Source organism: Leucoraja erinacea, chromosome 12 (assembly GCF_028641065.1).
Source record: "Leucoraja erinacea ecotype New England chromosome 12, Leri_hhj_1, whole genome shotgun sequence".
Lineage (NCBI taxonomy): Eukaryota > Metazoa > Chordata > Chondrichthyes > Rajiformes > Rajidae > Leucoraja > Leucoraja erinaceus.
Window position 1 is genome coordinate 46,707,508 of NC_073388.1, and position 122,703 is coordinate 46,830,210.

At 44.1% G+C, this 122,703-nt stretch overlaps 3 protein-coding genes across 6 annotated transcripts; 2 read left to right on the forward strand and 1 right to left on the reverse strand.

The window, feature by feature from the left end:
* The first annotated feature begins 14,501 nt into the window (after positions 1–14,501).
* On the forward strand, positions 14,502–23,660 carry akap14 (A-kinase anchoring protein 14). 2 transcript variants are annotated; one of them, XM_055644073.1, is made up of 6 exons: positions 14,502–14,720; positions 15,147–15,264; positions 16,593–16,687; positions 18,741–18,923; positions 21,625–21,677; positions 23,325–23,660. In XM_055644073.1, the coding sequence occupies exons 2-6, from the start codon at positions 15,153–15,155 to the stop codon at positions 23,407–23,409; spliced, it is 528 nt and encodes a 175-aa protein (XP_055500048.1). In that variant the 5' UTR covers positions 14,502–14,720; positions 15,147–15,152; the 3' UTR covers positions 23,410–23,660. The 2 variants fall into 2 exon arrangements, with proteins under 2 accessions (XP_055500048.1, XP_055500047.1); XM_055644072.1 differs by having other exon boundaries at positions 14,503–14,720; positions 15,144–15,264.
* A 723-nt stretch (positions 23,661–24,383) lies between these two features.
* nkap (NFKB activating protein) lies at positions 24,384–48,629 on the reverse strand. Of its 2 annotated transcripts, none has more exons than XM_055644070.1 (10): positions 48,472–48,629; positions 45,581–45,988; positions 39,236–39,316; positions 37,181–37,251; positions 35,807–35,926; positions 33,249–33,291; positions 32,306–32,412; positions 30,080–30,158; positions 28,243–28,392; positions 24,384–24,888 (listed from the first exon to the last, which is right to left on the reverse strand). In XM_055644070.1, exons 2-10 carry the CDS (start codon positions 45,937–45,939, stop codon positions 24,714–24,716), a joined length of 1,185 nt encoding a protein of 394 aa, XP_055500045.1. In that variant the 5' UTR covers positions 45,940–45,988; positions 48,472–48,629; the 3' UTR covers positions 24,384–24,713. The 2 variants fall into 2 exon arrangements, with proteins under 2 accessions (XP_055500045.1, XP_055500046.1); XM_055644071.1 differs by having other exon boundaries at positions 48,468–48,581.
* A 753-nt stretch (positions 48,630–49,382) lies between these two features.
* Positions 49,383–111,394, forward strand: LOC129702328 (transcriptional regulator Kaiso-like). 2 transcript variants are annotated; one of them, XM_055644068.1, is made up of 5 exons: positions 49,383–49,514; positions 93,940–93,981; positions 98,082–98,241; positions 98,403–98,579; positions 105,882–111,394. In XM_055644068.1, the coding sequence occupies exons 3-5, from the start codon at positions 98,181–98,183 to the stop codon at positions 107,735–107,737; spliced, it is 2,094 nt and encodes a 697-aa protein (XP_055500043.1). In that variant the 5' UTR covers positions 49,383–49,514; positions 93,940–93,981; positions 98,082–98,180; the 3' UTR covers positions 107,738–111,394. The 2 variants fall into 2 exon arrangements, with proteins under 2 accessions (XP_055500043.1, XP_055500044.1); XM_055644069.1 differs by lacking the exon at positions 49,383–49,514 and adding an exon at positions 93,741–93,791.
* Positions 111,395–122,703: the final 11,309 nt, after the last annotated feature.

The following is a 122,703-nucleotide window of genomic DNA, read 5'->3' on the forward strand; positions in this document are numbered from 1 at the left end:
CATGTCGCTCTTTTTTTTTGTTCCAGATTCCAGTGCCTCCAGCCTCTAGTGGTTGGAACCCCATTTGCCTGCATTAGGTCCTTACCCAGTCAAATGCCAGTCCAAGAGTATTTTGAACATAGTGATTGTATCTGACCCTACCACCTCCTCTGCCAACCAGTTCTGGAATCAACCACGTCAGAATATACAAGGAGGAAAGACACAAAATGTTGGAGTAACTCAGTGGGTCAGGCAGCATCTCTGGAGAAAAGGAATAGGTGACTTTCCAGTCGAGACTCTTCTTCAGACTGAGAATCAGGGAGGAGGGAAACTAGAGGTATGTAAAGGTACAGAACAAATCAGAGCCGGCACAAATGGTCAAGGAGCTAATGACTTGTTCCTCCTTTGTATCCAGTACAGAATTTCCCCTTAAATCCCCAACAAAATCTTTCCTGCTCACCTTAAGCCGTTCAATGGTTCTTTATTGTCACAGCAATGTCTGCACAGCATAGTGAGATTCTTTTGCACAACCCACAAACGCGCAGTCACCATATTTTGGCACCATTTACAAAGAAAAAGAAAAAAGTCCAATGTCCCTCATGTATTTGATACACCCTTTAGCCCTTGCTCTCAAATAAAGGTAACAGCCCTTAAGGTGGGGAGATCAGACAACTGCTCAGTTAGCAAAGTTGCCAAACATGTCAACTCCCATTCCCACACTGACCTTTCTGTCCTGGGCCTCCTCCATTGACAGAGTGAGGCCCAGCACAAATTGGAAGAACAGCACCTCATATTTAGCTTGGGCATCTTATACCCCAGCAGTATGAACATTGACTTCCCTAACTTCAAGTAACCCTTGCTTTCCTTCTCTCTCCATCCCCCCCCCCCCCCCTCCTCCCCCATCCTAGTTCTCCAACCAGTCTGACTGTCCCTCTGATTAAATTTTATCTTTGTATGCTTCGTTGTTAACTTCCCCAAGCTAACAATGAACTATTTTACATTATCCTTGAAACATATCCCCTTTGATGTCTCGTTTTCACACCTTACCCTTCCTTATCTCTGTGTCTCCCTCTCCCCTGACTCTCAGTCTGAAGAAAGGTCTTGACCCGAAACATCACCCATTCCTTAAACGCGTGGAGTTCCGCTCCACAGCTTCACTCCACAATGAAGCCGGTTCCGATCTCTCAGTAGGTCCAAGACTTCGGCATTCCTTGCAATGTCGGCGTTTAGCGGCTAAATCTAGACATTTTCCCGCAAGTTCCAGACCATTTTGTGGGGCAATAGCGGTCTGTGGGATATAATGGTGCATAGATTGTGGTTTGTAGATGGGAGCTGCTAAATGCGTTAATCTCAAAAGACATACTTTGGTCTGATGTAGCTGGCAGAGTTATGGAGCCGTACAGTACGGTAAGGGGCCCTTCGGCCCACCACATCGTGTCAAGCCGAGTTCATTGTGCGATACAGATACAGGGCGGCACGATGGCGCAGTGGTAGAGTTGCTGCCTTACAGATCCGGGTTTGATACTGACTACGGGTGCTGTCTGTACAGAGTTTGTATGTTCTCCCCGTGACCTGTGTGGGTTTTCTCTGGGATCTTCAATTTTGAACATCTGCCTTACAGCCATTCATAACATGGTGCCTTCCACATAATACTTGGATCTGCATGAATGAAGGAATATAGAGAGAACAAGAGAAAGAAAAGAAAAGGAAAGTAAATTAGTTTTCTGTGGTCTCCAATAATAATTAAACACTGAAGAAAAATAATTCATAATTGTAAAAGTTAATTCAGAGAGAGAGATGGAATTTGACTGTAACAGGACAAAAATACTGCAATTCTAACCTTTGTCGATGAAGTTAATTCATATCTATGATATTGATATAGAAATGTATTTTAAAGCTGAAATAATCCAAATAATACAGCTTCTGGAGGAGCAGAGCATATTGAATAAGAACGTCCTGGTTTTTATACACAACCGATTGATGAGAGGTTTCTTCATCACATAGAAAACAAGAAAACACTGAATGGACTGAAAGGCCGAGAATAGTTCCAAGATTCATTCATTCATTCATTCATCATCGTTGAAAACATAGGCGACGCAGTGATGCTGGTTTCAATGGGAACAGTGACGGACGCACCACACATCTCTATCCTCCAGTTCCTGCGGACTTCTGCCGATGGAAGTATAGGATTTTGGTGTGTGTGTGTGCTTTATCATCATTCCTTACAATGCTATGTACGACAGTGATCGCAACTTCTACTGAAGTGTGGATGGCTGTTGGCTTGCTAGGAGTTCATCCGCCCTTTGGCAGGTCTTGCTTTTGGTCCTGCTGCGGGTCCACAGCCCCCTCCTCACCTGGCAAACCAGGTGGGGGAGGCTGTTTAGTCGCCGACTATCCGACCATGGAGCAGGTAGCACGGGATTCCATGGTACCCTTGGTGGGGGGAACTCCCCCCGACCTGACCAAGATCAACCAAGTTTACCCAACAAGAGATTTTAAAGGATCTTTCTGGGTGGATAAATTCAGACAGGATAAATAACTTTCTCACCCCCTGATTACTTTAGACTAATTTGAGCCTCTCTACAGGGTCAACAAACTGAGCTGATGGGCCAAGTTTCATAGCATCGAGTGCAATTCCCCGCATGTTCAACCCAGACATTATAAACATCAGGGATGTTACCACAGTTATCAAATCATTCTTCCATCTCTCCCTTTGGAAATTGAAAGGGGAAAACATTGAAGCAAAACCTTTTTATTTCTACAGCACCCTTCACAGCCTGAGGGGAACTTTGCAGTGAGTGAAGTACATTTGAAGTGTCGTCGCATTAGAAATGCCAAAAATGAAGCAATCAGTTTGCAGCCAGCACGCTGCCCCACAAGAGTATTGTGATAATTGCTAAGCCATCTGTGATGTTGTCGGAGAGACAAAAAATTGCCCGGGCAAAATTCCTCTGTGTTCCTTTGAATTATTGCCTGCGGATATATCTATCTCCACTTGAGAGGTCAGCTCAAGGTCTTGTTTGAAGGGCAGCATCTTCAACAGTGCTGTATTCCCTCAGGACCACGGTGAAGTGTCAGATCAGATCTTTGTGCTCGACGGAGGTCAGACATTCGACCCGAAGACAAGAAAGCTACCATCTGAGCTACGCTGCATACCGTTAATCAGATGGGTGGGCGATCCTACCAGAGTATAAAATATAACTCTGATTCCTGTCGACAGTTACACAACTGAGAGATATCCATCATGGTCGAACTTGGAACAACACAGCACAGAAACAGGCCCTTCAGCCAAAAACGCGACATTTCAGTGAGAATCATTGTTAAAGAACATCACACAAACCAAAAATAGATGCAAAAAGCTGGAGTTAAAGGGCCTGCCCCACGAGCATGCGACTCCATGCGGCAAGCGCGACCTAACGTGGTCGCTTGAGCCGTACGGCCTCGCGGGGGCCGGTCCCACTTCGATCGCCGGAGCCGTATGGAGTTGTGCGGAATTGGTCCCGACATCGCGCGGGGTTCCGAAAAACTGAGCGTTCAAAAATTCCGCGCGGCAACGGCCTGCCGGCCCTCAGCCACCTCAACGCTTTACGCACCGCCTCGACGCCGTACGTCACGCGCGAACTTCCCGTGGACTTCGCTCGAACTTCATGTCACTCACTCGACCTCCGCGCGGCCCCCGCTTCTGGTTTGGTCGCATTTGTCACATGCTCGTGGGACAGGCCCTTAATTCAGCCTGACAGGCAGCATCTCTAGTTAGAAGGAATGGGTGACGTTTTGGGTCGAGACCCTTCTTCAGAAAAAACACAAACCAACCTCCCTTCCATTGACTCCATCTACACTTTACACTGCCTCGATAAGGCCACCAGCATAATCAAGGACCCGTCCCACCCCAGTCACTCCCTCTTCTCCTCTCTCTCATCAGGCAAGGAATACAGAAGTGTGAAAACGCACACCCCCCAGATTCAGGGACAATTTCTTCCCAGCTCTATCGAGCAACTGAAGCATCCCATCAATAACTAGAAAGCAGTCCTGAGCTACTATCTACCTCATTGGAGACCCTCGGACTATAATTAAACAGTATATGAGTATCATTGTACAGGCACCTGCCCATGAGCAAGGAGGGGACTTGAGAAGAATTCACCCCATGCTATTTGTTTACAGAGACGGATTTTGGAAGACAATCACAAAATAAAATATCCCCAGCTCTTGAAGGGAATGGAGATTATGGATAGGGTTAGTGTGGTACAGATTCCATACCTAAACTCAGAGAGAATTACAGGGAGAAATACAGCACAGTAACAAGCCCTTCGGCCCATTGAGTCTACAACTAACATCCATCACCCACTTACATTCATCTTAGGTACACAAAATTGCTGGAGAAACTCAGCGGGTGCAGCAGCATCTATGGAGCGAAGGAAATAGGCGACGTTTCGGGCCGAAACGTCGCCTATTTCCTTCGCTCCATAGATGCTGCTGCACCCGCTGAGTTTCTCCAGCAATTTTGTGTACCTTCGATCTTCCAGCATCTGCAGTTCCTTCTTGAATACATTAATCTTACTTTAAGTCTCCCTACTCCCTAGTCATCAACTCCTCTCCAATTCTCCCACTCCCCTACACACTAGAGACAATTTACAGTGGCCAGGTGACCTAACATTCACACTTCATTTGGGAAGTGGGAGGAAACTGGAGCACCTCAAGGAACCCACAGAGAGCTGCTGCCGCACAATGCCAGAGACCTGGGTTTGATCCTGAAGAAGGGTTTCTATTTAAAATGTCACTCATTCCTTTCCTCCATAGATTCTGCATGTCCAGCTGAGTTACTCCAACATTTTGTGTCCATCATCAGCTGAAGTGTATGATTTTATAGAATACTAGACCAAGTGCAGACCCGTTGGGTCTGCACCCCAATAGTGTGATCCCCCAACCCAATATTCCACCATGCACCCGTCTCCTCCATTGGAACTGAGCCCGTTCCCAAATGTAAGATTGCAGCCCTCCCCTGCCTGCTGCAGCAGTGAAAAGTTCAGTGTTCCTCTCTTGCAACTTTGTTTCGAAGTGTGTTGGAAGCTGACATGTAAATGGAGAAGCCTATTTATTTTTGAAATACATGGGGGGGGGTGGGGGGGGGAGAGAAGGATTTGATTAAATACATGTACTTCAACACGACGAAATGAAATGAGGAGCGGATACTTAGAAAGAAAAGGGAAATCTCTAGCGAAATGGAAAATATCTCGGAGATTGAGCGTCTGGATTGGGCGTGGCAATGAATCAAAGGAAGAAATGCAGCTGGCAGCCGTACATGCAAATGAATCCATTCCGATTGCACATCTGCGAGCATCGGCCATTACGATTGGACATCTGCGAGTATCGGGCACGAATCGAAAGGCAGGAAGGGATCCGTACTGCAGGCGGACTGATTTGAGTTTTATATATATATAGATAGATAGATAGATAGATGACATTTTTTCGGTCAGTTGGTTTTGCTGACAATCAAACAATGCAAGACTGTTAGATCTTCAATCTCGCGGCAGTAACTACAGAAGCATCAGACAATGTTCTGCCCTGTAGACTATAGTGCCTTTCATTTAAAATGGAGATGTATTTATTCTTTACCTTGGACGTTCCTTCCACGTTTAGCTGGTAGATGCGTAGAGATTTCCCTATGCTGCGGGTGTTTTGGCCCTGGTAAAGGCCGTATGGGTTACGAGTCACGAGTTACAGAGGAATACATGGTCAAATGTGACACCAAAACAGTACATCTATTTGTTTGTGCACATCGGGTTGATTGCATCGGTCGAAGCAGGGTGGACCACGTGAAAGTTGCACTCTCCCACGCAATCATACTGAGGCTTTTCCCTGGGGGCATCAACCCCATCCACCCAGTAACTGATGCTGTCCTGGCCTGGCATGGGTGTCTACCCTTGATCTACAACTTTAGGCTGTGCACGCCATACACAAGAAGAAGAAGATTTAAAATGAATGAATGAATGAATGAATGAATGAAAACTTTATTGTCATTCAGATATACACCTAGACACAGTGCACCTTGAACGAAATTTCGTTGCATTTGACTCTCCAAAATCAGTTAAAAGTTAAAAGTTCCAGGTGCGTCCATAAAAATGCGTCATGCGCATGGTTCTGTAAAATAAATATATATTAAAAAGTTTTTAAAAGTGACGATATTTAAAAAGTTCTAGCCTCGGTTTTTTGATTGTTCAGTAATCTTATGGCCTGGGGGATGAAGCTGTTGCAGAACCTGGTTGTCCCGCTCTTCATGCTGCGGTACCTCCTCCCAGAGTTAAGCAGTATGAACAGTCCAAATTGTGGGTGTGTGGGAGCTCTGATAATGCCCTTAGCTCTACTCAGACAGCGCTTGTACCCCATGTCCATGATGGAAGGAAGAGAAGTCCCAGTGATTTTTTCCGCTGTCCTCACCACTCTCTGAAGGCACTTCCAGTCCGCAGCTGTACAGCTGCCGCACCACGTGGAGATGCAGCTGGTCAGGACCGACTCAATTGTGCTTCTGTAGAAAGTGGCGAGGATGGGAGGGTAGAGGTGTAAACTTCTCAACCTGCGGAGGAAGTACAACCGCTGCTGTGCCCGTTTTGCCAGAGATGTAATGTTTGTGGACCAGTTTAAGGTGTCCGTTATATGCACCCCCAGGAACTTGATGCTTTTCACCTGCTCCACTGCTGAGTTGTTGATGCAAAGTGGAGTGTGACTGGGCTGAATTTTCCTTCTGAAGTCGACGACAATCTCCTTGGTTTTGTTCACATTTAGGAGAAGGTTGTTCCTGCTGCACCAATTCACCAGCTGTTCCACCTCCTCTCTATATGCCTGGTCGTCGTTATTGCGGATGAGGCCCACTACTGTTGTGTCATCCGCGTATTTGATGATATGGTTAGTAGTGGACCTGGCGACACAGTCATGTGTCATCAATGTAAAGAGCAGCGGACTCAGGACACAGCCCTGAGGGGAGCCGGTGCTCAATGTGATGACCGAGGAGGTGTTCTTCCCCACCCGCACAGACTGTGGTGTTTCCCATGCAATGGACTCACAAAAATATTGCAGATTGAGCATTTACATTTAAAATAACTTCTCATTTTTGACAGGTGGACATTCTGAATTATTTATATTATGGTTCATGTTGACAGTTTGGATAAATCTACAGAAGATAGACTATTCAATTTTAAGTTATTTATCCAAAATGATGCCCATTAATTTCTCTTTACAGCATACAATTGTGAATAAAAGCGTCAAAGATTTGTTATTGTCATATGTTCCAGACAGAACAATGACAATCTGTTTGTTTTTATTTCTGCGGAGATCTGGTCTATCACTTAGACATTGTGTAAAAAAGTACATTAATCCAAAATTCTCTTTATTACTTTGAAAATGTGTTCTCTCACGTGACTCTTGCAATTTAGGTTAAAATCTTTCCTCTTTATTTAACCTTTGACTGTCATGTGCCCTCTGCCCATCTAAAACTCACCATCTCTGAGTCGATCTTAAAGCTAAAAAGATAAGTAATCCAGTGAAATTTATTTCATTCAGTCTTTGTGGCAGATTTCAATCTTTCTGAACAATCCCATTGCTTGACTACCAATATTTCAGTGAACTGTGAATAAGTAGTGATGAAGTCTATGTGATCAGAACAGTCTGCACTTTGAGTATGGTATCATCTGATTTGTATTCTGCCTTCTTGCTCACATCATTTAGCATTGTTAATGAGTTTATTTGGACATGCCGTAATTTATTTTGTAACTTCACGACTCTCGATGGAGTAGGTTTAGGTTTATTATTGCCACATGTACCGGATAGAGTGAAAAGCTTTTCTTTTAGAGACATATTAGATTTTATGCTCACCGAGTCTGCACCAACCACACTAACACTACCCTACACACACTAGGGACAATCTTTTACATTTACACCAGGGCAATTAATTTACCAACCTGTACGTCTTTGGAGTGTGGGAGAAACCAAAGATATCGGAGAAAACCCACGCGGGTCACAGGGAGAACATACAAACTCCGTACAGACATAGTCAGGATCAAACCCGGGTCACTGGCGCTGTAAGGCAGTGGCACACCTTGCCGCCCCTAATCTGTTTGAATAACATGCAAAACAAAGCTTTTCACTGTACCTCAGCACGTGACAATAACCTTCTTCTTGCATATGGCGTGCACAGCCTAAAGTTGTAGGTCAACTTGTTCTATTTGATCTATTTGTTTATGCACGTCGGGTTGATTGCATTAGTCGAAACAGGGTGGACCACGTGAAGGTTGCAATCCTCCACCCCCAATAATGTAACTAAATTTAAACCTACAACAGGTATCAAAGGTATCAAAGGTATTTTATTGGTCACTTTCACATACACCTAGGTGTAGTGAAGTGAAATGCTTCTTGCCATTTTGCAGCACATAAAAAAGGAATACAGACATAACATTTATAAGAGTTTTAAACATAAAGAACATCTCCCCACAATGGTTCCCATTATGAGGGATGGCACAAAGTCCAGTCCCCAACCCCAGTTCACCCACAGTCGGGCCTATTGAGGCCTCCACAGTTGCCTCTACGGAGGCCCGATGTTCCAGGCCATTCTCGCCGGGTGATGTTGCTCCGTCGTCGGGAGAGTCCTCCCAGCGGCCTGGGAACCCTGGAACGGCCGCTTCCGTACTGGAGGCCGCGGCTTCCGAAACCAACAAGGCCGCGCCGGTTGGAGCTCCACAACTGGCGATCTCATCTAGAGATCCCAGGCTCCCGGTGTAAAGTCAGCGCCGCCGCCCGCAGCTGGTCGCTCCACAGTCCCGCAGCTCCGCGATGTTTTCCTCAGCGATCTTTAGCTCACCGGAGCTCCAGCGCGGCGACCCAGGCAAGGCATCGCCCGCTCCGCGATAGCGCTCCAGCGCTGTGCCGCCGCCGAAGCCGAGGTTCTGGGCGGTCCCCGACAGGAAACGCAGCTCCAGGCCCGCTGGTAGGCCGCGAGGACGGGTCGAAGCTGCAGCCCGGAGAAAAGCTGCCTCTCCGACCAGGTAGGGACCCTGAAAGGTAGTTTCCCAATCCCCCCACACCCTCACCCCCCACATAAAAAAACTGTAGACCTCCAAACAAAACACTTTAACTAACTAAAATAAAAATAAAAAGATGAAAAGACAGACAGCTGCTGGCTGGGCAGCCATGCACAGGACAGCGTGTAGAGTGAAGAGAAGAATACAAGAGGGCAGAATATAGTTTCTCAGCATTGTAGTGTAAATGTCCGAGAAAAAAAAATCCATTGTCTGCAATGAGGTCATTTGGAAAATCGGTCTGCATCTACCTTGCGGAAGGACCATCTAACGGTCCGATAACAGAGGGGTAAGAATCTGTTCCTGAGTTTGTCATGCACTTTCAATCGTTTGTATCTTCTGCCTGACCAGTCTAGGCTGGAAAAAGTAATTGATTATGTTGTCTGGTTTCCTGAGGCAGCGTGAAGTGTAGATGAAGTCAACGGCGAGGAGTCTGTGTGTAGCTTCTTCTTCTTCCTATGTGCTGTGCAGTACATTTATTCTGCATTTTATTTATTCCATTAAATTACATTTCCTGAGTTGCCTACACAATATCAACTGGCCACACAGTCTTATTCCCCAATTGGTAAAGTATACAAATATATGTAATGTCCATTGAGAGTTGGAATCTGACCCATTGATGTAAAGGAGCATCTTTTTTTAGTTTAGAGGTACATCATGGAAACAGGCTCTTTGGTCCACCAAGTTCGCATGGACTAACAATACAACCAGTACACTGGTTCTATCCTACACACTAGTCTAGCATTTTGCGTCGATCTTCAGAAATGATCACATCCGAATCGAACTTTACAACCAAAATTCAAGCCGAGATAAACTATTTGCTTTAATATTTTAATAAATCGTGAACATGTCGTTGAAGCCAAAGGGGAAAATCAAAGGAAGCATGTTCCGCAGTTGCCACGGAGATTTAACCAAGCTACCTGAGCATCTAAGCTTTAGTTTCAATGTTCTCAGTGTAGAAAACAAAATCCATTTGCAGTTCTTTCAGGTACGATACAGCTACATCCAGAATAATCAAATGGATTCTTGTTCAATGGCGGTATTGTTCTTTCATCCTTTGAAGTTACTTAATTAATCGCGGGTTAATTACTAATAGAATTATTCTCCAGTTTCATTAAAACCAATTCAGCATTTGGTGTCACACTTATGCAACTTTCAGAAACATTTTCTATTAATCTGGAAATTTAAATAGTCTCTCCTTGGACTGGACCACGTACGCAATGGACAATCGTCCTCTTGTTATGTCAAGCATGAAGATATTTAATGGAGATATTAAATTGGTCTGAATTGTCTCGGCCCCATATTTCACACTCTCTTCTGAATCACCAAGACACAGATGCTCTCTTCTGATTTGCATGAACTTGGTTCCTCTGTGCCCTTTCATTCAATGGGACGCTGGGCCTCATGATCCATATCACTCACTGGGTCCCAAGCTCCTGCCCATTCCCCTGGGCTCTGGGTGAGATTTTCCTTTGCAGCTTGCTTGCACCTCAGTTCCACGCTCTGCATAAGCTGACTAGTGTCCTGTTTCCCTTAGTTTACTGGGAGAAATGTATTAAAATTCTGTTTAACTTTGAGAAAAAGTGGATTAAAGAGTAGATACAAGGAACTGCAGATGCTGGTTACACGAAAAGACACCAAATTCTGGAGTAACTCAGCAGGTCAGACAACATCTCTGGAGTACAGATGACATTTAGGGTTGGGACTGAAAAGTCACCTTTCCATGTTCGGGACCCCTCTTTAAGGGACAAATGTTTTGGGGTAACATGAGGGGGAACAAATGTTTTGGGGTAACAAATCTGAGGAAGGACATTATTGCCATAGAGGGAGTGCAGAGACGGTTCACCAGACTGATTCCTGGGATGTCAGGACTGTCTTATGAAGAAAGACTGGATAGACTTGGTTTATACTCTCTAGAATTTAGAAGATTGAGAGGGGATCTTATAGAAACTTACAAATTTTTAAGGGGTTGGACAGGCTAGATGCAGGAAGATTGTTCCTGATGTTAGGGAAGTCCAGGACAAGGGGTCACAGCTTAAGGATAAAGGGGAAATCCTTTAAAACCGAGATGAGAAGAACTTTTTTCACGTAGAGAGTGGTGAATCTCTGGAACTCTCTGCCACAGAGGGTAGTTGAGGCCAATTCATTGGCTATATTTAAGAGGGAGTTAGATGTGGCCCTTGTGGCTAAGGGGATCAGGGGGTATGGAGAGAAGGCAGGTACGGGATACTGAGTTGGATGATCAGCCATGATCATGTTGAATGGCGGTGCAGGCTCGAAGGGCCGAATGGCCTACTCCTGCACCTAATTTCTATGTTTCTATGTTTCTAACTTCTTTACTCAGAGAGTGGTAGCTCTCTGAGTGGAAGTGGTGGAGGCAGGTTCGATTTTATCATTTAAAAATAAATTGGATAGGTATATGGATGGGAAAGGAATGGAGGGTTATGGTCTGAGTGCAGGTAGATGGGACTAGGTGAGAGTAAGTGTTCGGCAGAGAAGGGCCGAGATGGCCTGTTTCCGTGCTGTAATTGATATGTGGTTATCTGGTTTATCACTCTGAAAAAAGGGCCCAACCCAAAATATCACCTATCCAAGTTCTCCAGGGATGCTGCCTGACCCGCTGAGTTACTCCAACATAGTGTTGGGGTATTAATATTAAATAACATTCAATACTCTAGAAAATCTGTGAGTCTATGATCACCAACAATCCAGAGCATTCCTTATTATGGGGTTGCAATAACAGTGGACGTTAACAAGTGTACGGTTCTTGTTAAGTTTGATTGTTCACGGTTGGTGTTGAGAAATATATAAGATAAGCTATGTTCATGATTATGTTCAGTTATAGAAACACTTCCGTACAGTATGTGATATCCAGTGGAGAAGAAATGAATTGGGTTTATCTGCTTCATGTCTCCATATTAAGCTTATATTTTGCATCATGGTTGAGAGATTTGAAAATAAATTGATTTATTAAATTTGTAGTTATTGATTATGTAAACATGCATCTTCCAATAGAACATAGAACAGTACAGACAGGAACTGGCCCTTCGGCCCACACTGTTGGTGCCAAACATGATGCTAGGTTAAACTGATATCATCTGCCTGTACATGATCGATATCCCTCTATTCCCAACACTTCCATGTGCCTATCTAAAAGCCTCTTCAACACCACTATCACAGCTGCTGCCACCACCACCCCTGGCAAAGCGTTCCAGGCCCCCACCCCTCTTGGTGTATTATAACTTGTCCTGTGTATCTCCATTAATTCTTTCCCCTCTCACCTTATAACTATGCCCTCTAGTGTTGGGCAATTTCACCCTGGGAACAATAATATTGTTACTGTTATTTTTTTGTTTAAATACATTAGCTTATTAAATGAGTCATTTAATACATGGAAATAATTATTCCAATGATTTTACAACTTTCTTTATAAAGGAAAACCTGCTGTTTGTCAGGTGCTTTGCACAATCTGTCTTGGCCGATGTGATCTCCCAGTTGCCACTTTAACTCCCCCTCCCATTCCCACACTGACCTTTCTGTCCTGGGCCTCCTCCATTGTCAGAGAGAGGCCCAATGCAAATTGGAGGAACAGCACCTCATATTCTGCTTTTCACCCAGAGAGTTGTGAATCTGTGGAATTCTCTGCCACAGAAAGGCAGTGGAGGCTAATTCACTGGATGTTTTCAAGAGAGAGTTAGATTTAGCGCTAAAGGAATCAAGGGATAAAGCAGGAACGGGGTACTAATTTTAGATGATCAGCCATGATCATATTGTCTGGCGGTGCTGCCTCGGAGGGCCAAATGGTGTACTCCTGTATCTATTTTTTCTATGCTTGGGCAGTTTACAACGCAGCGGTATGAATATTAATTTCTTCAAGTAATGCTTGCTTTCCCTCTCTCCCCATCCCTCCCCCACACTAGTTCCAGTTTTCCTGTCCTCCTGATTAATGTTCCTGTTTGTATGCTGCATTGTCATCTTCCGCTCAGCCAACAATGAACCATTCTACATTGAGCATTGACTGCTATGATCTGTGCTTTTCACACCTTACATGCTCTATGTACCCTTCCATATCCCTCGCTTCCCTCTCCCCTGACTCATCCTGAAGAAGGGTCTCGACCACTCCTCCTCTCCAGAGATGCTGCCTGTCCCACTGAGTTACTCCAGCATTTTGTGTCTATCTTTGTTTGTTAGGTTAAGTTGGGTTTATCTTTAAGAATTGTGTCTCCCATGGCATGACATCTAATACATGGATGTGTCGGCCACCACAACACAATTGGTTGTGTTGTTCCCCATCGATAAACAATGTGTGTCAAAGCTACACCCGCTGTATATATTAGACCTCCTACCCATGCAGCAGAAAGACAAAACATGATTACATTCGATCCATTTAGAATGTATAGATAGATACATGATAAGGGAATAACGTTTGGTGCAAGGTAAAGCCAGCCAAGTCCGAACAATGAGAGTCCGAGGGTCACCAAAGAGGTAGATAGTAGTTCAGCACTGCTCTCTGGTTGCGGTGGGATGGTTCAGCTGCCTGATAACAGCTGGATAGAAACTGTCCCTGAATCTGGAGGTGGGAGTTTTCCCGATGGGAAAGGGGTGCAGAGGGAGTAGCCGGGTGCGACTCATCCTTGATTATGTTACTGGCCTTGCCGAGAGCAGCTTGAGGTATAAATGGAGTCAATAGAAGGAAGGTTAGTTTGTGTGATGGTCTGGGCTGCGTCCACAATTCGCTGCAATTTCTTGTGGTCTTGGATGGAGCTGGTGCCAAACCAAGCAGTGATGCATCCCGATAAAATGTTTTCGATGATGCATCTGTAGAAATTGGTGACAGTTGTCGGGGACATGCTGAACTTCCTAAGCTGAGGCTCCCTCCCATTCCACTCCTCTTCTCTCCTTGTCTGACACCCTTTTGTCTCCTTTTCATGTCTAGCCTCTGTATATCCATCTGCCATTCCACCTATCACTTGCCAGGCTACAATGCCAGTTTGTGAATACAAGAAAATGCAGATGCAGGTTTACAAACAAAAGACAAAGTGGAAGAGTAACTCAGCTACAATTCCAGCTTTCTCCCCCAGTCAACATTCAGTCTGAAGAAGGGTCCCAACCCGAAACGTTGCCTGTCCATTCCCTCCACAGATGCTGCCTGACCCTCTGAGTTACTCCAGCACTTTGTGTTTTGCTCAAAATTCCAGCATCTGCAGTTCCTTGTGTCTCTAGATTCATCGACCTACAGTCCTACAGTTTACATTATATTAAGAAAGAACTGCAGATGCTGGAAAAGGCGAAGGAAAAGACCCTGTGTCTCGACCCGAAACGTCGCCCATTCCTTCGCTCCATGTATGCTGCCTCACCAGCTGAGTTCCTCCAGCTTTTTTAAAACATCTAGTCTACATTACACTTTAAAAAAAAAAAGATAGTTCGAATTGATTATTTAAACTTGCTAACTCCCCATTGCCTAATCTTATCCGAACACTCACTGGTTGGTCAATGCCATTGGTTCCGATTCAACATTGTTACATTGGAGACGTGTAGACTGGCGTCGCCCTGGTGACTCTTGTGACTCTGTGTAACCGGGAGACGCCGGGTCGCTGCAGTAGCCGGCCGGGGAATGGAGCGCTAACCGCGGCAGCGCCAACAAGCTAGCAATCGGCCGGGTAGCTCCGTGAAGCGGTAAACCAAAAAACATTCATCATATGCTTTCATATTAGCGTTTGCATTTAGTTTTTAATTTAACTTGAATATATGCAACGTGTTAAAGTTTCGGGTTCGAAAATCTGTCATTATAACTGCAGGATCTGATTAAGTATAGGTAATCGATCTTGACTAATAATAATAAATAATAACAAAATAATAATAAGAATCGACTATTAATCTCATCACAGCGTAAATGTTTTATCATTCTGATGCCAAGTATTAGCAGCATGTTGAGCATTGGTCCAACATTTTTTATATATACTATATAATTTTATTTTGGATTTAAAATGTAACTAAACAGGTGGGATCTCTCGAGCATGACGATTTTTAGCAACAAAAACAAAACAACCATGAACTCTCGTTTGGTTAAATGTAATCAAGTAAAGGGCTTTCTTTTAGCAGGGCACCATGGACGACGATGAATATTACAACCTATTGTTGAAAAAGCAGGCTAAAGCTATAATAAAACAGGTATTGGAGAATGCCAAGAGATACGTTGAACAACTGCTGATAAAAGAGGGTAAGGAGAAGGCTCTTGCAAGTTCGAATCATTCAGCGGCTGCATTTCTATAGGTCCTTGTCGTATCTTGATAAATTGGCCCTAAATTCTCAGACCCGCGCATTTACTGACCTCTAGAAATGCTCACTAACGTTTTGAGGAGTACCGGGGAGGTTTGACGACTCGGTGCGTTAATCTTTTGCAAAGGCCTTGGGAAGGTTGCGCTTCGCTGTGCACGGGTTTGCAAAGTGGAGCAGAGACAAGCATACACTCTCCTTCCCCATTTGACTTCTTCCTCACCCACTCTCCCTTTCCCACCCCACCCCCTTCTCCGTCTCCCCTTCTCTTCTCCCCCTTCCTCCCTCCCCGGCTCAAGTTCTACTTCACCCCCCACTCCTCCCCCTTTTTCCCCTCACCCCCTACCCAAACCCCCCCCCCTTCGCCCCCGTGTCCCCACCTAATAACCTGGTGCCAATACGTACAGGACTGCCTGGTAACATTCTGTGGAAGTGGGAGGACTGGTAGATCAGGGGATTAAAACAGCATATTTCTATCATTGTCTGTTATATGTCTGTCATATATATCTGTTATATCTGTCAAAGCTGCCACAGCCAGAAATAAAAACAGCTTTTTTTTTCCACGAGTAGTAGCTCTACTCAATAACCAAAGATCTGTCGCCTCCTTTTGCTCTGGTATTTTATATAATTCACATGTTTAATCAATAATGTTTCATTATTAATGTTTAATGTTTTATGTATCATTCTTAACTGTCACTGTATGTCATCTTGTCACTTGCAGGCAGAGCACCAAGGCAAATTCCTTGTATGTGAATACTTGGCCAATAAACTTATTCATTCATTCATTCATTCATTATATGTAATACCAGCGCACAGCTGGAATACTCTCACAATTCAGATCACCACAATACAGGAAGTCTGCAGTAGCATTAGAGAGGTTGTAAGAGAGATTTAAAGGGGTATTTCTGAGGCTGTAGCATTTCAGTGTTGTGGCGCCCCCTAGCCTGTTGTTGCTGAATAGTTCTCATGTTTGGCATATACTTATTCCAATTTTAACCAAAATGTATAAAAATAGCCTTTATTAAAATCTGACAATGTGCATTTTAACCACATGTGATATTTTCAATTACAAATCGCAAATTGTGGAGTACAGAGACAAATAAATAAATGATGGATCTTTGTCCCAAACATTATGGAGGGCACTGTATCTGGAAAATGGATCAATGTGATAAGCTTTGTATTTAAATGCAACCATTTAAATTTTAATAAATGAGCATTCTGTGTCACTCTTGTCGTCAGGCAATACTATATTATTTTTTATCTTTTTAACAGGGAAAGGTGAATATAGGATCCCTAACATCGAGTGGGTTCCAAGCAAGGACTTCACTGTTACCATTGGGGCAAAGCAAATAGAAGAATATGTCTCAGTAAGTTTATTCTATGTAGAGTATGGGTTTCTGGTTTCCTTTGTGCTGTGATTTTCTTTTGGCTTTCATCATCCAATCACTTTTTATCAGTGGTCCCTTGTCCCAAAAATACTTTGACGGCATTAAGATTTCAATGACTTGCATTGCTTTGTCATTCTGTGGTCAGTCTCTCAAAAGTACACCACCATCGTATCTGCCTCAACCACTGCCCTCAGCAGCACATTCTAGGCACTCGCCATCTTGGTGCAAAATACACATCTCCTTTCAATTTTGCCCCTCTCACCGTAAAGCTACATCCTCTAGTAATTGGTGTCTTTCTATCCTGGGAAAAAGGTTCTGAGTCTCTACCGTGTCTATGCCTCTCATAATTTTATATACTTTAAGCAGGCCTCCCTGCAACCTCTGACATGTCAGGGAAAACAATCTAAGTGTCCAGCTTCTCCCCATTGCTAATATCCATAATCCAGGCATCATTCTGGTAAAGTGTTCAAGAAGGAACTGCAGATGCTAGAAGATCAAAGGTACACCAGTCTGAAGAAGGGTTTCGGCCCCAAACGTCGCCTATTTCCTTCGCTCCATAGATGCTGCTGCACCCGCTGAGTTTCTCCAGCATTTTTGTGTACCATCATTCTGGTAAAGCTTGCTTTTAAATACTGAGGGGTAGCAGTAGGCAGGTATTAATCTCTGCTCTATTGTACATATGACTGAAGTCCAACATAAATAGAAACATAGCAAAATAAGGTGTAGGCGTAGGTCATTTGGCCCTTTGAGCCAGCACCGCCATTCAATATGATCATGGCTGATTATCTAAAAGCAGTACCCCGTTCCTGCTTTTTTCCTTTATCCCTTGATTCCTTTAGGCTTAAGAGCTAAATCTAACTAATTGTATGTAAACTGAGATAACTTGCTCCACTTATCCCCCCCATCTATTCGAGATAGTACTGTACAGGGAGAGGGCAGCCTGGAGGAATATGGACAAAATATGTCGGAAGGAACTGCGATGCTATTACACCGAAGATAGACACATAGAGCTGGAGTAACTCAGCGCGCCAGGCAGCATCTCTTTAGGGAACGGATGGGTGACATTTTAGGTCGAGACCCTTCTTCAGACTGAGAGTCAGGGGAGAGGGAGACATGGAGATATGGAAGGGTAAGGTGTGAAAATGAGAGCTCAAAAGGGATGCAGTCCAAGGAAAATGTAGAATGGATCATTGTTAGCTGAGGAGAAGGTGACAACGAGGCACACAATCAGTGAAATTTAACCAGGAGGACAGTCGGAGAACTAGGGTGGGGGAGGTGTGGATTTGTGTGTAAGTGCTGCCTAACCCTAACTGATGCGCAAGTTAATAGAATAGGAGGCACAAGGAATTTCAAATGCTGGAAACTTGTGCAGAACACAAAATGGGGTCAGGCATCATCTGTGGAAGGAATGGACTTCTTCCATTGCCAGAATGTGGCCATGTAAACTGCAGGAATAGCACCTCATATTCCACTTGGGTAGCTTACAACCTCACGGGATGAACATTGAATTCTCCAATTTTAAATAACACCCCACCTTCCCTTTCACTCTTTCCTATGCATATACTCTGATAAAAAATGTTATTATTTTTGCAATTTCAGTTTCTTTAGTGAATGATACTGAAGCTCCTGAAGCTTTGGGATTATTTCAGGAATAGGGACATCGGGTTTATTCTGTGCCAATGAAAGAATAAATGAAGAATTCTGAGTGCCCCACAGCTCGACTGGAAACTGCTCATTGATGGATAACATGAGGCACATCTAGGCTTGAATGTAATGCTTGATTGCTTTTGGAAACTCCTGCCGGTGGCATAGTGGGTCTGCGATGGGGTGCGTTTGGAGGGGCAACATGCTTGCTAATAAGATCAGAGGGAGCAGAATTAGGCCATTCGGCCCATCAAGTTTACTCTGCCATTCAATCATGGTTGCTCTGTCTCTCCATCCTTACCCCATTCTCCTGCCTTCTCCCCATAACCTCTGACACCTAATCCTGGCAATAATTATATCCTAATTTTAACAATTGCCCCGTATTCAGAAAACCTGGGAGTTTAAGGATTGCTGGCTTCACTGTCTGGATTACCTGAGTGAGGAAGAACTGGAATACCAAATCCATCACCATTATCGAGTTCGCTGGAGTATCCCAACACGAAGGAAGCCCATACCACGAGCAACAGCCTCGAGTTATTTTATTATTGAAATCTCTAAAGTGAAACCACCTGTGAGTACAAGCGCCTGTGAGAACATCCGCAACCTTGTTGAGATGAGTTCACAGTTAGTTGTTCAGGGTTTGCGTTTAGCAACCTGCAATTGTCGTGGAAGGTTGCCTGTGGGACTGTGGGGGTGAACGGGCTTCAATTTAGTTTGCTGTCCGTTAAAGCAATGGACTCAACAGAACTAGAGTTTGTCAGGAAGGGACAGGAGAGGACGTGTGCACCCCCCTTCTAGTGACTCCATTCATACATCACGCTGCCTCGGCAAATCCAGCAGCATAATCAAGGACGAGTCGCACCCTGGCCACTCAATCAATATCAATCAATCAATCAATCAATATTTATTACATGTCATTTGAACCTCGGTGAGGCTCAAACGAAACTCCGTTTCCACAGCTATACAAACAAAGACAATTTCCTACAGACATACACACAATTCAATTTACAGAAATCTTTTCCCTCCCCTGTTCTCCATTTTTCTCCCAATGTTGAAGCCCCAGGCGGGCGATGGTGAGTCCCACGACTATTTTAGGCCGCGCCGGGCGATGTACGGCCCCACTCCCGGTCTAAAATTCACGAAGTTGGAGCCACGGCGGGCTCTGGAATGTCCCGCGGCCATTAAGCTGCGCCGGGCGATGTACGGCCCCGCTCCGGGTCGTTCCAACCCCGCGACACGGGCGGGAGAAGTCGCGTTGCGGGAGCTCCTGAAAGCGGTCTCTCCACCCAGACCCGCGAGCTCCCGATGTCCCGACAGTCCACCGGACCTGCGGCTGCAGCTGGAGCCTCCGAGCTACGTGGTCGGGCCGCAGCAGCGAGTCACCACCGCTCCCCACGCTCCGAGGCCGGCCAGCCCCACGATGGTAAGTCCGCAGCTCCGCAGGCTCCGTGACTGGAGCCCCCAGGTCGTTCCAGCTGGAGGCCGCTCCACGGTGCTAGGCCCCAACGACAACGGAGACCCAACAGGAAAAAGGTTTGGGGAAGAGAGTTTAAAAATGTTTCCCCTTCCCTCCCCCCGCCCCCCGCATATACACAGTTAAAAAAACTATTTAAAAAACACAAACAACTACATTTAACTAGACAAAAAATAAAAAAAGACAGACAGGCTGTAGGGGCCGCTGCAACAGGTGAGTTGCACCGTCACTCCCTCTCCTCCCCTCTCCCATCAGGCAAAAGGTATAGAAGTGTGGAATCTCACACCTCCAGATTCAGGAACAGTTTCTTCCCAGCTATTATCAGGCAACTGAATCATCCTACCACAACCAGAGAACTATTATCTAACTTTGATGACACTCGGACTCTCCTTGATAAAGTCTTTGCTGGCTTTACCTTGCACTAAACGTTATTCCCTTATCATTTATCCATACACTGTAAATGGATTGATAGTAATCATGTATAGTCTTTCTGCTGACTGGTTAGCACACAACAAAAGCTTTCCACTGCACCTCGGTGCACGTGACAATAAACTAAGCGAATACTGAAACTGGAAACTGTTGATCTGTGATAGATACAACACCAAGTACAAAGCGGATTAACCAGAGACTTAGGAACAGTGCCTTGAGTCACAATACTATCGGATACACATTATAGACCTGGGATCAGTGCATAAACCATTGAGGATTCAATAGAGAGCTGGAATCAGTGGCAAAACCTTTGGGAATCCAGTACAAGTACGGGAGCAGAGTCTCAACTTTTGTGCAGAGATAGAGGCAAAATGCCTAGGAATCAGCATAGACCTGGGATCAGTGCTTTAACTGTTGAACTGTTTTAATAATAATATTAATAATAAACTTTGTTACGGACTCGAGGTCCAGGCAAGGGGCAACATTACATTTTAAAAAAATGCATTGCATAATAAAAAATATATCATAAAGCACATATAAAATCTTAGTATGTCACATAAAAGCATCATAAATTATATATTTTAAAAAAATGTTTTAATTCTTGCCAAGTACCTTTCCAACGAAGGTAATGTCAGACGCTGAAAGTCTATGTTTGCTGCCTGTGAGATGAAAATGATGTGTCCCTAGATGACTATTCCCATGATGTGTAAGATGTCTTCATGTTTTGTCAGTGGACCACTGGATGCTGTCTATTGAACATGATTAGGATTGGAAGGAGAGGGGGAAGTGTGGTTACAATTCAGCTGTTCACAAAGATATGACCTTTCAATGCTTAACACTGCAGCTGTTAGAGCCGCAGCCTCAGTGTCAGAGACCTGGGTTCGATCCTGATGGGTGGTTTGTGAGGAGTTAGCACATTTTCCCTGTAACCACGGGTTTCATCCGGGTGCTCTGGTTTCCTCCAACCTCAGAAAGGTTTGTAGGTTAATTGGCCTCTGTAATACTCCCCCAGTGTGTAGGGAGTGGGTGGAAAATTGGGATAACATAGAAATAATGTAAAAATAAGGGATTGAATGCTGGCATGGACTTGGTGGGCCGAAGGGCCTGTTTCCATGCTGTATCTTTCAATTAAAAAAAAATCGTAACACTCCCGTCAATGCGTGATTGACTGTGTAGTGCAAGTGGCAATACTCTGAATTACCTGAAAGTCTACATCTCGGCATTAATTTGTGAAGTATAAATATTACCACTGACCTGAGAGTAGTAACAAGCACACAAAAAATGTGAACCAGTTAAAAAGTGGTCCTTGTGTATATAAAATGGATACATCAGTCATTGCACTAACATGGATGTCTGAATATTTTTTTAGACGTTTCCAGTTGAAGTTTACTTCTTTTTTGAATCAAACAGACTTCTGCACAGGTAGATCATTTATTTACAATGTTTCATTAATTTCATTTCCAGAATGTGATTGTTGGTGGTAAGCAAAAGCCCAGTATTTATCCTTGGTGGTGGGCTGCCTTTTGCTTGAAGTGGTTTATCCAAGTTGCTGGTCCATTTGTGGGCTATTTGATGAACACATGGGGATTGGATGCAGTACCTGACCAGGCAACAATTGCAGGTCAAATTCCATAAAGAACATAGAGTCAGATAGCTCGAAAACAGGCCCCTTGGCCCAACGTGCAATGCCAACCGAGACACGCCATCCAGGTTGGTCCCACTTGTCCACATTTGGCCCATTTCCCTCCAAACCGTTACTATCCATGTATCTGTTACTATCCATACTATCCACCCGTCCAAGTGTCTATTAAAGGGTGTTATTGGACCTGCCACAACCACCCCCTCCGGCAGCTCGTTCCATACACCCAACAACATTCAGTTGCATTTTAATTACAATCAAACAATCTTCATACTGAAGAGTTATTTTAAAACTGATTTTGTGTTCTCAAATTGCTGAGACCAAATTGAATGCACAAGTGTCTGAATTCTTGGACTCATGGTGCAGCTCGCACAGAGGAACCTTTGTTTCAGGTGGTTCCTATGTTGCTGGGGACAGTGGTAAGTTAGTCATGGGTATGGGTCATGAAGCAATTTGTCTGCTTTGAGGGGATGAGGTGAAGCTTAGAGCAGCTGCAATCTTTGGGATCTGTCACTCTGATGTTCCTGCCATAATTCTATTTATTTCTTCTGTGAGTTTTTATTTATTTATTGCTGAATATCAAATCAGAGTACCAAACCTTTTTTTTTTAGCATCAGCAATAGTAAACCAATGATGGTGAATTAAACTGTAGATGGAAGATAGACACAAAGTGCTGGGAGATTGACTCAAAGTAACTCAGTGGGTCAGGCAGCATCCCCAGAGGAAAGGAATGGGTGATGTTTCGCATGCTATGCAAACAGATCAAATATATCACACACCAACACAATCAAGTCAAACTCGAGTACAATAGATAAAGCAAAGTGCAAGATACAGTGTGCAGTCAGTTGAGGGAAATTTGTATATATTTTAAAGACTGGCTAATGACGGCAGGTATCCCATTTGTCTTCTTCATGTTAATTACCTGCGCTGACACCTTTAGGGATCTTTGGCCTTGTACCCGGTTCCTCAATATAGACACAAAATGCTGGAGTAACTCAACGGGACAGGCAGCATCTCTGGAGAGAAGGAATGGGTGACGTTTTGGGTCGAGACCCTTCTTCAGATATCCCTGTTCCTCAATATTCTCTTGGGATGTAGCATTTGTGGTCTTTATGTGCTTCTAATGTGCTGTAAAATAACCAAGATGTCTTGGAATATTTGAAGTTAAATTCCAGTGATAATATTGTAACACTTGAAACCAATGGAGATGATTGCTTTGATTCTGGTTTAAAAAAAATCAATGTCTATTAGTACAAAATTTTCTTCACATCTGCCGATGCACGATATTAAAGGCGGATAAAATTGAATAATTTTGTTCCAGAGATATTTTGATTTGTTGGGTATGATAATACAGGGATGATGCTGAAACAGCTAGATTTTAAAAGCAAATAACTAATCAGTGCATTATTTTTTTTTATTTTTTTTAAAAGACCTGGTCAATCAAGATTCAAAGAGAAGTGGCTAAAGGACATCATTGAAAGCAAAATTCTATTGATGGAGGAAGTTAATTTTTAGGTTTAAGTGTATATATTTGGCAAAGCCAAACTATCCCTAATTGATTTATATTGTGTATCGATTTCAAACCCAGGGTTGGAAAATCTGGGCATCTCTGGTTTTGTACAGTTAAGTAATGACCTGATAGTTTCTCTGATTGAGCCATCACGAACAAGTTTTTATAACAAATATACTGCATGATTTGCAAAATTAATGTTGAATAAAATAATTTACATTTACATATCTTTGTGTTTAAATAAACCAGTTTCATATGAATACAGACTTCAGTACTGTTATTTTAATCCATGATAGTCATAGAACTCAAAAACAAGCCCTTCGGCCCAACTTGCCCATGTCAACCAAGATGGCCCATCTATGCTAGTCCCACCTGCCTGCGTTTGGCCTTTATACTTTTCCATCCACCTACCTGTCCAAATATCTTCTAAATTTTATAGTACCTGTGTCAACTGTCTCCTCTGACAGCTTGTTCCATATCCCACCACCCTTTGTGTGGAAAAAGGTGCCCTTCAGGTCCCTATTAAATATTTCCCCTCTCACCTTAACCCTATGTCCTCTGGTTCTTGATTCCTCTACTCTGGATAAAACACTCTGTACACTCATCCTATCCATGATGTGACTGATGAAACTAATATCCACAGGAACAAATTAATTTCTAAATGAGCCTTTACTCAGGAAGTACTTTTGCTTTGGTTCAATCAGGTAGCATTAAATAATTCACTTATATGTCCTAAACCTTGAATACCAGCCATTTCTATACAGTCCTATGAAGAGATGGCAAAACTAATCTTCCTCATTCAAAATTTACCTAGTTCTGAGCAGGCTTCCTTTTAATCAAAGGTGAACGTGAAGATTGTTTCGAAGTTGCCTAGGCATTTGATCCAGTAGAATCAAGCATTTGAAAATGACTTTTTTCTTTGCTTGACTAATGAATTTGATTGGAATACTAATGAAAAGTAACCCATCACACAGTAAACTATATTGGTAATTTTAATAACACAATTTTACATCAAATTATCACTGAATAGTTTTATATAAAACTAGAAAGGTGATAGGAAATTGAGTTTACGCATTCAATATTAACATCCTATTTGACCAACTATAGTGAAAACAATCTTAGAACATCTAGATTATATTACGATTTTAAACAAAGAACATTTTAAATGCTGAAAATTAAGATTTTATAAAGTCTGAGAATGGCCAGCATTATAATTGCCCAGCTGAAAAACAAACTTTTATTTTAGATGTTCGACCTCCTGTACATTTCCAGGTCTAGGAAAGAAACTATTTAAAATAAAATCAGATCTCTATTTTTCCTCTTTGCCCTTGGTCTTCCTTTGCACCATCTCCCTGAAGCCGGACAGAATCTTGTTCTCCCTCTTCAGCCGTTCCTCTCTGTTAAACGAAGCCAGCGCTCGCTTCTCATCTGCACTGTATATCTGGTTCTCCTTACGCAGACGCACGGCCTCCATGCGTCGGTGTCTGAACAAACACAAAACAGGACTCAAGTCAGAGGCTGGACGGGAACAGTCACAATTATTCACACATCAAAAAATTGAATAATTTATTTAAGAAAGAACTGCAGATGCTGGAAAAATCGAAGGTAGACAAAAAATGCTGGAGAAACTCAGCGGGTGAGGCAGCATCTATGGAGTAGGTGACATTTCGGGTTGAGACCCTTCTTCAGACTGAAACGTCACCTACTCCTTCGCTACATAGATGCTGCCTCAAAAAAAGAATAAAGTTATTACAGTCAATGGCAATCACAGCTGGATGTACATTAGAAACAAACTGATCATTTGAGGGAAAAAAAGTGCTGAGTAACTCAGTGAGCCAGACTGCATCTCTGCAGAACATGGTCCCAACCCAAAACGTTACCTCACCCATTTGATTTTGTAAACCAGCATCTGCAGTTTTTTTCATTACGTATCCGAGAAGTTATTTTTATTTAAATTTTCACATTTCTACTCTTGTCTAATATTTATTTTTATGCTCAGCTGGTATTTTATGACTAAGTTGTTAAACAGACTTATGACAAGTTAATTCAGTGAAATTTTTTACAACATTGCACTCCACATATTTGTTCTCCATTTTAGAAAATACAAATAATAGACAAAGTTTTGAAAAAGACTACACAGCAGTATTTCTTTGTCCAAATTTATTGTCTAGGCTTCAAGAATAGATGTGTATTTGCAAAGTCCGTCACTTTCATAATGTTTTCTCTTAAAACAGAGACATACCACGCGCGCGGAAGTGATCCTTCAGCCCACCAAATGCACGCAATCATCAACCACCCATTTATGCTAATCCTACACTAATATAATGCAGTTTAACCCTCCCCATATTCTCCTTACCCGCACCCCATTCCAGGTTTTCCTACCCGCTAAGGGGGCAAATAAAGGCCAATTAACGTACAAACCCACTTATGTTTGGGATGTGGGAAGAAACCAGAGCACCCAGAAGAAACCCACGCGGCCACAGGGAGAACGTGCAAACTCCACACAATTAGCACACAAGGTTACGATTGAATCCAGGTGTCTGATGCTGAGGTAGCAGATATACTAGCTGCATCACTGTTACGCCCACATGCAGTTTGCATGCATATCTGCAATGCAAGTAGTTGAGTAGTTCTGATTTTATTTAACGAAGGGCATTTAAACTTGCAGCTTAATTTAATCAAAGATTACAATGACTCGAATAAATACAAGGTTGTGGACTGCGTATTTGGCAGGTGGGTAGTGATGGAAATAAGTCTATAAGTTATAGGAGCAGAAGTAGGCCATTCAACCCATCAAGTCTACTCTGCCATTTAATCATGGCGGATTTATCTTTCCCACAACCCCATTCTCCTGCTTTCTCCCCGTAAACCTTGACACAATCTCTGCCTTAAAAATACCCAATGATTTGGCCTCCAAAGCCACCTGGGGTAATGAATTCCACAGATTCACCACCCACTCACTAAAGAAATTCCTCCTACCCTTTCCATAGGTACATCCTTTTATTCTGAGGCTTGGCCCTCTGCTCCTAGCCTCTCCCACCTGTGGAAATATCCTTTCCGCATCCACTCTATTCAGGCCTTTCAATATTCAGTAAATGTCAATGAGAAATCCATAAACAAATTTAAATACATTCAACAGAAAGCTCTTGGCAAATGAGTTAATCCCCGATGAGATTTACACAAAACCCACAGAAAAGATAAAGTTGCATTCTGCTATTCTCTCCTGCACTGCGGTACAGTTCCCTGGGTACACAGCTGTTCCTGTCTCCTCCAACTGAGCATCAGAGCAGCAGCTGCAGCAGCAAGTCCCAACTGAGGGATGCCACAACCAACCCAATCCTCATCGCACCCTACAGTTACCAATGCAACTCTCTCGGTCAATTACAATCAAGAACCCTGGAACAAATTTGCTTTCTGATTGAGGAGACCATTAGGCATAGGAGCAGAATACGGCCATTCAGCCCATCGAGTCTGCTCCACCATTCAATCATGGCTGATCTATCTTTCCCTCTCAACCCCATTCTCCTGCCTTCTCCCCATAGCCTTTTTCGCTCCTCCTAATCAAGAACCTATGAATCGCCGCCTTTAAAATACCCAATGCCTTGATCTCCACTGCTGGCTGTGGCAATAAATTCCACAGATTCACTACCCTCTGGCTAAAGAAATTGCTCCTCATCTCCATTTTGAAGGTACATCTTTTTATTCTGAGGCTGTGCCCTCTAGTTCTACTTTCTCCTATTACTGGAAGTATTCTTCAACTCTATCCAGGGCTTTCTACTCTATCCAGGGCTTTCATTATCTGGTAGGTTTGAACGAGTTCCCCTCTCAGCGAGTTGCAGCCCAGAGCCTTCAAACACTGCAAAGGCAACCAGAGTCCCTCTCCTATCACCATCATGGCCGAGATCTCCACTCGGGACTAGAGATCCAACACAGGACTTGGCCACGCCAGATGGGGAAGAAAGTCTTTTCCACAACTGGCTGTGTCATTGGCTTCCATTTACCAACTTAGTTACTCCACCGTTGTTACGAAGCACTCTAAACTGATGCCTTAGTTATAGAACAATTTACACACCAGAGTAGATCTTAAAATGTATATTTCTTTGCTGTGATTTCATCAAAATATTAAAGCTGAGCAATTGCCCCTCACCTGGAATACCATCAAGAAGAGCTTTATTCCTATTTTTTTTAAATGAAAATACAAAGGGCTTATTGACATCCTTGCATTAGACACCATAAGACATAGGAATAGAATTAGGCTACTTGGCCCATCGAGTCTGCTCTGCCATTTGATCATGACTGATCTATCTTTCCCTCTCAACCCCATTCTCCTATATTTGCCCCGCTCCTCCTCATGTTCATTCTAAAGGTACATATTTTTATTCTGAGGCTGTGTCCTCTGTCTTTTTAATTTAGAGATAACAGGCCCTTTGGCCCATAGAGTCCAGGCCGGCAAATGATCACCTGTTCACACTAGTTCTATCCTACACACTAGGAACAATTTGCAGAAGCCAATTAACTGACAAACCTGCACGTCTTTGGATTGTGTGTGGATACTAGAGCACCCGGAAATAACCCATGCAGTCACAGGGAGAACGTACAAACTCTGTACAGACAGCATCTGTAGTCAGGATTAAACCTGGGTTTGTGAGGCAGCAAGTCTACCGCTGGGCCTCTGCATCCCTAGACTCTCCCTCTGCTGTCAACGTCCTTTCTAAGTCCACTCTAGGCCTTTCATTATTCGACACATTTCCTTTTCCATCCTTTCACCACGTTTAGATACAAATGACATAGAATATATAGTTAAAACTCAAGCCACCGTGCGAGTGTAAGGTTCCTACCTGCTTCCACTCATTACGTAACCAGACTGTTCAAAGGAAGCGATCTGGTCGCTGGTCAGACCAATTTCACCTCTCCGTGGAATCCGCTTCCCGGCTTTCACATACTCAGCCATGGCAGCCCCTTCACCAGGAAGCAGAGCGTGACCGTAACTAGAAGACAAACATGGTCAAGTACATGGACAATGACCTTGTTTTTATTCACTTTCAGATCTGGGCAGCAGCATTGACAAGTCCAGCATTTATCACCCACCCATAACCACTCTTGAAAAAGACACAAAAAGCTGGAGTTAAACCAGCATCTGCAGTTCCTCCATACACACCACTCTTGCGAAGGTGGACAACAAGGGCGATACCGTGGCACAGCGGTGGAATTGCCACCTTACAGCGCCAGAGACGCAGGTTCTAGTGTGCGGGGATTGCTGATCGGTAGGCTGAAGGCCCTGTTTCTGCACTGTATCTCAAAACTAAATCTATACATATGGATTGGCTGGGAAATAGGCCCATGGGCCCACCGAATCCACACTGACCATCACAGTATTGAGTGTTTCAGTTATTGGGTGCCTGTTACCAGTGGTGTTCCTCAGGGATTGCTGCTGTGATACTTATGGTATATATTTGTGCGCTAGTTATTTTCCCAGTTTCAGAGATACAGCATGGAACTAGGCTCTTTGGCCCACCGAGTTCACGCTGACCATCGATCACCCATTCACACGAGTTCTATGCTACCCCACCTTTGCAATAATTCCTTGCACACTCAGGGCAATTTAAAGGCCAATTAACTGCAAACCCGCATGTCTTTGGATCGTGAGAGGAAACCAGAGCACCTGGAGAAAACCCACATGATCACAGGGAGAACATGCACTCTCTCCAAACAGCAACGGAGAACAGCGCCAGAACCTGGGTCTCTGGCACTGTGAGGCAGTAGCTTCACCAGTTGAGTCACAGTGTCGACTCAAATCTTCCACTGAAACCGCACAGATCTGGCAATTGGTAAACCAGCGACTAGGCTGTTCCACTCAGCAAACTCCAGGATATCTGGTGGATTCCCAATATGAACATGCAGATTTCCCAGCTCCTGTGTGGGGAAATCTGCCCAGATTCATTAATATAAATTGAAGAAGTTGGCTACAGGGAAAAGTAAAAGAGGCCTGGGATATAGAAACATAGACAATAGGTGCAAGAGTAGGCCATTTGGCCCTTCAAGCCATTCTACATGATCATCCAGAATTTGTACCCCATTCCTGCTTTCTCCCCATATCCTTTGATTCCGTTACCCCTAAGAGCTAAATCTAACTCTCACTTGAATACATCCAGTGAATTCGCCTCCACTGCCTTCTGTGGCAGATAATTCCAGAGATTCACAACTCTCTGGCTGAAAAAGTTTTTCCTCAACTCAGTCCTAAATGGCCTACCCCTTATTCTTAAACTGTGACTCCTGGTTCTGTTCTCCCCCAACATCAGGAACATTTTTCCTGCATCTAGCCCATCCAATCCCTTAAGAATATGATATATTTTTTAATATATATGTTTCTATGAGATCCAATAAATCACACTGCCTGTCAAAGGTGTTCTGGGCCACAGGAATAAGCGGGGAGGTAGAATCTCAGAGAAAGACTGCACCTGAATCATGCTGGAAGGTGCAAGATGACCAGCAATGCAGGAATTGGGAGATGATATGGTTTATACGAAGTGAGGATAACATGGACCCAGGGAAACTATCAGTATTATATATCACATTGGGAAAAGGATCTATTCCAATACTAGGTACAATTTGAAAAACAGATCACGTGCTGAGATTTTATTTCAACTTTTTTCCAAAGGCAATATGATCACTTACTTCAAAGGCTTGTCATCGTCTTGAGCAGACTGCTCCATTGGAGCTTCCGGTCCATATGTGGTGTCATCCTCGCGTGCACCTTTAAAAGGGAAACGTTTACCAGTTCCTCAGGGAAGGTATAATTAAACTGCACGTTTAACAACGGCATAAAGTTATTGAAACAAATGCATTAATTCTTCATTCAACTCCCATTGTCCTCAGCGTCCTGCACTACTCCAATGAACCCAAGCCCCTGGAATCACAGGTTACGCAAAAAAGCTGGAGAAACTCAGCGGGTGCAGCAGCATCTATGGAGCGAAGGAAATAGGTAACGTTTCGGGCCAAAACCCTTCTTCAGAAGGGTTTCGGCCCGAAACGTTACCTATTTCCTTCGCTCCATCGATGCTGCTGCACCCGCTGAGTTTCTCCAGCTTTTTTGTGTAACCTTCGATTCTCCAGCATCTGCAGTTCCCTCTTAAACACCCCCTGGGAATCACAGATGGGGACGAGTCAGAGTAGAGAAGTGAGATCGACCGACTGACCAAATGGTGCCAGCACAACAACCTGGCTCTCAACATCAGTAAGACCAAGGAACTGATTGTGGATTTTGGTAGGGGAAGGATGAGGACCCACAATCCTGTTCACATCAGTGGGACGTTGGTGGAGAGGGTCAATAACTTCAAATGCCTGGGCATGCATATTTCCGAAGATCTTCCCTGGACCCAGCACACCAATGCAATTATAAAGAAGGCACATCAGCGACTCTACTTCCTGACAAGATTACAGAGATTCGACACGTCAAAGAGGATTCTCCTAGATTTCTAGAGGTACTCGGTAGTGAGCATTCTGACTGGTTGCATCGTGGCCTGGTTCAGCAACTTGAACGTCCAGGAGCGAAAAAGACTACAAAAAGTTGTGACCACTGCCCAGTCCATCACCGTCGAATGGATCTATCGTACTCGCTGCCCCAAAATGGCAGCCAAAATCATCAAAGACCCACACCATCCTGGCCACACACTCATCTCACCACTGCCATCAGGAAGAAAGTACAGGAGCCTGAAAACTGCAACATCCAGGTTCAGGAACAGCTTCTTCCCTACAGCCATCAGGCTATTAAACACAACAACAAATAAGCTCTGAGCTGTGACCTGCAAAAGACTATTATTATTGCACCACATTTGTTATTTATTGAACTTTATCTTTTTTTTTCTCTTCTCCCGTTATGTAGTGTTTACATATTCACATATTTTGTTGTGCTACAGCAAATAAGAATTTAATTGTCCCATCCGGCTCGTATGACAATAAAACACTCTTGACTTGACTCTTATCTTTCTGAATTCAACAATCTTAGGTAAGCGTTCAAGAAGGAACTGCAGATGCTGGAAGATCGAAGGTACACAAAATTGCTGGAGAAACTCAGCGGGTGCTGCTGCACCCGCTGAGTTTCTCCAGCAATTTTGTGAATCTTAGGTAAGCGATTCTGTTATTCACATTTGTAGCTCCTCTAAGACTTTATCAAGGAAATGCAGATGCTGGAATCTTGAGCAAAACTCAAAAACACTTTACTGAACCGTATCTGAATAAAGAATTTCACGGTACATTTGCACTTGTGCCAATAAAGCACCATTGAAGCGCTGGAGGAACTCAGCAGACGGGCAGCATCTGTGGAGAGGCAGATAGGCAACATTTTGGGTCAGTATCCCACCCAAAATGTGGTCTATCCATTCCCTCCACAGATGCTGCACGACCTGCTGAGCTATTCCAACTATTCCAGCGCTTTGACTGGCTGATTGTCATTCCATTCTTCCTTCGACCATCGCTTTTGTAAGAGCGAATGTTAATTGTATCTCAGATTTTTTTGGAAATCATTTGTGAATTCTGGAACGGTGAAGTTCCTGAACTGCTGTAACGCGAGGATCGCCTGTACAGACTAAAGACTGTCAAGACTAAAGACTTATCTATACTCCCAAGCCTTTCCTGACGTCCTCTGAGTGAGGGCTACATGTATATATGTATGTAGGTTACACAAAAAAGCTGGAGAAACTCAGCGGGTGCAGCAGCATCTATGGAGCGAAGGAAATAGGCAACGTTTCGGGCCGAAACCCTTCTTCAGACGGAACAAAATATATATGTATGTAGTTTGTTTTGTTGTGCTATTCTTATAACAAATGTAACGCACTTTGGCCAACGAGAGTTGTTTTTTAAATGTGCTATATAAATAAATGTGACTCGACTTGACATGCTTACCTGTTTTTTCTACCCAGACAGCTTCATGTGCATTTTCCTCCTCAGACTCTTCACTACTAGATTCAGTCACTTTCTTCTTGTTCTTTTTCATTTTCTTTGCCTTCTTCCTGTTGAATAAGTCCAGAAAAAAGGTCATTCTATAGCATTTAATTACTAATTACAACTTCCATCTTACATCAACGCTAAAGCTGTCAAGAAAACAAGATAGCCTTATCAAGTTATCTGCAGCAATTTATTTAGTACTCTTTTGCCAATTATTTTATTACCTTGTAATTCATACATGTATAATCCCTAGGCCTCTTAAAAAATTCAAACAGTCGATCTGTCCAAAAATGTGCTGTTAGTTCAGTTTATTGACATGTGTACCGAGGTACAGTGAAAAGCTTTTTTATTGCGTACGATCTAGTCAGCAGAAAGACTATTCACGATTACAATCAAGTCGTCCACAGTGTACAGATAGTCCGAGGGTCTCCAATGTAGTAGATGATAGTGCAGGACTGTTCTCTAGTTGTTGATAAGATGATTCAGTTGCCTGACAACTGCTGGGAAGAAACTAAATCCATTCCAAACTGATAAGAAACTTATTCTACCCGTTATTTTCAACCGTTTTTAATGACAGCTTTAACGTTCCTCCACGATCATGCTTCTCCTTGACTGTTACTTCAATCTGTCCAATCACAGAAGTAAAGCACAGTGGGAAATATAAACAAACAGTAAAAAAAAAAGTGGAGATTCAAGAGATCACAGATACGGGATTCTTGAGCAAAACACAAATTGCTGGAGAAACTCAGAAGGCCAAGCAGCATCTGTGGAGGGAAACAAACAGACGCTGTTCGGGTTGGGATCTTTCGCCAGAGTTCTTCAGTAAAAATAAGTGCCCACAAAATTAATTCGCATTAGATGAAGCAGATTAAGATACTCAGATACAACATGAATGTCTTACTTTTTATGGGATTTCTTTTTCTTCTTTTTCTTTTTATCCTGATCTATGAACATGAAATAAATAAATTCAGTATACAATTAATGTACTGTAAAACTAAAAAATGGGCAAGCTTGTGGCTCTGGTTGTGCTAAAATAACAGGATTTCAGACTCCAATTAATACGCAAACACACACATTATGAAAAACATGTTGCTTAGTAGCTAACTCAAGGAATTTTCCACTGGACCCAGCTGAGTTTAAAGGGATTAGGATCTATACAAGCACTCTGAACGCCCCTCGTAAACTGACCAAGGCCGATACCGGATCCCTTGTGTTTTAGACCCCAACCTAGACTATGGATGTTCACTCAGTGTACACTCCTGAACTCCTGCTCCTACTGCACTTCCTACTTTTACCCGGAATGCTAGTCCTGCATTCTAGAATGATGAACGAATCAGGTGTCAAACCATCAGAATTGTATTTTAGACACAAGGAACTGCAGCTGCAGGTTTACAAAACCCCCCACAAATTACCAAAGTAACTCAGCATCTCTGGAGTCCATGAAGTCTTAAGGGTCATGACCCAAAATATCGCCCATCTATGTTCTCCTAAGTTACTACAGCTCTTTATGTCTATTAAAAAGATTTTATTTTACTGTGTTACAGGATTTTGTGTAATTTGTTGTGTATTCATCCGAGTCGTTGAGCCTGTGATGCTGCTACAAACAAGATATTCATTGTATCTGCATACGACAATAATCTCGACTTGATTAGATTTCTGAATCTAACATAAAATAACCAGTTTTAAGTAACTACTTGCAAAAATAATGTTTAAGCAGCAGTCTTGCAATGATAACACTTCCCTTACTACAAACAGAATAAGTATGATTAAGTATTAAGTCCTCACCTTTCACCCCACCAGCCGTCACATACAAGAAGTAATCCTCCGTCAGTTTCGCCACCTCCAACGTAACCCCACCACTCGCCACATCTTCCCATCTCCCCCCATATCTGCCTTCCGCAAAGACTGCTCCCTCCATAACTCCCTTGTCAATTATTCCCTTCCCTCCCGTAATACCCCCTCCCCGGGCACTTTCCCTTGCAACCACAAGAGATGCTACACTTGTCACTTTACCTCCCCTCTCGACTCCATTCAAGGACCCAAGCAGTCATTCCAGGTGCGACAGAGGTTCACCTGCATCTCCTCATCTATTGCATCCGCTGCTCTTGATGTCAGCTGATCTACATCGGTGAGACCAAGCGGAGGTTGGGCGATCGTTTCGCCGAACACCTCCGCTCGGTCCGCATTAACCAACCTGACCTCCCTGTGGCTCAGAACTTCAACTCCCCCTCCCATTCCGTATCCGACCTCTCTGTCCTGGGTCTCCTCCAGGGCCAGAGTGAGCAACACCGGAAATTGGAGGAACAGCACCTCATATTCCGCTTGGGGAGTCTGCATCCTGGGGGCATGAACATCAAATTCTCCCAATTTTGTTAGCCCTTGCTGTCTCCTCCCCTTCCTATCTCTCCCTCAGCCCTCGGGCTCCTCCTCCTCCTTTTTCCTTTCTTCTCCCCACCCCCCATTAGTCTGAAGAAGGGTTTTGGCCCGAAACGTTGCCTATTTCCTTCGCTCCATAGATGCTGCTGCACCCGCTGAGTTTCTCCGGCACTTTTGTGTACCTAAGTATTTATCCCACTTTGGAGTGCCAGAATTCAAATCCACCACCTATTTTGAAGATAGACACAAAACGTTGGATTAACTCAGCGCGTCAGGGGAAAATCTATGGAGAAAAGGAATAGGTGACACTTTGGGTCTGCAACTTCTGAAGAAGGGTTCGGTCCCAAAACATCCATATTCCTTTTCTCCAGAGCCTGACCCGCTGAGTTACACTGACCATATTTTGTGTCCATTTTCGGTATAAACCAGCATCTGCAGTTGCTTCCCAACCATTTCTAACAGTTATACCACCTGACCGTACATCAGCCTCAGCTCTTCCCTTGCTGAAATCAAAAGTACATTCAAATTCCCTTTAGCGTCGACTGCTCCATCTCATTTCAGGCCAACCTCCCTGCTTCTACTTTCTGAAAATTTGAGAGCTTTCAAAATGCTGTGGCCTGTATTATAACTCGTATCAAATCCCAGTCACCCAGAAGGGCCCCGACCCAAAATGCCGTCTGTCCATTCCCTCCACAGATGCTGCCCAACCCACTGAGTTCCTCCAGCACTTTGTATTTTACTCAAGATTGCAGTCCCGTGTGTCCGGAGTCTCCCATTAAACTGTATTGGTTGACAAACACTAGCTCCCAGCAAACTATGCAATTTAAAAAATATATACTTTTTGTTTCCAATTTTTTCCATGGTCTCCTCTCTAATTCTTGCCACGAGCAGCACTTCTGTGAATTTAATTGCTTGATCATCAGTGGCTGTGTGGCACTGCTCACAATGTACATTCCCTCCCTCTCTCCCAGACCAGTCACTCCCTCTCTGCAGCCGGTTTCATTCCTTTCCAATCTGTGTGGCCCAAACACAGAGCACGAGTGAGTGGGTGAATGCATGTACATAGGAGGGGCTGATTCTTACCGGTTAAGTCACTTTCACTGCCAGAGTCAGATTCACTTTCTTCTGAATGTTTATGCTTTTTCTTTTTTGATTTTTTCTTTTTATTCTTTTTCTTTTTTTTCTTTTTCTTCTTTTTCTCCTCTGTAGGAGAGATCAACAGTAACATTTTGTCAGATAATGAGGGATATAGGTTCAAGCGCAGGCTAATGGGACTGGTTTAAATGGACATCTTGGTTGGCTTGGATGAGTTGTGCCTCAGGGCCTTTTTCTGTGATGTACGAGCTTTCGAGATGTTGAAGACCATGCGATATTGCAGGGTGCATACTATATGTACACATGCTAAATAAATCTTTGCTTCATACAAAAAGGTTAAGTAAGTATATTGGCCAAGTATTCGCATACAAGGTGCAGCTCCACCCACAAGTAACAACATGACATACTGTGGCAGTTACGAATGACTCAGAAAAAACTACACATTAATAATAATAAAACATTAATGATAAAACACCATTGATCAAGCATGTGAACCAACAAATACCAGATCAAAGGGATGGTACAGATTTTTGGCTGTTGAGTAGAGCAACTACTCATGGTTGAAAACTGTTTTGAACTCCTTCTAAAGATGGTATGCACTGATTGATAATGGTTATGGTTTTACTCTGATCTCCTGAATTTTACTTCAGTGAGTAGATGTACCAAACTGGCCAAACTGGTCTATTGTCGATTTCAGAGATGCACGTGGTAGCAGCAACACTACTGGTAATTCAGGAGGTCAGATAACAATGTGCATCCACTCCAGATAGCTGTTCTACTGAATGTATATGTTATAGGAGGGCAAAATCAGGCTCATGCAAGCTATGATCACACAGATCACACTTTTACCATCAAAACTCGTAAGCAATGTTGAATGAAACTAAATATTAAAGAACTGTATCCTAGCAAGCAGTTAACACTTCTTGGCTGAGACAAATGCAAGAGGAGCAAGGCTGTGACAAAATCAATTTTAGATATAGTTGAAACACTGTAAAAACAAAAATTGCATATAAAAAAAATTTTGAATATCATATAATGTTAAAACATTCTATTTAATTAAGGAAAGTCTGAGTTTCCATGACATTTGGATGAATCCAATTTCTCTCCTTGCTACCGCAGAATTAGAACGGATGCACCCAAACATGTTGATGTATATCTACAGAAACTGAAACTAAACACTAAGAAAGGGCCTTAGTAAGCTTGCATTGTGATCTTGGATTTTTGGCACTATTAGTGGCACTAGTTTGCCAACAACCATGGGTGAATCTATACAAAAAAAGCTTCTGACTGACAATTTCCATTATCCACCACCAGGGCTCCGCTGTAAATTCTTTTTTGAAATATAATTTTATAGATAGTTACCTTCTCCACTGGAATCAGCACTGCTGCTCTTTCCCTCCTGCTCACCCTCCACTGGAGTATGCTCGTCCGAGCTAACAAACAGAAGAAGAGTTCCATGCTAAAATTTCCATTAACATAAGAATGTTAAAACAAGACTTTTAGAATTTAAAATATTAAATCCAGAAATGATGTCCTAATGGTAGGTACACAAAAAAGCTGGAGAAACTCAGTGGGTGCAGCAGCATCTATGGAGCGAAGGAAATAGGCAGCGTTTCGGGCCGAAACCCTTCTTCAGACTGATCGGGGGTGGGGACAAGAAAGGAAAAAGGAGGAGGGGATGGGAGGAGACAGCAGGGGGACTGAGGAAGGGGAGGAGACAGCAAGGACTAACAAAATTGGGAGAATTCGATGTTCATGCCCCCAGGATGCAGACTCCCCAAGCGGAATACGAGGTGCTGTTCCTCCAATTTCCGGTGTTGCTCGCTGTGGCCATGGAGGAGACCCAGGACAGAGAAGTCGGAGACGGAGTGGGAGGGGGAGTTGAAGTGCTGAGCCGCCGGGAGGTCAGCTTGATTATTGCGGACCGAGCGGAGGTGTTCGGCGAAACGATCGCCCAACCTCCGCTTGGTCTTGCTGATATAGATCAGCTGACATCTAGAGCAGCGGATGCAATAGATGGGGTTGGAGGAGATGCAGGTAAACCTCTGTCGCACCTGGAACGACTGCTTGGGTCCTTAAACGTAGTCGAGGGGGAAGGTAAAGGGACAAGTGTTGCATCTCTTGCGGTTGCAAGGGAAAGTGCCCGGGAAGGGGGTGGACCGAGAGGGAAGGGAAGAATTGACAAGGGAGTTATAGAGGGAGCGGTCTTTGCGGAAGGCAGATATGGGGGGAGATGGGAAGATGTGGCGAGTGGTGGGGTCACGTTGGAGGTGGCGAAACTGACGGAGTCCAACGATGTCCTAATGTTGTGCAGCAATCAGCATGAACACAATTGGGATCCAAGAGCAAAGAACTGCAACTGCTGGAAATCTCCAATAAAAATGCTTGATGGCACTGGGCCTGTATTTGGTGACGTTCAGAACGATGAGGGGGAACCTCATTGACACATACTGAATAGTGAAAGGCCTGGACAGAGTGGATGTGGAGGTCTGAAAAAGGGTCTCAATCCCGAAACTCCCTTGGTCCCTACAGCACTCATCTTCAATGCAAAGACTCCAACACTCTACTCTCGACCCGAAACGTCACCAATTCCTTCTCTCCAGAGATGCTGCCTGTCCCACTGAGTTACTCCAGCATTTTGTGTCTACTTTTGATTTAAACCAGCATCTGCAGTACTTTCTTACACACATGGATGTGGAGAGGATGTTTCCACCAATGGGAGAGTCTAGGACTAGAGGGCACGGTCTCAGAATAAAAGGATGTACCTTTAGAAAGAAAATGAGGAGGAATTTATTTAGCCAGAGGGTGGTGAATCTGTGGAATTCATTGCCACAGGTGGATGTGGAGGCCATCATTGGGCATTTTTAAATGGAGATTGACAGGTTCTTGATTAGCAAGAATGTCCAAGGTTACGAGGAGACGGCAGGAGAATGGGATTAAGAGGGAAAGACAGAGCGGCCATGATTGAATGGCGGAGTATACGTGATGGGCCGAATGGCCCAATTCTGCTCCTACGATTTATGACCTTATGAAAAACAAAATGGTAGAAATACTCAGTTCAGACAGCATCTCTGGAGATAGAAATGGATTAACATTTCAGATCAATTATTTTTTTTAATCAAATCTGGGTTCAGAGGACATTAATCTGAAATGTTAACGCTTGTTTCTTTCTCCATACACATTGCCTCACCTGCTTTGGAATTTGTTGATCTGCTCTTCAAAATAGGGTAGAGATATTGCTTAATAAACATCAGTGGGCAAAGTTCACTTATGAATTAAGTAATATTGGTTACTGTTGAGATTTCAATAAAAAGCTATACAAGAAAGATTATATAAAAAGGTGATATATAAATGAAAAGTTATTCTGCAAACTCTAAGCACAACTTTAAACTTGTTATATTGATAAAAATAACTTACTCTACTTCTGGAAATTTTGGAGACAGTCCCCAAATTTCTGGTGCTCCCAGTTCTCCAATTCTTTCTCGCTCCTTTAAACGCCTGGAAGAAACGTGCATTAATCAATCACTTGTTAAGTTTTGTGGAGTAGATTGCTTCAAGCGAATACTGAGAATTTGAATTCCTTTAGATCCTGTTATCCAGTAGCCATTGCTAACATCTTGAATGTGGCAAACTATGATTTCAGGCACAACACTTCATCAGAATGAATGAGTGTGAAATGTTAACTTACCACAGGTGCTGTTCACAAACAGCACAGCAAGATTTCCCTGCAGGTCTTGGATATTGTTTTAAAGTAGAACACATTTTTGCGCTGATAATTTAGGTAATTAGAGAAAGTCATGCAAAATTGTACAGGGGTAAAAAACGTTAATAGTCTAGCATACCTGGCACTATGGATGTGTCAAACTACCTAATCTCCAGGCTGTATTCCCAAAGTGCTGGAATACGTCTGCGGGTCTGGCAGCATCTATGGAGAAAAAGGATGGGTGTGCCCTTCTTCAGATCCAAAAAGTCACCCATCTTTTCATTCCAGAGATGCTCTCTGACCCACTGAGGTACACCTGCACTTTGTGTCTATCTTCAGTACATCATCTGCAGTTCCGTTCTATACTAATTTTCCCAAATATTAAATAATATCCAATTAAAACACCAATACACTTTTCAGACACGTTTTCGATGTTATACAGTGCCCCAATACTTTCCAGATGTTTCAGTGGATGTGGGAGTTGGCACTCTGGTGTGTTAAAGGGACTGGCGAGTCTCCGCGCACGTCCGGTGCACAAGAGGGAGCACGCGAGTCAGAAGTGGAATCATTGGTATTTCTGAACAATCAGATGGTAGATAATTGAACGGTTGATGACCATTGTTTCAAGTTGCACTGCAATGTCTCAAGTAAGCTGTTTTATTTTACCCATCTACGCCACTCTATCAAACCTGATAATGCGGGAGATATCGGAGTCAATCCAGAGGATGAGAGGACCCTCACTACATCGCTTTGTAAATTGTATCACTTTGTAAACTTGGAATGCTTGTCATCAAAATAGAATAGAAAAAGATAAAAACAGAGAAATAGAGTGTTTCAAAGTTAGAGTTAAAGAGAGCAACAATTCTCAGAACAATATAATTGAAGGGTCCTGCCCGACCTGTATGGATTCCCCCCACAGACGAGTTATTCCAGAACTTTGTCTTTTGAATTGAACAAGAAATGGACAAATAAGATGGGGACAATTGAGAACAATCATATGGAAGGCACAAGTTTTTCTTTCTTTTTCATAGAACAGTACAGCATAGGAAAAGGCTTTCGGCTTACGATGTCTGTGCAGACCAAGACATCAATTTAAACTAATCCCCTCTGCCTGCACAAGGTCCATGTCCTGTTCACATACCTGTTGAAATACCTCTTAAATGCTGCTATCATTTCCTTTCATTTTTCTCTTTGGAGTTCACTTGTCAGAGTTTGATTTTCATGATGTTGTAGGAAAGAGATATTAGCTCTCAAACTGAACAATTTATGCAGTGCTTTATTTTAGAGAAGATATTCTGGACAGATCCTCACTCCACCATAATTCTGGCTGATAAAATTGAAAGACAAACAAACCCAAGTCTGTGGGCACACAAAAATGCTGGAGAAACTCAGCGGGTGCAGCAGCATCTATGGAGCGAAGGAAATAGGTAACGTTTCGGACCGAAACCCTTCTTCAGACTCCTTCGGAAAAACCTGAGTTTCTCCAGCATTTTTGTGTACCTTCGATTTTCCAGCATCTGCAGTTTCTTCTTGAACACCAAGTCTGTGGGCTACTTCTTGAATTCATCTAGGATTCAGAGTGTTAGTAATCTGCTAAAACCGTGTTTGTTCTATAGACAAAACAATGCAGGTACACATATCGTTCTGTTGGGTATCTGCAGCATCTTCACCCTATGTTGCTTAAACCGTTTAACTGCTCAATTTAATTAATATATTTATTTTTTTCTAAACTTTAGTTATCCATTTGTAATATTTAAAAAAATTGAAAAACTAGTTTTTAACTTTTTAAGAGGTCTTTAACTTTAGAGATACAGCACGGAAACAGGCCTTTCGGTCCAAGTCCACACTGACCAGCGATCACACTGTACACTAGTGCTATCCTACACGCCAGGAACAATTTACAAATCTACCAAAGCCAATTAACCTACAAATCTCTTTAGAGTGTAGGGGGAAACCAGAGCATCCGGAGAAAACTCATGCGGTCACAGGGAGAACATACAAACTCCAAACAAACAGCATCTATAGTCAAGATCGAACCCGGGTCTTCGGCGATATAAGGCAGCGACTCTACCACTGCACCATCACACAAAAAAAACCCACTGGCTATGAACAATGATATAGATTGGGATATGTCAAACACAGCAACTCCTGGGAAGATTTTCAAAAGTATCAGAATCAGCAGAGAGATTGTATCAAAAATCTATCCAAACTGTAACTCTCAAGGCAAACTAACTAGATATGACAGGTCCTGAAAAAGTTAACTTTGTTTCTGATTTTGTTTACACAGAAATAACAATGTGACAACTCAAGCACATGGTTTAGCCTGGACGTTGTTTGATTCCAATTTGTGCAATCTTCTGGTTCATGACTGGAGCCATATTTATAATAAATCACTGTTTATCCTTGACAGAGAATAGGTTTAACTCAAAAGCTTCCACTTTGAATTTGTATCAAGGGCTGGGTGTAATGATAGTCTTTTATTGATTTGGATCACCACATTCACAGTCAGAGAAGGGTCGGTTAGCTAGTGGAGCCCAGCGACTCTTGCTGTTGGGGTGAAAGATAGAAACATAGAAACATAGAAATTAGGTGCAGGAGTAGGCCATTCGGCCCTTCGAGCCTGCACCGCCATTCAATATGATCATGGCTGATCATCCAACTCAGTATCCCGTACCTGCCTTCTCTCCATACCCCCTGATCCCCTTAGCCACAAGGGCCACATCTAACTCCCTCTTAAATATAGCCAATGAACTGGCCTCAACTACCCTCTGTGGCAGAGAGTTCCAGAGATTCACCACTCTCTGTGTGAAAAAAGTTCTTCTCTCATCTCGGTTTTTAAAGGATTTCCCCTTTATCCTTAACCTGTGACACATTGTCCTGGACTTCCCTAACATCGGGAACAATCTTCGTGCATCTAGCCTGTCCAACCTCTTAAGAATTTTGTAAGTTTCTATAAGATCCCCTCTCAATCTTCTAAATTCTAGAGAGTATAAACCAAGTCTATCCAAGATATACGCTTTCTTCCCTCAATTTACGAATGGAATACCATGCCTAATGCCACAGATTGGCAAATGAACCTCAAGAAAATGTCAAAACAAGGGACTGGAGATGCTGGTTTACATTAAAAAAAAAGACAAAACGTGCTGGAGTGGCTCAGTGGATCTGGCAGCATCTCTGGAGAACATTCTCCATAGATGCTTAAGAAGGAACTGCAGATGCTGAAGGTACACAAAAATGCTGGAGAAACTCAGCGGGTGCGAAGGAAATAGGCAACGTTTCGGGCCGAAACGTCTGAAGAAGGGTTTCGGCCCGAAACGTTGCCCATTTCCTTCGCTCCATAGATGCTGCTGCACCCGCTGAGTTTCTCCAGGATTTTTGTGTACATCCAGAGATGCTGTCTGCCAGGTGGTATACTCCAGCACTGTGTCTTTTTTTTCCTCAAGCAAATGACTTCAGGCCATTCAAGTGATTAATTCTACCCAACAAATATTTAGCACTAAACTTTATAATTTAGGTTAGTTTAGAGGTACAGCGCAGAAACATACCCTTCGGCCCAGAGTCCCCGACGTCCAGCGATCCCTGTACACTAGCACTATCCTACCCACGAGGGACAAGTTACAAATTTTACCAAAGCCAAATTAACCTACGTCTTTGGAATGTGGGCGAAAACCAGAGCACCCAGAGAAAACCCACGCGGTCACGGGAGGAATGTACAAAGGTCGTGAAGACAGCACCCCTAGTCAGGATTGAACCTGGGTGTCTGGTGCTGTAAGGCAGCAACTATACCCCTGTGCCACCCCTGCTGTTGTGCCTCCAAAGAGAATCTGATTAAGGAGTAACTTTGGAAACCACATTACAACTACACAAATGCAACTTTTCTCACATTTCAGCAGCACAGTGCAATACAGAAGCCAACATCATCTTTCTAAACGACAAAGCTAATAGATCCAGCATCATTATCCTGTTTTTACCCTAAATCCCTGTAATTTTCTTTTTTTTTTATCCCATTCTCTGATGAACGTATATGCACCAGCCATTACATTCCAAATCATATTCACTCAAAGGACGGAGGTTTTCCCGGTGGCAATTCAAGTCCTTTCATTGATACATAGACAATAGGTGCAGGAGTAGGCCATTCGGCCCTTCGAGCCAGCACCGCCATTTAATGTGATCATGGCTGATCATCCACAATCAGTACCCCGTTCCTTTTTCTCCCCATACCCCTTGATTCCGCTAGCTCTAAGAACTCTATCTAACTCTCCTTTGAATACATGTGAATCGGCATCCAGTGCCTTCTGAGGCAGATAATTCCACAAATTCACAACTTTCTGTGTGAAAAAGTTTTTCCTCTTCTCAGTTCTAAATGGCCTACCCCTTATTCTTAAACTGTGGCCCCTTGGTTCTGGACTTCCCCAACATCAGGAACATGTTTCCTGCATCTAGCGTGTCCAATCCCTTAATAATTATATATGTTTTTATAAGACCCCCTCTCATCGTTCTAAATTCCAGTAAATACAAGCCCAGTTGCTCCATTCTTTCATCATATGACAGTCCCGCCATCCTGGGAATGAACCTTGTGAACCTATTCTGCATTCTCTCAATATCAAGTACGCCCTTCCTCAAATTAGGAGACGAACACTGCACACAATACTCCAGGTGTGGTCTCACCAGGGTCCTGTACATCTGTAGAAGGACCTCTTTGCTCCCATGCTCAACTCCTCTCGTTATGAAGGCCAACATGCCATTAGCTTTCTTCACTGCCTGTTGTACCCGCATGCTTACTTTCGGTGACTGATGTACTAGGACACCCAGGTCTCATTGTACTTCCCCTTTTCCTAACCTGACACCATTCAGATAATTATCTGCCTTCCCATTCTTGCCTCCAAAGTGGATAACCTCACATTTATCCACATTTTACTGCATCTGCCATGTGTCTACCCACTCATCCAACCTGTCCAAGTCACCTTGCATCCTCTTCACAGTTCACACTGCCACCCAGCTTTGTGTCATCTGCAAATTTGCTCATGTTACTTTTAATTCCTTCATCTAAAACATTAATGTATATTGTAAATGGCTGCGACCCCAGCACTGAGCCTTGTGGCACCCCACTAGTCACTGCCTGCCATCTGAAAGGGACCAGTTATTCCCCACTCTTTGTTTCCTGTCTGCCAACCAATTTTCTATCCATGTCAATACCCTATACTCAATACCATGTGCTCTAATTTTGCCCACTAATCTCCTGTGTGAGACATTATCAAAGGTTTTCTGAAAGTCCAGGTACACTACATCTACTGGTTCTCCCTTTTCCATTTTACTTGTTACATCCTCAAAAAAGATTTGTCAAGCATGATTTCCCCTTCTTTAAATCCATGCTGATTTGGACCGATCCTGTTAGTGCTATCCAAATGCGCCGCTATTACATCTTTGATAATCTACTCCAGCATCTTCCCCACCACGGATGTCAGGCTAACTGGTCTATAATTCCCTGCTCGGATAGGCTTGGATAGAGTGGACGTGGCTAGGAAGTTTCCACTAGTGGGAGAGTCTAGGACTAGAAGTCATAGCCTCAGAATTAAAGGACATTCTTTTAGGAAGTAGATGGAGGTATTTATTTAGTCAGAGGGTGGTGAATCTGTGGAATTCTTTGCCACAGAACACTGTGGAGGCAAAGTCAGCGGATATATTTAAGGCAGAGATAGATAGATTCTTGATTAGTACATGTGTCAGAGGTTATGGGGAGAAGGCAGGAGAATGGGGTTAGGAGGGAGAGATAGATCAGCCATGATTTAATGGCAGAGTAGACTTGATGGACCGAAAGGCCTAATTCTACTCCTATCACATCTGATCTTATGATAATTCCCACCAATAATCCCCATATGCTGCCTGATCCACTGACTTCCTCCAGCAGTTTGTGTTTTGCATAAAGAAACATCTTGGGAGGGGCGATTTAGGAGGTTTTGTGATGTTTAGAGAAACATTATGCTTGGGAATAAAGAAGGATATACATTTTGTGGACAGATCTACACATTGTCATCTTAAATATTTAGAACTTGCCTGACCTGGCAATAAAGGCATCATGTCTCTGTTGGAGTAAATCTTCTTGTTCTTTTCCATAGTGGGCCATATAAAGTTTGTTGTAGTGCCCATGATAGGAACGGGATGTCTGTTCTCTTGATCTTGACCTTGAATGATGCACACCATTTTCATGCTTGTGTGTGCTGGATCGCTCTCTCGACCTAGATCGGGATTTTTGAAGCTTTTTGTCTGCCAGAGGTGATTTCATGAGCCCCAAGTGATGACTGGGACTTTTTATCGGAGGACTTCGTGACCTGCTGCCATCACTGTTGCTGTGCCGCTTCCTCTTAGGGCTGAAAGACGAGTCTGGACTGCCACTCCTTGACCGACGCACAGGAGGCATTGCTTATCATCAGGCTTAAACAATGCTGCTCATTTATGTTCTATATTATCTGTAAAGCAAAACAATGCAAGCATTGTGTAAAATAATAACTCATTTGATCCTTTTTTGTTCTGATAACAGATTGTCATTTTCTTGGTATTGTATTTACTTGGATTATTCAGGAAAAAACAATTCTCAATTATTTTGTGCAGCAGAAAATACAAGGAACCGCAGACGCTGGTTTACAAAAATGGCAAAGTGTTGGAGTAATTCAGAGGGTCAGGCATCATCTCTGGAGAATATGGAGAGATGACATTTCACGTCGGGACCCTTCTTAGTTTTCTTCATAATAATTCAAGCACATTAATCGATATTAATGGAAATATGGAGCAAAAAATAATTTATAGGACTTGTTAATGAATTCTTTGCATGACTGACATCTCTTGAGGAAACCAACTCAAACACATTTCAAAAGAGGGTTGAATTGCATGTGATTATTCCTGTGGAACTGATTGTTTGCCTCACTCCATGTCTGAAATAAGTGCCATTAACCAATGTATCTGCACCTTATTGCTTGATTTGTTTATTAAGTTCCGTGAATAATGTGGTTAATTATGAAAAACCACTGAAAATGTATCTAACTTGCTATCTTTTTACCAAATTTAGTGTTACTTACCTTAAAATTGTAGTTATTTAAATATATCTGCTTTGTTTATTTAAATATAAAATAATCAAAATTCATATTGGGAACAAGAATCATGGTTATTACTTTCTATGGCAACATCAGAGGTGTATTAGCTGAGGCTCACATTCTCACTATCCATGCAGATGATATAGGCAGATATTCACTGAAGTTACTAAATCATAAGGCCATCCTTCAAGAACTAGAAAGTAAGACAAGCCTAAATGCATCCATTTTGACCAGCACCTGAACAATGTGCCGAATTATGCTTTAAGAGTAATTTACCATGCATGGTTTGAGTCTTCCAAGCAAAGCCAAAAGGTTTGAGAAAATAAAGTTTCAGAGTACATACCCATCATTTTCTTTCTTTCCACACAAACACCCAAACTGAGAACAACCAAATCCAGACAATCAGTCTGAAGAAAGGTCCTGACCCAAAACATTACCTATCCATGATCTCCAGGGATGCTACCAGACCTGCTGAGATACTCCAAAACGTCGTGTCCTTCTTTGTAAACCAGCATCTGCAGTTCCTAGTTTTTACACTGAGAACAACCCTACTGATGCAGGATCTCGTCCCGAACTGTTCACAATTCCTCCACACCACTTCCCCAGAACGGATACTGATTGATCGGCTGAGTTTCTCCAGCATAATTTTTTCTTTCCTGGACCCAGCACACTGATGTAATCATAAAGAAGGCACATCAGCGCCTCTACTTCCCAAGAAGATCACAGAGAGTCGGTATGTCAAGGAGGATTCTCTTGAACTTCTACAGGTGCACAGTAGAGAGCATACTGACTGGTTGCATCGTGGTCTGGTTTGGCAACTTGAATGTCCAGGAGCAGAAAAGACTTCAAAAAGCTGTGACCACTGCCCAGTCCATCACTGGTTCTGACCTCCCCACCATCGAAGGGATCTGTCGCAGTCGCTGCCTCAAAAAGGCAGCCAACATCATCAAAGACCACACACTTATTTCACCCTTGCCATCGGGAAGAAGGTACAGGAGCCTAAAACCTGTAACGACCAGGTTCAAGAACAACTTCTTCCCTTCAGCCATCAGGCTATTAAACACAACTGCAAATAAGCTCTGAACTATAACTGATTATTATTATTATTGCACTAAATTTGTTTATTTATTGAGTATGTGTGAATGTGTATATATACACAGTGAACTTTTTTTTCTCCCGTTATGTACTATGTTTACATATTCTGATGTGCTGCAGCAAGTAAGAATTTCATTGTCCTATCTGGGACATATGACAATAAAACACTCATGACTCTTCTTTAGGGGTACTAACCCCAAATGTCATCTGTTCATTCCCTCCACAGATGCTGCCTGACCTGTTGAGCTCATCCAGCACTCTTGGTTTTGGCACAAGATTCCGGCATGTGCAATTCCTTGTAGCTCAGTTCCATTGAGCAGTGTGGATGTTGTGCATGTGTATCCTATTGAACAATGTATTTAGTTGCAACACAAAAGAAACGTGTAGCAATCAAACACTTTATTTTGGAAAATCCTACAGCAGGGGAATTAGCATTTATTTACTTCCAGTCTGAAACTCTTGAATCCATAAACGCCATTGAGGTGTTTGTTTTTTAACGCGGGGTTTCCTTGAAACGCAAATACCATTTAGCAGCGGAACCGCCGATGCTGGGAGAGAGGGGGCATCAGTAGACTGGGGGTGTGCATGTGAGCTGTCTGTAAGCGATGTCCCGGGCTGCCCCCACCCGCTCGCCGCCCCCTCTGCCCTGGGCTTCACCCCCCTCGGTGCCCCAGGCCTCAAGACCCCCCTTTACACCCCCTCCCCTCCCCGGGCCTCAGCTCCGTTGCGTCCCAAGGTTGGTCCGTGTGGGTTGTCCCCTCACCTACCTGTCTGTCGGCCCGGCCTTGACTCCCCGCTCGGACGCCGTCGCCTCAGCAACTACCACCAAAGTTCCGCCATCGCCGCAGCGGTTGCGGTCAAACGTCACGACGCAGCCACCCGGATGTCGCTCCTGATTGGCCTCCGTGCGCGGCGGCCGGACGCATGCGCAGTGGGCAGACTGAGCATCCTACCAAAGATCCTATAGCGGGCAAGGTAGACGCAGTATGGTCATGGGCAGATTCATGGCCCCATTTCCGTAACCGGCTTCACCAAAGATCCCATAGGATAATGGTGCGGAGACGGAAACCGGTTACGGAAACATCCTCGTAAAAATAAAAGTTATTTGGTAAAAATCTTCTCCTCATTTTCAGAATTTTAATTTATTAACACAAACTATTCCCCCGCAACGTTGATTACACTGCGAGTCGGGTCGGGTTACGGAAATGGATGAAAAAAGGCCCACGTTCCGTTCCGTTGCGTACTACACGTCAGCCCATTGCATTTAGCAGGAGTGGTCTATCTCAATGACCCTATAGCGGAGCTCCGCTATAGGATCTTTGGTCTATCTTGCTCCGCTATAGGATCTTTGAAAAATACTAGAGGAGCTCGCGTATCTTTGCTTATGCCCCAGGAAGGAAGTGCTTCCATTGCGCCCTCTGCAGGCTCGGAGTGCGGTTTCAGAGCCCTCTGCTGGCTGGGAGGACGGCGGCAGCGCCCCCTACAGGCTGGAAGGACGGCGGCAGCAAAGATCATAAAGCGGAGCTCCGCGCTATGATCTTTGGCAGCAGCAGCAGCGCCCCCTGCAGGCTGGGAGGACGGCAGCAGCGCCCCCTGCAGGCTGGGAGTACGGTAGCAGCGCCCCCTGCAGGCTGGGAGGACGGCAGCAGCGCCCCCTGCAGGCTGGGAGGACGGCAGCAGCGCCCCCTGCAGGCTGGGAGGACGGCAGCAGCGCCCCCTGCAGGCTGGGAGGACGGCGCGGCCGACGAGCACGGGGGCCCTTTCTTCTTTTCCTTTCTTCTGCTCGCTTGTTAAAGGCCCGCGAGGAACCGTAAGTAGAGCCAGAGAGAGGGGAGAGCGAAACAAAATGCCCGCGACTCCCCGCTGCTTCTGTGTCAGATGCGAGCGGGTGCAGGGAGAGCCGAGGCGGGCGGCGGGTAATGGAGGGAAGAGGGATGGAGGGAAGATGGGAGGGGAGAGGGAGGGGAGGCGGACGGTCGACGCGGCGCTGCCCCCTGCCCTGAACCAGGAAGAGGGAAGCCTGTCACCCCCGCCACCACCGGCCCCTTGGCGTTTAATATAAACATTTACTTGAGGTACTTGGTTCCAGGAACTCTCAGGGCGGGAACTGCATCTTCGGTGGCCATGCCCCCTCCTCCCTCCCTCCCTCCCTTGTGTAGGTTTGGGGACCAGGTGTCGATGATCCAGGTGCCAGATGTTGGTGATCCTGGCGCCAGATCTCGGTGATCCAGGCATCAGAGGTCAGTGATCCCAGCGCCAGAGGTTTATGATCCAGCCTGATGTTGGTGAATCCAGACCAGATCTTGGTGATCCAGCCGCCAAGATGTTGGTGATCCAGCCACCTAATGTTGGTGTCCAGATACCTGAAGAAAGTTCAGCCAGAAGATGATCCAACCACCAGTGCTGGTGTTCCAGCCCTCAGATGTTGCTGATCCAGCCATCAGATGCTGGTGATCCAGCTAGAGGTCTGTAATGTGCAGCCACAGTTTCCTCTCTGTGCATCATGCACATCAGGGGAGTGTTTTGGAGCTTCCTGGGCTTTGCACTGTCCTCTGGAGGGTTTAAATCTCTGGTCCTCCAATGATTCAGTGATATTTTATTGTCACATGTACCTAGGTACAGTGAAATGCTTTGATTTGCATACTACTCGGTTATAAACGTGTAGCAGACCTCACCTCGGCAGTACACAAGTGTTGCCACGTTTTGGCACATACGAAGTCACAAAGTTAAAACTGGCTGTTTAAGAAAGAACTGCAGATGCTGTAAAAATTGAAGGTAGACAAAAATACTGGAGAAATTCAGCGGGTGAGGCAGCATCTATGGAGAGAAGGAATAGGCGACTTTTTGGGTCGCCTATTTCTTCTCTCCATAGATGCTGCCTCACTCGCTGAGTTTCTCCAGCATTTTTGTCTACCTGCTAAAGGGTGGTGGAGGCAGGTTCTCTGGATGCTTTCAAGTGAGAGCTAGATAAGGCTCTCAAAAATAGCAGGGTCAGGGGATATGGGGAGAAGGCAGGAATGGGGTACTGATTGGGGATGATCAGCCATGATCACATTGAATGGCGGTGCTGGCTCGAAGGGCCAAATGGCCTACTCCTGCACCTATTGTCTATTGTCTAAAACTGGCAATCACTTTTGTGTTCTTCTCTTGATTGTACAGTTTTCAGTGTTTTCCTTTGCAAGTTGGTTTCTTTTAATATATATTTTCAGTGCACTTTAACACATCATCCTTTCATAGTTAGTGAAATGTCATCTTCAGTTGCAGATTTGAATCCCATCTCGAGTTTGTCTAACATGTCCTCAGTGCCCCAGCAAAGTCCCAATTCTGTTTGGGGAAACACTGGAGGAACTCAGTGGGTCAGGCAGCATTAGGCGAGAGAAAAGGCAGTGACATTTTGGGTCAGGACCCTTCTACAGCAATTTTTAGGAATGGTCGACTGCTGAATTTGTATGATTTTTGTAAATGCAACCTTTGAGGAAAGTGTTCTAACAGGGACATTTAAAATATGTAATTTTTATCTTGGTCATTTAAATTGGAACACTTTTTGTTTTAAACTGTATAACTACCAGTGGGATACCACAACAAAAATGGCATGGCGGTGGATAAACAAATGGGGCCATGCTTTTGCAAGAATTTTCCAGTCTGATTTTAACAGCACTGTTATTTTCACACAAAGCATACGTCCCAGTTGTAATTGTAAAGCTGGCCACCTCTTCTTGCGGATAGTGTGCACAGCCTACAGTTGTAGGACAACTTGTTTTATTTGATCTTATTTGATTGTGCACGCCAGGTTTATTGTTTTGTCGAAACAGGGCGGACCATGTGAAGGTCGCAATCTCCCACCCCGCTGGCCATCTCAATCCCTCTGCACTCACCTCCATCCAAAAGGCAGTCTATTTTAAATAATGTAATTCTCTGGAGCATGTACTGTTCATGCAGTAGGGAGCCAGAGATTTTTAGTTTGCTTGTATACATCTAACCTAAATTAAGAGGAGTGATTGATGTGTTAGTATAAAAATTCTATTTATCAATGTTGGTAAATAGGTTAAAGGTGCAGGAATCTGCTAGTTCAGCCCCGACAAAGGAAAGATCTTTGATGGTAGGGCTGAGTATCTTAGTAATTATTTTAATGTGCAAAAGTAAAATGGACTCTAAATGGAGCATTGTAAATATTTTCTTAAGTCATGCAATATGGATGAGTCCAATTGCATAAACGACCTTCTACCAGATTCAGCAAACACCATCTCAGTTAAGTCTGACAACTTTTGTCCTACTAGTGCTTTTTCAAAGCCTGCCTCATGTGATTTTATTGCTTAGATCTTGTTCCTTATTATCAGAATAATGGAAACATTTGTGTTGGAAGGAACTGCAGACTCCTTAACCTGAAGAAAGATCTTGATCCAAAATATCACCCAATGCTTCTCTCCAGAGATCCCTGTCCCGCTGAGTTACTCCAGCATTTTGTGTTGTTATCTTTTATGGAAATAATTGGTCATTATTATGCAGATTAACTGGAGACACAAGGAATTGCAAATGCTGAAATCTTGTGGAAAATGCAAAGGCTGGAGTAACTCAGCGGGTCAGGCAGCTCTCTGGAGGCAATAGATATGAGACATATTTGGTTGGGACCCATCTTCAAACTCAAAGATGGATCTTCTGAAGAAGGGCCCTGACCCAAAACATCACCTGTCCATTCCCTTCAGGGATGCTGCATGACTTACTGAGTTACTTTGTGTTCTGATGCATACCGTATTTACTGGCGTCGAAGACACTATTTCTTACCCTAAAATAAGGCCCGAAAAATTACCTGCATCTTGGAGGCTGAAGGTTGTTAGGTTGTTCATAGGCCTAGAGGAAGCGTTTCGATACTATCTGGCGAGTGGGTTTTAAAATTGTGGAACCGTGTTAAGACTGAAATTATCGTCAAAGCATTTAAAAAATGTGGCATCAGCAACGCGTAAAGGGCCTGTCCCACTTTCACGACCTAATTCATGACCTCTGCCGCGTTTGCCCTTGACTCATACTCGCAGCATGGTCGTTACGAGGTCGTAGCTGGCCGTGATGCTAGTCGTAGGTACTCGTGGCATCAAGTAGGTCGGGGCGTTTTTTCTAGCATGATGAAAAATGTACGCGAGTAAGAAAGGTCATGAATTAGGTCGTGAAAGTGGGACAGGCCATTTAGATGGCTCAGAAGAAGACATTCTATTTGATGATAGTGATATTTCGAACAGCAGTGATAACCCTGATGAATTATCATGTTTTCAAGATTCGGATGATAGTGGTGAATTTGTCGGGTTTGAAGATCAGGATGTTTTATCGTTTTTGTAACCTTTGTTTCGTGCGCAATAAAATGTTATTTTATTCCAAACGCTGTGTATTTTTTTATTACCAGTAAATACATTATCTTTGTTTTTTACGAAAACAATATGCAATGCAAAACAATACGCAATGCAAATGGCTGCCACCACGGGGAATGTTTTTTTCCCCCAAATTTATCAACTCAAAATAGGGGTGCGTCTTTGTCGCCGGGAAATACGGTATTAGCTGCCTTGGTATTTAGCATCATTAACCTGTGATAGATTTCTGCAGCTTCCCATACCTCCCACTCCTTTTTTGCATTTTGTACTTTTACAAAATACTGCAGAAGCTGGAATTTCTGAAAGAAATCAGAAAATACTAGAAAATGCCAGTCAGACAGCATCTCAATCAGTGACATTTCTAGCGATGAAGGGTCCCAAGCTGAAACTTCATCGATCCATGATCTCTTGAGATGTTGCCAGACCTGCTGAGTTACCACACCATTTTATGTCTTCTAAACCAGCCTCTGCAGTTCCTTGCAATTACATTTTAACATTTCACGTTGGAGATCTTTCCAATGTTTAAAAGAAGGAGAAAGGAAGGAAAGAACAATAGGGAAAGTCTGCGATAAGGTGAAAGACATAAATATTAAATGACAAGAAGGACAATAATACAGGGTGAAAGGAAATTGTGCCAAGAATGGACCAATTGCATATGCTCAATATTTCTGTGAAATTGCTCGAAATCTGATTGCTGATCATCAGAAAATTGTTGAATGACATTGAGTCCTAAAGTCAGTTATCTGCCCAGATGAAATGCAGTCATTGAGGTTTGTGGAGGAAGTCAAGGTTAGAAAGGTGGGAGTGATGCTGAGACGGAGAATTGACGTGACGTGGAGCTGAAAGCTCAGGGTCAGTTGTACGGATGAAGCAGAGATACTTTGTGAAGCAGTCACCCATTTGTATTTATCTTCAAAAAATATCGGGAACAGTAAGTAGAGGACAATAAATGCTGATCTTCCAGCCCCGATACCATAAAAGGAATAAAGAAAGACATTAAAATGCACTTACTAAAATGAAAGAAGCACATGTAAATTACCTCTTCACTTGGAAAGAGTGCTTGATGCCCTGGATGGTGGGGAGGAGATGAAAGGGCAGGGGAGGTGCCTACGGCAGAGGCGTGGGAAGGGATCGGTGGAGACCGGCGACTAATCCAGCGTGTTCCGGAGGCCAGGAGCCCTGTAGAATGATAAAGGCAGAGGGAGAATGCGAGCCAAGTCGGAGGCATCGCAAGTTAGAGCTGTGGGGGGTAATGTGGAGATGTGGAATCCTGTCTTGGATCTGGGAAAATGCGGGAGACATGAGAGGAGAAGTGCCAGGAAAGGAATGGATAATGTCTTGGCCCTCTCAATCATGCTAGAGGGGAATTCACAAATGAAGAAAAATACTTTGGAAGCATGTAGTTTAAAGAAGGGTCTCGAGCAGATACATCATCTGTTCCTTTTCTTATGAGATGCTGCCTGACCTGCTGAGTTACACCAGCATTTTGTGTCTCTATCTTCAGTGTAAACCAGTATCTGCAGTTTCTTCCCACATACATAGTTTGTGTTCAGCCTCAGTGTAATCTACTGTTATTGCACTACTGTTCTTGCACTCTTTTCTTGGGTACCATTGTGCGTATACATAGTAAGATTTTGCTGAATCTTATGCAAACAAAGAATTTCAGTGCATCTAGATACACATGACAATGAAGTACCATTGAACCAGTGCATGGAAGCTGCATTGTTCAGAACAGATGCAAGGAGTTGTGGAAACAGACTAGTTTTTTTTAAAGGTAGACAAAAATGCTGGAGAAACTCAGCGGGTGAGGCAGCATCTATGGAGCGAAGGAATAGGTGACGTTTCGGGTCGAGACCCTTCTTCAGACTGATTGTCTTAACGATAGACACAAATTGTTGGAGTAACTCAGCGGGTCAGTCAGCATTCCTGGAGAAAACGTATAGGCGACGTTTTGTGTCGGAACATTTCTTCATACTAGTTTTCTTCGTCTGATGGTTGAGTTTCAATATATGCCAAATTACTAATTGGAAATCCATTAATCTTTTGAAATGTTGCAAAAGTTAAGCCTGATGAGTTTTTTTTTCTACAGTGGATCTACTGGTATATTTCTTGCTCTACATCGCTGTACAGGGATGCAGTCAGGAAAGTATTGATGTACAGTGATCATGGGGGAATGGGTAAAGGACAAAAGAGACATTGCTGAATGGTGTAAGGGAGGCAGCTCTGCTTACATTTTTGCAATCTTGTTGGGCAAGGTTTATCAGTACAACAAGGAAATACCAGAGTACAACCAAGGCCTGGAAATGTTTTTTTTCTGTAGCTAAGAATTTCCATTTATTTGCCATTTTGTTGTTTGTCGTACAGTTGACATTCCCGCGACTGAATCCTGATGTTCAATCTTCCATTTCAATAGCAATGTAGCTTAAAGATTTTGACCTTTTCCTTTTGCAAGATGGAGGCATAGTATTTTAAAACCCACGATCATGTTGTGTTTACTGTTACGAGCAGCTGGCGGTTTTATTAATCACATGTGACCATTGTTCTGGCGTTGCTGTCGTGTTAACACCTGGGAAAAACGGACGGGTAAGAATAGATCTGTACCTCCTGTGTATTTGTGCTGTTTACTCGTACTTTAAAAGTTGATCCTTTGTCTTTCTGGAATGAGCAATTCGTTCCTGAGGCTTGACTCCTGCAGCAGTGAACAATTGGAATTAAAATCCGCACTGTGGTATGCCAGGCTTGCTTCTGAACTAGGCCCCCATTCGGCTGCTACTTGGATCAACTGACAGCAGAAATGTGTTGCACCATGGTGATCAAAGCAACCCCTGCCTTTGCATCAATTCCCACACAATTTCTGATTGCAATATTTAAAAAGCTTTTCACTGTAACTCGGTATACGTGACAATAAACTAAACTAAAGTAAAACTAAACTAAACTAAATATGAAGGGAGGAACTGCAGATGCAGGTTTAAACCGAAGACAGACACAAAAGGCTGGGGAAACTCAGGGGGTCAGGCTGTATCTCTGCAGAAAAGGAATAGGTGACGTTTTGAGTCCTTTTCTCCAGAGATGCAGCCTGACCCACTGAGTTAAACTAAATATGGTCTGCATGTTTGCCTCATGTTCTGGCAGTGTGGTGCTTCGAGGAGTATTATTTGGATTCAGACCAGTTCTAATATTAGGTTTAGGTTTATTATTGTCATGTGTACCGAGGAACATTGAAAAGCTTTGCTTAAATACAATTGCGTCAAATTCAAGTACAATAGGTAGGTAGAGCAAAGGGGAAGATACAGAGGGCAGAACATATTCCTCGCATCAGTTCCATCGACAAAGTCCAATGTCTGCAATGGGGTAGAGGTGCTGCTCCAGCACTACTCCAGCTTCCTCCCTCGCACCACGACCTCGCACCACCCGGCGTGGCTTTAATGGCCGTGGGACAATCGCCATCGCCAGCCGGGGGCTTTGACTTTGACTCTGACATCGGGGGGGGAGAGTGCAGTGGAGAGATAAGTTTATTAGGCCTTCCATCACAGCGATGTGATGGATGTTTATGTAAATTATGTTGTGTCTTGGGTCTATGTGTTTGTAATGTATGGCTGCAGAAACGGCATTTCGTTTGGACCTCAAGGGGTCCAAATGACAATTAAATGTATCTTGTATCTTGTATCTTGCTTATGGAAGGACCATTCAGAAGTCTGATCACGGAGGGGAAGAAGGTGTTCCTGTTCCTTAATGTTCCACGTACATTCACTGGTATAACAGTGCAGCTGCACGAGATGTTTATGTACGATTTTTGCTCATTGAACTGGTGGAAAGCAATATTCTGTCGTACTGCTCATTGACGCCTTTTACAGTCGGCGGGACATCAACCACCTCAACCTTTCCACTCCCCTTACTTACTCTCAGCGCTCCCCTCCCCCCCCCCGAACGTACAGCCCTCCGCTCACTCTGCAGCAACCCCGACTTGATAATCAAACCCGCCGACAAGGGTGGTGCCATGGTAGTCTGGCGCGCCAACCTCTACCGGGCTGAGGCCAGGCGACAACTCTCCTACTTATCCTTGAACCATGATCCCACAGATGAGAACCAGACCTTAATATCACACACCATTTCTGATGTCATTACTTCTGGCTCTCTGCCCTCCAAAGCCTCCAACCTTATCATTCCCCCGCCCCGCATGGGCCGATTTTATCTTCTCCCCAAAATCCACAAAAAGAACTGCCCTGGCAGACCCATTGTTTCTGCTTGTTCGTGTCCCACTGAATTAATTTCCACATACCTCGACTCCATCCTATCCCCCCCCGTCCAATCCCTCCCTACCTGTGTCCAAGCCACCTCACACGCTCTTCGTCTCTTCAATGACTTCCGTTTTCCAGGCCTTCACTCCCTCATCTTTACTAAGGATGTCCAGTCACTCTACACCTCCATCCCCCATCAGGAAGATCTGAACGCCCTCTGTTTCTTCCTCAACCGCAGAACCAGCCAATTTCCCTCTACTAACATTCTCCTCCTCCTATCTGTGTACTGCCCACTCCCCTGACATCAATCTGAAGAAGGGTCTCGACCCAAAATGTCACCCATTCCTTCTCTCCAGAGATGCTGCCTGGCCCGCTGAGTTACTCCAGCATTTTTTGTCTATCCTTTTACAGTCAATGCAGTAAGATCAATCTTTGCCCAATGAATAGTTGAATCTGTGATTTTACTGAAGGTTAAGTGACATTATTGGGTGTATAAAAAACCTTGAGATCAGCTGATTGGTCCTCCCACCTGTCAATCACCGCAATTAAGGTAACAACCCTTCCGGGGTGGGGCAGGACTATAAAACCACAGATGCCTGGACGTGAGTCAGTCACTCTGCAAGATCGCAAGGGAGAGACCACGGCCGTCATTCTATGCTGTGAATCAACTGAACTGTGAGTCTGCAATGTACTTGCAATAACTTATTTGTTAGCCTTTAATGACAATGCCATGAGATGTTTGGCCTGCTGCCCTGCCTGTGCTTGAAAGTGAAATGCTTAATTGGAAATGAAATTAAATGAAATGACAATGCCATGAGTTGTTTGGCCTGCTGCCCTGCCTGTGCTTGAAACGGCAATGCTTTATTAAGTCCGACTGTGTATGGAAGGAATAAATGCTTTATTAGGTCCGACTGTGTTTGGAAGGAATAAATGCTTTATCAGGTCCGACCGTGTTTGGAAGGAATAAATGCTTTATTTGGTCTGACTGTGTTTAGTCCAAAAGTCCCGCTCATTTCGTGACTTCCGCTTAGTGGACAGGTCGTGCTGAATGCGTAATTTCCGGTGAGTGCAGGGGTCGCGCTGATTGCGTAATTTCCGGTAAGTGCAGAGGTCACGATGAATGTGGAAGTGCCGCTGACTGAGGAAGCCCCACAGTGGAGAGGCCACACTCAGCCATGTGAGTAGATTCAAGAACATTTACTGTCATATGTATGGTGTATGAGTCAGTGTGTGAGTGTGTGTGTATATGTGAGTTTAAGTGTATGTGTGTGTGTGTGTGTGAGTCCCACTTAGTCTAGTATATATTTATAATTCAAACAGTGAGAATGGCTGAAGGTCGGAAGACCAGCTGTTAGCTGCATTACTCAGGGAATAGGGAAATAGTGAGAGTCAAGACTTGAGGTAATTTGATGTGAAGTCTGCAGACCGCCAAGTTACAGTGGGATGGATCCAAATTTGTGCTGGTGTAAAGCCAACGGCAGCAATGAATTTTGTTTACAGCACTGCCAACTTGGAATACAGTGACTTGCATTAGCAATGCGCTGCACATTATGCCAGAAAAGGTTTGGCACATCTCATGAGGAGGCAAGCTGATGCAGCCAGCGGGGAAAAGGATGAGAGTTAGAGATGTGGGGGGGGGGGGTGTGAGTGAGGAGATCAAAGGCATAGCTGCGGAGGTAGGATTTGAGTGAGATTTGGGAAGGTGAGGGGAGCGTGTAGGATAGGCCTTGTCTTTGGAGAAAGCAGGTGGAACATGGTTGGTGGAAGGATTTGAAGTGAAAGACAACGATGCAGTACAAGGAACCAGTGGGTGTTGCCAAGCACACAGTCTGGGGGTTTGGATGGATGGGATACGGGGTTGGAAGTTAGAACCTATGATTAGAAATGCTGGATTTTAACAGGAATGGCACAGACATTGATTTTATTTTGAAGTCTCGTCACGAGACTATGTGAAGAACCCGCCAGCCCGCATGCGCATCAATATGTCGTTGCATGGCGCGAAATACGGATGCATTTTTGGAAATGCTCTGTCAGAACTTTAGCAGTGAAGGTAAGATTTTTTCGCAGGGACGGTGCTTCTTGTTTCAACGTTGGTATTGATTTCCAAAAATGGACAAACCAAGAAACAAGAAGCAATGTGCCGCCGAAAATTCAGCGGGGAACGACGGCAACGAGCGAGATCGGTGGCCGTTGCTATCGAGCTCGGAGATGCTGACAGGCGCGGCCTGCACAGCAACCTCCGCGAAAGATCCGAAAAGGAGCAGCTGGATGACCTCGGGCTCGGAGACGCTGGCAGGGCGCCCTCCACAAAAATTCTTAAAGGGAACAGCTTGTCGACCCCAGGCTCGGGGAAGACCTAGTCGAAACTGGCTGTCCAAAAGGGCAATACTGTCCAGTGAGGCACTGCCTCAACATCTAAGATTGATGTTATCAGTCGACTCACAAGACTGGGGATAACTGAGTGAGAGGCTGGTGATGGGGATGTGCACTGCACTCGTGTGACTGAGACAGGCAGTTCAATTCAGATGTCTGAGGATATCTCCCACTCAGAGGCTGGGAGATTTGAGGCTTCCCTCAACAAGTGATTAATACCTTTCAGCTCACGACTAAAAAAGACCTGCCGGCACACGGGAACAAAATTTGCCATCCCCTCGAGGATAGGTGAACCAGTAGAGGCAGAACTGGCAAGTAGCAGTATATACTTGACTTCACACCAGCTGAATGAGGAGAATTGATCAACCATGATCATCCACGAATGCCCTTGCAGGCTGCACCGCCATTCAATATGATCATGGCTGATCTATTTTCAACTTTCATGTTAACCCGGACAATGCCTTCTCTCCATACGCCCTGATACCCTTAGACCACAAGGTACCACATCTAATGTCCCTCTTAACATATGAGCCTACACAAACTGGCCTCAACTACCCTTCAGTGGCAGAGAGGGATTTTGGTGTTGAGATTCACCACTCTCTCTGAATTGCAGGAAGACTCCTTAGATGCTCTGAAGATATCATCCCGCTCAGAGTGGCTGGGACTAGAGGCTGAGGAGCTTCAGGCCTCAACAACTAAGTGATTAAGGCCTTTCAGCTTCACAGACTAAAAATGGAGGCAGCCTGTGCCATTCACTCAGTCTCAACAAAATTTGCCATCCCCTCGAGGATAGGTGAACCAGTAGAGGCAGAACTGGCAAGTAGCAGTATATACTTGACTTCACACCAGCTGAATGAGGAGAATTGATCAGCCATGATCATATTGAATGGCGGTGCAGGCTCGAAGGGCCGAATGGCCTACTCCTGCACCTATTTTCTATGTTTCTATGTTAACATGCAGGACAATGCTGGAAAGTATGTTAGTCCTGATACTGCCAGACTTGTGAGGTACCAAAGGGGTACCAAATGTCACCATCTGGGACATTCTGAATGGCTACACAAAGTCAAAAGACCTAAAACTCCAGCGAGTTCAGAGAGCTCTCACAAGAGGGATTTTGGTGTTGAGAGGTCGGTGGATGGAACACAATTGTCTGAATTGCAGCAAGACGCCTTAGCACTGTTCTGTAAGGATATCATCCCTACCAAGTTAGTGGCTGAGACGACTATACCGAGGCTGGTTGGAGCACCAGGCCTACACAACTAAGACAGAGCCAGAGGCCTTTCTTAGGCGAAGGTTCACAGCACTTACCATGGAGGCAGCGTGTGCCATTCACTCAGTCTCAACACCAGCAGGCCTCAATGTCAGAACGAGAGGGAAGGGACAGCACAAAAATGAGTGTCAGCAGATGCTATCGAGCGACCACCTAATCCCGTTGAGGTAGGTGAGTATTATTCCTACAGCTGCATGAAATGTACGGAGGATATTCAAGTCAGAGGTATATTGAGGCTGTTCAAAAGTAAGTGAGAAAAGATAACCACTGGCCCTTTCATTTTACAATCCATAAATGGCTATAAGTCTGATGTTCTGTCTGACCGGTTTCGTCCACGGCAAGAAAAGCCCAATTTCCCATGCAAATAGTCTAAAGAAGAATATCCGAGTAGAGGAAGTGAAATTACACAAAAGGGTATGATTGAGGATACTGTCCATGGACAAGATGAATATATTTCCAATATCTTCTCAAGGTCTAAGGAAGATGGGGTATACCGAATCATTCTTGATTTGGCTAGTCTAAACATGGGCTTGGAATATAACCGTTTTAGAATGGATATTTTCATTCAACAAAACTGCTAATTATTGAGGATTGCTTTATGGCCTCAATCAATCTCGAAGATGCATTCTTTCCGGTACCAATACATGAGAGTCACAGGAAATAGTTGACACGCTCATTGTAGGAAAGACGATATAAGACAGAGGTAGCTGTTTTGGCAACCTAGACACTCCTAGAAGATCTAGGATTTGTTATTCATCCAGGAAAGTTCGCCCACAGCTTGAGCCAACCGCAACCCGGGTTCGATTGCATATCTAGAGTTGCTTGTCATAAGTCTCCGGGATCTCCATGCTTTCAGATATGTCCCGTGTGACCCTACCCGGTACAGATAAGCTGAAACAGAATATTGTAGATGCAACTGCAAACAGGCCCCATTATTTAACCTGAATGAGAAGTCCCACTATAGCGACAGGTACAGTGAGGGTGAGACGTCAGCAAGCTGGTCAGCTGCAACTTCCCAGCTACACAATATGGGGCCATGCATTATAGAGAGCCTGGATCGTGAGATGGTTCTTGCCCTACAATTGAATAAGGGACATGCTGATAGATGGATGAGGCTGATGACAGTCGATATCCAAATTCCAGTGGGGGATTGAGCACACACGAGGATACAGGTTTCATTGTACCTAGTAAGCCCACAATAGCACTTCAAAGTGAGGGCTGGGGTGTAACTGACACTGGGGTGTAACAATGCTAGTTGTGATGGTAGGTGGAATGAGGATGAGTTGAGACATGGCCATAAATATGGCATCAACTATTTGGAAATGCTAGCAGCATTCCATGCATCGAGAGCATATTGTGGGAATGACCATGCAATGCAAATCAGGCTACATTTGGACACACAACAGCAATAACCGTATGGGTAGCTGTGAGTCTCAAACATGTGATGCACTAGCAAAGTCCATTTGAGAGGAGAATATGGGTGTCAACTGCACACCGGCCATGTAGGTACAAAATTGAAGCAGACACCAGGTCAAGAAATTGCCTCATTCTGCCTTATCGGAAGATGCCTCCAAAAGATAATTCAAGACAAGGCAACAGGAATTATAGTAGTGCCAAATGGGCCTACTCAACCATGGTTTCCATTGTTAAAAGGACTGCTGAAAGAAGCTCCTATATTCGCTCACAGACACGAACCGTTGTTAGTTCAACCTATCACTCGTGCACCGCATCCACTGCGTGATCGTATTGATTTATTAATTTACAGGATTAAAAGCGACCCCTCGAGCTTATAGGGCTATCCAGCAGGACAGTTGACGTGATCACTGCAGCTTGGTGAGATGGCATAAGAAAGCAGTATGCGACCGACATAAAAACAGGGGGAAGGTTTTGTGAGGATACATATGTGATCCACTTTAAAGCGGAAGTAGCAGATGTTTGGGGGTTTCTTTCAGTTTGGTTTCAGTTTGGTTTTATGAGAAGCAACTAAGTTACAGCGCAATTAACACTGCTCACAGTGCCTTATCATTGTATCGAGTGCTTGGAATGGGACATCAAACGATTGGCTCTCACCCACTGGTGACAAAGTTTATGAAAGGTGTCTTTAATATGAACCCTCTAAAGCCTAGGTACAAAGAAGTGTGGAATGTCAAATCAGTATTTTATTTTTCTACACAAATTGGCACCAGCTGCATCTCTAACGTTGGAGCAGCTCACTCATAAGTTAGTTATGCTTATGGCACTTACTTCAGCCCGAAGAGCTCAGTCTTTATGCAAACTCCGTCTGGATAACTCAGTCCTATCTGACAAGAGGCCATTACGAAGCTTTTCAAAAAGGGGGGTGGCATGACAGGGTATTACCCCAATTTTTTTGTGAAATAATGTGCCGCTTAAGGGCCCTGGAAGCTCAGGGGTTTTAGATGCTCTCTGGTGCATTCTGAACCTTATTTTGGAGAATTTTAGCACCAAATGTATAACCAATATTTGAGAAATTAACAGGAATCTGAGAGGTAGCTATTTCACACAAAGGGTTATGGTTGTATGGAACGAGCTGCCAGAGGAGGTAGTTAAGGCTGGGACTATCCTAATGTTTAAGAGACATTTGTACACGTACATGGATAGGACAGGTTTTAGATGGATATGGGCCAAACGCGTGTGAGTGGGACTAGTGTAGATGGGACATGTTGGTCGGTGTAGGCAAGTTGGGCTGAAGGGCCTGTTTCCACATTGCATCACTCTATGACTGAAAAGTTAAGACGAAAAATGCATGTAGATAAGTAGAATAGCTTTGAAAGAGGAGTGAAATGTAAAGGCAGAGAGAGGTTTATGGGTGGAAAGGAACATAGGAAGGGAGGGAGGAGGGTGGGCTTGGGCAGATGGGTGAAGAGAAAATACACACAAAGTGCTGGCGTAACTCAGTGGGTCAGGCAGCATCTCTGGAGAATATGGATAGGTGACGTTTCACAGAGTGCTGGAGTAACTCAGTGGGTCAGGCAGCATCTCTGGAGAATATGGATAGGTGACGTTTCACAGAGTGCTGGAGTAACTCAGTGGGTCAGGCAGCATCTCTGGAGAAAAGTTATAGATGATATTTTGGGTCAAGATCCATCTTCAGTAATATTCATGACGGGACATGTAAAGACATTCCTGAATGTTACCCAAACCATCGTGAGCTACTTTGTGACGGTGCTTGCCCTCTCTTATAAAGTCTCTGCTGCCTTCGATGATGCAGGACAGGACACGAGCTTTGGGTCACGGTGTGAAGCTGTTGCAGTTTGTCCCAGCCTGGTAAAAGCCAGGATGGAGTGGATGTGGAGAGGATGTTTCCACTAGTCTAGGACCAGTGGCCACAGCCTCAGAATTAAAAGATATTCCTTTAGGAAGGAGATGAGCAGGAATGTCTTAACTCATAGGGTGGTGAACTGTGGAATTCATTGCCACAGACAGCTGTGGAGGCAAAGCCAATGGACATTTTTCAGGAGGAGATTGATAGATTCTTGATTGATACTAGTGTCAGAGGTAACGAGGAGAAGGCAGGAGAATGGGTTTGAGAGGGAAAGATAGATGGAGTCAGAGAGCGATACAGTGTGGAAACAGACCCTTCGGCCCAGCATGTCCCATCTACACTAGTATCACATGCCCACGTTTGATCCATATCCCTCCAAACCCGTCCTATCCATGTACCTATCCAACTGTTTCTTAAACATTGCGATAGTCCCTGCCTCAACTACCTCCTCTGGCAGCTTGTTCCATACACCTACCACCCTTTATGTGAAAAAGATACCCCTCAGAGTAGGGGAATCGAGAACTATAGAACATAGGTTCAAGGTGACGGGGAAAAGATTTAATAAGAATCCGAGGGGTAACTTTTGGATTCGCAGGCACGGTTGGGTACAAGTTGGAGCTGGCAGCATACCCACCAGATCGGAGATTGTGGGTTGTTAATTATGTAAAAAAGTACATTGAGGTTACCAAAAACCTACGAGTTGAAAGAAAAGCTTGATTCATAGTTATAGAACGTCTCCCAAGAGAGTGTCGGTGCAGACTATTTCAAGATGGATAGAGTGTATGCTGTTGAAAGCAGGAGTGAATACAGATATTTTCAAATCACTACCAGGGCTGCAGCCACGTTGGCAGCCAATAGAATGGATGTTCCTCTTGATCACATTCTTGCAACAGCAGGATGGTCTGATTAATGCGCCTTTCAGAGTTTTATAATAAACCGCTTAACAGGTCTGGACGATTGCAGATAGAATTCTGGACAGTGCTACATGAGCTGTTTGTCTGTAACTCCAAGGTAAATGGGATTGCGGTCCTGTTAAGGGCGATGTACATGTATGTAAAGTTAGCATCATGTGTTAATGGCCTATGTCTTTTCTACCATTTAGTGTGTTCACATACAGATTGGTTTACTGCATTAAACCACAGAGCTCAAAGGCTTCACGTAGTATCGTGACGAGACTTTGAAATAAAATAGAAAGATTAAACGAGAACTTACCGTTAGACATTTGATCTTTATTTTATGAGAAGTTGCAGTGAGAGACTACGTGCCCTCCACTCCCAATCCCGAATCTCATACATTTCATTTGGCAAGTCAAGGGTTATTAATCTTTCTATAGCTTGAATCTGGTTCAGGTGGACTGTGGTTTCAATACAGTGGCTCTGAAGATTGATCCGCATGCGGACTGGTGGGTTCTTCATGTAGTCACGTAGTCTCTCACTCCAACTTCTCATAAAATAAAGATCAAACTTTAAACGGTAAGTTCTCGTTTAATCTTTCTATTTTTAGCATAACTGTAATTTTGAAGAGAAGCAAATGAAGAAACATAGAAACATAGAAAATAGGTGCAGGAGTAGGCCATTCGGCTCTTCGAGCCTGCACCGCCATTCAATATGATCATGGCTGATCATCCAACTCAGTATCCTGTACCTGCCTTCTCTCCATACCCCCTGATCCATTTCGCCACAAGGGCCACATCTAACTCCCTCTTAAATATAGCCAATGAACTGGCCTCAACTACCTTCTGTGGCAGAGAATTCCACAGATTCATCACTCTCTGTGTAAAAAATGATTTTCTCATCTCGGTCCTAAAAGACCCCCTTATCCTTAAACTGTGACCCCTTGTTCTGGACTTCCCCAACATTGGGAATAATCTTCCTGCATCTAGCCTGTCCAACCCCTTAAGAATTTTGTAAGTTTCTATAAGATCCCCCCCTCAATCTTCTAAATTCTAGCGAGTACAAGCTGAGTCTATCCAGTCTTTCTTCATATGAAAGTCCTGCCATCCCAGGAATCAGTCTGGTGAACCTTCTCTGTACTCCCTCTATGGCAAGAATATCTTTCCTCAGATTAGGAGACCAAAACTGTACGCAATATTCCAGGTGTGGTCTCACCCAAGACCCTGTACAACTGCAGTAGAGCCTCCCTGCTCATATACTCAAATCCTTTTGCTATGTTGCATGTTGGAGCATGGGAGCCTTAATGATGGAGTATGATGGAGCATGGGAGCCTTAATGAAAATACAAAGCAGTGGGAAGAGAACTATGAGAATGTTTAACCTGCAGTATGGGGACAATATGAATGAGGGGAAAGTGGGCAGAAGAGAATAAATCCATTGTGCAGAATGCCAAAAATGTGTAGCATAATTTAGCAAGAGAGATACAGAATTAATGTTTCGGGCCTTTATTGGTGCTAGGATAGTTAGATCTTAAATATGCATGAACAAGCAGGGGAAAAAAGGGTAAAAAGGGGGAAAGGGAAGAAAGAACAAAAGCGAAAGTCTGATAATGTGAAGGATGAAAACGTTAAATGATAAGAGGGAATGATAGGGGAGGTGTGAAAGAAAATGGTACTAGGAATAAGTCTGGAGACAGGTGTACGGATATGAAAGGTTGAGAAGTACATGGGCCAAACTCTAGCACGTGGAACTTTTGTAGATTGGGCATCTTGGTTGGCATGAGCAAGTTGGCCCTAAAGGCCTATTTTGGTGTATGACTCAATGAATCTAAGTGAACATGCAAAATAATTCTGTGAAATTACAGGAGGAACGTGAAATGAAGGCTGAAAATCTGAAGTAAAAAAACTGATCGTTTGAAATTGTTGAACAATATAGTCTTAGATGGGAACATTGGTGCAGGCAGGTTTTGGTTTGGTTAACACTGAGTTGAAAATGAATTGTCACATCTACAATTTGATGTGAAGGTCACAGTCAAAAGCTTTGTCTGCAGCTCTGGAGATGAGGGTAAATGCCATTTCTGGAAGTGAATTGTCACTACAGGGCATCGTCTAGCTGAAGTCAATGATGGACATTAGTCTAAATGTGCTGCATTTGAAGGTTTAGAGGCAGGTAGAGTTCATGCACTAATAGGAAAAAATTGAATTTTGTGGGAGAAATATTGTACCTGGTAGTACTTGCAATTATTTACTAAAAATCAAACTGCAGTTAAACATGGAGGCCAGTAACCTGCTGTATCTTCAGAAACGTCACTGTGAGAGCATCTTGCTCAGAGACATGCCAGGTGTAAAGTTTCTGTACTTGCCCATCAGGTAGTTTTTAAACTAGCCAATAAAATGATGCAAAAAACAAGCTGCTTGGGGAACTCCATAGGTCAGGCAGCATCTGTGGATGGGAATGGACAGTCAACGTTTTGGACCCTTGGTGCTCTAATGACATTTTTGATTTTCAAATAAGTATTAATTTACTGCCAAACAGCCTCTCATGCCCTGAAAACTAACATACACTTTGACTGATCAGTTTTTACACAGTTAATCAATAACCATCTCATTATTTTGCACCCAATATCTGATTTGAAATTATTTTAAATATTTTTGATTTAGTTTGTGAGCTGCTCCAGAGACATACAGTACAGAACAGGCTCTTCAACTCGGCACACCCATGCTGATCAGGATGGCCATCTATACTTGTCCCATTTGCCTGCATTTGACCATATCCCTTTATACCTTTCTTATCCATGTACCTGTCCATTTGTCTTTTAAATGTTGTTATTGTACCTGTCTCAACCACCTCCCCTGGTAGCTTCTTCCATATAGGCACTACCTTCTGGGTGAAACATTGCCCCTTAGGTTCCTATAAATCTTTCCCTTCCCACCATAAAACAATGTCCTCTGATTCTTCATTCCACAATCCTGGAGAAAAAAAATCACCATAGTATGGCTCATATGATTTTAAACACCTATGTAAGATCTTGCCTCAGTAAGCAGCAAAGTTGTAGCCTACCAATCCTTTCCCTATAACTCAGTCCTTTGAATCCTGGCCACTTCCTTGTAAATCTTTTCCCCACTCTTTCCAGCTTAATGGCATATTTCGTACAGCAGGGCGACCAAAAGTCAACTCAGTACTCCAATTGCAGCCTCACCGGCATGTTGTGTAACACTAACTTAACGTCTCAAATTCTACATTAAGTGCCCCTAACATGCCAAAAGTATTCTTCACCATCCTGTCCACATGTGATGCCACTTTCAGGGATTATGTACTTGTACTCCTAGGTCCTTAGTCCTGCAACTCCAGAGCCCTCCTTTCATTGTGAAGTACTACCCTGGTTTAACTTACCAAAATTCAAACCTTTCATTTCTATGACTTAAACTTCATTTGCCATTCCTCGGCTCACTTGCTCAGCTGATCAAAATCTTGCTGTTAATCTTGATAACTAGAGCCAGGATTTTGCCATAAATGCCATGTGCCTTTTTATGCCTTTTTTGATGATCTTACCAGGATAATGCCTTTTTCACGACCGAGTGCCTAAATCAGCCTTTTTTTTGCCCTTTTGCTAAAAGGTTGTGCTATTTTCTCTAATTGTACCATGATTACAATGACCTTTTCTATGTTAACACGTTAATATTAATGTTATTATTAACGTGTTAACATAGTATAACTTACAAGAAAACTTCCACCACCAGGGCAAAACCGGGGGCGCCACCATCAGTCATTCATTCATTCGTGCCGCTGCCCGCTGGTTCAGTTTTCTCCAAGATCTATTTAAGAAAGAACTGCAGAGGCTGGAAAAATCGAAGGTAGACAAAAAATGCTGGAGAAACAGCGGGTGAGGGAGCATCTATGGAGAGAAGAAATAGGCGACGTTTCGGGTCAAGACCCTTCTTCAGACTGATGGGGGGACGGGAAAAAGAAAGGAAGAGGCGGAGACAGTAGGACTAGAAGGAGAGCTGGGAAGGGGAGGGGGAAGAAGACAAGGGCTATCTAAAATTAGAGAAGTCAATGTTGATACTGCTGGGGTGTAGACTAGCCAAGCGAAATACCCAAGCTTGTCTCTTCACTACATTTACTGCTGGCTCCAGTCGCAAATCTGAGTTTGAGTGATTTGTGCAAGGCATTAATTAATGCTGGAATTCCACTGTGGAAATTGGAAAACAAATCTCTCAGAGGTTTTTTAGAGAATTACACAGAGGAACATAGACCAAGCATGTCATCATTATGGAAAAATTATGTAGACAGCAACTTCAACATTGTTGTGCAGAAAATTAGAGATGAAGTTGCATGCAACAAAATATGATCCCAATAGGCGAGACAGCCGATGCTGTGGGGAGATATGTTCCTAATATGGTCATCTGTACACTGGAGACGGGTCAACCATCAAAGGAGTATTTGTTGACATCGGCAGTATTGGGTCAGAAGGTATAAAACACGAGAATGCACTTCTGTTTGTGACTTAGTCTTATTCCCCAAAATGTTGCATTTCCCAAGTTTTATTCCCCAAAATGTTGCATTTGACATGCTTAGCTCAAGGACTTCATAGAATTGACAAGCACAGACGTAGCTTGTTTCCAAATGTCAATTGCCGAGGCAATGTCAAGAAAATGTTCCTCATAGCACCGTCACGTGTGCAGTTGTTCAAGTAAATGGCAACCGAGATTCCGCTACCTCCTCAGGCGTTTTGACTAGGTGGGGTGCATGGCTCTGTGGTGGACTCTACTATGCTGCAAATTTTGAAAAGATAAAATAAATTGTCAACTGTTTTGAAGAAGAAGAATCTGCTGCAGTCAGGATCGTCAGTGAAATCATGCAGAAATAGTCCCTCCACCGCGATCTTGCTTCCAATTTTGCAAACTTCCCACAAGCTACCACATCCCTTGAGAAACGTGGCGAAACATTTGTGAATAACTTGCAGGATTTCAGCAAAGTAACTGACGATATTCGTAAAGTTCCTGGCGATGTAGGTAAAGATAGAAGGAAAATGTGAGAGTGATTTTTAGCTAACAAAGATCTTGAAGAAATAGAAAACATAGCTAAAGTTCTCAAAGGTAGTTGTAATGCACAAGATATCGATATGAATATAGAGGCTGTCGCTTGTTTTGGGTATGCACCAGTGACATTAGCTGGGGTAGAAATACATTTGTCACAACTGAAGCATATTCAGTCTGACAGACGGCATAGTTTAACTCCAGATAATTGGTGTAATGCTAGTAATTATGTGCAACCAGGCAACTTTGGTCATTTAATGTAGTATACCTTTATATTATTATTTTTAACCATATTTTGATGGTGGAAATAAATGCCTTTTTATGCCTTTTTGTTTTCAATAAATGCCTTCATTGTGTCTTTTCAATAATTTTATTTTGCCTTTTTGCCTGCCTATTTTAGAGTTTTTGGTGCCTAAACATCGTGGCTCTATTGATAACCATCTTCACTGTCTATGTTACCGCCTATTTTTGTGTAATCTGCAGACGTATTAACCATGCCTTGTATGTTCTCATCCAAATTGTTGATGTAGATGACAAACAACAATGGGACCAGCCCCAGCACCCACACCCGAGGCTCAGCACTAGTCAGGGGCTTCCAGATCTGAAAGGCAACCTTCCACCGCCACTCTCTGCTTCCTACCATCAACCAACTCTGTTTCCAATTAGCTAGCTCTCCCTGGGTCCCATACAATTTAACCTTCCAGAGCATGCAGAATCTTATCAAAGGCCATGTTCAAATCCATATAAACCATGTCTGTGGTTTTGCCCACATCAACCGCTTGAAAAAATAATTCATGAGACACAGAATCCCCACCAGTAAACTTACCAACCACAAATGTTAGGCTAACTGGTGTATTGTTCCCAGGTTTTTCTTTGCAGTTCTTCTAAAATAAAGGTATAACATTAGCCACCCTCCAGTCTTCCTGTACCTTACCCGTGGATAATGATGATGCAGATATCTCAGCCAAGGCTCCTTCTCTTGCTTCCTATAGTATTCAGGGAAGGGAAAGGAACAAGGTGACTTGGGTGGTGGGATTCAATGTTAGAAATGTGTGCACATCGGTGTGGGGGGGGAGGGGGGGGGGAGTAAGGGAAAGAGAGGGGATGGTTGGGGAGTAGTACTTGAAATTGGAGAATTCAGTGTTCATAACATTGGGTTGTAAGCTACGCCAAGCAGAATATGAGATGCATTCCCCACTGGCAATGGGGGGGGGGGGGGGGGGGGCGAATTAAAATGGCAGCCAGGAGAATCAGCAGAGGGGCATTCAGGTTGGGAAAGTAGTACTAGAAACTTGGTCTTGAAAGGAGGCCACATCAGTTCGGAGAATAATGTTACATTGGGTTGTAAGTGCTACGCCAAGCATGGTAAGAGATGAGATGCATTCCCCATCACTGGCAAAATGGAAAGCACAGAGGCCAGGGATGGAAAGATCGAGATTTTATGGGTCTGCAATTTATCCCATCAGATAAAGCATAACAATAAGAATTTGACACCAAATTCACTTTCATATCTCAAATTAAAAAAGTTATGCAGCCTCGGAAAGATCTTGTTCCCTTCAGCATGCTGCCGGATTGTCAATAGCCCATTCAAGGAAAGATTAACATTTTTAAATAGTAAGTGTCCAAAGACACAAATAGTCACAATATAACATGATTTTTATATCTAATTTACATTAATTTATAGGCCAAATGGACAATTGTGTTCTTGCTGCTAAATGCCCAAAATCGGCTTTCTAGTGGGTTCAACATCGCTGGTTTAGAATGTGCAGCGCGATGGATTAGTGCCCTCATGCCGAGAAAAATACTGCGGGATATAAAAAGCCTGCAGTTGCTATAGATAACATATACAGGGTTAAATATGCCCCATTTAATGGGTAAGTTTGCTTTATAAAACCCTGGGCTGCGAGAGGTTGGGAATCAGACAGTATTTAAAAACTAAGAGATATTATCGAGGCCTATAAAACTATAATACCTTTTTGCAGCGAGTTAATGATTTACTAGGCATCTGATTACTACAGCCTAGTAAAAATGGAAAGCACAGGCGCAAAAATCGCGGACATGGCTGAGGGCAGATTCCCAATGACGATTCAGGTAGGTTTTGTAACATACCTAGATGTAGGGATCATGTTGAAGGTGGTGGGAATGTCAGAGAATGATATGTTGGATACGGAGACAAGTGGGGTGAAAGGTGAGAACCCGAGGAACTCTATTCCTGTTCCTTCTGGTAGTACTAGGAGTGAGAGCAGAACTGTGGAACACAGAGGAGGGTGCGGCCTCCATCTACAGCAGCAGGGAGGAGCCACATTGCTCCTGCTGCTGCTGTCTCCTGAATTGTCATCTTCCACAATAATATCCAAAATGGTATACTTTTTATCAAGGAGGACAGCGGTGACAGTGGTGCAGTAGCAGAGTTGCTGCCTTACAGTGTCAGAGACCCGGGTTCGATCCTGACTATGGGCGCTGTACGGAGTTTGTATGTTCTCCCTGTGACCATGTGGGTTTTCTCCGCCTGCTCCGGTTTCCTCCTACACTCCAAACACGTACAGGTTTTTAGTAAAATTAGTAAAATAGTCAATTGTCCCTAGTGTGTAGATAGTGGACATGAAGATCGCTGATCGGTGAGGACTCGGTTTCTGTGCTGTATCTCTAAAATCTGTATCCAGATTTCTGCCTGCTCCTTGGGTGTGAGCACCTTGTTAAAACTACTATATTTGATGCTCTCAACATCCCAGATAATCTTGAGTGCGTCCAGCTCCCGTTCCTTTATGAGGTCAGTCCGAAGCTGCAGCTAGACATACTTCCCTCAGGTGTAGTCACTGGGAGATTCCTTATTCTCACGCATCCTACAACAGGTGCATCCTGCCCTGACTACCATCCTGACTACAGTAACACAAAGGAGGAAAGTTAAAAAGGCCTCGCCGAATCTTACCATCACCCTCTGCTCAGCCTCCTCTCTGAAGCCTCTTGAGTCCAAATCACTGCGCTTACCCTCAATCATAGCCATTCTCAAAAATGGCTGCTTCAAATGGACTGCTCTGCAAGTGCCTGCCTTTCTTTTATCCACTGCCAAGATCTATCATTCCTGGACACTAATGGTTATTTTTCACATCTCCTGCACTCTTCCTCCTCTCAGCTCCTCAGTCTCCGTTAAAACTGTTTATGCTGTTTAAAAAAAAATCTTAAGTGTGATTGGCTGAAGAAACATATGATGGCTTGTCCTGTTCACACAAACCCTGGATCATTTGCAGAGAACTCTACACTGAAGTAGAATTATAATTTCTGCTTTAAATTTCTTTAATATCCTGTAGCAATGAAAGTCTGAGGCTATTTGTTTGTTCATCCAGGCAGTGATCTCTAGATTAAGTTAGGCAGGTTTTATGCCTTTTAAAATCTAAAATCTACTGGTTTTACATTTTATATATGGAGACTGTTTATTAAAGAACAAAGGGCATGAATCCCGATTGCCATGTTTTGTTTTGGGATACTTTATAACCATATAACCATATAACAATTACAGCACGGAAACAGGCCATCTCGGCCCTACAAGTCCGTGCCGAACAACTTTTTTTCCCTTAGTCCCACCTGCCTGCACTCATACCATAACCCTCCATTCCCTTCTCATCCATATGCCTATCCAATTTATTTTTAAATGATACCAACGAACCTGCCTTCACCACTTCCACTGGAAGCTCATTCCACACCGCTACCACTCTCTGAGTAAAGAAGTTCCCCCTCATATTACCCCTAAACTACTGTCCCTTAATTCTGAAGTCATGTCCTCTTGTTTTGAATCTTCCCTATTCTCAAAGGGAAAAGCTGATCCACATCAACTCTGTCTATCCCTCTCATCATTTTAAAGACCTCTATCAAGTCCCCCCTTAACCTTCTGCGCGCCAGAGAATAAAGACCTAACTTATTCAACCTTTCTCTGTAACTTAGTTGTTGAAACCCAGGCAACATTCTAGTAAATCTCTGTACTCTCTCTATTTTGTTGACATCCTTCCTATAATTGGGCGACCAAAATTGTACACCATACTCCAGATTTGGTCTCAGCAATGCCTTGTACAATTTTAACATTACATCCCAACTTCTATACTCAATGCTCTGATTTATAAAGGCTAGCATACCGCATTATGACCGCATATGACTGCATTATTATTTTGTCATTTAAAATTAAATCGATGATTAGGATTTATTAATACAAGTAGACTCTGGCATAAAGGAGAAATGATGAAAGGACAATCTAAAGATGGATCGAAATCTAAGGCAATGCCAACTGTCGAAGAGTCATTCTGGAAGACTTTTCCTGTGGCATGTTAAGAATGCCTATTTATTACAGATCTTTTTAAGAATCGAGCAGGAGCTCTATTGCTTAAGTTATTGTCATTTAAATAAGGGATTAAATTGAACCTGTTTCGTCACTTGCTAGAGAACCCAGAAAGCTGGGAGAGATTTGGAATTTCTCCCAGAGTCTCGATCAGTGTTCCTGGAGCACTAGTGTTAAAAACATTGCCTGAGAGTGTGTTTGAACAAAATGTTTGTTCCGCTTGCTTGCTTCCGTAGACGGTTGCAGATTCATGCAATGTGAAATGTTTTGATAGGGTTCTGTGGAAAATGAAATGGTATTGCATTGATGCAAATCTTCTTTTGAGTTTTTATACATTTACATCCACAATATCTGCTCAAATGTTAATCGTTTGGTGCGAGAAAGTAATGTTATATTTTGGAAGTCGAATTTATTCAAACTAGTGATGCTTAGTGAAGCAGCATTTACTTGGATGAATGTCCTTAAAGAGACAAATTATGTCAAATCAGATTTAACTGATTGGAGTCTTTATGGATTGAGAGGTTTAGAACACATTATACAAGTACTATTTGGGGATGCCAAATGTTCTTCATATGAAAGTCCTGACATCCCAGGAATCAGTCTGGTGAACCTTATCTGTACTCCCTCTGTGGCAAGAATGTCCTTCCTCAGATTAGGAGACCAAAACTGTACGCAATACTCCAGGTGTGGTCTCATCAAGACCCTGTAAAATTGCAGTAGAACCTCCCTGCTCCAATACTCAAATCCTTTTGCTATGAATGCTAACATACCATTCGCCTTCTTCACTGCCTGCTGCACCTGCATGCTTACTTTTAATGACTGGTGTACCATGACACCCAGATCTCGTTGCATCTCCCCCTTTCCTAATCGGGCCACCATTCAGATAATAGTCTACTTTCCTGTTTTTGCCACCAAAGTGGATAACCTCACATTTATCCACAGTATACTGCATCTGCCATGCATTTGCCCACTCACCCAGCCTATCCATGTCACCTTGCAGCCTCCTAGCATCCTCCACACAGCTAACCATGTACAGTAAAATGGAATGGTCCAGCACATTGTAGAATATAGGAACCACAGATGGTGGTTTATAAAAAAGGACTGGAGTAACTCAGCGGGTCAGGTAGCAACTCCAAAGGCCAAGGACAGGAGATGTTTTGGGTCGGGACCCTTCTTCACTCCCCAGTCGTACACTGTGCTTCCAGTTAATCACAATTGCGTACATTAGCAAGCTCATGATTGAGCGTGATTCTGTATGTTAGTGATTGGCAAAGGACCAGATTTCCAATTTTTTGTCCAGGCCCCAACTTAGTTTAGTTTAGAGATACAGCGTGGAAACAGGCCCTTCGGCCCACTGAGTTTGCACCGACCCGCAATCACCCATATCCTCTATCCTCCACACTAGGGACAATTTACAGAAGCCATTTAACCAACAAACCTGCACGGCTTTGGAATGTGGAAGGAAACAGGAGCAAATGGAGATAACCCATGCGGTCACAGGGAGAATGTACAAACTCTCTACAGACAGCACCTGTAGTCACGATTGAACCTGGGTCTCTGGCGCTGCAAGGCAGCAATTCTACCGCTATGCCACTGTGCTGTACCTTTTAAAGAACAACCACCCATATGCCTTGCAACCACACTCAGCAAAGAACCATTATCTTCAAAATACAAAGAAATGGGGAGTGATTAAAATTGATGGAACAGTCATCTATTCAGAGTTTAAAACATTATTGTTCATATTATTTTTTTTAATTGCTCACCCACTTTTTATTTTCCTGTTTATATGTTTTTATATTATCCTGACATGATTGAGAATGCTTTCATGAATTTCACCCAATATCCCAAGCAGATTTAACACAAATTCACATAATCCGAGAGTACTTTATGGCACACAAAAAATAGCTCGGCCTATTATGTCCATGCTGAAATAGTGCTACCTAACTTGATTAATAGCCTTGCAGGTTAGCTTTTCAAATATACAAGTGTTGAGTATGCCTGCATTTCAGGCAGTGAATTCTAGGTGCCTACCACTCTCTGGGGGAGAGAGATTTCGCTCTCATACTCTCTAATCCTTCTATCAATTAACTGTGCATTTTGACTGCTGGACTAAGTGAAAAAGCTCCTTCCTGTTTATCTCGGCTCCACCTAATTGTATGTACATCCATTAAGTCTCCATCAGCATTCCCTGTTACAAGGAAAACACTCACACCTAACCTAAAAATAATATTAAAATAAAAAATTCCAGTCCTCATAAATATCCTGTATAATCTGTCCAGGGCATTCACATCTATCCTGCAATATGATGACCAGAACTGTAGTCAATACTCAAACTGGTTTAGCAAATATTACTGATGATTATAGCATAATCTCTCTATGCCTGTATGCCTCAACTAAGACAGAAAAGCACACCAAGGTACTTTTAACCACCTTATCTACCTTGCCTGCTATGTTCAATGCTCTATTGCCCTGTACTCTCTCTCTTCATCCACACTTCTTAAAATCTTTCCAATTATTACATAGTTCCTGGGCTTATTACTCCTTCTTAAATATAATTCCTCGCACTTCTCTGTTTAAACTTTTCCAACCAGACCACCTACATCCTTCTGAAGTTGAATGCCTCCTCCGTCTGACTCGGTCTTTGTATCATTAGCAAATGTATTTATCATGCCCATGTGGTTGTCTAAGTCATTGATATAAACAATGAAAAAGCAAAGGGTGGAATAATGCACCATTAACATCTTTCCAGTCATCAAACCTTCTGGCAAATATTACTTTCTGCATTGGACCAGTTTGGAGTCCATTTTGACACATGAGCTGTTACTTTTTTGACTGGTCTGCCAAGGTGAATCTTGTCAAATGTCTTGCTGAAATCCATAGAGAATATATCAGATTACATATAGATTACAATCCCACACTGACCTTTCTGTCCTGGGCCTCCTCCATTGTCAGAGTGAGGCCCAGCGTAAATTGGAGGAGCAGTACCTCATATTTTGCTTGGGCAACTTACACCCCAGTGGTATGAACATTGACTTCTCTAACTTCAAGTAACCCCTGCATTTCCTCTCTCCATCTCTCCCTACATTTTATCGGTTTGCCTTTTTGTAACCTTCTCCCAACTAACTATGATCTATTCTACATTTTCCTTGATCTCCATTCTTTGCCCTGTTTCACACCTTCACAATTCCTTATCCATCTCCCTCCCCCCTGACGTCAGTCTGAGGAAGTATCTCAACCCAAAACCTCACCCATTCCTTCTATCCAGAGATGCTGCCTGACCCGCTGAGTTACTCCAGCTTTTTGTGTCTATTTGCTCTCATCAACTCTTTAATACCTCTTTAGAAAATTCAATCAAGCTTGTCAGACAAAACTTCCCGGAATAAAGCCACACTCAGTGTTCATGATGAATCTGCATTTCTAAAACAACGTTTATACTCTTCCATCAATTTGTTTCCAGTTATTTTCCCACCGCTGAAGTTAAACAAATTAACCTGTAATTACTTGATTTATCAATCCTCCCTTTTTAAACAATGATATGTTACCTGTCCTCCACTCGTCTGAGGCCACTCCTTTAGCTAACGAGGGTTTAAAATATAGGTCAGGGCATCTTCAATTTTCACCTTGTTTCTTTTAACATCCTGGAATATATTACATCCTTGCGTGATGATTTATCTACTTTTAAGATGTTAAAAAAGTTCTCGGGATTGCAATTTATGAATTCTGTGGCTTCTGTACAGTACCTTATGTACTGACTGTTAATATTTTGGTAATGAAAATCCACACCATTATTACCCAAGTGATTTTGTACTTGCCACAAATGTGCTTGCAAATTTATTCTTCCATCTTCCTTGGCGTATTTGCACTTCACTCCTAAGAGGACTATATCAGTAAGAGTGCGACGGCCCTTTTTCATTCTTTAGTTTAACCCACATATCACCACTTGATAAGCATTTTTACAAATCGCCCCTTCTCACCATTGTGATTGTTTCTAGAACCACCCCTCCATTTTAATCCCTCTCCCAATCTTGCCTGAAAACCCAGTAACCAGGGAAGCTGCCACTCGCCTCCATTTAAGCCATATTTTTAATAACCGTGTGTTCATCATTCTTAATGTGTGCTCATCAGCGTGCTCTTCAAGCAGTCATTGCATGCAAAGGATATACAACAAAATACTAAACATGACCACTTTCATTTACATGACATTGCTGTGTCCCAAACATTATGGTGCCCTGACCTGTGGTGACTGCCTCCTGAGATGTACTATCCACACAACAATGAGCCTTGTGAATGGTTTGTACTGATGTCAGCTGTGCTCAAGCTGCATAAACTGGAGGTTGAGCTGCTCTAGCCGATGATCTTTCCTGCACTTGTGGTTGTTCACATTTTGAATGTGCATCCACTGAGTCTGAGGTGTCCTACCATGCTTTCATTTATGAAACCGACAGATAAGCAAAGGACTTTGTATAATGCTACTATTAAATCACTTACTGATTTAACTACCCTGCTCAAACATCTTTAATTTTCCATTTCTTTGTTCTAAATAAATGCCTGTTTACAATTACAGAGCCCTCCGTAATGTTTGGGACAAAGACCCATCATTTATTTGCCTCTGTACTCCATAATTTGAGATTTGCAATAGAAAAAAAATCACATGTGGTTAAAGTGCACATTGTCAGATTTTAATAAAGGCCATTTTTATACATTTTGGTTTCACCATGTAGAAATTACAGCAGCGTTTATACATAGTCCCCCCATTTCAGGACACCATAATGTCATGTAAATGAAAGTAGTCATGTTTAGTATTTTGTTGCATATCCTTTGCATGCAATGACTGTTTGAAGTCTGCGATTCATGGACATTACCAGTTGCTGGGTGTCTTCTTTGATGATGCTCTGCCAGGCCTGTATTGCAGCCATCTTTAGTTTAAGCATGTTTTGGGGGCTAGTCACCTTCAGTTTTCTCTTCAGTTTTCTCTTCTTTTTCTATAAAAGGCATGCTCAGATCAGAATCAGAATCAGAATCAATTTATTTGTCATTTGGACCCCTGGAGGTCCAAACGAAATGCCGTTTCTGCAGCCATACATAACACACAAATAGACCCCAGACACAACATAATTACATTTAACATAAACATCCATCACATAACTGTGATGGAGGCCAAATAAACGTATCTCTCCACTGCACTCTCCCCCCCCCCGATGTCAGAGTCAAAGTCATAGCCCCCGGCTGGCGATGGCGATTGTCCCGTGGCCATTAAAGCCACGCCGGGTGGTGCGAGGTCGCACACCGGGTCTTGGTGTTAGAGCCCCCGGTGTGCGCTCGCAGAGTCCGCGGCCATTCCAGCCGCGCGGGGCAGCGGTGTCAGGCCCCGCTCCAGGAGCTCTTCGACCCCGCAACTCGGGCGGGAGAAGTCGCCGCCGCAGAAGCCCCGAAAAGCGGTCTCCCCCCCAGGGAGCCGCGGGCTCCCGGTGCCGCCGTCCGCAGACCCGTCGTTGGAGCCCCCGACTCTCCGGCAGCAGCAGCAGCAGCAGCAGCAACAGCACCAGCAGCAGCAGCAGCAACAGCACCAGCAGCAGATCGGGTGATTCACTTGGCCACTCAAGAATTGACCATTTTTAGACTTTGAAAAACTCCTTTGTTGCTTTAGCAGTATGTTTGGGATCATTGTCTTGATGTAGAATGAACCACAGGCCAATGAGTTTTGAGGCATTTTATTTGAACTTGAGCAGATAGGATGTGTCTATACTCTTCAGAATTCATTGTGCTACTACCATCAGCAGTTGTATCATCAATGAAGATAAGTGAGCCAGTATCTTCAGCAGCCATACATGCCCAGGCCATAACACCCCTACCACCATGTTTCACAGATGAGGTGCTATGCTTTGGATCTTGGGCAGTTGGATCTCTCCTCCATACTTTGCTCTTATCATCACTCTGATATAAGTTAATCTTCATCTCATCTGTCCATAAGACATTTTTCCAGAACTGTGGTTGCTCTTTTAAGTACTTCTTGGCAAACTGTAACCTGGTCATCCTATTTTTGCAGCTAACCAGTGGAGACAAGTTACAACCAATGGATCCAACCACATGAATACCCTTTAATAAAATCTGACAACGTGCACTTTAACCACATGCGATTTTTTTTTTCTATTACAAATCTCCCTTGGCCTGCCAGTCCCTTTGCGATTAGTAAGCTCACCAGTGCTCTCTTTCTTCTTAATGATGTTCCAAACAGTTAATTTTGGTAAGCCTAAGGTTTGGCTGATATCTCGTTGTACAGTTGTATTCTCGTTTCTCAGTCTCATAATGGTTTATTTGACTATCATTGGCACAACTTTTGTCCTCATGTTGATAAACAGCAATAAAAGTTTCCAACGGTGATGGAAAGATCAGGTACTGAGAGCTCTCTTATACCAGCATTAAGGATGCATTTAAACACACCTGAGCAATTACAAACACATGTGAAGCCATGTGTCCCAAACATTATGGTGCCCTGAAATGGGGGGGAACTACGTATAAACACAGTTGTAATTTCTACATGGTAAAACCAAAATGTATTAAAAAAAACCTTTAATAAAATCTGACAATGTGCACTTTAACCATGTGTGAATTTTTCTATTACAAATCTCAAATTGTGGAGTACAGAGGCAAATAAATAAATGACGGGTCTTTGTCCCAAACATTATGGAGGGCACTGTATGAGAGCTGTCACCTCTTACTTTTAAAATCCTATAATAATCCTATATCCCACACTTCTTTATACTTACCAAATCGTATTCCTCCATTTCTTTAAAACTCCGGAGTCTCTATTTGCTGCCTTCCTTTTAAACTCTGAACCAAAGCTTTCAGTAATTTGAGTGAAAAATAGTCCTCTCCAGATTTTTCTCCAGTTGTCCCTGCATTACGGAACATTTTAGTTTGTGTATTTCTTATAATGTTAGGTTTTTAAAATTATTCCTTCTCCTGACTCTCCTGCATAATCCCTTTTGAGCAAAAGAAAAGAAACTAAATTCTAATCAGATTTGTGAACCATGAACAGTTTTGTTCAGTTGGAAAACTGGCTGTACCAAACGTGCCCAAGGGCTATCTCGAGGAGGAGTGGAAATTGAGCCTATTATTTCATGGCTGATTAATAGATCTAACAAAAAAAAAACCTACTATAATGGTTTAACTGGATCTAAAGTAAAGTTTGATATTTTAGGTTTGGGTTCAGGAGTATTATTGTCATGTGTACTGAGGTACAGTGAAATGCTTTGCTTTGCATGCTATCCGATCAAATAAGATAATACCATACTTAAATACAATCAGGCTAAACTTAAGTACAATAGGTGGAGTGAAGGTGAAGATACAGAGTGCAAAATATATTACTCAGCATTATGGTGCAACAGTTACAGAGATAAAGTCAAATGTCTGCATTAAGATAGAGGAGAATCGGATTGTCCTCTAGCTTATGCAAGGACCGTTCAGAAACATGATAACATAGGAGAAGAAGCTGTTTCTGAGTCTGATGGTGCATGCGTTCAAACTTCTGCATCTTCTGTCCGATGGGAGCGGGTGTAGAAGGAACGACCTGGGTGCGAAACGTCATTACGTTAGCTGCTTTCCCAATGCAGCGTGAAGTGCAGATGGAATCACCTGTGGGGTATCTGATCATTGCAATGGACTGAATTGCAACTCTGCAGTTTTTTTGCGCTCTTGGGCAAAACGCTTCCCAATACAAGCTGACAGTATGTTTTCTATGGTGCACCTGTTTGTAAGAGTCATCAGAGACATGCCGAATTTCCTCAGTCTCCTGAGGAACCAGAGTTGTTGGTGTGCCTTCGTGGCTGGGGACTTGGGATATTTACACCAAGACATATCCTGGAGCTCGCAACCATTTCTACTTCAGCACCATTGATGCTGATTGGGGCATATACTCCACCACGTTTCCTGAAGTCAATAAGTAGCTCTTCCATCTTGCTGACATTGAGGGAAAGGTTACTGTCCTGAACCATGTCACTAAGTTCTCCATCTCCTTCTTGTACTCCATCTTGTCATTTATTCATGATCCGGCCGACCTTAGTGGTGTTATCTGCAAGCTTGTAGATGGAGTTCGAACCGGATTTGGCCGCACAGTCGTGAGTGTTGAAAGTTATTATGGTAATGTGTTGTCACCTAGTCTCACTTGACTGTGGTCCATGGGTCAGAAAATCGAGGATCCAGTGGCAGAGGCGGTTGCTGACTCCTGGAGTTTGGAGATGAGTTTTAATGGCATTATGGTGTTGAATCAAAGCCATAGAAGTCCTAACATTGATGTCCTTGTTGTGTAGGTGTTCCAGAGATGAGTTTAAGGCCAGGGACATGGCGTCTGCTATGGTCCTGTTGCGACGGTAGGCAACCTACAGTGGCTGTCTGGGAGGCTGAAGTTAATGTACGCCATCTCCTATCTCTTATAATACTTCATGATGGTGGATGTCAGAACCACTGGACATTGGTCATAAAGGCACGCTGCCTTACTTATGACTGAAACTATTGATTTCAGAGGTTCAGCAAAGTAGTGTGTTATGCTTTTTTCATTACCTGTTCCAATTGTGGTGTTGCTGAGCTCTGGAGGTGGGGGCCTTGCTGAAATGTGAAATACCTTCCCATAAAGAAGGAAAAAGGGAAGTCAGAGGTTTAATTCATGTGTTGGAAGGAACTACAGATGCTGGTTTATACTGAACATAGATACAAAATGCTGGAGTAACTCAGTGGGTCAGGCAGCATCGCAGTAGAAAAAAAATGGGTGACGTTTCGGGTTGGAACCTTTCTTCAGACTGATTTTTCTCTTGAGGTGGTGCCTGACCCGCTGATATACTCCAGCATTTGTGTCTATCTTCGGTTTAATTTCATGTGTTGTACTCCTGTACTTTCATGACATTCACATTCAAAATTATTATGTTCCATCGAGCCCTGCAAAGAGGCTGCTCCGTTGACTATCTTGAAACATTGTTGCAAAAGCTTGGGGAATTGGAAGAAGAATAAATAAAGTCATTCTTTACGTGTTAGGAATCTGTCTTTCAGATTCCAGTGGGCAGTTTTCACTAGTTCTCATTTAGACAGAGAGGCGAAAGGGGAGAGGCACATATGCCAGTGCCTGAAGGGTGACAAAGGTGAAACCATGGATTAAATTGCTTCTTCTTCTTCTTGCATATGGCGCTTCAGAAACATGATAACATAGGAGAAGAAACTGTTTCTAAGTCTGATGGTGCATGCGTTCAAACTTCTGCATCTTCTGTCCGATGGGAGCGGGTGTAGAAGGAACGACCTGGGTGGGAAACGTGTTTCATTACGTTAGCTGCTTTCCCAATGCAGCGTGAAGTGCAGATGGAATCAGTGGTGGGGTATCTGATCATTGCGATGGACTGAATTGCAACTCTGCAGTTTTTTTGCGCTCTTGGGCAAAACGCTTCCCAATACAAGCTGACAGTATGTTTTCTATGGTGCACCTGTTTGTAAGAGTCATCAGAGACATGCCGAATTTCCTCAGTCTCCTGAGGAATCAGAGTTGTTGGCGTGCCTTCTTGGCTGGGGACTTGGGATATTTACACCAAGACATATCCTGGAGCTCGCAACCATTTCTACTTCAGCACCATTGATGCTGATTGCGGCATATACTCCACCACGTTTCCCGAAGTCAATAAATAGCTCTTCCATCTTGCTGACATTGAGGGAAAGGTTACTGTCCTGAACCATGTCACTAAGTTCTCCATCTCCTTCTTGTACTCCATCTTGTCATTTATTCATGATCCGGCCGACCTTAGTGGTGTTATCTGCAAGCTTGTAGATGGAGTTCGAACCGGATTTGGCCGCACAGTCGTGAGTGTTGAAAGTTATTATGGTAATGTGTTGTCACCTAGTCTCACTTGACTGTGGTCCATGGGTCAGAAAATCGAGGATCCAGTGGCAGAGGCGGTTGCTGACTCCTGGAGTTTGGAGATGAGTTTTAATGGCATTATGGTGTTGAATCAAAGCCATAGAAGTCCTAACGTTGATGTCCTTGTTGTGTAGGTGTTCCAGAGATGAGTTTAAGGCCAGGGACATGCCGTCTGCTATGGTCCTGTTCCGACGGTAGGCAACCTACAGTGGCTGTCTGGGAGGCTGGAGTTAATGTACGCCATCTCCTATCTCTTATAATACTTCATGATGGTGGATGTCAGAACCACTGGACATTGGTCATAAAGGCACGCTGCCTTACTTATGACTGAAACTATTGATTTCAGAGGTTCAGCAAAGTAGTGTGTTATGTTTTTTTCATTACCTGTTCCAATTGTGGTGTTGCTGAGCTCTGGAGGTGGGGGCCTTGCTGAAATGTGAAATACCTTCCCATAAAGAAGGAAAAAGGGAAGTCAGAGGTTTAATTCATGTGTTGGAAGGAACTACAGATGCTGGTTTATACTGAACATAGATACAAAATGCTGGAGTAACTCAGCGGGTCAGGCAGCATCGCAGTAGAAAAAAAATGGGTGACGTTTCGGGTTGGAACCTTTCTTCAGACTGATTTTTCTCTTGAGGTGGTGCCTGACCCGCTGATATACTCCAGCATTTGTGTCTATCTTCGGTTTAATTCATGTGTTGTACTCCTGTACTTTTCATGACATTCACATTCAAAATTATTATGTTCCATCGAGCCCTGCAAAGAGGCTCCGCTCCGTTGACTATCTTGAAACATTGTTGCAAAAGCTTGGGGGAATTGGAAGAAGAATAAATAAAGTAATTCTTTACGTGTTAGGAATCTGTCTTTCAGATTCCAGTGGGCAGTTTTCACTAGTTCTCATTTAGACAGAGAGGCGAAAGGGGAGAGGCACATATGCCAGTGCCTGAAGGGTGACAAAGGTGAAACCATGGATTAAATTGCTTCTTCTTCTTCTTGCATATGGCGCGCGCACAGCCTAAAGTTGTAAGTCAACTTGTTCTATTTGATCTATTTTTGCCTGTGCACGTCAGGTTGATTGCATTAGTCGAAACAGGGTGGACCACGTGAAGGTTGCAATCTCCCACCCCATTAAATTACTGAGAAGTATCTTTTAACCTCAGTGTGACTGGCCTTCAAAATGTATTGTGTGGACCATGGTTCAGTACTCCAGTGTATTATGCATAATACAGTAGTTGGAAAGTAAATAATTTAATGGCCTAGTGAGGTAATGTATTGTAATACAACAAGTCATGCCACAGAGCAGTAGTCAGTAATTGCTCATTTTTGTTGCCAAGACATAGCTCCAAGTAAAATCTGAAACAGTGACCAGGCTAACCCAAGATATTTGCAGATTCTTTAACCAGCATGTACTTTTACGATTGAATAATGCACCTTAATTTTTTAGTGAAGTATTGATTTTATTGTTCTGTAACATTACAGTATTAACTTGCCCCATCCCACTAAAGTTGTGCATAATCTTTCAAAACAATGCCTCATCACAAATATGGTTCTGTTAAGCAATACATCAAGCTTGCATCCAACTTCCAGTCAGAACGACCTCGTTCTCCATTGTTGGCAGTCGTGGCTACAATTGCTTGAATATTTCATACCTGGGGATTCAAATTATTAACATGTAGCCTGTGATTCAGAACTACAAAAACAATGTCGTTCAGCCAATCCCCTCAGTAGGCACAGCCTCAAGTACAAATCTCCAGGCAGCAAGTAACGGAGGGGTCAGTTGGAAAGAGGAAAAACACTTGTTCCAGATCTCATTCTGATGCGTTGAAGTGACATACGATGGTTGATATTTACCACAGTGTATGTTTTCCTATCAAAGGTATTGTTCAAAGCTTCTTTCCAAATGTATTAAACAATACTTTGTTGGAGTTGTCAGCTATGATTGGATTTTGAGGCCCAATTCCACAAGTATTTGGCAGCGAATTCACTATGATATGCAGTTCTTTCTTTTAGGGGGAAAACATGGATTTGTGCTATAAACAGTCTGGATAATGCTCCTGGATAATTCTCCTGGATAATTCCGCTAAATTTAAACTGGTGCTGGAATAAGAAGCTTTTTCAAATGATCAATTCGTGTGTGCGAGTCCAACCTAAACAAATTCCAAGCTGCTGAACTTGGCAATTAGGCCAAGTGGTAATGATATGAAGTGAGAAGACTGGCTGATATCATTCAGTTCCTCAAACTAGATCTGTTGTGTCTGCCTCGTATTCCCTCACTTCACTTTCCCGGGAACCAAAGTGAATTAATGTTAAAACACAAAGTACCTGTGCTTTTACACCAGGATAAGCACTCAACCAAGAAAACCAAGCCCAATGCCAAAGTAGGATCTAAAGTAATACCTATACACACTTATGCTATCGGACAATAACTAACTTAATATTCAGTAATGTATATCAGAATATACAAGTGTAAAATACTGCTGATCATGAAAATATAAAAAATGAATGAAACAATTAGAAATGCGCAGCTGGTCGGACAGCATCTTTAAAGCGGAAAACATTTAATCTTTGAAGATCAACGATCATTCCTCTACTATATTACTAAATCTTTACTAAAACTCTCATCTTGTTTGTTTCTATGCATGTGAATGTGATCCCTTAACTACGCAAAAATAGTACACGATATCGCAAAAATATTTGCACCACCTTACAATTGTCCTGTGGTGGTTTGTGTTAAGTTTGGTACAGATTGATGTTATATTTTATGTTATTTACATTTTCAAATTTACGAAACCGCAATTTGAGAAAATGTTCTTCCCTGTGCTTACAGCTATGATGTCAGAATGGGATTGTAGCCCTGCTCGCAACAATGTTGGTATCCCAGTACACTGAGTTCTGCTAGCTAGCACGTGCAATTGCATTTTTTAAAGCCACATTACACTGAGTTCTGCTAGCTAGCACGTGCAATTGCATTTTTTTAAGGTTTAAAATGAAGGAGGGTGAATACGTGGAAATGAGCTGGCCTGTACAGTTCAGGGCTATGGGTGAGTGGTGCAATATTGCGTTGGGGGAACGGGTTGCGTTGGGGGAACGGGTGAGTGGTGGAATATTACATTGGGGAACGAGTTGCTTTGGGGGGCCAGGCCTCCCATTGGGGTTATGGGTGAGTGGTCGAATATTGCGTTGGGGGAACGGGTTGCGTTGGGGGACCAGGACTCCGTGTAACAGGGGCCCAATGGGTCACAATTGGTCTAGTATAATACTAAAACTCTCATCATGTTTCTATATTTGTTTGTTTCTTTATTTCTATATTTGTTTGTAACCTATATTTTCCGAAACCTGTTTTCCACTTGCCCGTCAGCAGCGTTCCACCTCACAATGACATCACAATGGGATCCCGAATTTCATTTACTTTTAAAAAAACCCACAATTAATAAAAAACATTGAATTTCATTTACTTAAAAAAAACCCTAAATTAATTAAAAAAAAACATTGTGATTTTCATTGTGGGGTGGGGGGGGGGGGGGGGGGGGGGGGGGGGGGGGGGGGGGGGGGGGGGGGGGAGAGTTTTCATTTCAGACAAAAATATCGCGATTCTCATTGTGAGTGGGGTGGGATGGAGAGGGGAGGGGAGGGAGGAGGGGGAGAGCCGGGGGATAGAGGGAGAGGAGGGGGGATAGGGAGGGGGAGAGAGATGGAGGGGAAACTGGGGGAGGTAGGGAGTGTGGGATGGAGACATAGAAACATAGAAACATCGAAATTAGGTGCAGGAGTAGGCCATTCGGCCCTTCGAGCCTGCACAGCCATTCAATATGATCATGGCTGATCATGGTCAAGGCTTGACAAGGGCAGTGGGGGAGGTGAGGGAGAGTGGGGGGTGGGATAGGGGGAGTTGGAGTGGGGAAGCAGGGATAGAGTGAGAGGAGGGGAGAGGGGTTATGGAGGGAGGGAGGGGAGTGACAGGTTAGGGGAGAAAGAGGGAGAGGTGAGGGAGGGGTGGACGAGAGGAAAAAGAAGAGGGAGGGTGAAGAGGAGGGGAGGGAGTGCTGGGGATGAGGGGGAATGGGGCAGGATAAGAGTAGGAAGAGGGATGGCGAGGCGCAGTTGGGGAGGGTTCCTGTTTCTTGCGCCACAACGGGAATCTCTGGCGTCACAACGGGAACCCGTCAGCTGCGCCTGCACAGTTGGGTCTATAAAGTGAGTAGTGGAATATTGCATTGGAGGAACGGGCCCAACAGGTCCGCACTTGGTCTAGTATATTACCAAAACTTTCATCTTGTTTGTACCTATATTTGTTTGTTTGTTTGTGCATTGTACCCATATTTGCACAAAAAACGGTTCATGATAGCACTACAATTTTTGGCCCACCTTACCATTGTCCTGTGATGTAAATGAAACAAGTTTTGTTCAGATTGATGGTATATTTTACAAGTTATTGGCATTTAAAACTTAAATAACTTAACCACTTATCATAGAAACATAGAAATTAGGTGCAGGAGTAGGCCATTCGGCCCTTCGAGCCTGCACCGCCATTCAATATGATCATGGTGGATCATCCAACTCAGTATCCCGTACCTGCCTTCTCTCCATACCCTCTGATCCCCTTAGCCACAAGGGCCAGATCTAACTCCCTCTTAAATATAGCCAATGAACTGGCCTCAACTACCCTCTGTGCAGAGAGTTAAAGAGATTCACAACTCTCTGTGTGAAAAAAGTTCTTCTCATCTCGGTTTTAAAGGATTTCCCCCTTATCCGCACGTGTGCAGTTGGGGCCTTTCCACATTTTTAGATCGCCATTTATTTATTTTTTGCCTCTACTTGCCTGACCTCATACGGGTAAGTTTCCTTACAAAAGTTTCCTTACTTTACACCAAGAAGTTTGCACTTGCCCTTCCCGTCAGCAGCTTTCCATCTCCCATTGACATCACGATGGGATCCTGAATTTCATTTACATTAAAAATAAAACTGTTTTAAAAAAATAAAATAAAATCGCGATTTTCATTGTGGAGTTTTGGGATTGGGGGGAGGTTTCATAGAAACATAGTAAATAGGTGCAGGAGGAGGCCATTTGGCCCTTCGAGCCAGCACCGCCATTCATTGTGATCATGGCTGATCGGCCCCTTTCAATAACCCGTGCCTGCCTTCTCCCCATGTCCCTTGACTCCACTAGCCCCTAGAGCTCTATCTAACTCTCTCTTAAATCCACCAGTGACTTGGCCTCCACTGCACTCTGTGGCAGGGAATTCCATAAATTCACAACTCTGGGTGAAAAAGTATTTTCTCACCTCAGTCTTAAATGGCCTCCCCTTTATTCTAAGGCTTTGGCCCCCTGGTTCATTTTTTTTTTTAAATCGCGATTTTCATTGTGGTGGGGTGGGATGGGGGGAGATTCCATTTACATAAAACATTGTGAAAAATCGATTTTCATTGGGGGTGGGAAAATAGTGGGTGATTATGGGTGATTCATTAAAAATAAACATAAACATTGCAATTTTCATTGTTGGGGGGTGGGATAATGGGAGGTTTCATTAAAAAAAATCATGTTTTCATTGGGGAGGATAGGGGGAGGTGAGTAGTGGGGGTGCAGGGGGATAGAGGGAGAGGAGGGGTTAGGGAGGGCTAGGGATAGGAAAGTGGGGGGAGGTGGGGAGGAGGGGGGATATAGGGAGAGAGAAGGGGGGAGTGGTGGAGGTAGGGAGAGGGCTGGAGGGCAGTGGGGGAGGTGAGGAGGGAGAGTGGGGGTGGGGGATAGGGGGAGGTGATGAGTAGCAGTGCAGGGGATAGAGAGAGATGAGGGGAGAGGGGTTATGGAGGGAGTGACAGAGGGAGAGGTGAGGGAAGGTGTGGGATGGGGAGGAGGGGAAAGAAGAGGGAGGGTGAACAGTAGCGGGAGGGAATGCTTGGGGACGAGGGGGAATGGAGGAGGATAGGGGTAGCAAGAGGGATGGCGAGGTAATGGAGGGGAGGGGGAAGAGGGAGGGAGGAGTGAGGGGTGGAAGCAGAGTAGGGTTGCTGGAGGGTGGGGAGATGGAGGATAATGCAGGAGGAGAATAGGGGACTGAAGAGGGAGAGTGAGATGCGTTCATATTCACTTTATTCTTTACGTTATTACCACGTCAGCCGAGCCTGCGCAGGTGGGGACTATGGGTGAGTGGTGGAAGATTGCGCTGGTGAACGGGGCCCAATGGGTCCCACTTGGTCTAGTATACATTGCTAAAACTCTCATCTTGCTCTTCCGTTTTCATTAACAGCTAACATCGGGAGGTGAGGAGCGGGGGAGCAGGGGGATAGATGGGGAGGGGGGATAGTGGGGGAAAGTGGGGAAGGTGAGGAGGAGAGTGGAGATAGAAGGGTGGGAGTGGGGGGGGGTAGTGATTGTGGAATAGAGGGAGAGGAGTGGGGTGTTGAGGGAGAGTGGGGGGGGGTGGATATGGGGAGGTGAGGAGTGGGGGAGCAGGGCGATAGAGGGAGAGGAGGGGGTTAGGGAGGGGAGAGGGGTTTTGGAGGAGAGAGGGAGTGACTGAGGGTAGGGGGAAGGAGAGGTGAGGGAGGGTGGGGGAGAGGAGGAGGAGAGGGGAAAGAAGATGGAGGGTGAAGAGGAGGGGGAGGCAGTGCTGGGAATGAGGGGACATGGAGGAGGATAGGGGTAGGAAGAGCGATGGCGAGGTAATGTAGGAGGGCAGGGGGAAGAGGGAGAAGGGGAGGATGGGGGTGAGGGGAGGAAGCAGAGGGAGGTTGGTGGAGGGTGGGGAGAGGGAGGAGTTTGGAGGAGGGGAATAGGGGACTGAAGAGGGAGAGTGAGATGCGTTCACATTGATCTTATATTTTACAAGTTATTGCCATTTTGAACTTTAAAAATGTCGTACCCGCGCTCCCACATGCCATGTTTTTTTTCACCTGTACTTGCCTCACAACGGGGAACCAACTGCTCCACAAGTAAGTTTCCTTCTTCTTTACAAACGCCCACACTGGTCCTCTATTCACTTTATTAACTTTAACTTAATTTCAGCCGACAATGGAACAACGTTGAACGCGGAGTGCGCAGTTTGGTGGAATATTGCATTGGGGAAGCGGGCCCAACGGGTCCGCACTTGGTCTAGTATATTAGTAAAACTCATCTTGTTTGTACCTATATTTGTTTGTACCTTTATTTGTTTGTGCATTGTACCTATATTTGCGCAGACAGTACACGATAGCGCTACAATTTTTGGCCCACCTTACTCACCATTGTCTTGTGATGTAAATGAAGCAAGTTTCGTTCAGATTGATGGTATATTTTACAGGTTATTGACATTTAAAACTTAAAATAACTTAAAACAGCGCCCCCACTTATCCGCGAGTGTGCAGTTGGGGCTTTTCCACATTTTCAGACGCCATTTTTTTTTGCCTCTACTTGCCTGGCCTCATACGGGTAAGTTTCCTTCTATTTTATCCTTTCAACTTAATTTCTACTCTCCGGTCCAAAAACAAAAGTAAAGCCACAAAAATTCGGTCAAGCATCCCAGCTAGCAATGCAATAGGAATTAGCTCTTTCATTACAGAAATAGTTAAATATGGCAGCAAATGACATAATAACGATTAACTCTTTCACTGGAGACCCTGTGGGAACTACCGCCGTCTCAAAGACGTCACAGTGGCCGACCAGTACCCTGTCCCTCACATCCAGGACTTCATGGCCAATCTGGACGGCGCCAAGATTTTTTACAAATTCGACCTTGTATGTAGCTACCATCAGTTTCCCAAACCCTCTATGGTGAAGGGACTCCAAGAGTTTGTCGGCATGGTGAACTTCTATCACCGTTTCATGCCAGCAGCCGCCAGGATCATGCAACTGCTGTTTAAAGCCTTGGTCAACAGGCCGAGAGAGCTCGTTTGGGACAACGCAGCCACGACCGTTTTCAACAATGCCGAAGAGTCGCTGTCAAAGGCGACGATGCTAGTACATCCATGGGCCAACATGCCAACAGCTCTCACAGTTGACTCACTTGGCCTACATCTCCGTGTACACAACTTGTGTCCAGCACATCGCAGGCAAGAACAACCGGGTCGCAGATGCGTTGTCCCGCACCGCCATCAATGCCATCCACGTTTTGGCCGCAGGTGTCGACTACATGACCGTGGTGGCCGCCAAGCGAGAGGATGAGGAGATGCAGGTCTACCGCAGGCCTGTTGTTGGAGGATGTGCGATTTGGGCCCGTTGACACCACGCTCCTTTGCAACGTGTCTACCGGGCAGCCAAGACCCATCATCTCTGCAGCCTGGCGCCACCGGATTTTCGACATGGTTCATGGTTTCGACATGGCTCACACTTCCAACCGGGCAACGACGGCACTGGTGGCAGGAACCATCCACGACCTTGCTGACGCACCTCCGGGAGAAGGTGGGCATGCTCTCTCCAGTCCCAACGTTCCGCCACGGACTCACCACCATGTACGTCCCACCCGCCCTCCAGGACTGCCAGTACGTCTTCCTTCGCCGCAATTCCCACCGTTCGCCACTTCAAGGGCCTTACGAGGGACCTTTCCAGGTGCTGCAACACGGCACCAGGACTTTTGTCATTAACATGGGCGGCAGGCACGAGACTGTCTCCGTGGACCGTCTTAATCCGGCACACTTGGACTTTGCAAACCAGTGCAGGTGGCACAGCCCCTCCGTCATGACCGCACCCGCCCTCAATTCTCCCAGCTGTGGCCCCGAACACAGGAGGCACGTACACGAGATCAGGTCACCTCACTCGTGAGCCTAACCGCCTCCATTACTCCGTTTCTGGGGGGCGTCAAGTGGCGGCTGAGCCTGATTGCCGATCTGGGCCGACCAATCACGCGGTCAGGGGGCAGGCCGATAGGCGGTTGGAATTCAAAGGATTGGCAGTTGGAATTCAAAGGATTGGCGGTTGGAATTCAAGGGTTGGCGGTTGGAATTCAAAGGTTTTGCAGTTGGAATTCAAGGGAATGGCCATTGCATTTCAAAGGTACACAAAAAAGCTGGAGAAACTCAGCGGGTGCAGCAGCATCTATGGAGCGAAGGAAATAGGCAACGTTTCGGGCCGAAACCCTTCTTCAGTCTGAAGAAGGGTTTCGGCCCGAAACGTTGCCTATTTCCTTCGCTCCATAGATGCTGCTGCACCCGCTTAGTTTCTCCAGCTTTTTTGTGTACCTTCGATTCTCCAGCATCTGCAGTTCCTTCTTAAACATTGCATTTCAAAGGTTTGGCAGTTGGAATTCAACGGATGGCGGTTGGAATTCAAAGGATTGGCGGTTGGAGTTTAACTCGGGTGTGCTCACGAGCGACGGCACAGTAGTCGTTAAATATTAACTTGATGCGCGTGAGCGATGGGGCTGTTAAACAGAGTGTTTACACAACGTGTGGACCTCTACAGTACTTTATTTTACCATAGTTTCAGAATAAGCTGAAAGGTGAATGGATTTAATTGTTGCATTGATCTGTGTCATTCATTTTGTAATGAAAGCATGATATTGTTTGTTTCAGAAGAATGATTTCTCTCAGTATGTTGTTTTATAGAAGCTTCCATTATAATCTAAAATCCATTTGTTTCTTTTACAGATCATTTTAAAGAAAACTTGACCTAAGAAAATAATTTACAAGGTAAATATAAAACCCAAGAATTGTTTGCTTAAATAATACTTATCCATTCATTATTTGGATAGAATCATTTCAATGTACGTTATTATAGATCTTTTTCTGCATAATGAGTTGGCATTCAATTACCTACACAACTAGATCACATTCATTGCAACTGATCTCATTCGAGGTTGTTAGACATATCACTCCTTATGCTGTTGGTCCAAAAATTTGAAAGCGGTGAAATATGGACCTATTGAATTGGTAGATCAATTGAAGAATGGGGCTGAAATCAAAAGCACTTAGATTCTCATGCAGACTGTGAACAAGGTACAGTCATAATTGAGCAATTCTATTAATTATCTTCCTCTCAAATCAACCTGTCCCGAATTGGCAAGTGGCACTTTCACTCCTTATGGTCTTGCTTTGAGAATGTGTTTCTGGCTTATCAGTTCTGTCTTCCTTCCACCCCCAGCCCCTTATTGATTCTTAATGTCCAATTCTTAGGATAATCCAGTCGTATTTAGAATACAGATAACAGATATATTTAGGAGAGCAGATTACAAGTCCTGATTTTAGTTGTCGTTTCTCCAACTTTTTACTTTACCCTACTCCCTCCTCATTGTCTATTTGATCCTCAGCTGTTGATGCGTTCTAACAATTTTGACTTCGCAATGTGTGAGCACTCATTTAGCCCAATTTCTTGCTGGAAGACGGAGATTCTTCCAGATATGTCCGTTTATCCATACATCTCAAGCAAATCCAAGGTGTTCTTGGGGAAAATGCTAACCAGGCTCAGCACCTGCCACCTTGCCTCAAAAACACCCTGGCTACTGAAACACGAGGAGAAAATGAGAGATGAAGGAGAATAAAACTAAGAGAAGTTGAAGGAGGACCAAAAAAGACTGAAGTTGTGCAAAGGGGCTGGGGGTGGAAAGAAGACAGAACTGGAGGAAAGATGCATGAACACTAAGAAGGAAGTGAAAGAGACAACAGACATCTGAACAGACAGAACTAGGAACGCTGAGAGCTTCCTTGGGCAGGATTAGCTCCAAAATGTTTGGATAACCACTGTGATAGAAATATTTATTGTCCTAGGTGGACATAGCAATGGGTAATTTAAGAACAAATGTGAATTAAAAAATTAAAAACAGAATTATTTTCCAGACTTGCATGATCTTGTTCTATAAAAACACACTGTTATTTCCTCAAGATGCAGCTGCCACTCTTTAAGTCACACATGCCCCCATCTAAAAATAATTTTACCACCACACCATCTTTGTGTTCCTAGGGGATGGTTTGTTTCTTGTCCACACACTTAACCTGAGTGCATCTATTTTTCCAGTGACATATGATTGTTTCTTGGGTTTACTTCTTCTCAGAATGAACCGTTTGCATAGGACTGAGGGGGCGGAGCGGGTGCAGCACTGCAGCAGCCTCTACCTACAGCCAGTCTGTATTTCAATCTTTTTTTTAATTTTTAGTTGGTCTAAAGTTTTGTGTTGGGGAAACTTTAACTTTTCTATGTGGGGGAGGGGGGCAGGGTAAGGGGGAAACCGTTTCCCAGTCTCTTCCTGGCGGGGACGCGACTATTTCTCCGAGTCGCGTCCTCACCCCCCCGCCTACCAGCTGGATCAGAGCGGCCTTTCCTGCCGGGGACCGGGAACCCAGGGCTGCTACAGCGGCAGCGCAGCGCTGGAGTCACCGCGGAGCGGGCGATGCCTACCCGGGTCGCCGTTTGGAGCTCCGGAGCGTTGGGCCGCTGCTCCAACATCGTGGAGCTCTGGTGCGGAGAGCTTCCAACGCGGGCGGCGCTGAACAACATCGTGGAGTCCTGGGGCGCCTTGCAGAGGGTCTGCAGCGGCGGTCTCCACCCGGCGCGGCCTACGGACTTTGGAAGCCGCCGACTCCGGTAGGAGGGGGCCGTCTCTGGTGTCCACGCCGCTGAGGACGTCCCGCAGCCCCGACGCTGGACTTGTATCACCCCGGCGAGCGGTCCTGGACATCGGGCCACCCGTAGCTGCAACTGAGGAGGGCTTGGGGAGGCCCTGACCACGAGGAACAGTGGAGGAAGAGACTGACTTTGGTGCCTTCCCACACAGTGGGAAACTTTGATTCTGCTGCGTGGGGATGTTTTATGTTAAATTCTATAGTGTGTGTTCTTTATACCCTTTCTGGCTTAATCCCTCCCTTCACCACCTCCAGTTTAAATTCCAGTTGGAATATTTTGGAGGACCCAAGAACCAAGAACCAAGACAAGACTGAGTCTAAAATCCTGGATTGTTTCAAATTGATTTTCCTCTGCCCCATGGTTTTGTGTTTAGAATTTACATATTCTAGCTGCCTGACGAATTTCACACGTCCAAACAGTATTTCATTTTCCTAGCCCACAGTTACCTCAAGTTACTCTCTCAATGTCAAAGTCCCAGCACAACGCTCACACTTTCCTTAGTAGAACATATTACAACACAACAGCAGGCCATTCAGCCCGTCGGATCCATGTCAGCACCCAGCAGAGCAAATCTCATTGACCCTATTCATGCTCTCTGCTTTCTGTAGTTTAGACAATTTATTCAGCGCCTCTACTTCCAGAGAAGATTACGGAGAGTCGGTTTGTCAAGGAGGACTCTCTCTAACTTCTACAGGTGCACAGTAGAGAGCATGTTGACCGGTTGCATCGTGGCTTGGTTCGGCAACTTGAGCGTCCTGGAGAGGAAGAGACTACAAAAAGTAGTAAACACTGCCCAATCCATCATCGGCTCTGACCTTCCTTCCATCGAGGGGATTTATCGAAGTCGCTGCCTCAAAAAGGCTGGCAGTATCATCAAGGACCCACACCATCCTGGCCAAACACTCATCTACCATATTATTATATCTACCATAAATTCAAATCCACACATGCACTGACTACACCGCCCAACACGGACTTCCATCTGTATATATGTATGTAGCGCCGTAGAATTTGTGCACCTATTCCCCCCCCCCATCTCCCTTCTGTTTTGTTTTTCTGTTTCTTGTTTTTTGTGTAAAATTGTATGTATGCACTGAGTACGAGCAGCTTTCAGTTTCACTGTACATGTATAGTGACAATAAATGGCATATCTATATCTATATCTCTATCTCCCTGCTACCTTCAGGTCGAAGATACAGGAGCCTGAAGACTGCAACGACCAGGTTCAGGAATAGCTACTTCCCCACAGCCATCAGGCTATTAAACCTGACTCGGACAAAACTCTGAACATTAATAGCCCATTATCTATCATTTTGCACTTTATCAGTTTATTTATTCATGTAGTCAATGCCTATTATGTTCTGTGTGCTGAAGCTAAGCAAGAGTTTCATTGTGCTATCAGGGACACATGACAATAAACTTGAACTTGAACTTAATATATGTTTCTGTTTGGTTATTTCCTCAAAAGCAGATGGGTCAGAAATTGTGTTGTCCCTGGAAACATGCCAGAATGGTGCAGCGTGGCAGACTGTCACCAGGTTGTCCTGGTGCCAATGCGCATGGTTTTCGTGCACACGCTTCATGCATGACCATGTGTGCTTAGGATGAGCCAGTTGCATTGCTTATCCCTTTAGCGTGAGTTAAGCATGAGATAACTTCGTGAAGCCTGCGCACTTTGCTCAAACTGATGTCATGCCTGCACGTCTTCAAGGGGAGGTGACCACTGAATCCAACCACTGCTGGAAGTCACTGTGCCACCTCGGGAGCCATGGCACAGAGGAATGGCAGCCCTGGCACGGGAGCAGGCGCCCCGCTTCACGGATGCAGACCTCGACGTCTTAGTGGAAGAGGTGGAAAATCGGAAGAAGATCCTATACGCTAGGGGACCCAGACAGAGATGAAGTATCAGTGGGGGGAAGTGGCCAGAAAAGTCATTGCTCAGAGCCATGCCCCAAGCACCTGGTCCCAATGCCGCAAATAGTTTAATGACCTCACACGTGTGGCCAAGGTGAGTGCAGACAGCCATCAAATGCACTGCTACTGCCACATACTCACCATTACCCAACATCCACACACCTCGCATTTCACACTCGCCTAACCATTCAACTGTGGCGGCCATTTCATGCAAGCGCATTGAAACCCAGTCATTAATACTCTTCCCTCTCTCTTGCAGGAGAAGATTGCTCGCAACTGCCAGCAGCAGCAGCAGTCTGGAGGGGCCCCTGGCCGTGCCCAGAGGCTCAGTCAGTTGGAAGAGAGAGTGCTGGTGATTATGCGCTCAGATGCCCCACAAGCAATGGCCACCGGTGGACTGGAGATCGTTAATAATGATGGTATGCTCACATCCGATTCTTCGTCCCGCGCCTCAACTCCCTCTCCCCCCCTCACCACAATGACGTTTGCTATCCCATCTCACACAAATGGTTTGGATGTGCTCCCCTCGCCTGTCCCCTTCCCTCACCGTGACCGTGCTCTTGTCCCTTTCTCATTCCAGACACACAGGACATCCCGCCTGCCTTCGCCCAAGCTGAGGAGCTGCAGGAGTCGGAGGAGTCAGAGGAGGATGCACCGTCGCTGCAGTTGTCACTCCCATCCACCAGCTCAGATCCTGGCACCTCGCGGTCTCTGGAGGACAGTTTAGCGGCGAGATCTACACGTCGTGAATCACCAGGCACGTGTGGCGGGGTGGGAGGGTAGCCCAGGTGCCAGCTCCTCGGAGGGCGAGGTCGTACGCCAGCTCCGCCCCAGAGGACTCAGATGATGATTTTGATGGGGCTCTCTACAGGCGAAGGCTGATGAGGATGCACGTGGACATGCTCGGGGCATTGTCTGACCTGCCCGAGAGCCTGCGTGAAGTGTCGAGAAGCATAGGTCCAGCCTTGCACAGGTCTTTGCACAGAGTCTGGAGCCCATCCTATGAAAGTGGTGGCCAGTATGTCGACACTGACGGACCCGACCACGACGCAGTGTCTGATGACAGAAGTCTCAGTTTCCATTGCAGCGCAGGCCACGGCCACCCAGAGACTGAGCACTGCAGTGGAAGCTCAGACTGCTGCCAACCAAGCTAAGAAACCACTGCCATCATGGCTCTGCAGTTCTTCTGCAGTTGAATAGGGCTCTGGTGAGACCACATCTAGAGTATTGTGTACAGTTTTGCTCTCCTACTTTGAGGAAGGACATCCTTGTGATTCAGGCAGTGCAGCGTAGGTTCACGAGATTGATCCCTGGGATGGCGGGACTGTCATATGAGGAAAGATTGAAAAGACTAGACTTGTATTCACTGGAGTTTAGAAGGATGAGGGGGAATCTTATAGAAACATATAAAATTATAAAAGGACTGGACAAGCTAGATGCAGGAAAAATGGTCCCAATGTTGGGCGAGTCCAGAACCAGGGGCCACAGTCTTAGAATAAAGGGAGGTTATTAAAGAATGAGGTGAGAAAAAACTTTTTCACCCAGAGAGTTGTGAATTTTTGGAATTCTCTGCCACAGAGGGCAGTGGAGGCCAAGTTACTGGATGAATTTAAGAGAGAGTTAGATAGAGCTCTAGGGGCTAGTGGAGTCAAGGGATATGGGAATAAGGCAGGCACGGGTTATTGATAGGGGACGATCAGCCATGATCACAATGAATGGCGGTGCTCGCTCTAAGGGCCGAATGGCCTCCTCCTGCACCTATTTTTTATGTTTCTATGGCTCTGGACTCCACTGTGGGCAGGGGCTTTGAGGCTGTGAAGGCTCTCTTGCGATCAGCCGATTGCTAGGCTAGCCGACACCATGGCCCCCGGGGTAGTGTCAGTGGCCCCATGGAGTACGAATAGACTGTCCTCTCTCAGAACGACTTCATTCACGCTCCCACCACTCTCACTATGACAGTGCCCTCACAGTCTCCTGTCAACCAGCCAGCCTAGACTGTGAACACTCATGGAGACACGGTGCAGTGTGAAGCCAAGCCCACCGAGGCCCAGAGCTGTTCGCAGTCGCCCTCCATGGACATTCGCAACGTCCTCCACTCTAAAGGGGCAATAGTTCACCAGCCTGGCTGGTGTCACAGTGAGGTAGGTACCCTGCATAGAAGCAGTAGGCCAGGCAAAGACCCTTGGGGAGTGGCGCTAAAAGACTGCGTAAGGCCGATAGGTAATAGATTGTATGGTCTGGGTATTGACTGGATGTATACAAATCCTGGACATTTTATTGCTTAATTCTGACTTTTGTGATTTATACAGAAAGGGACACTAAAATGGCCACTGACAGAAGAATGGGAATATGAGAATGTGTCTTTATGGGGATTTGTGTTTCTCTTCATTCTTTCACTTGCAAATGTTGGGAGTGAAGGGGAGGTCAACATATATTGATCATGTCTATGTTTCTTTGAGCTTGGTGAAGAACCTGCTTTAGAACTAACTATCTGCACTGCTTGTGGTGCTGTTATAAGGCCTGACCTAATACACTGCGTGAAGCTCGATCAGGAAGCGTTTCTTGGTTGTTGTTGCAGTCCAGTTATAAAATGGCACTGAGTAGAGTCATTGTGTCTTTGTTAGTCTGCAGTGGTGGTTCAGGGTGGTTTGTATGCTTGCCACTACAGTGGGGAGCTTTCTTCAGTGCCTTTGGTGATTTAAAGCACCCCTCATAACCGTTCTTAAAAACAGCACCAGGATTTTGTTTGATAGAATTTCAAGCTCTCACCTCCGATTTTGCAGCCCTGTAAATTAAGCAACTTATTGAAGTTATTTTAAGATCTGTGGTGATCCTTAGGATCTTTCTCTTGAGAGAATGTGTAGTGGGAATGTGTAGTGGGAGTTAGGGTTGGGTCGGGTACTTTCCAGCGCTGCAAAGGAAACAATCTGCTTTAAGTTTTCAACTTATTTCCTTCCCTGTGGCACATTAGCACAGTCTTATGTCAGTGCTAATGCTAAATACATATGACAAAATAAATTCAAGCGCATGCTGTAGTGTGAATAGAAAACAAATTGAATGAAATTCAGGTCAGTAAATTTTGATGAACTTTCTAAAACGTTAAAAACCCTCATCGGCCATCCCTCACGAAAAGCAGTCCTGAATGCTAACCCTGACCCTAACCCTAACCCTACAAAACGGAGGCGCCGAAACAGCGGCGCCGAATGGTACCATTCCGCATTGAGATGACCACCAGATGCGTTTGGCTTTTACCAGGCACCTGTGTAATGCAATGTTAATATACCATTTAATATTTTATTGGTGGCAAGGTCTTGCAGCTCATGGTCACAGATAGATTCACTCCTGTGGGTGCACATTGGAGAGAATGGTGTCACAAGAATACCAAGGCTATAAACTGCGTGCCGTGAAAGCTCTCTTCGCTGGTGTCTGCCATCATCTTCATACTCATCCTCTTTACTTCCCTTCTCCATGTAAGGGCTCTACTCCCATGATTATCTAAGAGGCAACCTGACAGAGGGAGACAAAATTCTGAGGGTCCTAAATCGGGTATATAGTAGGAAAGCTCTCCATTGTAGAGACACCTAAAACCAGAAGGTGTAGATTTATAGCCCTGTCCCACGGTGCGAGTTCATTCTAAGAGCTTTCTCGATTAAAAAAACCCATCAAACTCGTGGTAAGCACGGAGAATGAACGTCGCGGGTACGTCGGAGCTCAGGGACGTCTCTTAGCGCTAACGGCAGGTACTCGGGAAGACTAGCTGACGGCAGGTAAGCACGGGAAGACTCGTGAAGATTTTTCAACATGTTGAAAAATGTCCACGAGAGCCCCGAGTACCTACGAGTGGCCATTACCGTAAATCTCCGAGTTCGAATCGGGGCAAACTCGGGAGAACTCATGGAATGAACACGTACCGTGGGACAGGGGTTTAAGGCAATAAGAGGGGATGTGAAGAAGACTTTATTACCCTAAGGATGGTTGGAATTTGGAACACACTGCCTGAGTAGTTAGTGCAGCCAGGTACTCTCACATGGTTGGAGAGGTATCTAGACAAGGACCTGGGTCACCAGGACTTGGAAATATTTAGACCAAATGCAGGTAAATTCGCATGAGTATGGAAAGGTACGTGATGCTCGACACAGGCATGGTGGGCCCAAGGGCCTGTTTTGGTGTGTGTGACAATACTACGAATCTAGCCAAGAAAACAAAGCTTGAGGCCTCTTTGGAGAATTTAGGCAGCTTGTCCCTGAGTGATCAGAACATGGGCTCGCATGTTGGAGACCTTAATGCACAGTTCTCTAACATCCTGGTGCCACCATATAGTTGCATTCTCCAGATCTACTGCACTGATGTGACAAGCCAAGGATAGAGGGGAGAATCCTTGACCCCCAAGAACCATGATTATGGCGCAGAGGTAGAGTTGCTGAGTTGCTTACAGCAGCAGAGACCTGGGTTTGATCTTGACTGTGGCAGCTGTCTGTACAGAGTTGTGACCACGTGGGTTTTTATCCAGGTGCTCTGGTTTCCTCCCACACTTCAAAGACGTAAAGGTTTGTAGGTTAATTGGCTTTGGTAAGAATTTGTAAATCGTCCTTAGTGTGTAGGATGGTGAAAGTATACGGGTATCGCTGGTCGGGGTGGACTCGGTGGGCCGGTGGGCCTGCTTCCACAGCATATTTCTAAACTAAACTAAAAGATGGGATGTATGATGATGGGATTTCCTGATAAATGGCATTGACTATCAGTATTTTCTTTCGATGGTCACATACCAGCTGGACATTCAGACTGTGATAACCTTGCAATTCATGATGAACTCCAGGTACGTGCATAGAATCCTAGCGCCATGTACGAACTGTTTCTCATTCACTGAATCTTGAGGCAGCTCATAATTCTGACAAATCCAGATTCCGGAGATGCCTGCTGGTTTCTGACCAAGGAGAAGGACATGAAGTCTGTCCGCATTGAGTGGACTGCATCAGCAACATCTCTAATGCTGACCGCGTGGAACAGAACTTGCCATTACCTGCAGTGAACTGAGGCCTAGGTTGACTGTGGTTTTGACCCTTCCAGGTAGGGTGGTCGGGGCATGGCTGTGCAGCCGGATCTATGACACTGGAAATAGGAATGTGGCATTCAGAAGATTGTTGGTGTAGTGGCCTGACTGATCAGAGCCTGACTGCCTCTCCTTCATTAGCTTCCTTTGTCAAGTTGTCCTTGCTCTTGACCTCTCCTCTCGTTCATGGCCATGTTGCAGTCCCAGCATTGTCCCAGTGAAAAAACCCCACAGTGCTCACCTGGACTCTGTGCCACCTCTACCTGAAGTCTTGAGGCCTTTGGAAAAAAACCCTACAATTTGATGGACGATTCATGTAATGAGCACAGCTGCAGGATGTATCCTTACTGCTAAGTAGTTTCATCCATGTGTGTGCATACACACTAAATACTACTGACCTTCCCTCAGGAGACATTTGGGCACCACATGTGGATTGATATAACTAACACGTGTATGCTCAGGGTGCTCCATCTGTACCATGCACTTGGAAGTTTGCAATTAAAGTGCCCAATATATGCTAGTGATTACTTTTCCTGCACAGAATCACACTGCTTTAAGGAGTATGTGAGATGTATGTGAGAAATCGGTAGCTCAATGTTGTGAGTCTTCTTTCCAATGTTTAGGGACTGCCAGGTTTAAGTGCAGTGGCAGTGATTTACAGTCGGGGAAATAGGAGATAAAGCTAATTGCTGTGTATCACTGAATTGCTTTAAATCCCATTATTTCCAGGGCTGGCCTTACTGGCCCCCCCTTTATTCTTAAACTGTGACCCCTGGTTCTGAACTCCCCCAACATCGGGAACATTTTTCCTGCAGTTACAGTAAGTGAAAATCTAGCAGGCAAGCAGGATGCTTTCACCAACCACCACCCCCATTTGAAGGCCACTATCTTCCACCATTTCTACCCAGTGCTTGGTACTTACTTCCAGCAGACACTGGTTGTCCTCCAGAATGCACCGAGCCGCAGCCTGATCCATGCCGGTCACCAGGGCGAATTCAGCGCAGAGACTCTCAAGGCAGCGCCGTAATGCTTCCGACACCTCCGACGGCCCGGGACTCTTGCAGTGAGGCTGCTCCATGGCCGGAGCTGCAGCAAGCAACTCACCAGCCTGGCAAACACTCGCCAGCCCCGGCTCCCCGTCCGCATCTGTCCCCGCCGCTGCTTCTGCTTCCGTCCCCCCCCCCCCCCCTCAGCCTCGGCTCTCCAACACCCACGGCACCCTGTTGATATGAGTTTTGAAATTTTTGTTGATCACAGAATTTCTCACGACAGAGAGTGAGAAATTTGTGATCAGCGTGAGAGCGTGAGAATTTGGCCAAATTCAATGTGTGAGAGTTGGCAGCCCTGTTATTTTCCATGGCCTTGCAGGGTCTCACTGATCCCACAACCATCCACAATTTTCATGCACTCCGTCCAGTTGCTCCAAACCCCTTTCAAATATCTGTTGGCTCAGTTGTACTTTCTCCCTCCCCTCAGTTCTGCCAGAATCCGACAATTGCAGTAAATGTCATTTATCAAATGCTGCCCAACCTCAGCATATCTGCTCTTTACCAAATGATGTGATTATCCCTTCTCCCTATTACACCATGGCTTACTTATGCTGCATGTCCCTCAGTCTGTTTCTTCTCAGGCTAAGAACTCACCCAGATACTGCATCTGCAGAATAGCCCTCACTGCCCCTTAGCTTCACTTCATCACACTGTAACAAAACTCAAACAAATGGACAGCCCTGAGAAGACAGAAACACTGGAAACATGCTAGAGGAGACAGAGTGTTTAGAAAAAACAAAATGGGGAAAAAGTAGTAAGAACGATACCAGGTCTTAACAATAGTGTTTTGTGGGAGTTGAAGCCAAAAGGAAAGGTGGAGCTGTATTTAAATAAATTGGTAGCCAAAGGCAGAATGAAACAACTGTTCAAATTGGAAAGCAGCAGTTGGTAGTGGATAACTATTTAAGTGCCAAAGAAGATGAAATGTATATTACAATTAATTTTGCATAGCATTATTTCATTTATAGCTTCTCTCACTTACCATCAGTGCCACAGGATAATCGGTTATGAATTATCTAACAAGCATTCTTTAACTGTTTTCTTTGGCACAATCTGCATATATTGCACCACTGGGGTAACACTTCCATGGTATATTTCTGATCTCTGGTCAAAAATTTGGATGAAGATATGAGAGAAGCCATGTATGGGTGATGTTAGGAGATACTGCAGAAATGTAATGCTACCATTTTTAAAAATAAATTGAAAATGAATTCTGATTTAAAATGGTAGGGATTTGACCTTGAAATTTGTCCTCGACTGTACTAAATATGCATGTACGTAATGGCCCCAGGTTATACTTCCTTTTGACATTCAGCTCAATTTTGTATTCAGCGTGGATGGTTGAGGACAAATATTTACCCCAAGGAGTTTATCAGAAATCCCCATCTTGGCTGTTTCCTCAAAAGTCGGTATTCTCAATCCTTTGTGGAGTTTCAGTGGAGCAGCGGTGTTTTGGCAATGGGTGAATATTAAGAGGATAAAACTAAATGCAGATGCGTCACTGGAATGGATTGGGAGAACATTCATCCTTTAGTAAAACATATTAAATTTGTTTTTTAACCTCGAGGTAGTCAGGGAAAATACCTTGGATGTAATTGTCAAAATTTATCACAGTATGTGACTGTTGTACTGCTGTATTCTGATGTAATTCCTGTAAGATTATATTTTTGCACTCAAATTTTGATACTGTAGTTCACAGTCTAAAAAGCACCATCTCATTCTGTATACTATACTGCATTAATTCTTATTATTTTTAGACAATTAAAAGAAAGTAAAATGAGTAAAAAAGTTTTTATATAGTGCAGCAGAAAAGGCTTCCCAGTGTTTACTGTGAATCTCTGACAAGCTACTGTTACTATTGTACAATGTTTGAAGTAAACTTGTCCATTTAACAGGATTTGAATACAGTCTGTCAGCCAACTCATTTTCATTGGAAATATTATCTTTGTTTTTGATATAGTTATGGAGAGCAAAAAACTGATTAGTGCAACAGACATCCATCACTCGGGAACATTGTTGAAGTCTCTTAATGAGCAGCGGGCCCAAGGACTGTTCTGTGATATTACAATAATTGTGGAGGATCGCAAATTTCGAGCACATAAGAATGTCTTGTCATCTGCCAGCAGCTACTTCCATCACCTTTTCAGTCTCGATGCCACCAGCAATGTCAGCGGACAAGTCCTTGAACTGAACTTCGTGAGAGCAGAGGTATTTGCCGAGATCCTGAATTTTATCTACACCTCCAAGTTGGTTCATGTGAATGCTGAACTTGTAAGTGAGTTGATTCATTCTGGGCAGGCCTTGGGGCTAAGATTCCTCGCTGACATAGGGGAATCGCTTTCAAAGTTAAAAGGATTGGCACCAAATGTCAACAGTGCTGCCTCTGTGATAAACTCCAGGGGTGAGGCCACGCAGAATATTGATGCTGAGTTAACATTGCAACCTGAACGTTTGATTGTACACGTTGAAGAAGGAGGTCTGGGACCACGAATAACTGATGCCTTCTCCCTGTCTAGTGCAGAGTTTAGTGTTGCAAAAGGTAATGGTAAGGACTCAGCCAGCGGTGAAGACTCAGATGATAATGATGATGTTATTTTCTGCAGTGTAATTTCACCACCTAAACAACCTTCCAGTGCAGCGAACATGGGTTCAATGCAAACAAGAATTATTGTTCCTAATATACCAGTGAGTTCTGACAATTTAGGAGTTCAAACAATACAAAGTACCCTGGCTCCAGAGACATCCTTGAATGTTGAGGGTTTTCAAGTCCATATCCCCAATGGAAGCACGGAAAGTGGGCAAAATACTGCAAGCAACCAGCAAAGCACAAACGGCATAAATGTGAAGTTTCTTCAAGATGGCAAACAACTTGTGGCTATAGACAAAATGGCGGGCATTGACACGTTGTCTAAAGGTTGCAGAGTCTATGCAAATATCGACACAAATCCTAACACGTATCACATTGTGGTGCCGAACAAAGATGACCTTGCCAACCGTGAACCCAAGCAGAACAAGGAGCCAGGGTTTGCTGACCAGAACTTGCTTCTGATCGGACTCAAGGTGTCTGAAGATGGAGGCCACTCGAGCATTCCAACGATGCCTGAACATTCTGGTGCTCACGTGAATGATTCAAGACCTATATACATCAACGAAGAGTTCTTTCCCGATGCAAAGCGAATGAAAAAGGAACAAGATCATTATGAGTTAATTGTAGATGGACGAGTGTTTTATGTGTGCATTGTTTGCAAGCGGTCTTATGCATGCCTGACTAGCTTGAGAAGGCACTTCAATGTTCACTCCTGGGAGAAGAAATATCCTTGCCATTACTGTGAGAAAGTGTTTCCACTGGCAGAGTATCGTACGAAGCACGAGATTCTCCACACTGGCGAACGGCGGTACCAGTGCTTGACCTGTGGCGAGACCTTCATCAATTACCAGGTGATGTCGTCACACATCAGGTCGGCCCACAGCAAGAAGATTGGAAAGAGCACGGCTGAAGACGAGACTGTTCCCGACTCAAAGCTTTACCGCTTGCTGCCGTGCAAAAGCTTACAGATCAGACAGTATGGGTTCCTAACTGGAAGCGCTTCGAGCGCAGTGGCTAAGATTAATGAAGACGGAATATTGTATCACGTAGGAAATGACAGTGAAGGAACTCCGCAGCTTGCCACCCCAGAGACCATTGGTGGTGGCAAGCCATCCACCTGGGATGATATTTTCCCTCAGGAAGGAACCCCAGTTTACAGGTACAATTCCTTAGACGGCAATTCCGAATTAGAATTTGTTATACCAGAATCCTTCAGAGAAATGGCTTGAAGTCATTCAGGCTATGCTGGAACTGATCGTAACAAACACATGGACTGTGATACCTGGCGAACTGCTGACAGCCAACCTTTGGTCATAGTATTGTACTAACTGACTAGTTAAGCATTTGTGTTTCAGGCAAACAAATTATTCAGTGGCTGGACCATTGTGTGGGTAACTCAGTCTTTTTTTTTTTGAAGAAATAGCATTTCTGTCAAACGTATTGATGTCACTGTAGAATGCATCAAGAACTGTGAAGCGGAATGTAGTTGTGGCTTTGAGCAAAAATGCAGATTCTATACTGACATTTCGTCAGAAGTAGCCCGGAATCAATGGACATTCTTATGCAATATACATCATTTTGAAAGAATTTTCAATTAGTTTCATCCTTACTGGTCCAGCAGCTGTTACCCAGATGTTTATATTTACATATTTCTGATCAGGAACTGAATTTATGGAAATGTTATGTGCTAGCACTTTTAATTTTACATTGTACAGCTGAGATAATGGGCTATTGTTGTATCTTTTCTAGTAAATCATCTTCCTAAGCATTATGGATTACTGTTTTAGTGTTGTACACAATTAGCTAATCACTAGGCCCTACTTCCTAAAGTGACTTCCTGGCATTTTTAAACGCAATGTGTAGAAGATCACAGAGTGTACAGTGCTGCAGCACTTCCATTAAACAAAGAAGGCGCAAAACTCATTCCAGCTTTTGTTGCTGGTGATGAATAGGTGAAAATAAATAACCCAAATTGGTGTAAGTGCAGGATGTGGCCGCTCTTGTGCGACCAGCACGAACGAAAGGTGATGATAATAGGTCAACATCCTCATCAGACAAATACAGCTTAACTCAGAAAGCCTGGCTTCCATTCATTCCATGATCATTGTCTTTGCAACATCACTCACTCTTTCACAGTGTGACATGTATCATTTGAATTAAGAATGTGCCGGATTAAACTAGATTAATAAATATGGAATGAATAATGGAAAAGGATGGGTGAGGAAAGATTGATGTAACCCCTAAGGTGTTGCGTAGTCCAGCATGTAACATAGATTACTTTGGACAACATGATCCGATAGCAGATTTCTTACCGGCCATTATTTAGATTTATGTTCTGTTGATTATGTTTTATTAAACTAGATGCTCATGCAGTACTTTGGGATGAAAGCTTATAAATCTAATAGTTAAAAAGATGAACAATTATCTGCAATATTTCAAATATCTAAAATATGCATGAAAGTGCTATTTTGTTTGCCAGATTCCAATTTTACAAGTAATCTTCTCTGTTTTTACTCTACTGTGAAGTTGGCGGTGTTTGTACTTAACAGAATCTAGCTTCTAATTGCATAGTGTAATAACACCATTTTCATGGATGGCTTTGGGCATAATTTATCATTTTGTAGCTCTTATCATTGTTTTGCTGATGTTTTAGATATGCTTTGCAGAAGAATTAGGATTGCAATGTTTTATTAACAGTGATTGATGGATGCTGGATTTTTCTGATGCAATTTCACCCAAACTACTTTTAAAAGTTAAAAAGAAAATCCTAAATTAGCAATTTAGAATATTTTAATGGTCAAAATATCACAGTAGCAATGTATGTCATTTGCCCAAGTCTCTCAATATTTACAGAGCCCTCCATAATGTTTGGGACAAAGACCCATCATTTATTTATTTGCCTCTGTACTCCACAATTTGAAATTTGTAATAGAAAAAAAATCACATTTGGTTAAAGTGCACACGGTCAGATTTTAAATATTTTTATACATTTTGGTTTCACCATGTAGAAATTACAGCAGTGGTTATACATAGTCCCCCCATTTCAGGGTACCATAATGTTTGTGACACAGCAATGTCATGTACATTGAAAGTAGTCATGTTTAGTATTTTGTTGTATATCCTTAGTATTCGATGACTACTTGAAATGCGATTCATGTCTTCTCTGGTGATGCTCTGCCAGGCCTGTATTGCATCCATCTTTAGCTTATGCTTGTTTTGGGGGCTAATCCCCTTCAGTTTTTTCAACATATAAAAGCCATGCTCAATTGGGTTCAGATCAGGTGATTGACTTTGCCACTCAAGAATGGACCATTTTTTTACCTTTGAAAAACTCTGTTGCTTTAGCAGTATGTTTCGTATCCTTGTCTTGCTGTAGAATGCACGGCAGGCCAATGAGTTTTGAGGCATTTGTTTGAACTTGAGCAGATAGGATGTGCCTATACACTACAGAATTCATTATGCTACTACCATCAGCAGTTGTATCATCAATGAAGATAAGTGAGCCAGTCCCTTCAGCAGCCATACATGCTCAGGCCATAACACCCCCACCACCGTGTTTCACAGATGAGGTGGTATGCTTTGGATCTTGGGCAGTTCCTTCTCTCCTCCATACTTTGCTCTTGCCATCACTCTGATACAAGTTCATCTTAATCTATTCTGTCCACAAGACCTTTTTCCAGAACTGCGGTTGCTCTTTTAAGTAGTTCTTTGCAAACTGTAACCTGGCCATCCTATTTTTGCGGCTAACAAGTGGTTTGCACCTTGCAGTGTAGCCTCTGGATTTCTGTTCATGAAGTCTTCTGCGGACAGTGGTCATTGACAAATCCACTCCTGACTCCTGAAGAGTGTTTCTGATCTGTCGGACAGGTGTGTGGGGATTTTTCTTTATTATAGAGAGAATTCTTCTGTCATCAGCTATGGGGTCATGCTATGAAAGTTCCCAATGGTGATGGAAAGACTGGAGGAAAGACTAGGTGCTGCGAGCTCTCTTATGCCTGCATTAAGGAGGCAATTAAACACTCCTGGACAATTACAAACACCGTGAAGCCATGTGTCCCAAACATTAGGTGCCCTGAAATGGGGGGACTGTATAAACACAGCTGCCATTTCTACATGGTGAAAACAAAAATAAAAAATACCTTTTAATAAAATCTGACAATGTGCACTTTAACCACATGTGACTTTTTCTATTACAAATCTCAAATTGTGGAGTGCAGAGGCAAATAAATAAATGATGGGTCTTTGTCCCAAACATTATGAAGGGCAATGTAGTTTTGAACTGTTGGAAGCAAAAATATGTTGCTTTCTTGAAGCTCTCTCATTAAATTTTGTTGGTTTGCCATATTGAACATGTATTTTGAGGCAAACAGCTATTCAGTATCCATTTAGCAAAAAAAGCTATCAGCAAAATTATTTCCCTTTTTGAAAATCCTGCACTGTATGGGGTCAATATGGTACATAAATTGCTTCACTTTCTAAAATGCAAATAAACCACGGTCCCATAAATTTTCAGAAATGTAGAAAAGTAATAAACCTTGTAAAATGAATAGTCTATCATTTTGTTTGTAACAGTTTTGCATGCATAGACTAGAACAAAACTGCAGAATAGAAAATCTTACATTTGCGTTAAAGTAATTCTTTTGAATTACCTCAGATGTTGGTCTAAATAATACTGTTCTGTCCTATTGTGCAAGCAAGGTTAATGCTTTTATACCAGTGAAAATAATAAAACTACTAATAATGTAAATATAGTTGTAACAAAGCTTCTTCCTTAGTATAGGTTATTGTTGTCACTTTTCTATTTTCTTTCATTTGAAGCCGTAGAATGTAACTTTATTTATTGTGTTTGCTTTTTTGATGAGAAAAATAAAAATTTCAGAACTGTTTGACTTGTACCTGCATTTTGTTTGGTTTGTTAAACCAAATGAATAACCTTACAGAATGTCTTTAATCTTTCAATGCGACTAATGTTATGAAGGTGAATGCACAAATGTTGTGCTTGGACAGAAAACTGTTGGAATACAAACTCACGGGTATTGGCTAGACCCCTGCGTCTCTTTGCTAAACAGTATTTCTTAGTGTGTAAGTATAGCTGACAACAAACATACTTCCAAACCCTATTTAGGCCTTGTCAAGAGGAGAAGGTGCAATCGAGATTCACAAGGATGGTACCCGAACTCAAGGTGATATGTACCGATAGATGCTGAATAGGCTAGAACCTTTTCTTTAGAAAGAATAATGCCGATGGGTGATCCATAGAGGTCTTCAAGATTAAAAAAAACATATCTGATGTGGTGAAAATGTACCCTTAGGCTTAGGAAGTTCGGCATGTCCCCAACTCTCACCAACTTCTACAATTGCACCGTAGACAGAGTTTTATTGGGATGCATCATCTTCATACAACAGCTCCACCCAAGACCGCGAGAAATTGCAGAGAATTGTGGACGCAGCCCAGACCATCACACAAACCAACCTCATTTCCATTGTGTAAGAAGGAACTGCAGATGCTGGTTTAAACCGAAGAAAGCTGGAATAACATGTTGCCTGTCCCGCTGAGATACTCCAGCTTTTTGTGCCTCCCTTCCATTGACTTCATATACACTTCACGCTGCCTTAGCAAGACCACCAGCATAATCAAGGATGAGTCTCACCCTGGTCACTCCCTCTTTCCCCCTCTCCCATCAGGCTAGAATTCAGTTGTGTGAAAACGCACATCGACAGTTTCTTCCCAACTTTCATCAGGCAACTGAATCATCCTATCCACAACCGGAGAGCAGTCCTAAGACACTATCTACCTCGCTGGAGACCTTCGGACTATCTTTAATTGGACTGTACTGGACTGTATCTTGCACTAAAAGTCATTCCCTATATCATTTATCTACACTGTGGATGGCTCGATTGTAATCATGCATAGTCTTTTTGTTGACTGGTTAGCACACAACAAAAGCTTTTCACTGTACCTGATACACGTGTCAATAAACTAAACTCCTGCAGAACAGTCCAAATCCAGCAGCACAGTGGTGCAGCTGGTGGAGCTGCTGCTGCACAACATTAGAAACCTGAGTTTGATCCTGACCTCGGGAGCTGTCTGTGGAGTTAGCATGGTCTCCCTGTGACCAAGTGGGTTTCCTCGAAGTGCCCTGGTTTCCTTCGACATCCTAAAGACGCACAGATTTGTAGATTAATTGGCCTTTGTAAATTGCTACTTGTGTGCAGGGAGTGGATGAGAAAGTGGCATAACAGTGAACTAGTGTGAATGTGTGATCGATGGAGAGCGTGTACTCGGTGGATCGAAATGCTTTTTCCATGGTCTAATCCTATGTTGGAAATCTTTACATTTTCAGTTAAGCACTTTAGACACACGTATTGAATAGCTGCCAGTTAAGAGAATATACAGCGCAGTTTGCAGCAAAAATCAAGCAGACACCTCAGTTCTGCGGGTTCACTAGTAGACTTATCTGCAACTGTTACTCTGAATCAGTAGATAGTTGAGTGAAATTATTTTTTTAATAAAGGGTTTTAAGGCCAGGTGCTGCTGTATGTTATGTCAGCAGTTTTAAATTAGCTTAATTGGCCGTATAAAATAATTTAAATCAGTTAGACGGGCCAACCTTTCCAAAAATATTGAATTGGGAATCTTTGACAGCCATTCATTCACTTCAAATCCATAACTGGTATATAATTCCAAGTGTGTTCACATTTGGAGGTTGTGCTCCAGGTCTGCACAGACTTGTTCATTGAAACATTCAAGAGGATGGGCCTCATTCTTAACATTTGCAAAGCAAAGGTCTTGTACCGACCGGCTGCTGCTATATAACAGAACCCTCCATTAATATGACTCGGGCAAGATCCTGGAAAATGTGGACCACTTCCCATATCCTGGGAGCCGCCTTGCAGTGAAGTCAGACGTTGACAAAGCAGAAGCTAATCAATGTCTAGGCACCAACGTCTAGGCACCACTGATTGAGGAAAAGGGTGATTGAAGGTCGAGCTTCAAATCCAGGGTCAACCATACAGTCCACCAGGCAGCGGTGATCCCTGGTATCTAATATACTTCTGAGACGCTAACAACCTGCGGCAAGGCATCTCAAGGCACTAGAAATACCAACATCACAGTCTCAGTAAAAATCTCCAAATGTATTAGAGGGACGAGCAAGCCAAAGTCAACATTTCCTCCAGATCACCATTGAGGTCCTGACAACATTTGGTTAAGTCCTGCCTGTTGAGCTGGAATGAAGAAGAATGGGCAACTTATTTGTTTAAAGAAGAGTCCTGACCTGAAACGTTACATATTGATGTTCACCAGAGATGTTGCCTGACCCGCTGAATTGTCCCAGCATTTTGTGTTTATCTTCAGATCATCGGTGTGTCTGACAGCAGACATCTTCAATAGATATCCTACACTCAGCATATACAACCCACCTGCCTTCCCCATCAGGCATCTCCATCTCCATCTTTAGTTTAGCTTAGTTTAGAGATTCAGCTTGGAAACAGGCCCTTCAACCCATTGAGTCCATGCTGACCAGCAATCAACCCACAAACGAGTTCCCCCCTACACATGAGGGACAATCTATAGAAGCCAATTAACCTACAAACCTACACGTCTTTGGAACGTTGGAGGTAACCGGAGCACCCGGAGAAAACCCACATGGTCACAGGGAGAGTGTACAAAGTCCATACGGACAGCACCTGTAATGGGGATTGGCAACTCTACTGCAGCGCCACTGTGCCACCCAGTGATTGGTTCAGGAGTCTGATAGCCATGGGGAACCTGTTCTTAAAAAATATAATCAGTACATCCTTTCTCAGCTAAGGGAATGAAAACGATATATTTCAGATGCTGCTCTATCACGGCACTGTACAATTCTATTCAGACATTCTTACTTATGCTTTTAAAATCCTCTTAGAATCGATGCTTCCATACGGTTAATCACTTTGCGAATTAGCCTTCAGTGCTTTGTGTACGCGGTTACAGGGGAACGTACAAACTCCGTACAGGCAGCACTCCGCACGGATGGAACCCGGGTCTTGCGCGGTAAGGCAGCAACTCTACCGCTGCACCACTGTGCTGTCCCACTGTAGGAATAGTAGTAAGGCAGTACACAAAGAGTCACCATGTTTTCTGCACCATCTTGTGCCCTTCAAGTTTCAACTTTGTAAATAGAGTCCTATCTTGGCCCGTTGACCTGGTAGCGGCACTGGGTCAGTATTGGCCCGGCCTGGCCTGGCGATGCTGTTGATGTCCTCCACTGCTGCTCTTTGCTGCTGCAGGCCACGTAGTTAAGTAAATATTTTACAACTGATTCACCCGGTTAGTTTTATCTCCGGCTGCTTCATGTTGTTGGCAGCTGCACATCCAACCAAGAAAGAAGAGAAGAGAAGAGATGCGACGTCACTCACAGCCGCCAACTGACGCGCTTCCCCAGACCGCACAGATCGTTGTGATGTGGCGCAAAAAGACAAACTGTGCAGGGACTGAAGACAGCGTGAGAATTCTGTCATCAGCGTGAGAATTGGCTGAAATGCGTGACTCTCACGCTCAAAGCGTGAGAGTTGGCAGCCCTGTCTAAGGCCAGGATGTGACAACAGACGCACAGGGAGACACATACACAAAGGAAGACACACACACACACACACACACACACACACACACACACACACACACAGACAGACACACACACACACACACAAGGAGACAGACACACACACACACACACACACACACACACACACACACACACACACACACACACACACACACACACACACACACACAGGGAGACACACACACAGGGAGACACACACACAGAGACACACACACACACACACACACACACAAGGAGACACACACACACACACAGGGACACACACACACAGGGAGACACACACACATGGAGCCACACAGAGACATGCACACACACACACACATAGACAGGGACACACACACAGGGACACACACACAGACATGGTAGACACACACACACAGGGAGACACACACACACAGGGAGACACATACACAAAGGAAGACACACACAGACACGCACACAGGGAGACACAGACACACACGCCTTTCCTTCTCCCACCTCCCTCCCTCCCTCCCTCCCTCTCTTTCCTCCCCTCCCTCTTTCCTCCTCCCTCTTTTTCATCACGCTTCCTATTTCTCCCCTTTCTCCTTCCCTTCCTTCATCCCCTTTCTACATTCCCTCCCCCTGTCTCTCTCTCTCTCTCTCTCTGTGACTCGCTCTCTCGCTCTCTCTCTCTCTCTCTCTTTCCCCGGCCGCCTAATGTGTCCGGCGGGCACGGTGTAGCGTGGATTGGCGGCGCTGGCGCTGCCGTGTGAGTTGAAGGGCAGGAGGGAGGGAGGGAGCGAGGTTGCCGCGGTAGCCGGAAGCGCAGCGCTCGCAGACGGCTCACAAAAGCGCTGGCACCCGCTGCCCGGGACCGACGCGCTTCCCCAATCCGTGCAAATCGCTGTCATGCGGCGCAAACTGTGCAGCAAAGATCCTATAGCTCCGCTACACACACACAGCCCCGCTCCACACACACAGCCCCGCTACACAGCCCCGCTCTACACACATACACAGCCCCGCTACACACATACACAGCCCCGCTACACACATACACAGCCCCGCTACACACACACAGCTCCGCTCCACACAGCCCCGCTACACACATACACAGCCCCGCTACACACATACACAGCTCCGCTCCACACAGCCCCGCTCCACACATACACAGCCCCGCTCCACACATACCCAGCCCCGCTACACACATCCACAGCTCCGCCACACACAGCCCCGCTCCACACATACACAGCTCCGCTCCACACATACACAGCTCCGCTCCACACATACACAGCCCCGCTCCACACATACACAGCTCCGCTCCACACATACACAGCCCCGCTACACACATACACAGCTCCGCTCCACACATACACAGCTCCGCTCCACACAGCCCCGCTCCACACAGCTCCGCTCCACACATACACAGCCCCGCTTTCACCATACACAGCTCCGCCCACACATGTCCGCTCCACACAGCCCCGCTCCACACAGCTCCGTAGCGTACACAGCCCCGCTACACACATACACAGCCCCGCTGACACATACACAGCCCCGTACACACATACAGCCCCGCTACACACATACACAGCCCCGCTACACACATACACAGCTCCGCTCCACACATACACAGCTCCGCTCCACACAGCCCCGCTCCACACATACACAGCCCCGCTCCACACATACACAGCCCCGCTCACACACAGCCCCGCTACACACATACACAGCCCCGCTCCACACATACACAGCTCCGCTCCCACAGCCCGTGCAACATACACAGCTCCGCTCCACACAGCTCCGCTCCACACATACACAGCTCCGCTCCACACATACACAGCCCCGCTCACTACACAGCTCCGCTCCACACATACACAGCCCCGCTCCACACATACACAGCTCCGCTCCACACATACACAGCCCCGCTACACACATACACAGCTCCGCTCCACACATACACAGCTCCGCTCCACACAGCTCCGCTCCACACATACACAGCTCCGCTCCACACATACACAGCTCCGCTCCACACATACACAGCCCCGCTACACACATACACAGCCCCGCTACACACATACACAGCCCCGCTCCACACAGCCCCGCTCCACACATACACAGCTCCGCTCCACACAGCCCCGCTCCACACATACACAGCTCCGCTCCACACATACACAGCCCCGCTACACACATACACAGCTACCACATACACAGCCCCGCTACACACATACACAGCTCCGCTATACACATACACAGCCCCGCTATAGGATCTTTGCTGTGCAGGGATTGAAGACAGCCTGTCAGCGTGAGAATTCTCTCTTCAGCGTGAGGGCGTGAGAATTGGCTGAAATGCGTGAGTGTCACGCTCAAAGCGTGAGAGTTGGCAGCCCTGCTTTTAAATATCGTTTTAATTTAACGTGATATCCACTAAAATGACACATTCATTTAGTACGAGGGTGGTGAATCTGTGGATTCATTGCCACAGACGGCTGTAGAGGCCAAGTCATTGAATATTTTTCAGATTGACAGATTCTTGAAAAGTAAGGGTGTCAGGGGTTATGAGGAGAAGGCAGGAGAGTGGAGTTGAGCAGGAAAAATAGACCTGCCATGATTGAATGGAGTAGACTAGATGGGCCGAATGGCCTAATTCTGCTCCTATAACACATGAACAAACAACAATTTACTACTTTAAACAATAAACTTCTAGTGTTTGCTTTCAGGATTCTTTTAATTAGCTTTTCTCCCCAATTTTTGATTTAAAATAATTTCTCTGCCTCATTTTTGTTATATTTTGCTTCCTGTCTCAATTTTGTTTTTTGTCCCATTTTTTGTTTTCTTGCCCTTTGCAACCAGGCGGTGAATGAAGTCGACATCTGAGCAGGTGGGAGAATAGAGACCGGTGCTGTGATTGTGCAATAGCTAGCAGGGCTGGAATTGGCAGAGACATCTTCGAGGCTGGCAGCAAGCAGGTGGAGAGGTGAAAAAGATAGACAGCAGATAAATTGATTTCCCACACTGCCATTTATGGCTAGGCTCACCACTCGGTTTGTTTAGCCTGTGCAAATAACACTTTCTCTCAGAAGTAGAAATTAAGTTCACTATCCCATTGATGCATTCCAAAATTGTTCCCTATCGCTATTTGATAAGATCCTTCCAAAAGGTGACACAAAAAAATTATAGCAAGAAATATTACTGGCAAAAGCTTATCAACTGTTTAGTTACAGAGCATCGTGGATGAACTGTGCTTTAGTCCTGCGTACTGTACATTATTCTACATGCCCGAAGTAAACAGTACAGTGACCACTATCTAATTCCTTGAAGCTGTATGTCATCATATTTGGGTCTACAATTTGTGGTGCAGTGGTGCAGTGATACAGTTGCTGCCTTACAGCGGCAGAGATCTGGGTTTGATTCTACTACAGGTGCTGTCTGTACGGAGTTTGTATGTTCTCCATTAGACCACGTGGGTTTTCTTTGGGAGCTCCAGTTTCCTCCCACACTCCAAAGACGCAAGATCATCGGCTTTGGTAAAATTGTAAACTAGCCCCCAGTGTGTAGGATAGTGCATGTGAACGGGCGATCACTGGTCGGCGCAGACTCGATGGGCCAAATGGCCTGTTCTCGCACTGTATATCTAAAATCTAAAGTAAAGTCTTAATTTCAATAGACTGCCAAACGTTTGTTTCCTTTCTTTGCCTTAAAAGATGTTTTTTTGGCAAGCTACCCAAGCGGGCATACCTGAAGAAGGGCCCTGATCTGAAAAGTTACCTCAAGTGAGTTTATTGTCATGTGTCCCTGTATAGGACAATGAAATTCTTGCTTTGCTTAAAGCACACAGAACATCGTAGGCATTTACTACAAAACAGATCAGTGTGTTCATGACCTCCTGCCTGAGCCACTGAGTTACTCCAGCACTTTGTGTTCTTTGAAAGGAATGAAGTTGACCTGAGGAGCCCACTGTAGGTTGTTGCACATTGTTGACCATGAGCCAGTAGGGAGGGAGGGAGAAGAGAACATTTCATGCATCTTTTAAATTATTATGCATTAATAATTTAAAATGCTAGAGATTTAATGCCAAGACATGAAGTCTAAGAGCCACCAGCTTGCTATTGGGATCCAATGCCATAAGCTGCAACCTGGTTCCATCTGCCTTGCAAATCAAATGTGGTTGCATATGCAATGAAGAGCAGCCTCTCCAAGTGTCTACTCTCCATGTTCTAAGCACCTGTCACACGTTTCCTTGGGAAACAAATACAACTGCATTCTTGAATCTGAAACAGGGAATGCTGGAAGAACTCAGCCAGTCAGACAGCCCTATGTGCAACGAGAAGTCAGTTAATTTTTAGGTCGAACACTTTTCATCAGTGCACTTTCAATGTGTTTTTGATAGGTCAGCCTTAGACATATGATGGAATTTGTAGGGGAAGCCAAAAATCGGGAGCATACTAATGACAATCATAAATTTCAATAAAGAACAGATATAAGAGGGACCACAGGGGCAAGTTTTTCCCCAAGAGGATTCCAAGGTCTGTATCTGGAATGCGCTACCTAAGAAATGGATACAATTATGATTTTCAAAGGACATTTGGCCAGATGTATGGATAGGAAATGTTCAGAGGGATATGGGCCAATTGTATGCAAATAGGAGTAGCCCAAAATGCTAACTTGGTCAGGATGGACAAGTTGGGCCAAAGGGCCTGTTACCATGCTGTAACCCTTGATGCACATTTTAATCTTTGTGTCCCCCTACTAAATTTTTGTTTAAAAATGGCTGATTTTTGGCTTGTCTCAAAGGATTTGACATCACTCAATCTCCAACAGGTTTTAATTACTCTCCCATACCTCAATAAATTGACTGTTGATCTTTAGTTATTAGTAATAAGATCTGATAATGCTAAAAATACTCAGCAGGTCAGGCAGCATCCCTGAGGACAGAAACAGGGCATCTCTTTGACAGCTACAGTATGCTGAATTGTTATCAACCAAGAAAGTTAACTTTCTCTCTGCAATGGTTGTCTTACCTGCTAAGGATTTCGAGCAATCAATGTTTTATTTCAGATTGTCAGCGTCAGCTGTACTTTACCTTTGATGCATTGATTGTTAGTTGTGGCAGAGTCGTGTGGACTCCTAGATATTGGTGAGACCAAGCGTAGACTGGGCAATCATTTAGCTGAACACCTTTGCTCAATGCAATCTCTTGGTTGCCAAACACTTTGACTCCCTTTCCCATTCCCACACTGACCTTTCTGTCCTGGGCCTCCTCCTGTGAGGTCAAATGCAAATTGGTGGAACAGCACCTCGTATTCCCCTTGGGCAGCTTACAACCCAGCGGTAAGATTATTGATTTCTCTAACTTCAAGTAACCCTTCTCTCTCTGTCCCTCCCCCACCCTAATCATACGAGTTTGACTGTTTGTATTATTCGTTATCACCTTCCCCACAACCATTATGTGCTCAACCTCTCCTTGATCATCGTTGCTGGCTTTGATGTCATTTTGCATATCTTTCATTATTTTTTCTATCCATCTTTTCATATTTCTCGGTTCCCTCTCCCCTGACTTTCAGTCTGAAGAAGGGTCTTGACCCCTAAACGCCACCTATTCCTTTTCTCCAGAGATGCTGCCTGACCCGCAGAGTTACTCCAGCTTTTTGTGTCTATCTTTGGTGTAAACCAGCATCAGCAGTTCCTTCCTACACAAAGTAATCCAAATTTGACAATTCCACCATCTCATTAAGTGCATCAAGGTTCTTGTGATATTTAGTGTTCATTGTAAATAATTGCAGGAGCCCATGCACAAGCTGTGGTCTCACTAAAAGCCATTTCTGACCATAACCTATTATGGTAAAATTGATTTGCATTCTTGGCACAGGATATCCCAAAGATAGACGCAAAATGCTGGAATAATTCAGCGGGTCAGGCAGGATCTCTGGAGAAAACGAATAGGTGACACTTCGGGTCAAGACCCTTCTTCATACTGAGTCGGGGGAGAGGTACGAACAAATCAGAGCCGGCACCGATGACCCAGGAAAGGTGGAGCCCACAATGGTTCACTGTTGGATGTGGAAGAGGTGAAAACAAAGGGATACGAACAGTAAAACTAGCAAGACAGCTAGGGTGGGGAAGGGATGGAGAGAGTGGGAATGCAAGGGTTATTTGAAATTAAATAAATCAATATTCATACCGCTCACAGGATATCCGGCGTAGGTGGAACTGCCAGTTCCAGACGCATAACTTAGTGGGTTTGTCCCTGCTGGATCACCACAGCACTGCTGGTCCTGTGTGCCAGTCTGCAGACACAGCCACCACGATCAGGAGATGTGAGTGAAAGGCACCAACTTTCCATGCATCCCCTTAATGAAACCATTGTTTCCCACCTGCTTCACTGCCTGGAACTGCCCAGTCAACCCCCTACCATCACATTCTGGAGTACTTGCATTTCTGACAACCTAGTTTGGAAGATCGACATTGAATGCTGGAGTAACTCAATGGGCAGGCGGCATCTCTGGAGATGCTCCAGAGATACTGCCTGACCCACTGAATTACTCCAGCAATTTGTGTCCGTCTTCAGTGTAAACCAGCTTCTGCAGTCCCTTCCTACACATGCTTGGGAAGCTAGCCTTCATATTCTGTATCTGAATACTTTCAAAACCATTAGTAGGTCTAATGATTCATTGGAGCCCATGAGTAGGTGTCTGGCAGTGGAAAGGGAAGTGGTGGTGGTGGTGGCTGGGGCGATAGAAGAGGCATATTTCAAGGCTGTATCTTTGCCATTTGCAACATGCTGTGTCTGTATAGTCTGATAAACCCTTGATGGCAGGAGAGATTTGAAGCTCATATGTCTTTAATTATATCTGGCAACTGAACTGATTTTTTGCCACTTCAAGGATCAAAGCATAAAACAAAACCGAGGAATTTAGCAGCGTTCTCCGTTATATCCTGAATATTCTTGACATTGATTGATTTAAGGATACAGCACGGAAACAGGCCCTTCGAACCCCCATGCTGACCATCGATCACCCAATCCCACCAGTTCGAAGTTATCCAAATTTCACATCCACTCCCTACACGTTTAGAGGCAATTTGCAGCAGCCAATGAACCAACAAACCTGCACGTCTTTGAGATGTGGGAGGAAACTGGACCACCCAGAGGAAATTCATGCAGTTAAAGGAGAAGTGGAAAGGTGCTGATTCAGTGATCCCACTCTGGATTCTTTTCACATATGGAGATAAATCGAGTAGACACATGATCCAAATTTATGCACAATCCAAATTTATATCCCAAACACCGAAAAAGGCACATTCTTTCAGTATGTGTGGGGGTTATGTTTCTGGCCTGGAAACATATACTTTCGTGGATCTAATTCATCTCTGAAAATTAGGGAAATGGATGGGTTTTTTTGGGGTGAAATCTAAATAAATAGTTCAGAGAATATACTTGCTGTTCTGTCAAGGGAACTGCCTCCTATTTAAATAGATTTGTAAAAGTTTGCTTCCTCCACTCTCCTTGGAAACTGTGTTGGACTTAGAACATAGCTTCCATTGTCTGGTGGTCTGTAGATGTGGGTGCCAGATCAGCTCACCAGGCTTGAAGGCTATTCATTCACAGTAGGTTTCCAAGGCTTGGGAACAGTGTAGTG

Bases quoted from the DNA above. Each gene is read 5' to 3' on its own strand.
- akap14 (XM_055644073.1), top strand. From the start codon at position 15,153: ATGGACGACGATGAATATTACAACCTATTGTTGAAAAAGCAGGCTAAA. The intron at 15,265-16,592 runs GTAAGGAGAAGG...TCTTTTTAACAG, and splicing joins ACAACTGCTGATAAAAGAGG to GGAAAGGTGAATATAGGATC. The intron at 16,688-18,740 runs GTAAGTTTATTC...CCCCGTATTCAG, and splicing joins AAATAGAAGAATATGTCTCA to AAAACCTGGGAGTTTAAGGA.
- nkap (XM_055644070.1), bottom strand. From the start codon at position 45,939: ATGCCTCCTGTGCGTCGGTCAAGGAGTGGCAGTCCAGACTCGTCTTTC. The intron at 33,292-35,806 runs GTAAGAATCAGC...TCATGTTCATAG, and splicing joins CAGTGAAAGTGACTTAACCG to ATCAGGATAAAAAGAAAAAG. The intron at 32,413-33,248 runs GTAAGACATTCA...CTTATTCAACAG, and splicing joins AAAAAGAAATCCCATAAAAA to GAAGAAGGCAAAGAAAATGA.
- LOC129702328 (XM_055644068.1), top strand. From the start codon at position 98,181: ATGCGCTCAGATGCCCCACAAGCAATGGCCACCGGTGGACTGGAGATC. The intron at 98,242-98,402 runs GTATGCTCACAT...TTCTCATTCCAG, and splicing joins GGAGATCGTTAATAATGATG to ACACACAGGACATCCCGCCT. The intron at 98,580-105,881 runs GCACGTGTGGCG...TTTTTGATATAG, and splicing joins TACACGTCGTGAATCACCAG to TTATGGAGAGCAAAAAACTG.